The sequence below is a fragment of the Lemur catta genome, chromosome 15, assembly GCF_020740605.2.
Source record: "Lemur catta isolate mLemCat1 chromosome 15, mLemCat1.pri, whole genome shotgun sequence".
In the NCBI taxonomy this organism is placed as follows: domain Eukaryota; kingdom Metazoa; phylum Chordata; class Mammalia; order Primates; family Lemuridae; genus Lemur; species Lemur catta.
In genome coordinates, this window is record NC_059142.1 from 54,069,922 (window position 1) to 54,193,981 (window position 124,060).

Below are 124,060 nucleotides of genomic sequence, written 5' to 3' on the forward strand. Positions count from 1 at the left end.
GCTTTCCACAGTATCAGTCTGGGTTGGGTAGAAATCATACAGTGATCCAAATGGAAGTTTAATATAAAAGAAGGATTAAACTGATAAAAGTGACTGTAGACTTCAAAAAAGATATGCAAATGGAAACAACATATTGAAAAGATACTAAACATCACTAAACATTAGGGAAATGCAAATCAGAACCACAGTAAGGTATCTAGAGTAGCCAAATTCATAGAGATAGAAAGTAGAATGGTGGTTGCCAGGGGCTGGGTGGGGGAATGGAGAGTTGTTTTTTAATAAGAACAGAATTTCAGCTTTGCAAGATGAAAAGTGTTGTGGATTTTGATTGCACAACAATGTGAATGTAGTACTACTAAACTATACTTTAAAATGCTTAAGATGGTAAATTTTATGTAATGTGTATTTTACCACAAAGGGGTGTAACTGTAGGCTGTAAGAAAGCTCTGGCAAAATGCTCCAAGCCCAAATGGAGCTACACTAAGGCTCTGGAAAGGGGATTTAAGAGTGCTGTGTTTTAAACTTGGGGTGAGGGGAGGGGCATAAAAAAAACAAAAACAATTTTGATAAGAAGAATAGTGCAAGAGGAAAAGAAAACCAATTAGGAGCTCTAGAAAAAAACAGCTATGTAAAAAGTAAAATGTAATCACGATATACTACATAGCTCTGTAGCAAACATTTGCATATTCTTTATAAAGCAAATGACATTTATTGATTTAACTAAAAATAGTTATGAGGGTAATGTAAGAGCCAAATGCGTATCCATCATTACAGGAATTAAACTATTAAGGTCTCAAATTGGCAAGTCAGGAAGTAGCAACCTAAGCATATTTATGTAGAGATGTAAAAGAACTTAGCCTCCCCATACATATTGGAGTATATCACTAAGTGAAAAAAGAATAATGTGGAAGAAAGTAAATAGTATGCCCCCATTATTATTTTTTTTAAAGACAGATACATGTATAATATAGAGAGACAATTTTCCTAAAGATATCCAAGAAACTATTAACATGTGTTACCTCTAAGGGGAGGGCCTGTGGACATTGGAAAAGGAGGAGTCTTTTTATTTTAGATCTTTTTGAACTATGTGTGTTTTTTCCATGAGCGTGTATTAGTTTATAAAGTAAAAATGTGATTAGATGTTGATTTTTTTTAATTATTAATGAAAAATGGCAGAAATTATATACTAGGGGTTAGAGTAGAAGGGATTACTACCAGCTGCAGGAAATTAGAAAAAGCTTTATTAAAGAGCAAACATCTGAATTAGGCTTTGTCATGTGAACATGAGCACAGGTAGGCCTAGCTGTGTGGTGGGCTCTTTATTTACAATGTTCTATTTTACTGTTACCGTAAAATCTTAAATTTGTCACTGGGGAATAGCTGGCTCTAATTAATTTGCAGATTAATAGAATTAAGCAAAAATCATTTTCATTCCTTTTATTGAATACCTCTTAAAATGTAGCCTACACTTGCCTATTTTATTAAGTTTAATATTGGAAAATAATTTAAGAGTTTCATTGTGCTATGGATTAAGAGAGTGTAACAATAGCACTGGGCAGCCATTATGATCTGTCCCTTTTTCCCTAGCTGTGTGGCTGCAGCTTGATGATTACAGCACAACCCGTCACTCACAGGGGTTGCCTGTCCCTTATAAGAATGTTGTAAATGCAGGTTTCTTAGTGTCTCTGTACCTTTTGACATGGTAACATTCCTGAAAACTATCATCTAAGATAGTGAATGATCATTTTTCACATTTGGTGAATGTGCATACCTCCTTTAAAAGCAGTGTTTCTCAACCTTGACTAAACAGTAGTTTGGAAGCTATAAAAACTGCTGATGCCTGAGTTCCATTCCCAGAGATTTCATTGACATGAATTGCACCTTTGGCATTGGAAGTTTTGAAGTTTCCCAGGTAATTCTGATTGGCAGGCAAAGACTAAGAACCATCATTTTAAAGGAAGAGTATTCACAAAGACACCCCCCCTTATGTCAATTTAAATTATTTTAATATGCTAGTATTCAAACCAATACTAGGTTGAAATTCCTTATACATGTAGTTTTATATAAAACACATTTACAAATCAAAAGGAAACTTCAAAATTAATAAATTCAAAACAGTAATGAATGGATGATGATGTTTTGCTGAGGCTTTTGTGAATGTTTTCTCTTCTGCTTAGTCTGTTAAATCATCCTTCCCACCTGTATCAGTGTGAGTCCAGTCAGGAGATAGAAACCACACAGTGATATAAACAGGGAAAATTTAATATAAGGAATAATTAAACTGTGATGATAAAAGGGTAACCACAGAGAACTAGATGGGACCTAGAGCTGAAGGAGAATACCAACTTCAAGGAAGGACTGATTTGAAAGAAGGTCCCTTCCCCAAGGCTAGGGTTCGGACTCACTGAAGAAGGTGTAGTTGCAGCCCACTGACAAAGCAGTTCGCGAGTTTGCCAGACTGGAGGGGTCCTGGGGTTGGTGGGCGGCAGGACACACTCCTCCAGAGCACAGGCAAGCCACAGCCAGCAGCCAGCGGCCATTGCACAGACAGACATAGAAGTGAAGGCCTTGGTGGTAATCGTCCGGGGCATAGAGTTGGCCAGGCGTGTGGGTGCACAGAGAAAGTGGGGGTATCACTGCAATAGGCCTGGTCACAAGGGCCATGTTATTGGGATGACCAGGAGTGACAAATCTGGAGATAAGGCAAGTGCAGGAGACCAGGAGCTTACAAATGTGTTGAAATGGTCGTGAGAAGACACTAGGCCATACTAGAACTGCAAGTTTGCTGAGGACCACCCATGTCTACCCCACCCTGCAGCAGCTAGAAACAGCAGAAGGCCCCTTCCTCCTGCAGCGTCCCTAGGGTGCCCTCTAATGAGAAAGCTCCACATTGTACTCACAGAAAAGAGACACGTTTAAAGGAATTCTGTCCATTATTACAGAGCATGTGCTAAAGAGTGACTTTGGAACTAATAGGATGGGTAACTTATATACCACCCCATGCCAGCCAGACTCATTCTCTGCAGCTTTTCAGCCCTAGTTTATAGGCTGCTGTGATCTCTTCTGAGGGGATTTGTTCTATATTGTGTTCCAGTGTATCCTTGTAGTAGCTCACCGTGCTGTGTGGGAATCTTTGTTTAAAGAAACAATTGGTTTATCAAACAAACATGTAAGTATAGTGTGCCTAAGAATCACCCCCAAAGATTCTGACTTGGTTGGGCTTGGGTGGAACCTAGGAATCTACATTTTTAATAGGCACCCCCAATGATTCTGAGATGGGTGGTCCCTGGGACAACACTTTGAGAAATACTGGTCTGCGGCTGGACTGTAGGAACCGTGTCTTACTCCGTCTGGTACCCTCATCCCCAGCACAATGCCTGATGATACAGGTTGGTGCTCCACAAACGTGGGCAGGATGAGGAGACAGCTGAGCCACTGAAGGAGGCAGGGCGTCTTGCTGTGCTGCTAGGGCCTGAGCCAGAGGGGTATGGCCATTTCCAGCCCTCTCAGAGTGGCTTCCCTCATCCCATGCACACAACTCTGCCCGACTTAAAACTTTCTGCAGCTAATGTGTTTTCGTTTTTGGATTTTAAATGGACATTATACTTATGCAAGTTTTCCTTATATATAATAGGGAGAAAGAGCAAGAAACACAAGAAGAGGAACGTTTGATGGAAGAAAAGAAAAAGAAAAAGCAGGAAGAAAAGAAAAAGAAGGAAGGTGCTCAGAAAAAGGTTTGGCTAAAGTTACTGCTTCTCGTCTTCGTCCTTGTGTGTCTCACTTCCATTATCACAGCCATTACTTGTCAGAATTTCACCTGATTGCTTCTGAAATCCATATGCTAAATCTACAATTAGTGAATAATAGGTATTGTGCTGGTAAAGGAAATCCAGGGTGGCAGTCGCAAAACATCTTCCTTAAGGAACTAGAAATATTGGAACTGTGTTTTTAAAAAGCAGCATTTCAGTTACTGGTGGTAAAGAAATGTCCATGCCGTTCTTTAAAACGGACTGTCCAGAATGACTAAGTCTAAGAAATGAAGCAAGGGCCATTCGACTGATCTTATTAGAAAAGCTAGAAATAAGTTTAGCAGTTTCAGCAAATGTTCTCTTATAGATCCTGTTATTAAGTATTAAAAATAACAAGTCCTACTGTAAACCTTGTAGTCATGCTTGAATTTTATGGCATTTAAAATACTAAGTTATGCCATTTTTCTTTGTTCTTGCCTAGTGTAATGTATTTTGTAGTTTAAACTGTGTGCCTTTTAGACTCTATTAAAATACAGAGCTCAAATTAGCTTGCAGATAGAATCTTTTTGAGTTTAGATTAATATTGGCATGTAATTAATATCATGTAGACAATTATAAATTTTTCCCAATAATAAATTATGGTAAATTAACTGGGCAAAAATGTGTTTTTAAAATTTCCAATATTAAAAGTCTGCTTATTAAACTTTCGTAGATGTGTATATTCTACACATTATCATTCCTAAAGAGTTTCTGATTTTTTTTTTCAGGCTGCTGATCAAAAAACCAAAGGTAAGTTTATTTATATTTGGGGGGGTACATTTTCTGGCAATACCAAACTTGTCATGATGAGGATGACCTTTTTAAAATTGATGCTTAAAAACAAAGAATCTAAGCCTGCCTTGGGGTCTACTTTTTATTATTCATTGTGAAATTCTTCATTTATCACTGGTTTTACATCTACATCTCATTGGCATTTGGTTAATCTAAAAATGCCTAAGGAGTGTTATATTAGCTTTCTAAACAATGCTTTTTAATTTTCTTTTGGTTTGATTTCCACCAAAGATTAAACTGATAAAGTTGATTCAATTTGAATAACCAAAGAATACTGAATTTTTTTAAGCTTCCAATTTCTTATTGCCAACTTTCCTTTATAATAAAAAGTATAGTCTTTCTGTATTCCCTCTTTGCTTATTGATATGTAAAAGGTTTCTCTTTCTATCCTCCAAGTCCATAATTTGCTTGTCATTATCTTATGGGTGTTTATGGAAACACGTGCTGTTGTCAGTGTAACTCAGGCATCCCCGTGAGGTGCTGGAGATTCAGAATGAGCTCCAAGTCTCTTCATTGTGTACCTGATACACAGTTTCCCAGTGGCTGAAAGCACACACACTCAGGAGTCACATACACCAGCTCTGTCTAATTTTGGGCCAGTTACTTCACTTCTTTAAGCCTTAGGTATCTCGTATTTAAAATAAGAAAGGTAGTAGATAGATCCTGCCTCATAAAGTTGTTACAAAGACTAAATGAATGCAATTATTATTTGTCAATTAAAATAAAAGAAAATAAAAAATACTAAATGAGATCATGCAGGAAAGTGGCTCAGTGCCTGGCATATAATTGATGCTTAGTAAAGGTTTGCTATAACTGTTATTATTTTGAAGTTTTTATTTTCCATTGGACCATCGCATATACACAATTGTGTGTGCAGACACGTGGACTAAAAAGAATTTCTGTGAGAGTGCTATCTCAGGAGGTATCACTCCTAATGCTCTACTTTTTAGCATTTTATAGTTTCCAAAGTAAAGGTTATACATGTTATCTCATTTGAACTTCCTGAGTGGGATGGTGATTAGTTTATAGATGAGGCTCCTAGCATGAGTGGAGTGACTTGCTCTTGGTTTGGCAGTTAGTGGTAAAGACAGTACTCGAGGGAGCCGCTGGGCCTCAGAGCCTCTGGACTAGGGTCACATTAAGAGATGGATTTAATGACATATCACTATTCAAAGGCGGCGTAACACTTTTTCAGAAGGGTCCAGGAAGGTTGTGGTACATAGTTATACTTGAATTTATGATCCTGAATAATAGTGGTTTCTTATCATTGTCATTTAAAAATATAGAATTATTGTCTGAATTGTCTTTTTTTAACATTTTGAGAAAAAAATTTTTTTTTTTTTTTTGAGACAGAGTCTCACTCTGTTGCCTGGGCTGGAGTCCCGTGGCGTCAGCCTAGCTCACAGCAACGTCGAACTCCTGGGCTCAAGCAATCCTCCTGCCTCAGCCTCCCGAGTAGCTGGGACTACAGGCATGCACCACCATGCCCGGCTAATTTTTTTCTATATATATATGTTTTTAGCTGTCCGTGTAATTTCTTTCTATTTTTAGTAGAAACGGGGTCTCGCTCTTGATCAGGCTGGTCTCGAACTCCTGAGCTCAAACAATCCACCCGCTTCGGCCTCCCAGAGTGCTAGGGTTACAGTCATGAGCCACCGCGCCTGGCCCATTTTGAGAAATTTTTACTGTCTGATTCAATACCAGCTATAGTCTGTTGTCATTGTAATTTTTTCTCCTCAAATAGTAACAAATTGCTTGTTATTGTATAGTGATTATGCATTACATTGTCGTGCCACTTTACACAATTATTATCTTCTATTGCTGTTCTAATGAGTATTTTCATTGCTGGCTCCAAACTCTACTGGATTTTTATCTTCCCCTTCTGCCTTTAAAATACTACACCTTTGAGTACAATTTATCAGTAGCTATAACCACCCTTAGAATGGGTCATAATAATGATAATTAATGTCTTTCTAAACAAAACATGTTTTTTGAATTGTAAATAATCTAGCAGTACTGCTAGGTAATTATTAATGAATATTAGCAGCATCAAGATTTAAATTTTTCTCAGACTCTTCATTATTACTGGTTCAAATCAAAATTAACTGCCTGTGAGGCAAACAGTTCTGACTTTCTGACTGGACATTTGTGTTAGATAATACAGACTGGGCCTGACTGAATATATGAGATATATCATAGTACTAGTATTAGTGTTCACACATAAACTAGATTTACTGTTCTGACATTCTGCCATTTTGATGTGTTTCCTCTGCTGTAGCCTTGTATGTCCATAAGGGCAGGGCTCCATCTGCCCGGTCCCCTCCTACCCACTTCCTCGCACCATGCGCAGAGTCAGCAGGCCTGAGATCAGGACAGGCACTTAGTGACTGCTTTCATGCCGAACCCTGTACTAGACCCTTACATTTATTATTTATAATTGTTGATGGTGTTATATCCAGCGTACAGAGTAAAGAGTAAACTGTGCTATGTAAACTGTACTAAGTAAACTTCAGTAAACTGAAGCTATGAAAGTTTACTGAACACCCCCCGCAAGACTGCACTGCTAGCGAATGGCAGGGCTGATGTGTCCAGAAACGTCCTATGTTTATAGCTTCCAAAAGGCCCACAACAGACGTTTATCCAGCATCTCCTGTGCCTCAGCACCTACCATGCTTCAAAACAATGCTGTATCCGGAAAGGAATGCTTAGAGAGGGAAAGTAAAGTAGCCAAGGTCACAGAGCTAGCGAGCAGCAGAGCTTGGAACAGGTGTGGCTTTGACTCCAGAACCAGGTCAGGCTGCCTGACTGGATGTGACAACCCACTCCAGAGTCACTAGGAGCTGGGGAAACCTACTCTTGTCATGAAACAGCTTCCAAAAGTCTCAGGGCCCTGAGTTGGTCAAATGTAGGAAAGTTTAGCAAATTGAGAGAGGCCAAGAGTTGAATACTCTTAAAAGAGAGGCTACAGGCCAGGCGTGGTGGCTCACGCCTGTAATCCTAGCCCTCTGGGAGGCCGAGGCGGGTGGATCGCTCGAGATCAGGAGTTCGAGACCAGCAAGAGCGAGACCCTGTCTCTACTAAAAATAGAAATAAATTATCTAGACAACTAAAAATATATATAGAAAAAACTAGCCGGGCATGGTGGCACATGCCTGTAGTCCCAGCTACTGGGAAGGCTGAGGCAGTAGGATCGCTTAAGCCCAGGAGTTTGAGGTTGCTGTGAGCTAGGCTGACGCCATGGCACTCACTCTAGCCCGGGCAACAAAGTGAGACTCTGTCTCAAAAAAAAAAAAAAGAGAGGCTATAGTTATAAATTAGATTATATATTGAATCAGCTAACATAGTAGAAAGAAGGTGGAATTGTTTTTGGTTTTGATAATTAACTCAAACTAGACCAAATCAATTATAATTCCCTTGCTCTGCAATATTACACACCACTCAAATAGTAGTATTAATATTAATAAAATGCCTCCTTATTTAGCATTATATTTGACATAATTTTCTCAATAACTGAAACTTAACTCCTTTATTTTAACCATCTTGAAAACTCTTTAGAATATATTGTACACACATATATTATAACCCTCTGTCCTCTCCTAGAGAATATTTAGTCTATACCATTCTTGATAGATCATCTTCATTATAGCATTAATTATGCTTAAAATTTTTTTGCATCTGGTTATAACCATTGAACTTGCGCTGTGAATCTTTATTTAAAAGACTAATGCACAACTGAATCTAACTAGAAATTTATCTTTTTTGAATAACTTAATCTAATACATAGCATGTTTTGCCACCCTCCTCTCACAAATTTGAAAACTAGATTCCTAGAAAGTCTGCTTTGTAAAATTCTAACTAAAACAGAAATTTTGTCCCTAGCTGTCTTTTCAAATCCTGACCTGTTATTTCTTTTTTGCCATCATTTTCTATTTTTTAAGATTCAGGCCAAGTGCGTAAGTGTGTGAAACACTATGCTGCCAACATTCATACCCTGTATCCTCTCCTGATGTGCTGGCAGGAGCCGTGGTGGGAGCACGTCTGCAGCTAGGAGACACACTCTCACTCAAATAGTGATTCACTCTTGCCTTTCACCAGTTTCTTCCTCCTAATTCCCCTTTGATTCCCCTCTGTACCTTTGAGTATGCAAATCCTGCAGTGGGATTGATGTCCTCCCCTCCTGAGGAATCTGGGCATGTTTCTATACCTGGGATCTTTTTCTGTCATTGCCTCTCATCTTGGGTTGTAGTCAGCTCTTCCTTATTTTTCCTCGTGATGAATTATTCTCATTGAAAATAATTTGAGCATGATCTCTAAAGAGTAATCAAAGTTTACTTGAAGTCTCTATCCTGAGGTATTTACTCATTAACATTTTGTTAACCATCCTTGACTGCATCTCTTTATGAATTCATATACTTAAATATATATTTATATGGATTCCTCACTGTCCCTCCCACTCCCCAGCCCACTTAGCATTCCCTCATCCTGCTTCTCCTGGAGCTGTGCTAAGCAATTTGAAAACCTCTGTGGGAGCCTATTCATAAACAGAATATGCCTTTGTAAATTCTACTGAACACTGTCTTAGCTTTGGTGACCAAAGATAGAGATAGCTGAATACTATTACCTGTTATACCTTAGTGAGACCCTAGATACTCTCATATTGGGGTGGCAGTGGAATCAGCTATAATCCTGTTGCAAAATACTGTTACCTTGTGCATAATAGCTCTCCTGTGGAATAACTGGTGTCTAAGTGTGTAATGCTTTAGACTAGCACGGGTTTTGCTTCCATAATCAGTAATCACTTTTCTTTATTTTGGGCACTGCCCTTAATTTGGACACAGGTCATGATAGCTTGATGTGATATGATGACTTTGTGAGCCTAAATTTTCTTATTGCTTTCTGTTTTTTTTTAATGAATTAAATGGGTTTTTTAAGGACTATAACATTAATAAATATGAAGTTAATTTAATTCAGTGATTTTAAACAGATTTTTTTAAAGTTCATAAAATAGATAAGTTTTTATACAAAAAACTCAAAAGTTAATCATATGTGTGAAAGCAAATATCTTGATGACCCAATATGGCTCACATTCCTATGATTATTGAGTTATGATTTTGAGTTATATACTTTTATACATTCATACATTTAATTAATATCCTTTTGTTTGATTTGGTTTCTTTTTTTAGAGACAGGGTCTTACTCAGTCACCCAAGCTGGAATGCAGTGGCATAATCATAGCTCACTTCAGCCTCCAACTCCTGGGCTGAAGCCATCCTCCTGGCTCAACATCCTGAGTAGCGGGGACTATGGGCGCTTGCCACCACACCTGGCTAATTTTTAAAATTTTTTTGTAGTGACAGGATCTCACTATGTCACCCAGGCTGATCTCCAACTCCTGGGCTCAAGCAATCCTCCTGCCTCGGCCTCCCAAAGTGCTGGGATTATAGGTGTGAGCCACCGTGTCCAGCCTAATTAGTATCCTAATCTTGCTTGTAAGGAGTATAATTTAAGTTTTGCAATCAGGTATTCAGTTTTGCCATGCAGTTAGTTTGTAATTGTTAATTTTAAGAAAACCTTTATGTACTTTTGTTAATGTAAGTCAATTGAAACCATTTCCTTTCATATTGAGTGATAAAGGTTTTGCAGTCACAAATTATATGCAGTGTGCTATACTACTATTAAGGCTCATTCTAGACATATAAAGCTCTTTATCAACATAAATGAAAAATATTAAGAATTGAGGTTTATAGCATATCTTCCCAATTTCATAGTCAAACATAGAGATGAACAAATGGAAGTGGGAACTTAAATTCTGTATGTCACTAACTAGGTGACACCTCTGTTTAGATGAGGCACTTGCTTGCTGTTTACTCATTCATTTAGGGGTCTCAACACAATAATCAGCAGTTAGTATTTTTAAAGCCATCAGATGTGTGTTTTCCTGAGTAGTGTATGCAGTGTAGTACAGTTGGCCAGAATCCTGGATTTTACATGTATTCATGTTCCCAAACCAAATATCATTTTAAATGTATAAGTTATTCCTAATGACAACAGCTAAAAGTCTATTTAGCACGCTTAGCACTATATATTTTATAAAATATGGTATTTTATTTGCCTGTTTACAAAAGTAATGAAATCTTAGCACTTGAAGGGTCCTGAGTGATTATCCAGTTTCTATGTTGAATAAGGAAATGAGATCCAAATAGGTTAAGTGATTTGTATTATAGTCAGTGGCAGAACTGGAACCTCATCTTCTGGTTGTCAGTTATGTATTTTTCCTACAACAACATAATGGGACTGGAGACATAGGTATTATGTGTCTATTGTCAGTATAACCATTCCTTTTAGGAAGGATCTTAGACACTTAGGGTCTTTTCAAATAAGACTGTAAGAAATTCCTAAGAGATTTATTATATGAAGACTCTTTAGGGGATGGCATCTTTTAGGTTTTTAAATATTATTAATAGATATGTCTTTCTTTTGCCATTTGCTCTGTGTTTAAAGTAATTATTTAATTTTACTGTTAAATCCCAAGTGGAATATATAGAAAATGTATTAATTTTTTTTCCTTTCCATGGGAGCAAAAGAAGGTATATTATGATGAGATGTTTTTAAATATATAGGCAATTTAAAAGAATAAAAATTGGCTGGGCACTGTGGCTCACACCTGTAATCCCAGTACTTTTGGAGGCCAAGGCAGGAGGATCACTTGAGGCCAAGAATTCAAGACCAGCCTGGGCAACATAGTGAGACCGCCCCCATCTCTACAAAAAAGAAAAATTAGGCAGGTGTGGTAGCACACACCTGTAGTCCCAGCTACTCAGAAGGCTAAGGCAAGGATCACTTGGTCCCAGGAGTTTGAGGTTGCAGTGAGCTATGATGATGCCACTGCACTCTAGCCCAGGCAACAGAGCAAGACCCTGTCTCAAAACAAAACCAAAAAAAAGAATAAACAATTATTGCAAAAAAAACTCTAAGCAGGTATGTGAATGTATAAGTTTCTTGATCGAATTTTAAAAGAAAGAAGGTAAACCCATTAAACAGTGAAACAGCACACAGTGCTGCTTTTTTACAGGTCCTTTTAACAGCATCTTCCTGAGGGTGTTTCTGTTGAGTCTCAGATAAAGTAAAAGTACCCATCTCCATTTGTTGTAACTTTTCCCTAAGACTTTGAACATAAAGGCAATGTCCAAGTTTAGAGAAGGTTACCAATTTATAACTCTAAAGGAAGCTGATAGTTTGTTTTTCTGAGAAATAATTTGTTTACCTAAATTGGTTTCATTTCTTTGTGGTTTTTTAAATAGCTTTATTGATTCATAATCGATACACTATAAACTGCACATTTTTAACACATTGACTGCCACACTAGAAAAAAAATGTTTTTCCTTGGGGCCACGGTGTTTTATTACAAAAATAGAATAAAAACTTCGAAGATAAAATGATCCTTTCCAATTTTATTAAAAATTTGTTATTTTTAGGCCAGGCGCGGTGGCTCACACCTGTAATCCTAGCACTCTGGGAGGCCGAGGCGGATGGATTGCTCGAGGTCAGGAGTTCGAGACCAGCCTGAGCAAGAGCGAGACCCCGTCTCTACTAAAAATAGAAACAAATTATCTGGCCAACTAAAATATATATAGAGAAAAAAATTAGCCGGGCATGGTGGCGCATGCCTGTAGTCCCAGCTACTCGGGAGGCTGAGGCAGAAGGATTGCTTGAGCCCAGGAGTTTGAGGTTGCTGTGAGCTAGGCTGACTCCACGGCACTCACTCTAGCCCGGGCAACAGAGCAAGACTCTGTCTCAAAAAAAAAAAAAAAAAAAAATTGTTATTTTTTATTGTTTTCTGTGCATGAGTTATATGCAACTTGAAAAATTGTTCATGTGGCTCCCAAGGAAAAGAAACATGAGTCACATATGCTTTACGAAGCCCCAGGCTCAAAACTAGCGTGAGTTAAGTACAACTCACATGGCAGTTAATATGTTAAAGAGAACAATTTGACAAGCTTTGGCATGTATGCACCTGTGAAACCATCCCCACAATCAAGACAACACCCATTGTCCATGAAAGTATCCTCCTTGGCCTTTCCAATCCCTGTCTCCTCCCCCTGTCTGTCTCTAGGCAGACACTGATCTGCTTTCTGTCACTTCAAAAGAGTTTTTATTTTCTAGAATATTATATGAATGGAATCATACACTGTGCACTTTTGGCTTCTTGGACTCAGCACGTACTTTTGAGATTCATCAGTGCTGTCGTGTGTGTTAGAAGTTAGTTCCTTTTTATTGCTGGGCACTGTTCCCTCGTATGAGTACGTCTCAATTTGCTTATCTGTTCACCTATTCACGGACATTTGAGTTGTTTCTAGTTCTGAGCTATAATGAATTAAGCTTCTAAGAACATTCATGTATAAGTCTTTGTGTGGATATATGCCTTCATTTCTCTTGGGTAAATACATAGGAGTAGAATGGTTATATCATACCATAGGCATATGTTTAATTTTCCAAGAAACTGCAAAACCGTTTTCCAAATTGGTTATACTGTTTCACAATTCTACATCCTCACCAACACATGGCATGGTCATCTTTATAATTTTAGCCATTCTAATAGTTATGTAGTTGGTATCTCATGATTTTAATTTGCATTTCCCACGTGACTAATGTTGCACATTAGTTTCATGTGCTCATTTGCCGTCTGTTCAAATCTTTTGCCCATTTTTTATTGTTATTTATTTTCTTATTCCAGATTGGTTTCTGATACTAAATCGGCCTCTGGAGTTGGGCAGAAAGACTCATCACTGCAGCTTAGTTGTCTGCATTCCTCAATCACTTCCCTTCTTTCTCTGCACAGTTACTTGTAGTATAGTAATATCAGAAAACATACACCTTCAAATATCATATTGTATCTGGCCTTTAACACACCTAAGTATTGCATTAATAAATCAGCTAAATATTAGTCACATTTTGCTACCTAGAGTTGGCTAGTTAGTTCATTAATTAATGTAATAAACAGTTAGTAAATACCTACCAGACAGCAGAAATAAGTTCTCTTCTCAAAGAGATGTTTTAGTAAGAGGAGCTAAATAGATAAGCAAATGAATATGAAAGCAAATGAATGCAATAAAATGTTCTGGGTATTGTGATTTATTTATTTATCCCACACCTTCTACCTGAAAGAGTTTAAGTTTGTTCATCTTTTCATCAAATATTTATGTATCTATAAGAAAAGATAACCTGTTTTGTAAAATAAGTGAGAAAACTGGGAAAGGAAAATACTGATACAAACGAAATAAATGCAGGCTGGAGCTGGGCCATTCTTCCAAGGGCAGGGAGGGGTGCCTTATCCCAGGCATCCCACACCCCTTCAATCAGACCATCAAGATTGCACACTCTTTAACAGGCCATCCTACCAGAAAAAGGAGTTGAAACTAGGGAGGGTGGAAAGCTAGCTTATAGAGTCCTTGTACTCCTCTTAAGGACTGTAGATTTGATCTTCTAGACCAAAGGGAGCCATTGGAGAGTTTTAAGTGGAAGATTTATATTTTGGAAAGATGACTGAACCTGCAGGACTGAAGATAAATTAAGCTGCTGGTGTGGAGAGCGGGCTAGAGGCAGTGGGTGTGGTTAAACCAGTGCATGATCAGACTCCAGATGACCGGGTAAAGGGTAGGGGTGGAGAGGGAAAGGCAATGCTGATTGATAGAATAGGCAGAACTTAAAAACTACCTGGGCTAATCATTTGATCCAGCAGATATTTATTGAGCACTTACTATTTGCTTGGTACTATGCTGGTTGCTATGGCAGAAAATGATAAAAAAAAAAAAATACTCTTCCCACTCTAATGGACCTTGGAGCCTTATGGGAAATGGACGTGGATGTCTATCACAATGATGTATGTATCTGTACTAACCGAGATGGCTACTATGAAGGAAAGGAACAATGTTTAATGAGATCATAAACAAAGAAGTCTGAACTAGGTTGGAAATTAAGGCATCCCTGGGTGATCCTGAACTGAATCTGAAGGATGAACTGTACTTAACCAGGCCAGGGAGGATAGAGAGAGGGTTTGCAACTCCCACATACAAAGGGAACAGCATTTGCAAGGACCCTGTGGCAGGATGGAGTGTGGCATTTTCCCAGAACTAAACAAAGAAAAAGCTGGCAAGCAGGTGAGTAGTCAGCAGGGGGAGAGTGGGGTGGGGTGAGGCCTGAGTGGGAGATGGGACTGGCCCACCATGCAGGGCATCGTTGGGGTGTCATGTTCTTTTTCCTAAGAGAATAAGAAGGCTTTTCAAAATCAATTTGAAGTAGGGCCAATTTTTCTCCTCCCTCACCAGCCTTCTTACTAAATGTTGGAGTCATTTAACTTGGGCTCCCTCTTCTGGCAGGTTGTAGGATTCTGCACTTTTTGGGGGGAAATAGATCTAAGTCTTACTATACTACTATTTCACAGTTTATCAATTTATTAAAGAAAACACACACACAGTCCTACAGAAGGCAGTGTACATGTCCTGGGCGAACACATTTGAGACATAATTCAACTTAAACCTGTGTTTCATGAGATTTAGGATTTGCTGTTTGTTCTAAGAGCTTGTTCAGTTCAGGATGATTTAGCATGAATAGAGGACATGGTCAGGAGTTGAGGGAACTGACAAGCTCACTCAGTGGATTTTCTTTACCTTTAATATTTTATGCAGGGTCAGCCTCACTTGGGAGCATTGCAATTGATGTTACATATTGAGAAGATTATAGAAAAGCCAGTGTGTATTAATGCTGTATTGATTACTTGGCTTGAACATGTGCTGTTATCAAAATTTTCTATTTTGATCTTCTAAGTCAGCCTGCTGTTGCTTAAAAAGAAGTTAGAAGTACTTGCCTATAGGATAAACAATACATTTTCTTAGAGTAGTAGTGTCCAAGGCCCAAAACACAGTAACCTTTTAATGAAATAATTCTTATTGTTAGTAATCATTATTAAAATAATTTTACTTTCTTTTATGTTATCTAGTCTGTTATATTGAGAGTAGCATTTAATTTAATACCTTTTAGAGAGGTAACTGTAATACATTAGAATAGAAAATACCTCTAAACAGCATTTCTCATTAGCAACAGACACTAAGTTAATGTAGTTTGTAGTTAATGAGTTTGTGCTCATTTTGAGCTGGGCTCCAAGTGTTGCCATGGTGATAGAGCAGCCAGAAGCCTCAACTGAACAAACAGAAGGCCACAGCTTTGTATCCCACCGGGACAACTAATAAACACAACAGATGGACCCTCCTTACTCAGAGCTATCTTCTGCTTGCATCTCATCATTCTAAAGCAACTTCTTGCCCCAATATTTGTTGCTGTGTAGGTTGCAGAAGAAATTGTAATAACAAAAATATTCCTTAGAATCACTGATTGTTTTGGCACAAGAGAATAGTTCTCTTATACGTAGCCGCATTTGCGAACAGTAATCATATATTTGAGTAAATTTAAAATGTCAAGAAACTCAATCTTTGAATATATATTCTGAAATGCCTAGAATTAATGCAGGATTTTTGAACATTTTTCTTTTTTTGTCATCGTGTAGTGCATAAGAGAAGTTCTGTGCTTTATCATACAAAACTAAGTTCTGAGATGACACCGTTCATAAGACATTATTGTAACGTCTTACTGATGGAGTTGGAGCATGAATGAGGAAACTATATTAAATTTACACACCATTTGTAAGGCACATCCAAATTTCAGAAAGACATGTTAAAATGTGTAGGTAAAATGTCCCTCCAGGTTAGCATTTACCTATAAAAAGTAACTTTTAAAATACATGTTTCTAATCCATTGCATGCCTACTTGTCAGTACGCTTTAGGCCAATGGTGGTAGCCCATGAGATTCTACTTGAGGGTTTATGTAAGTCCCTTTACCAGTAAATGTATTAGAAGGAAACAGTTGTAACTCACACCACGTACTGTGATGTTGTTTAGGTGGTTGAAAGCTTTAAATGTACTACTTGCCTAAAAAAAAAATCTATGCTCTTAATCAGATTTTGGCTGAAGGATATAGAAACCACTGTAGCTATTTTAAGCCAAGTCAGTTTAAATATGGGAAACTGGGTGATTATAAAATCACTGAAAGGACTAGGGGGGCAGGCCTTTAGGCTGGGCCTCCAGAAATGACACTGCAAAGCTACCACTGGGAAGAATTGGGAGGGCCCCCACGGGCCCTGTTGACTAGAGCACAGTGCCACTGCGGCTGTCAAGGGTCAGGTGCCTGCCAGGTCACACGCACAAGCATCTAACTGGGGGAGCCTGAGCTGTGGCATCAGCTGTCCTTGCAGCGGAGCTGGGTAAGCTGTGCCAGGCCTCCCTCAGTCCTACGCTGGGGGTGGGGTGGGGTGGGGGTGGGGAGAAGACCACTTTGACTACTTGCTTTGTAATTTTTCTTGTAATTCATTAACACTTATGTAGCGCTTAACTTTTCAAACTGTTTGAGACCCAAATTAAGATGGGAAGTTTAGAGCCAGACTAAGATCTAATTCTCAATCCTGAGTACAATTGTCATTATCTCTTCCAAATTACTCCAGTTGCTCCTTTAAGACTCTCTGCTTTCCCTTCCTTCTCCCCTTCTTTAATTCATTCTCTGTGGTTCTTTAACACGATTTAAAAAACAAAAACCATTTCTGTTTCTTCTGAGAGGATTATAACATAAAACTTACTGTGCACCATGTGCCAGACACTGCTCTAAACTGTTCTTTACATATGTAATAATAGCATTTAGTACCCTTTCAGTACCCTCTCAGTAAGGGATTTGTAGCTCTGTTTTATCCCACACTTACCCACATTTCACAGATGGCACAATGGAGGGATGGAGAGATTAAGTAACTTACCCAGGACCCGTAGCTAGTAAGTGTCAGCTGAGGTTTGAGTTAAGTCCATGCTCTTAGCTGTGGCACTACCTCTGAGACGTGCACAGGAATGATAACCCTTCCAAGTGGTGATTATCTCTGCCAGGGGAAGGCAGAATATACAGCCGTGGAGGGGAAGATGGGCAGGGCTTTGGTGGATTTGGCGACATTTTATTTCTTAAGCTGGAGATTGGGTACGTGGAGGTTTGTTGATTGTTTGATCTTTATGCCTTTTTATACATCTTAAATATTTCCAAATAAATTTTTAAAGAAAGGACTATCTTGGTAGTATAACTTGGGTAATTAAATAAGATGGAAACAGCTCAGTACACTTGGGTACCCCATGCTTCCCTGCTGTGTTCAGTCGCAGCTGAGAAAGTAGGTGGATCTTAGTAGGAGACTTCTTTTCCCAAGCTGTGTTCCTGCACAAGTTGCAGAGCTGAACAAGGAGGCTGCTGCCATGCCGTCTCCCTTCCCTGGGAAGGTAGTGCCAGACAGGATCACATGGTTCTAGAACTTGCACACGGTCTCAGGGAGCCTCAACAGGTTTTAAGTGCTTGTTGAGTTTAGACAACCAGTGACCGTCACAGCCACTTGACCATCCATGGGTTTGCAATCATAGAAGACTGTCCCTAGAGTTTCTCCCTGAAAAACTGGAGGCTCCGCACTTCCTCATGTGCTACAGCCAGGACAGGAACACCGTGGAGTGTCGGTACACCAGCCCTGAGTGCTCTCCCAGCTGCTGGCCAAGTAATACAACCCAAAATCCTTACAAGGTCTGTGCCTACCTTCCCAGCCTCGTGTCAGACAGCTCTGCCCCTCGGGTACTCGCTCCAGCCCTGCCAGCCTTGTTCAAGTCCCTGGAGGTGAGAAGCTCTTTCCCACATCAGGGCCTTCCCATGCACTGCCTTGGCTGGTGGGCACGGGCCCGCAGGCACAGCGCACGCACACGTGCACTTCCCCTGGCCAACACCAACACCCTGTGGCAGCTTTATTGTCACTTCCTCATGAAGCTTTTTGAGTCTCCAAACTAAATTAGGTTCTCTTTTCCCACTGTTAGTTTTATTTTGCTTACCACAATTTGTGATTGTGTATTTGTGGAATCATTTAATGTCCATCTATTACTATGTTAGCAACTATAAGGACAGGGGCCGTATCCATTTATTTTCCTCAGCATTCCCAGTGCCTGGCACAAAATCGGCACTCATTACGTCTTTTCTAAATACGGAGAGGCCAGGTGGAGAGGTGAGAGTGCTGACACACTGGGGTGGGGAGAGAACGGCAGGCCAGGTGGATCCCTGATTTACCTGCCCTGCTTTCCTTTTTTCACAGCACTTAGCACCTTCTGGTGACCCGTATCTTACTTATACAGTGTTTATCGTTTAAGTTTCCCCTGCTGAGATGTGAGCTCCATATGAATGGGAATTTCTTTTTTGTTCACCGAGACAGCCCCAGCCTAGAAGTGCAGCTGGGCTGTAGAAAGCCGTGGTATTTGTTGGGTGAATGAGTACCTAGAAGTCCAGGTCATAGGCTGAGAGAGGAAGTGAGGTGGTAGCAGGGTTTCAAAGAATAGGAAAAGTTTTAAACACTTACAAGGGAATTTTGGCAGTCCACATCAGATTAGTAAGAGGAATTCTTAGTAGCAGTGGGGACTTAGGCTCACATAAGTAGATAGTTGAGCTCCTCACTGTTTCGGAGACTCTGTGTGGCAGTGTCAAGCCTTCTGGAAACCAGACTGAAGGTTGGAATAATACGGAAGTGTGGATAGCATAGTTGCAGGAAGGAATGTCAGGGGGCCTCCAGTGTCAGAGAGACCAGCCAAGCAGCGCAGAGTCGCCAGGGAAGAGGAAGAGGACGGGTTTGAGGAGGCCGAGGGCCCAGCTGGGAGCTAAGGAGCCAGGTCAGTGGCACAGTCCTCCTCTCTTGGCCTCTGAGAGGTGACTAATATATTAAATAGTATAAAAGTTTGAAAAGGTTCTCCTTCTAATAAAGTCCTCAGAGCCCTAAAGGGACAGTCTGAATTTCCTGTCCATACTGTAGCCCGTTGGTTTGGAAAAACAATGGTAGGAATTTATAAACTATTTGGCCCTATTATAACAATGCTACCTAAAAATTTTTAGCTGAAAGCGGAAAATTATTTCTTGGAAAGAAAAATGTTTTAAAAGACTGTTGCTTTCTTATGTAGAGTTAACATCTACCTTTTCACCAGCAGATGTCACCCTCGTTTTGTAAGAAGGTGAAAAGTTGTCCGGCAAAGAGTAACCAAAATTTCCACCTTGCTGAGTTTTATTAGCTATGTAGTTATCAAATTACTGCAGTCTTAATTTTTTAAAATAAAACATTTGGTTTGTTGATGATCCATAAACAAAATCAAGCTAAAATTCCCATTGCCTTCCTGTGTTCTCTTGCTGTGTGAAGACACTGGTACGTAAAAAGATAGATTTCTGTATGAGTCTTTATCATTTAGGATGTCCTTAGATTCAGGTCTGTTTGAAGAAGACGTACATGAGTATTTCTTTAAGGCCAGACACGGTGGTCACGCCTGCAATCCCAGCACTTTGGGAGGCTGAGGCGGGAGGATCGCTGGAGCCCAGGAGTTTGAGGCTGCAGTGAGCTATGATGACGCCTGATGCCACTGCACTCTAGCTCAGGCAACAGAGCAGGACCCTGTCTAAAAAAAAAAAAAAGATGGCTTTGATATCCAATTTTTGGGGCAGTAATAGATGTAGAAATTTAGATCCGAAAAGAGTGTATGGCAGTCAAAAAGTGCCCATTTCATTTACCTGTATTGGAATAGATCCAAATTTTGAGATCTTCCACTTACCATTTGAGATTATGTTAGGTGGCTGCCAGTTCCAAGGATCCAAAAAGTACTGGCTTACACCAGAGAAGATTTATCACTACATCATATAAAAGACCCAGAGGTACAGCTCAACTGGGTCAGAATTCCTGGTTCCTTCTGTCTCTTTGCTTTGCTGAGCAAGGCTCCTTTTCCCTTCCGTTGGGGTACAGGATGACCTGCAGACCACCAGCCATAGCATTAGCATTGCAGGCAGCGGGAAATACTCCTGTGAGAGCTAGTATGTGGGCAAACTGAGCAATCTGTGTTTGCATGGTATTCCAGGGGCCCTTGGTCTTTTTATTAAACAAAGAAATATTTAATGACATTTTTCTGTTTGTGAAACCATGTGCTAGTACTTCAGTGTGTAGAGCTGTAAGGGAAAATCTCACCTGAAAAAGCTTGTGATCTGCCACAACTCCTGGTTTCTCAGTGTGTTTCACTTGCAAACTTTATGAAAATAGTTAATTACATTTATGTTTAACATATTTCTGAGAAGCCAGCTCAAACTTTATAAACACTGTATACTTTGGCTACACTAAATTTATTAAAAAACAATTTTCTTTCTTCAATAATAAGTTAACTTTAACCTACTATTAACTATTTTACTTTATAAGCTTTTTAATTTTTTTAACTTTTTGACTCTTTTGTAATAACACTTAGCCTAAAAAGATAAACACATTGTATAGCTAAACAAAAATATTTTCCTTATATCCTTACTCTATAAGGTTTTTTGTTGTTGTTGTTGTTTTTTACTTTTTAAATTATTTGTTAGAAACTAAAACACAAACACATTAGCCTGGGCCTACACAGGGTCAGGATCATCAATATCACTGTCTTCCACCTCCTCCACATCTTGTCCCACTGGAAGGTCTCCCGGAGAGGTAACATGGAGCTGTCATCTCCTATGATAACAATGCCTTCTTCTAGAATGGCTCCTGACCTGCCTGAGGCTATTTTACAGTTTTTTGTATATAACTAAAAGCAGTACACTCTAAAATAACAGAAAGTATAGTATAGTAAATACATAAACCAGTAATGTAGTCTTTTATATTACTGGCAGTGGTATAGGTTTGTTTACACCAGCATCACCACAAATACCTAAATAATATGTTGTCCTATGACATTATGATGGCTATGAAGTCCCTTTGTTAAAAGGATCTGTTCTATAAAATTTAGATTCAGTCAAAAGGCTGCACTCAAGGATCCAAAAGGCCACGTGTGTGGATAGGAATTTTTCAGCTTCATTATAATGTCATGGGACCACCGTGGCATCTGCAGTCCATCATTGACTGAAATGTCATTATGTGACATATGACTATATTCAGCTTTAATTGTTCAGACGATCAGAGTGCACCAGAACATATTTCATATATTATCATCAGAATTAAAACAAAATGTATATAAATTCATGAACACCTGAAGATCCCATAAATTTTATAAACACTTAACAAGAGCAGTGGTTCTCACAGGGTGGTCCAAGGACCAGCAGCATCAACATCATCTCAAAACTAGCCAGAAATGCAAATTCCCAGTTTCTCCTCCCCCTCCAGTCTCCTGAATCAGAAAGTCTGTAAGTGGGGCCCAAGAGTCTGGGCTTTAGTAAGCCCTTTGGGTGATTGTGATGCAAGCCAGGTGTTAGCACTACTACTCTAATCTATCTTTATCACCTTCATTTTCTGGATGAGGAAACTAAGGCACAAGATCTCAAGATCACACGTCCTTTGTAGGAAAACTCGGTCTCAAACCTAGAACTCTAGACTTTAGTCCAGTTCTAGCTCCAAAGCACTACATTGCCATTTTTTTTTTTCTCAGTTTATTTCAGTTTCCTTGGTTTAGGTTGGGTTTTAAAGAAATGTTACTAAAGTTTTGGGTTCTTTTTTGTTTTGTTCCTTTTAGTGCCAGAACCTACTAAGACCTGTTCAAGCCAGCCCCAACCTGCCGGTACCAGTCCTTCCACCAGCACTATCTCCAGCAGCAGCAATGGCAAGCGTGCATCTGCCAGTGGCCAGCAGCCAGCTGCATCCCGTTACCTGCCTCGCGAGGTGCCTCCACGCTTCCGCCAGCAAGAGCAGAAGCAGCTGTTGAAGAGAGGTCAGCCATTGCCTACGGGGACTCTAACCAGTGTGAGCCCAGCCCAGGGAGCTGGGCCTGCAGGGGTAAGCCCTCCTCCCCTGCCTGGAGCCGGAACACAGCATCATCCCAGTAAACTCCAACCAGGTAAAAACCACATAGAATGAGACATTCTTTTGAGCTTAGAACTGGTGTGCTATTTTCAGCTTTGCTGCTGCATAATAAAAATAGACATATTTTGGTCCATGTTGACTATATAGACATAATAGAGACAGACAGATTCATTCCAGTAGTTGGATTTTAAAATTTAATTGTGTTTTCCCCTTATTTATTTACATTATTTTTCATGTATTTGTAGATGGCTTTAGCTACTTCAGCTCAGTTTGTTTCTTACCAGAAACTAAAGGTCTGGGCATAGGTTTATACGAACCCATCAAAGCAGATGCTGCACAACCCTACAGTGAAAATTTTTTAATAAAACGCTTTTCTCTCAATTTACTAGGCTTTGTAATGAGTGCACACATTCTTTGCAAGGAGGTGACAGCCTTCTAATGAGTGTTTCTAACTGTAACTTAGTCACACACTTTGAGCCAAACCTGTCTGATATCTTCTCATCTTAAGCTCCTGCGGAGTCTAGGATTTTACTCTGCCTGATTCTTTTTTTTTTTTTTTTTTTTTTGAGACAGGGTCTCGCTGTGTTGCCCGGGCTAGAGTGAGTGCCATGGCATCAGCCTAGCTCACAGCAACCTCAAACTCCTGGGCTTAAGCAATCCTCCTGCCTCAGCCTCCCGAGTAGCTGGGACTACAGGCATGCACCACCATGCCCGGCTAATTTTTTCTATATATATATTTTAGTTGGCCAGATAATTTGTTTCTATTTTTAGTAGAGACGGGGTCTCGCTCTTGCTCAGGCTGATCTCGAACTCCTGACCTCGAGCCATCCACCCACCTCAGCCTCCCAGAGTGCTAGGATTACAGGCGTGAGCCACCACGCCCGGCCTCTGCCTGATTCTTGTTGCCTCCTTGCCTGCAATTAGATGTTTGCTTTCTCTTGGCTCCCAAAAAAATCATCACTTGTTTATTTGCTTTCCAGCTGCCAAAATATAGATGTCTCTTATTTCATCTCCTGTCAGCTCCAGTTCCAATCTCCTTGACTTTATGGATTTGTACTTTTGAAAAATTTGTTTATTGTAGTTTTAGGGAATTTTTGGAAGAGAGCAAAGTATTTGTGTTCAGCTGCTATGTTTATGTTCTCAACTTTTGGTTCATGTAATTTAACCAATAATCAGTGCTGTTTCTAGAATGGAAACATATCTGTTGATGGTTGTGAAATTCAGGTCTGTAATTAGATAAGCGAGGAGGCTTATTTGATTGGAATTTAAAAGAAACATGTCACAAATTATATTAGCACATGTTTTCTTTCCTGTGCTGCCTTTTAATATGGGGTATAATTCCAAAATGACCTAAAAGTATTTATAGCAATGTTTTGTAAAACCATGACTTTGTAGTATATTCAGAATAATATTCTTACCTTTCATTAAATCAGAGGTCCCCTCACAAATCTGCCCTAGTCACCTAGTTCCTAATACACAAACTCTCAGTTTTTCTGCCTGGCTATTAAGGCACTTCACAGACTTGTCTAGCCAGCCTTTTTCCTTCCTATTCTCCGTGGGCAACTTTCTATTCTGACCGGGACTCCTTCCTCAGTCTCTCTCAAATAAACCATGCTCAGTGTCAAGTCTTTTCCCAGTACATCTAGAGTGCAGTGGCATCATCATAGCTCACTGTAACCTCCAACTCCTAGACTCAAGTTATCCTCCTGCCTCAGCCTCCCGAGTAGCTGGGACTACAGGCACGTGCCACCACACCCAGCTAAGCATGTACACCTTGATTGTCTTTCACCTTTCTTTCTCTCCAGTTCATTGTCACCATCCCCCATGAAGGTTACCTTAAGTATCTCCACCTTCATTGATCTTGGAGGTATAATACAGCCAGTCTGCAACATGCAACTTTGTACCTGTTGCGTATTATATAACCTGGCATATTATTCATAAAAGTCTCACCTCTCAACTAAGTTGAAAATATCTGGCCAGGCGCAGTGGCTCACGCCTATAATCCTAGCACTCTGGGAGGCCGAGATAGGAGGATCATTTGAGCTCAGGAGTTCAATACCAGCCTGAGCAAGAGCGAGACCCCGTCTCTACTAAAAATAGAAAGAAATTACCTGGACAACTAACAATATATAGGAAAAATTAGCCGGGCGTGGTGGCGCATGCCTGTAGTCCCAGCTACTTGGGAGCCTGAGGCAGGAGGATTGCTTGAGTCCAGGAGTTTGAGGTTGCTGTGAGCTAGGCTGAAACCACGGCACTGTAGCCCAGGCAACAGAGTGAGACTCTGTCTCAAAAAAAAAAAAAAAAAGAAAGAAAGAAAGAAAGAAAGAAAATATCCTATAAAGTGTCTGAACTTTCTGTTGTATGACTAGGTTAGCAGAGTGGAAACTGTAAGTGAAGACTTGGAAGCTTCTATTGGTTATGCCACCAACTAATACTTCCAATTTCTTGTCTAAAATGAGAGATCTGAATCTCTCATGGTCTGAACCTCTTGTGACTTCTAATCTCTAAGGTCCTTTCCCTTTAATTTCTAACTCAAACAGTATTGCAAAGAGCTTGTTTGATTTTGTCAGTGGAAAGCATTGTTGTAACGCCATCCCATTTTGTTATGGAATTGGCACAGGGATTATAGGTGAGCATCAGTGTGCATGGAGGCAGTATGGCAGAGTGGCCAAAAGACAGGCTTATCCACTTTCCAGACCCACAACCTCCTGGGTGACCTTGACCAAATCACTTTCATTTCCTGTACTTTTGACTTGTGACTCCTTATCTATAAAATGAAGAGATTTCTGTAATACTTGATAGGATTTTGAAGATGAGGTATTTGTTTTATACTCAGCACAAGGCCTTGCAGTAGTAAGTGTTCAGTAGATGCAGATGATAGTTGTTAATGTGGGACTTGTGAGACTTTGAAATATGCAACAAATACATACCCATCTTTGAAACACTGTTATGAAACAGAGTACTTTTTTAAAAACCTCACAATCTTTAAATGGCTAAATTCTAAAACAGTGCAATAAAGCTTTCTCATCACTTTGTGGCTTTGGTATATTTTGAAATTTCAGTTCTTCCTAGAGTTGAAGTATTCTGTAAACTTTTCATTTTTATGGTACAAGTTTTTAATGAATTCACATCCAGGTGCATTTCTATTAGTGTATTCCAGAAGAGCGACCAGATTTCTAGTTGCCGGTGAGTCTGGGAAGGGGTGGCTTTGCTTTGCTGTTGGCAGGAGTATAAACAGACACAACCTCTGTGGCGGGTTTGGCAGGGTTTATCCAAATGTCGGGTGGTCCTGCCTCTGCACCCAGCTGCCCAGGTACAGAAATGCACCCTGCACACACTTGGAGCACAGCTCTTCACTGACAGCCGGGTGCTCAGTGGTGGTTCTCTGCTCTGTGACAGGCAGGTGGAAACGTGTGGAGAGGCAATAAGGACAAAAATGGAGTTGTCTCTTTGGAACGGTTACAAGTGTAGGTGCCATTAGTTTTCCAGTGACCCACACGTGCTTTATCATGTGATCATAACAGCCTGTGTTTGAGGACCTAAGTCCTGGATACTTTTAATGTTTAATTATGCTGATGTTGAACTGAAACTCAATCAAGTTTAAGGGGAGGGGAGAGGCCTCCCGCTGGGACAGGGCTGCCCCGCCCAGACCCTGCTCCCTATAGGCTGGTCTTTAAATGTGGCGGTGGGCTGAGGAACCTCACTCTGTGCTGTCCCAAGTCCTGCAGGCGCAGGAAGAATGTCGAGGAATGCTGCTTGTCAGAGTCGTCAGGTGCTGAGCGCCTGGCACCCAGTGCGCCGGGCCATGTTTCCTGCTGTTCCTGCTCTCCGCCGAGCCCACTGTGCGAGGGGAGACGGAACTGCAGGTGCACAGGTCCCCGAAGGTGCAGGGCACAGGGACGTGGAGGCCCAGGACGCGGCCCTGCCGGCACTACCTGTGAACTATGTAAAAGAAAAATCTGAACAACCCAGAAAAGACGCTGATAACTACCCACCAGTATCAAACCTCCACAATAACGGTGCTATAGGGGAATTAGGAAAGCTATTGAAAGCTCCCAAAGATCATCAAGAAAAACAGAAGGAAAAAAAGCATCCATTTGTTCTTTATGGCTGCGGAGAAAAACCAAGGAGCATAGGTAGCCAAAAACCTCACACGTGTGCGTCCGCCCCTGCACAAATCAGCTTTATGAGCCAAGAACAGAAGACAGGTGGCAAAAACGAAATCTGTTGCTCAAAGGTAACCTGCTTTTTCGTGGATATGGAGAACAAAAGAAAGGTAAAGTCTTCTGCCTCAGAAAACTTGTGAGTGACAGAATACAGGAGGTGCTGTTTTGCCAGAGCTTTAAAAAAGTCACATGGACAACCTCTTTTAAAAAGCATAAATGACAAAGCTCAGGCAATAGGAATTTTGGGTTGTATTTTCTAAGAACTATGTGGTGTTTTTAGCTTATAGTTAATATTGCTTTTACTTTGAAAGGTGTGAATAAAGTTAACTATTTTGTTTGAAAAAAAATCAAGTTTAAGGTAAAAGCAGGTTATCAATGGGCTACCAATTCAAAATGAACTTTTCCAGCCTCAAGCTGCTCATTGCCATTAATGGTTGGTGCTGTAACCGCACTGTAGGTGGATCGTGTGGCTGCCATCCCTCAGGGAAAACACGGGCTCTCATGCAGGCAGGGCAGAGCAGGCCTAGAAAGGTCCTGAAAGGACTGGAGAGCAGCTGAGAGGAGCCCAGTGCAGAGCTGCAGCTGCAGCCTGCGAGCATTTCAGCTACCAAAAGGCTGGCCTGAGAACCCAGGAGCCCACTGCCTTGGGCAGCTCCAGAGGGCACAGGTAGAACCGGGGCAGCAAGAGTACTGAGCGGTAGGTGGGGTTCAGCTTTGTGGGAGAACATTCATCTCCTCCTTTTACTGGCAGTAGCCAGAGAGACACAGTCAGCTGTCACTAGGCTTCTGCAAGGTAGACAGGCCGGGGTGCGTCCCAGCCTTGGTTCCAGGTTCTCTTTAAATAAAGACTATTACAGCCAAATGGAACATTGGCCTTCTCATAAGATCATAGAAGGGAAGTGGATTTTTAAATTAATGTATTGATTTGGAGGGGAGCTCATTTAGCCAAGTGGCAAAATATCTTAACTGGAAAGATGAGTGTTAGTGTGTAAATATAGTACTTTCCACTGAGCTTACAAAGAGAGCCACTTTATCATTTCATTTTCTGTTCAGACTGTTTTTGCAAGTCTGCAGGATAACTCTAGCTTGAAGCACTTGAGAGCTTTTATCTTTTTTTAAAAACTCTTTCCTTATGCTATAAAGGCAGAACAATGTATTGTTTTAGTGGCTGCTTTGTACATTTATAAACAGAGGCTTTGATTAATATGCAGCAGTGTTGGCTACTTTGATCTCTTTTAGATAGAGGCAGGAAAGTAATTAAGAAGTTGGACACTTGCCAATTTCCATATGGGGCTCATTTAGCACACTACGGCTAGTGTTGGCATGCCAAATGTTTAGGGGCTGTGTAGGAAAAGGCAAAGAAGAGATGGAAAACAAAGGCAGTACGGGATGCAAGAGCAGCCGTTCATTTGCCTGCAGCCAATAGGCAATATGCTGTTAATTCGGCTGACTTTCAAAAAAAAACGTAGAGAAGTGGCTGCATTGCTAATTGTAACTGGGTCCTGAAGTAAAAACGTTTGCGACAATTTAAAGTATATAAAGAGGAAGGAAGATCGGTTTAGTGTCAGCTGCAATTAGGTAATCAAAGCTGTAAGATCCCATCTGCCGATGCCCCCACCTCTAGTCGAAGGGATGAATCGGATACCTCCTTGAGTGGAAAGGGCATTGCCCAGCCCTGCCCGGCTCTCGGCCACGGGCGCCTGGGGTTGCCCCGGGAGCTTCCTGGCAGCTCTACAGGAGGCGGCTCTTGCGGACCCAGCCGACATGTTGGAGTGAGAGCCGGGGCGAAGCTGGATGCAAGCTAGAGGCAGCTGTGCAGGCGAGGAAGCTCCTGCGAGGGTTGGTCGGCACCTTCTGCAGGTATTTCCTCACCCGTCAGCCCCACGTAGAGCAGGAGAAACCGAACAGACTGAGAGCCAGTAGCAGCTGCTTCTCCCGAGTCAGCTTGTGACATGACATTCCAGCATGTGAGTGGTGGCTCCGCGTCCCCAGCTCTTGGCTGCGGTTCAGATTGGATAAAATGGCGTCTTGGAAAAGAGCTGCTTGCTAAAGATCTGCTGCGCGAGCACACTTGACCATGGCATTGCCCACCGTGGTTTTTCTCTGCAGGTTAGCAGGGGCAGGCCCTCCTAAATTAGGAAGCAAGCTGACTTTGCCCCAGTTTATTTATTTAATAGGTTCTTAACCTTGAGGAGGCAATTCCGTTTTACTGCCGTTTTGAAGAGAAACACAGGCAACAAAAAGCTTATTCTTTTGGACATTATTCATCTTTCCAGTAAACCTTTTACTGTTCTGCATTTCACAATTCCTTGCATTTATACTAGTTGACAGATGAAATGTTTGGGAGTCTGTCCAGACAGGAATTCTGAATTCGAAGTACTTTTTCACTGAGGTTTTTACACATAGTAAAGGCAGTGGATGGGGAGGCATCTTTGGTTCTCACAAGCTGAGAACAGTTGTGACATTGATCCTGCCCCTGAAAACCAAGCAGTGAGGAATTTGTGTTATCAGTAAGCATTAGTAAACATATACTGTCAACTCTTAGAAGCATTGGCAATTATTTTTCATAATGTATAATTTATTATTTTGTAATTTCAGTTAAAAGAACTGTGATAAGGAATGGACGCACTTACTGTTTGTCTGCATTAGTTCCAATGAAGCATCAGCACACTTCTGAATAAATCTTGTCCACACTTTCCTATCTGACTAATCTGACATCTAGTTAAAATTTTGCTTACTGTGGCTTTTGGAAGCTCTTTGTTAAATACTTTTACTGGAAATTTTATCTTTATGTGGCAATATTTTGGAAGTTAAAAACAAAGGAAACCTTTTCTCTTTAAACCATGCTATTATGTAATCCTTTTTAATTTAATCACTTAAGTCAGTTATGTTGCTTAGATTTTTATAGAGACACCTATTTATAGGCTGTGTAAATCATTTGAACAGCAGAAGAGAACTTACCATTTTATAGGAACTTCATTTCTTTTTTCTTAAGGTTTTTTGGGGGGTTTCTTTGTTTTTTTTGGAGACAGAGTCTTGCTCTGTTGCCTGGGCTAGAGTGCCGTGGCGTCAGCCTAGCTCACAGCAACATCAAACTCCCGGGCTTAAGCAATCCTCCCACCTCAGCCTCACAAGTAGCTGGGACTACAGGCATGCACTACCATGCCCGGCTAGTTTTTTCTATATATTTTTAGTTGTCCAGATAACTTCTTTATATTTTTAGTAGAGCCGGGGTCTCGCTCTTGTTCAGGCTGGTCTCAAACTCCTGACCTCGAGCGATCCTCCTGCCACGGCCTCCCAGAGTGCTAGGATTTCAGGCGTGAGCCACCACGCCCGGCTTCTTAAGGCTTTTTTAAGGGGAAAAATGTTTGGTAATAGAATGGTGTGGTGGAAAGAGCACTAGAATTTTATGCTAAAAACACAGATTTCAGTTCAGTCCTTAACTGCTTATTAGTTACAAACCCTGACAGGTGTTTTCAGTTCAGTCCTTAACTGCTTATTAGTTACAAACTCTGACAGAGTCACTTCACCTCTCTGAGCCTCTCTTTGCTCATCTGTAAAATGGGCATAATTTGTTTATAGGGTTCAGTTAAGCCAATGTGTATGTAAATACTTCAGATTTCAATGTGCTATCAAGCATATGATGTCATGAATGTGAACACTCTCATTTATAAATTCAGGCTTGCTGCATGTCAGATATATGGATTTTAGCCTTTGAAAATTCCTGTACTGAGCAGGAGAGTCTAGGATACCTACAAGAGAATTTAGTCTTGGCTCCATTTCAGAATTTTATTCATTTTGGAATGCCTGCTCCTTGAAGTCAGTCATTTCACAGATTTTTTTTTTTCACGTTTCAGTCTTTTAGACTACGTAGGATTTGTGAATTAATGACATAGTCAAGAGACTTTGTTTTCTGAAAAGCATGTTATTTAAATACTTTCAAAGTCATAAAATTCTCCTGAGATGAATAGTGTGTGTCAAACATAAAGAGAATAATATAGCCTTTTTACATTTTCATATCTGGAATAAATCCTAGTGTTCTAATTAAAAGAATACGTGGTTGTAGTGCTGATGATGGTGGTGGTGAGTAGGAGGAAGAGGACACATTTAGGGATTCAAAAGAACAGAACTGAAAGCATATGGAAATCCCTCAGTTGTGGTATAGTCCCTAGTTTTTGGTTTTTGTATTTATAATTTTCAGGGAGATACCTAGAACCTGCACTTGGAAAGAGAGCTTTTAAGTGGTAGAATAAGTATAAAACATACAACTTTTGTTTATTTTTATGTACTTTTTTCCTCCATGTACCTCCACTGAATTTTTAGTAAAATTGATTTTTGGATACCTGGGTTATTTTGATGGAGAACCAAGAAGCAAGGAATAAGAGAACAGCTGAAATAGGGAAAAGGAGAAAGGAATAGCAGTATGTCCAGTAGTGGGAGCCAAACATGGAAGTCAGCATCTGTGGCCTGAAACTTCATCGGTCCCTGCTGGGCTGCTGCCCGGGCCCCTGCTCCTCTCCTGTGGCAGGAGGCTGTAGCTTATCCCAGGAACCTTGAGGGACTGTGGAGGTAGAGGAAAAGAGACAGTACAGCTGCTTGGTTTTTTTTGTTTCTTTTTAAGTAATATGCCATTGCTCCAGTTGACTTCTGTGGTTCAACTTATCTTTGCAGGGGGAACTATATTTAGTGTAGATTTGTTGTCTCAGTTGTAATTTTTTTCATAAATAAAAAAGATTTTAAGATAACAATTCCTTGTCTACTAGTTTGTCAGAATAGATAACCCAGTATTTTTGCAAATAACTTCAGTTAAGTTGGTTGCTAGTCAATATGGCAGCCTAAGTTTAATCTTAACATTGCCTTCAAAAATTACTGAAAATTTAAGTATCATTAATCTTGTGTTACTAGCAAACTACTGTCAAGTATTTATAAGAATCATTCGAGGCTGGGCATGGTGGCTCACGCCTGTAATCCGTGCACTTTGGGAGGCCTAGGCAGGAGGATTGCTTGAGGCCAGGAGTTCAAGGCCAGTCTGGACAACATAGTGAGACCCCCATCTCTATAAAAAAATTAGAAAAATTAGCCAGGTGTGGTGGCGTGCGCCTGTAGTCCCAGCTACTCAAGATGCTGAGGCAGGAGGATCGCTTAAGCCCAGGAATTCCAGGCTGCAGTGAGCTTCAAGCGCCTACTGCACTCCAGCCTAAGTGACAGAGCCAGAGACCCCATCTCTTTAAAAAAAAAAAAAAAAGGGAAGTTCATTCATTTATTCATTCAACAGATACTTATTCACTGCCTGTTCTGTGTCAGACACTCTGCTGAGCACTGTACATAAAAATAGGGACAAACAAGCAGTCCTTGCCTTCGTGCAGTTCACAACCTAGGGGGAGAGAGAGAGCGCACGCATGACAACTCACAGGCGTGTGTGAGCCTCGGGAGAGAAAGAAGTTGTCCATCCTATTTATCACCCTGTCCCCGGCATGGTGGCAGCATGTAGGAGACATTCAGTTATTGTTCACATCAGCGGTCAGCAGGCTCTGGGCCCAGGGGCCAAATGTGGCCCACACAACTATTTTTGTAAATAAAGTCTTGTTGAGACACAGCCACACTCATGCATTTACATGTTATCTATGGCGGCTTTGAACCACAACAGCAGAATTGAGTAGTTGTGACAGAGACTATATGGCCCACAAAGCCTAAAATATTTCGGCCATCTGGCCCTTTACAGAGATTGTTTGCCACCTCTGGTCTAAGAGAATTAAAAAGGAAGGAAGACTGCTCGCTTTGGCAGCAGCATGGCCAAAATGTGAAAAAATGATAAATTTTAAAAAGTAAAATAAAAGAAATTTGAAAAAAAGAAAAGAACACTGGTAAAATGATGTATCAGAGAGTCCTAACTAGAAAAAGGAAACCTCCCAAATTAAATGTCCATGGAGTCAAGATAAGAAAAAAGAAGAGACACTGAGCCCAGGCCGGGGACAGCTGGGCTGCGGGGGTGCACAGAGCAAGGGAAAGAACGATGTGAAGTGAGGCTCCAGAGAGAACTGACCTTCGGCCTTCTGAAAGAATTCTGTCTTTGAAATTTTTAAGTGCGTGTTCATCCTCCCTGGGTGTTCATTTGGAAAAGAGCACTTGTGCAGTGTTGAGGCTGGCATCGCGGGGTGTGCATGGGTGAGCGGGAGTGGGCACGGCCGAGACTGCGGGGAAGCAGTTAGGACAGTCAAGAAATGAGGGCACTTGGACTGTAGGTATCAGAAGGAGGTTTTGTTTCTTGTTTTAATGAAAAGGGCCCTAGAGATATCCAGCGTGTAAATTCAACCCGCACGACTCCATCCTGCCCTCATGGTGCTGTGGATGTGCTGCCCGTGGCCTTTGCAGAAGTAGCTGGGCTTCCTGCTGGCACTGCCCCACTGGTGGTGATTTGTGCCTCAGAGCCCAGGAAGGTCTGGGTGGGGGCGTGGTTCCCTCAGAAGACAGACAGACTTACTGGAAGCAGCCTGGGCTGCGCAGGAGCCTCTAGGTACCCTGGATAGACCTTGGTGTGATTTTTTTTTTTACCCCAATGACTAATGTTTTTCTTGAAATTTGGGATTTTTAAATTTATAAAATGAAAAATCCTGTTTGTCACAGAATCTCTCCTTAGTTCTAAAGGTAGCCTTTGTTTGGTCCTTGGCCCTGATTTGCTCTTATAAAACCCTGAGGCAGAGGACCATCCATGGAAATAGAAATTTTATCAACATTATCTGCTTAGTGTTTTCCAGCTTGTTTCTCCTCTCCTCCTTTTTTTCTTTCTATTCTTTTCAGGTTTAATTGCTATATTAAATTCATTACTTACCTACCCTCTTACTGCCTCATAGAGAAATTTATAAATTACATTTTCTTGTACCATGTAGGTCAAAATGTAAAAGACCTATATTTGTTTATTTTTCTTATAAGCAACAAAAATGTTTTGGCCCATTTTTGGTATCCATATTTATTGTTTATAGCTTTATATTTTGTTATAAATATTTGTAGAAAATTCCAAAACAAAATCATTCGGGTAGGAGGATGGCATATGTTGGTATTGTTTTATAATATTTATAGAAAACTCATTGGGTTTTATGGTTTTTCAACTCCAAACAACATAGTTCTCTGTCTTTGACTCTGTTCATTTTAAACAGAATAAACAAATTTGATTATCTTTGTGTTTATCTTTGCTTTACACAGGAAAAGATATTCATCATCACTAATCATTAGGGAAATGCAAATCAAAATGACAATAAAATACCACTTCACACCTATTAGGATGGCTGTTATTTAAAAAAAAAAAAAGAAAATAACAAGTGTTGGCAAGGATGTGGAAAAATTGGAACCCTTTTGTATTGCTGGTGAGAATGTGAAGTGGTACAGCCACTGTGAAAGAATATTTTTTCCTCAAAAAATTACATAGAATTACTATATAATCCAACAATTCCATTTCTAGGAATATACACAAAGTAATTTAAAGCAAGGAATAGAACAGATATTTGTACACTAGTGTTCACAGCAACATTATTCACAATAGCCAAAAGGTAGAAGCAACCCAAGTGTCCATGAACAAATGAATAGAGAAATAGCCATACAATGGATTTTTTCCCAGCATTAAAAAATGAATGAAGTACTGATATATGTGGATGAACCTTGAAAACATTATGCTAAGTGAAATAAGCCAGTCACAAAAAGACAAATATTGTATGATTCCACTAATAGGAGGAACATGGAATAATCAAATTCATAGAAACAGAAAGTGGAATGATACTTACTAGGAGCTGGGGGATAGAGAATTACTGTTTAATATGAGTACAGAGTTTCAGTTTGGAATGATGGGAAAGTTCTGGAGATGAATGGTGGTAGTGGTTGCACAACAATGTGAATGTACTTATTACCATTGAATTGTGCACTCATCAGGGTTAAAATTGTAAGTTTTATGTCATGTGTATTTTATCACAGCAAAAAAAATCTTTGCTTTAATGTTGTAGTTGAGATTGTGCCAAGTATGTTGCTTGATTTTGTGTTTGTGGTTCTCATGTAGTATTATATATAGTGTATACCTAATATATGTAATACATATACTATATATAGCATATATACTATAGTTACTATACACTGTAAATACTATGTAGTATGTGTAGTATATATAAGCTCTAGAAATTACAAGTTTTAGAACTGAGAACATTAGGGTTTATATAGTTTAACATCATCTTTTTTTTTTTTGGAGACAGGGTCTCAGTCACCTGGGCTAGAGTGCAGTGGCATCATCATAGCTCACTGCAACCTCACACTCTTGAGCTCAAGCCATCCTCCTGCCTCAGCCTCCTCCCAAGTAGCTGGGACTATAGTTGCGAGCCACCATGCCTGGCTAATTTTTGTATTTTTTTTTATAGAGACGGGGTCTCTCTCTTGCTAAGGCTGGTCTTGAACTCCTGACCTTTAGAGATCTTCCCAAAGTGCTAGGATTATAAGCATGAGCCACTGCACCCTGCCCAACATCATCTTTTTAGAGTTGAGAAATGACTTCAGACTGTTCAGCTCATTGGTGACTTCAGCTGGAACTCAGATTTTGGCCTTACACATTTATGCTTCTGTTTGCCCAAGAAACCTATATTGATTGCCTGATATGTGGCAAGCATTATACATATAAAACTAAAAGGATACTAGCCATGCTCTCCAGGAACTTGCCTTGAGAAATTAGACTCTTAATTCAGTGATCAGATGGATTTTTTTAAATCATACTACTATGCCACCTCATTTGTGTCACATTTAAATATTTAAATTTTTTGAAAATAGAAGTGTACAAAAATAATATAACTATTCATAATAGAGATTTAACGATATTTTGCCATATTTGCTTCAGGGCTTTCTATTTTAGAAATGTTATAGGCACCACCCCAACCCCTTTCTGGTCCCCACCCCCAGAGAGAACCACAGTCCTCACATTTTAGTGTATGTCACTTCCATGTAGAGCACAAAGTGATGCCTTGTCTTAAAGCGCATTTCTCAATCATTAATGAGGTTGATTATTGTTTCATATGTTAATGCATATGTGGGTTTTCCCTTCTCCGAGTTGCCTGTTCCTATCCTTTTTCTATTTTTTGTTGGGTTGTTGGTCTTTTTTTATTGATTTGTAGTAGTTCTTTAATCTGATAATCATCCTTTGTCTGTTACATCTTTTCCCTGCCTGTGGCTTGATTCCATTGTATGATGTCTTTTGTCACAGAGATGTTTTTAATATTAACGTAGTCAAATTTATCAGCTTTTTATGGCTTGTGCATTTTATATCTTCTCTAAGAAAATATGAGGTCCAAAGTCACAGAGAAACTCCTATATTTCTTTATTAAGCTTTAAAAAGTTTTGCTTTTCATAATTAGGCCTTTACCTTATCTAGAATTTATTTTTATTTATGTTATGAAATAAGGGATCTACTTTTGGTTTTATCATGTGGCTAGCTTATTGTTCCACAGCATTTATTATCTAGTCCTCCCTTTCTCTACTAGCTTGTAGTGCTATTCTTCTGCCAAACCTGTCATATAACTGAGTGTGAACCCAGCAAGTTGGGGGCTGAGCAGTCCTCAAACAGCATTTCACACAAATCCTCAAAGTAGACCACTAACAAAGGGCTGATCCTTTTACAGTGTGACTATTATGGAACGGAAGATAATACTGTGTGTTCATTGGCACCCACATGTGGAAAGGAATGCATTGGTAAGCCAGGTTGTTCACCTCCTGCTTTCTGAGTGCGGGTTGCAGTGAGTGCTGTCCAGTAAGAGGGCAGTGGCCTGCCTGTGGCAAAGCCTGTCCCTGAGGGAAGCCAGACTGATGGTAAAATGAAATGTAGTACTTGCTGGCAACAGGCCATAATCTCTGTCTGTTAACTTGGTCTTATTTTCTGTGTTAAATGATGAATGGCTCATTTATCTCTTTAAATTAGTTATGTAAGCTTGTTTTTAGGGTATTTGTAAAATCAACAGGGAAAATTGTCATAAACCAGGGTTGCAGAGCCAACCCCTAATATTTAGCAATTAAAAACTTAGTTGTTTTATAGTAGCTTAGATACTTAAAGTTTTCTGTTGCCTGTCTTCATTTTTCCTTTATAATTTTCACTTGGAATTAGCTACCTACTTTGGAATCACCTAGAGCATAATTCTAAATTCACGACATTACTTTCAAGTCAGGCAACAAAAAAAATTTTTTTAAGGTTGATATTACCTTTTAGTATGTTCTTTCTAATGATAGTAATAATTCTTTACATACTTTTTGCTTTTCCTTAAAAGGAAACTTGAAAAGATAATTTCTTTGAGAAACCTCTGCTTTAACTGTCCATGAATAAGATTGTTCTTGTTAAAATAAATTTGAAGAGAACATAATAATTAAAACGTTCTAAAAATATAGAAAATATTTTATTATAATTTACCTATATATATCATACTTTTTTTTTTTTTTGAGACAGAATCTCACTCTGTTGCCTGGGCTAGAGTGCGTGGCATCAGCTTAGCTCACAGCAACCTCAAACTCCTGGGCTCAAGTGATCCTCCTGCCTCAGCCTCCCGACTGGGACTACAGACATGTGCCACCACACCTGGCTAATTTTTTTTTTTTATGTATTTTTAGTTGCCCGGCTAATTTCTTTCCATTTTTAGTAGAGATGGGGTCTCACTCTTGCTGAGCCTGGTCTCAAACTCCTGAGCTCAAGCGATCCTCCTGCCTCGGCCTCACAGAGTGCTAGGATTACAGGCGTGAGCCACCACGCCTGGCTATATCGTACTATTTAAAGAAACTCCACAAAGGATTTCTAAATCATGTGAGTTTGTTGTATGTTTAGGCTAAATGATTTTTTTTTAACATTTCTTTTACTTTATTTTTGAGTGATACATACTTTGAATAAAGTCTACTGGAAAATTTACTGGAATGTAAGTTTGATTACAATGTTGGAAATACTCAAATAATTAGGAAAGACATAGGAGATAAATTGCAGGTACCAAATGTAGGATCATAACAGTGAAATGATGGTAATGCTATAGGAAGATACCCTATAAAGTTATTTTGGGGATCTTTGAAGAAAAAACTAAAAGGAAATAGAAAACAAGAGAGATCCAGAGATCCAAGAAGATACTAGAAGGCTAAGAATTTATTAATACACAGGAAACAATGATAAACGAAATTATAGATAAGATCAGATAAAGTAATATAAATGTAATTAATTATTTCTAACCCTAAGTATCCTTGGTAACATATGATAGCATTTTCTAGTATGTTTTCTCTCCCTCCCTCAGCTCCCACCATATTGGTTCTGTTATATGACTCTACAGTGCATTTACATTTCTTTATACTGAAAGAGCTGTGTGTGGCCTCTGTGCAATACTGGAACTCTAATTAGAGCTCTTGACAACTGCAAGTTGTTTGCGAAAGTCCGTGTGAACTAAGTGTCATTGCCAGTGTTTCCCAAAGAGTCTATGTATTTTTAAGAGTTGCAGAGACAAAGTCACATATATTTCAGAGCTGCCTTCTTTACTATAAATGCTTTCAGAGATGCCCATGTGCTAATGTGCATTGTGAATCTTCTTCAGGGGGATTATAGTATGGTGTAGCAGTAAAACTTAATACAATTTTAGAAACATTAGCTCTCTCTAAAATGAGAGCTATTAAGAAGACAAATAACTTTTCTTTAAGTCATTTTTTAGTGTTTATCATTCAGAATTGAAAACTTGAAATAAAGAGCTTCCCCCAAAGACTAGTTAACAGTCGATTCATTGACAGATGGGAGGAAAATCTAATTTTGAATTTTGTTTCATCTTTTTCAGATCTCAGTCACAGTGGATTGGCAGATCATTATGAAAATTCCCACTGGGGACAGCAGCCCACTTACAGAAGTGAAGCCAACTGCAGCTGGGATAAAGTGATAATAGATAGGACTGACAAGGAGGCGTGGCCTTCCATCACAGGAACAGAGACAGAATCTGCCTCAGAATGTACCACGGACACTGACTCTGCCTCCAACTGTGGCTCAGAGAACAGTAGCATGGCCACGGGGAGTGCCCAGGGCAACTTCACTGGACACACCACCAAGACAAATGGCAATAATGGCACCAACGGCGCACTCGTCCAAAGCCCTTCCAACCAGAGTGCCCTTGGGGCAGGCGGAGCAAACGGGACCGGGGGTGCGGCCAGAGTGTGGGGTGTAGCCACAGGCTCCAGCTCTGGCCTGACTCACTGCTCTGTCAGTGGTGGGGATGGAAAAATGGACAACATGATTGGAGATGGGAGAAGTCAGAACTGCTGGAGTGCTTCCAACTCCAATGCTGGCATTAATCTTAACCTTAACCCTAATGCCAACCCAGCTGCCTGGCCTGTACTGGGGCACGAAGGAACTGTGGCGACAGGCAACCCTTCCAGTATTTGCAGTCCAGTCAGTGCCATAGGTCAAAACATGGGCAACCAGAATGGGAACCCAACAGGCACTTTAGGTGCTTGGGGAAACTTGCTGCCGCAAGAGAGCACAGAACCACAAACATCCACTTCTCAGAATGTGTCTTTCAGCGTACAACCTCAGAACCTTAACACTGATGGACCAAATAACACTAACCCCATGAACTCTTCACCAAACCCTATCAATGCAATGCAGACGAACGGACTGCCAAACTGGGGCATGGCTGTGGGCATGGGGGCCATCATCCCGCCCCACCTGCAAGGCCTTCCTGGTGCTAATGGATCATCAGTCTCTCAAGTCAGTGGGGGCGGTGGTGAAGGAATAAGCAATTCTGTGTGGGGACTGTCCCCAGGTAACCCTGCCACAGGAAACAGCAGTTCTGGGTTCAGTCAGGGGAATGGAGACACTGTGAACTCAGCATTAAGTGCTAAACAAAATGGATCCAGCAGTGCTGTGCAAAAGGAAGGAAATGGAGGCAACGCTTGGGATTCAGGCCCACCTGCTGGTCCTGGAATCCTTGCGTGGGGAAGGGGCAGTGGCAACAGTGGCGTTGGTAATATCCATTCAGGAGCATGGGGCCACCCCAGCCGGAGCACCTCCAATGGTGTGAATGGGGAGTGGGGAAAGCCCCCAAACCAGCATTCCAATAGTGACATCGGTGGGAAAGGATCGACAGGGTGGGAGAGTCCCAGTGTCACCAGCCAGAACACTACCGTGCAGCCTGGCAGTGAACACTTGAACTCTTGGGCCAAAGCTGCATCTTCTGGAACTACAGCAAGCGAAGGAAGTAGTGACGGCTCTGGCAGTCACAGTGAAGGAAGCACTGGGCGGGAAGGAACCGGAGAAGGCCGAAGGCGGGATAAAGGGACTGTAGACCAAGGGCACATCCAATTGCCAAGGAATGATCTTGACCCGAGAGTTCTGTCTAATACTGGTTGGGGACAGACTCCTGTAAAGCAAAACACTGCCTGGGAATTTGAAGAATCCCCTAGGTCTGAAAGAAAAAATGACAATGGGACAGAGGCCTGGGGTTGTGCAGCTACTCAGCCTTCAAACTCAGGGGGGAAGAACGATGGGTCCATCATGAACAGTACAAATACCTCTTCAGTATCTGGGTGGGTCAGCTCGCCACCTGCCGCTGTGCCAGCAAACACAGGCTGGGGAGACAGCAACAACAAAGCGCCAAGTGGGCCAGGGGTGTGGGGAGACTCGATAAGCTCTACTGCTGTTAACAATGCTGCTGCCACCAAGAGTGGCCATGCTTGGAGTGGGACCGCAAATCAGGAGGACAAGTCACCCACCTGGGGTGAGCCTCAAAAACCCAAATCCCAAAACTGGGGAGATGGACAGAGATCGAATCCAGCCTGGGGTGCAGGAGGGGGAGATTGGGCAGATTCATCATCTGTCCTCGGACACTTGGGGGATGGAAAAAAAAATGGATCTGGGTGGGATGCAGACAGTAACAGGTCAGGGTCTGGTTGGAATGATGCTGCGAGGTCTGGGACCAGTGGCTGGGGCAATGGCACAAATGCAAAGGTCAATCCAGGCACAAACTGGGGGGAGTCTTTAAAACCAAGTCCTCAACAGAACTGGGCTAACAAACCCCATGACAACAATGTGAGTAACTGGGGAGGAGCTGCTTCTGTGAAACAGACAGGAGCAGGGTGGGCTGGGGGGCCGGCACCCCTCAAACAGAAGGACTGCAGCGAGGCGACTGGCTGGGAGGAACCCTCTCCACCATCCATCCGACGCAAAATGGAAATCGATGATGGTACCTCAGCTTGGGGGGACCCAAGCAACTATAACAACAAAACTGTAAACATGTGGGATAGAAACAACCCGGTCATCCAGAGCAGTACCACAACCAATACCACCACCACCACCACCGCGAGCAACGCCACACACAGGGTAGAGACGCCACCCCCACACCAGGCCAGTGCGCAGCTGAATCGGTCACCGTTGCTCGGTCCAGGTATGAAAGGTACTTTATGTTACTTTATTCTCATTATGTATGCATAAATGCTCCGACTAGTGTTTTTATAGCATATGACAGTAAAATAATTTAAAGGCACTTTTGCCCTGCCACATCGAATCTAAATGTTACCTAGGGAGAGTAAAGTAGGATCCTCTCATAGCTTCCTATCCAAGAAAAAATACATTCAGCACTCAGTACGTCATCAGGCCGATGTTCTGGTGGTGGTGGTGGCGGCCTGGAATGGACAGCGGCCAGGGGTGGAGATGGAGATGGATCTGAAAGGAATGACAGCGCATGACAGTAAGACCTAGTAACTGTCAGATACGGGAGCAAAGGAGAAAGATGGGGTAGAGACAGTTCAGAGCCTGGTCAAGTGGGCAAATGATCTTGTTGGTCACTGACATACCCGAGAGCACAACAGGAGGAACAGAGTTCTTTTTTTTTTTTTTTTTTTTTTTTGGAGACAGGCTCGCTCTGTTGCCTGGGCTAGAGCGCGGTGGCATCAGCCCAGCTCACAGCAACCTCAGATTCCTGGGTTCAAGTGATCCTCCCACCTCTGCCTACCAGAGTGCTAGGATTACAGGCATGAGCCACCTCATCCAACCTAGGAACAGAGTTCTGACGTGTCCAGTGGAGGTGACAAAAGATGTTGAATCAGCCAGAGATTTGACCTAAGGCACAGCGGTAGGAGAATGGCAGTGGGCAGCAGGGCCGGGTCCTAGGTGGTGAGCATGTTTAAAGGCTGACAGGAGCAAGCAGAGAGCAGAGTGGGTGTGAAGGGAGAGGACCCCTACGTCCAGGAGGCAAGGGGGTGCTTCATCCGTCTGGCAGGGGAGGGAAAGAGCAGGTACACAACTGGCCAGGCTGGCGGTGGCCAGAGGATCAGGGTGCCTTCTGGGGTTGTTTACTCTGGGTGGGTGCGCAGAGGGGGCTTGCGTCAGCCATGTAGAGAACAGAACAGAGGGCTGTCTGGAGTCCCCAAAGGGTTGCTGGACAGTGTCGCGGCCGAGAGATGAGCACACAGTGAATCCCTGGGGACCTGCCATGTGCTAGGCAGCACTCTAGTTGCTAGAGATACAGCAGGGAGCAAAGCCATCAAAACCCCTGTCCGGTGGGGTTTGTAGTCGAGTGAGGGAGGCAGATCATACGTGGATCAGTAAGAATGTACATAGTGTCAGGTGGTGGTGACGCTGCGGAGAAACAGGAAGCCCAGGAAGTCTGGATGCTGTGGGCTGGTGGAAGGATTGTCATCTTGCGCTGGGCAGCTATTTGGTTTTCACAGTAAGCATTCAGCAGCTGACATGAAAGGAAAGCTTCCCTGCTTTCTGTGTTGATTCTACAAGACCTAATTCTGTTTCCCCCGGATGTGGCTCTTCCAGCCTCCTCTCAGATTCCTGGGCACTTGCCCCTCGGGGACGGCCACATCAGGAATCCTGTGTGGATCTCAAGGCTATTTTGGCTTCCACCTGCATGCACTTCAGTGTCACTAAAGCAACGGTCAAAAACCTGGAGGTCCATGAGCTGCACCTGGTCCCACAAACGGCCTTTTTAGCCCACATTTTTTCTGAATCAGCATTTTTTAAAGAAAATGTTTTATATAGAATTCCAGATTTCTGGCTGCTTTTGGAAACCTGGAGGCTCTGACACATTGGATTCACATGGCAAAATCAATTAAAATTAAAAGCAGCTGCCGTTACACGGGGCCTGTGCAGTCTGCTTTGCCACACTCCCACCTGCAAAGGCTCCCGGCGCTGCTGCTTGTGGTCGGTCGGCAGCAGCTGGTCATCAGGCTCGCGCCACTGACCATCCCGTCCTGGGCCCGTTCACAGTGACTGGCTGGTTCCTGGGGTGTGTGAGTCTGTGATCCCCATTTTTTACCACTGTATAACATTGGTAGGCCCTTAAATTTTACAGTGTACTTGAGGGAATGAGAAAAAGCAGAAAGAAAAAGGATAATTGATGTAAAAAATGAAGGGATTTGAAAAATAAAATGTCATGGTATAATCCAATGGGAGAGGTCAGAATATCAGTGTCAATACAGTGTGATTAGCATTATAGTAAAGCTGTGCAGAGAATGCACTGAAGGTCTGCACAGCGGCACATGCCTGTAGTGCCAGCTACTAGGAGGCTGAGGTGGGAGGATTGCTTGAGCCAAGGAGTTAGAGGCCTAACTGGACAGCATAGTGAGACACATTTCTTTAAAAAAAAAAAGTTTTTTAAAAAAATTACTCTGAGAACGGAGTTAATACAGTCATGTGTTGCTTTACAATGGGGATACATTCTGAGAAATGTATCATCAGGCAGTTTTTATTGTGTGAACATCACGGATTATACTTACACAAACCTAGATGGTCTAGCCTACTACTCACTTGGGCTATATGCTATAGCGTATTGCTCCCAGGCTGCAAACCTGTACAGTGTATTACTGTCCTGAATACTGTAGGCAATTATAACACAACAGTAAGTATTCATGTATCTAAACATAGAGAAGGCATAGTAAAAATATGGTATCAAAGAAAAAGAATGGTACACCTGTTTAGGGCACTTACGATGAATGGAGCTTGCCAGACAGGAAGTTGCTCTGGGTGAGTGAATGTGAAAACCTGGGGCATTACTGTGCACTACTGTACACTTTATAAATACTGTATACGTAGGCTACACTACATTTATCAAAAAATAATTTTCTTCAATAATAAGTTGACTTTAGCTTACTGTAACTTTTTGCTTCATACACTTTTTAATTTTTTAATGTTTTGACTCTCTTGTATTAACACTTAGCTTAAAACAACACATTGTACAGCTATATAAAAATATTCTTTCTTTATTATCCTTATTCTGTAAGGTTTTTCTATTTAAAAAAAAAAGGTCTAACTTTTTTCTTAAAAACTAAGACACAAACACACACGTCAGCCTAGACCTACACAGGGTCAGGATCATCAGTATCACCGTCTGCCACGTCCGCGTCATGTCCTACTGGAAGGTCTTCAGGGGCAGTAACACACAGAGCTGTCATGTCCCGTGATAATGATGCCTTCTAGAATACCTCCTGAAGGACATGCCTGAGGCCGTTTTGTAGTTAACTTTTTTAATAAGAAGGAGTACACGCTAAAATAATAAAAAGTATAGTATAGTAAATACATAAACTAGTAACAGTCATTTATTATCATTATCAATTGTTATGTACTGTACATAATTGTAAGTGCTAGACTTCTCTACGACTGGCAGTACAATAGGTTTGTTTACACTGACATCACCACAGACCCATGAGTAGTGTGTTGTGTAACGACATTACTGGGCAAGAAGAATTTTTTAGCTTCATTATAATCTCATGAGGCCACCATCATATATGGGGTCTGTTGTTGACCCAAACACCATTATGCAGCACACAACTGTATTTAAAAATGACTGTCACGTCCTCCCATAGTGAATAGGCCAGAACTGTTTCTTCTAGGTCACCGTTTGAGTGCCCTCTCCTGTTCAGTCTTCTGGAGAGCGTCAGCTGAAGAGGGCCCTGTGCTTGGCGCTAGAGGCTTACAACAAGTATGTCTGGCTATGCTTGGTGACCCGGTGTGGGGCATCTTTATGCATCATCTCATTTAATCCTTACAGCTCCCTGGGCCTCGTTTTACAGATGAGACCTAGGAGATTGGGTAGCTGGCCTACCAAGGGCTATGTGCGGTGAGGTCTCAGATGTGTAATATATACCTTGACCTGCTGACATTTCCAAAGTACTACATCCATGACAGCTATGGTGGTTGGAACCACATTGCATTTGTTGATGCTCTTCCCCCTTTGATGTGTTATCCTTAGAAACTACTTTTAACTGGTTTTTAATAGCCAAAGGATGTGAGTTTTACTCTGATAAGGCATTCTTATTCAGTTAGAAGGGCCAAAATCATTCTCTTTTGTATGAAAAAATTTATAGTTTTTAACAAATTACACATATTATCACCAAATGTAAAAGAAGAAAAATATGCTATGAGTACTGCATGTTAGCACAGCACCTGTTTATGTATTCCTTTTCTCCCTTCTAGCTCTTAGGCTCCATGCATGTGTGTAATCTTTGTAATTGTAGCAATATTATAGAGGCAGTTGTGAATTTAGCTATATCAGTTAACAGAGACAAACAAAATGTTATACAAATTTTTTCCATGTAGAAGTAAGTCCATATGCTGAAACTATGTCAAGTTTGGTATATTGCTCAACTATGGGTTTACTTAGTAATTTTTTTCATTTATAATATTAATCTATTTTTCTATCACTGACAACAAAGTAGCTACATTGAGTATTATTGCTGCTTTACATTGAACCAAGCTTTCTTTTGCAGTGAGAGCACAGTTCATTGCTCTTGGGAATTACAAGTAATCAAAGCCTTATATTTTCCAAACTTGTTAGACCAAGCTCTTGTTTGAGCCTATGGAAGTAACAGCCTCGGTTCCATACCACTTCCGTTCATAGTGATGACAAGGTGCATGTGTGGCACCGTCCCTGGTGGCAGCCCACTGCCCAACTGTGGTGGTTGGACAGTCGGGGTGGGGGGGGTGGCAGTAGTCGCAGCCCCCGCCAGGCTGTGTATCAACCAGTGGTTTGAGCGCCTGCCAGGCTGCCATAACTCATCTGGGATTCCCCACTGCAAAGTCCTTCCGCTTGTGACTGCCTGATAAAGTTTCTGCTGTTTATAAAGTTGGTGTTTTCTGGGTATTCTGCAATTTTGCTATTGACCTATGCTGATTTTACATAATTTCCACTTAGAGTTTGGGTTTTAAGTTGTTTTTAAACTGTTGACCGTTACAATTTAAGCGTATTGATCTCTCCTTTCTTACAAAATATGGTTTCTCAGTTACATATTTTTTGTGTCCAGTCTTATAGAAGTGAATGCTACGGGACAGTCATTTTTGTCCCATTCCTGTTATGTTGATATTAATTAGTTTTCTGTGAGCCTGAGGAAAACAGTTATTATTTTAAGAAGTGTGGTATAGCTTCCTAAACTGGATTGTTTGGACCTGGTTCAAACCCATTCTGGAGATAGGACAACAGTAGTGTAATCCAGAGAAATATCCGTGTGCCTGTCTTTTCATTTGAGATTATAGGCCTGAGAAGGACTCAGGAGGCTTTACTTGGCACAGGATGTCCCGTTGCCTACACCTCCTGCTCATAGCGTTGCCCCAGTCTGATACATGAGCTAGACTTGCAGAAGCTGCTAACTCTGCTCTGCTGTATGTCAGAAACTATTAAGTCATTGTAGAACCAGTCTGTTATTTTGTCAACTAGTGGGGATGTACCAGAAAGTGCCAACATAGCACTTACTTGTGTTTCTAAGGGAATGAAAGCAGACCTAAAAATACTTGGCAGCCTGATCACGTGGTACACTTGGAAATAGATGTTCTGGGGCACTTCAAAACAAATTCCAGACACACAGGAGAACACTGAATACTAATTAATAAAACTGTGTAGGGAATAACAGATCCTCACAGTTGGCTCTGAATCTAAGAATGAGATTGAGGGAGAATTTCCAGAGATTCTTTCTTTCATTCCTAAACTCAGTCAGGTTTCACCAAAACATGTAGATAATTGAAAGAAATTGGTGTAGGGGAGAGAAATTGCCGTAAAATTAATTGAGAGTCAAATATGAAGGTCATTATAGACTTGATCAAAGCTAAACCACAACATAATGGGGTTATGGAATCTCACCTGTCTTCCAACAGTGGATGGAAGTAAAATATCTGTACCATGTGCTGATCAGAAAAGCAGAAGAAAGTACACTGCTAATGTTGCTCTTATTCTGTAATACTTTTGTGTCCACTTTACTGCCAGTTCTCAGCTCCTCTGAAATGTCTCTCGTTAGCCCACAGCAGACTTTTCAGCTGTGCTGGTGGTGACCCCTGTAGTTGGCTTATGCAAGTTGGCAAAGGCTTTAGCCAGAGGCAAACCTCACTTTGCATGTGGGTACTTAATCTACTGATATTTGCTTTAAAACTTAGTTTTCTAGCACAAGTATGATAAAATTACAATATTGTCAAATATTATAAAAGCAGAGATTATGTGAGTTAATCATGGAGGAGGCATATCTCACATTTGCTACAATAAAACCTGGAAAATAGATTCAGAAAGCCTCTACCTAGGGAGATGAGACGTATAGTGTTTCTCTGAGTCTCACCAACTCCAGAAGCTGGAGAACGTTGTGCTCCTGAAGACTCCCTTTACTACAAAATCTCTTTATCAGTCTTTGCTATAAAAATGATACCAAAAGTAGTCACCTACAGATGGAGTGAATCAGCAAGATGCTGTTACAGGTGAACTTTTCACACCATCACTTCAGAAATAGATACCATTGACCTCTCCAGCCAGAAGTAATTCTATTTTAAGCACTATGCAATAATTATTAAAAGAAGAATGATCCGAGTGATCTGTGCTTTTTGTGGATATGGAATTTTTCTTGGGTTTGGGTTGCACTGGGTTCCTTTTGCTTTCCTTTGTGTTAAGGGGCTGGAGTTGAATAAGGACCAGGGACTCAGGAGCTGGCTACAGAAGTAGGAGGAAATGCTTCTCAATGCAAGTCCTTTGTAGAAAACATGTGAACCCCACACAGGGTTTAGCTTTAGGTACCTTCAATTCAAAATAAATAAATGACTAAGACAGTTGAAAATATAGTGTGGCCCCCCAGATACCAATGGGAAAGATATAGCACTTTTAAAATCTGTATTAATATAGTGAAATAAAAACTCAAGATGTTTTTTCCTTTTCTAACACCTGCTCTATGTGATGACCCACTAAGGCAGACAAAGAGCTCTTCTAAGAGAAGTTGCCGTGCACCTCGAAGCCCATAGTCAGCTTCTCAAAAGGACCCTTATCTCAAACCCTCAAATAGAGTCCCCTGAATTAGGAACAGAAGTGATCAGATACCCACCATACAAGGCATTTGGAAAAGTAGGATACTTTGCCGTCTGACTCTATTCTTCTATATAAAGAACACACTCTTCTATATAAAGTTTCACTATGTAAATACCCACCTTGATTTCTGGTATGAAAGATTTATTGTTGCTGCAGCTACCAATTCTGCTGTGTCCTCCATAAGCCAGTAGCCAACCAAACATTATATTAATAATAAATTTACATTAAGTTTAAAGGCTATCAATACGAGTAAAATTCATCCCATTAATATTTAAGTCAGTCCCTAAAAAGGGCAAGCACGTAGTCAGCACTCAATAAATGCCTCATCGATTGAATTTTTAGTCCTTTATTATTTTGTTACTTAATTATAGTTGGCCACTTTTTTTTTTTTTTTTTTGAGACCAAGTCTCACTCTGTTGCCTGGGTTAGAGGTGCCATGGTGTCATCCTAGCTCACAGCAGCCTCAAACTCTTGGGCTCAAGCAATCCTATTGCCTCAGCTTCTCGAGTAGCTGGGACTACAGGCATGCGCCACGATGCCCAGCTAATTTTTTCTATATATTTTTAGTTGTCTGGCTAATTTCTTTCTATTTTTTAGTAGAGACAGGGTCTCACTCTTGCTCAGGCTGGTCTCAAACTCCTGACCTTGAGCGATCCTCCCGCCTCGGCCTCCCAGAGTGCTAGGATTACAGATGTGAGCCACCATGCCCAGCCATGGGCCACTTTTTTAACTAAACCTTTCTTCCCAAAAAAGACTGCCTGTCTGTCACACTTAATAAAACTATGTAAGTAGCCATGCACCATGGCCTGTACGCCCAGCAACTCAGGTGGCTGAGGTAGGAGGCTTGTTTAAGGCCAGGAGTTCAAGACCAATTTGGGAGACAGAATGAGACCCCATCTCTTATATATAAATGTATATACATATATTATTTTTATTTATATTTATGTGTGTATGTGTAGCATCCGTGGAACAAGCTAGAATTGATTTCTTCTTTCACAGAAGAAAGAATACCATCTACTGACTTAACTGTAGGGCTTAAGATGGAAATCATTAAGGGCGGGAAAGATTCTTTCCCTTGGTTCTATTTCTTGGCCTTTTATCTGTTTTGCATTTGTTTTTATACCAGTCTTCTGGGTCCACACCACTTAGACACTTTGTTTTCTCTGTTCTGATAGAAAGATGAAGAATTGAACGAAGGCTACATATCCTGGTGGCATTTGATTATTATTATTAATATTATTATTTTATTATTCCCAACTCTGTATTGGTTCAGTTGAAGAAACTGAAGGGAAGTAAGGATTCCAGAACCTCACAGTACAGAAATATTTTGCCAAAAGTGGTAGTATGTGAAGGACCATTTTTTAAATTTTAATATCAATGACTTAAATGTAAGAGAGAAATTTGTCCTGCCTCATGAAGCCCAACTTTAAAAGAATCCCTATAAATTATTAAGAAAGGATGGCAGGTTCACTCTAGCAGTAAACAATGAGCAATGGAAATTATACTTATTTTAATACTATGTATTTAAAATTATTTTCTATCTACTGAAAATACCTCCTTTGTATCAAAATTATCTAGTGTGTCTGAGATTTTAGCATCTTTTCTAGAGCCTTTAGAGTGTGAGAGGGTGCACGCATCCAGGTTTGGCATTGTAGGTAAAAAGGTAGTCTTGCCAGCGGTCAACTTGAAATATTGTTCTTTGGAATTTTGAGTAAACAGTGTTTTTGCATTTATTTCTAAAATTTTGAAGCATGCTTGCTACTCTGTAGACATTTCTACTTTTAAAAGGAATTAAAAACTTTTAAAAATCAATTAACTACACTTCGAATAGTTTTAATATTTATTCTTAGTTTTGACTTGATTAAATAATGTATAGAGCATATTGCTTTTCAAAGGGATGGAAGTGTAGCAATGACAAACAAATTCTAGGTGTTCATTATTTAATTACCTACCATAAATCAGTATTTTTATAGCTAATTGGTCGTTAGCAACACCAAAGTTATTTTAGCTTCCTAAAACATCCATAATTTTTATCGGCTATGTTAATTTTCTGATTTAATTTTGTCCCTTCAATTTGTAAAATTACTTTTCCCAATATACATTGTTGTTTTCTGTGTAATTAAAGATAATATTATAGTTAACAATTGCCAGTGATAACCAATTAGGGCTAATCCCCTGTTATTGGTTACAATTTGCATAATATGTTGCTCAGCATAGAGTTTGTAATTTAAAATAATTCATAGGTTGCATGTCCTTTTGTCATTAATGTTATTGTATTTTATTAGAATAAAGAGTATGAAGGGAACTGTTTCTATGCTATTTTTAGTCAGAAAATTAATAGATTTTATAATTGTTTTTGTAAAACCCATGTGTTGAGACCAAATAATTAAAAATTTGCAGTAAACTGTATTTTATGCCATAAGCTTTCTCTTGCACACGAAGTTACATGCTTTCTATTCTTTGGTTACTCCCTAAAATGTTCACAATTGTATATCTGATAAAATGTATCTATGTACAGATTACAACTGACACAAGCTATCAATCTAATTATCGACTGCTATAAGTGTAAAGTGAACTTATAGCAGAAGCAAAATTTTCAGAATTTGAGTTGGTTTAGAAAAATAAATTTATATATGTAATATGAAATTTTTTCGTACTGGAATGTAAAACACTTGGAAAGATTCTTATTGCCTAGTCTTACACCACTTTGCCTGTAGATAATTCAGTTGACCCTGGAACAACATGGGGGGTTTTGGGTGCTGACTCCCTACACAGTTGAAAATCTGACTACAACTTTTGACTCATCCCAAATTTAACTACTTACTGATAACATAAAGAGTCGATCAACACATATTTTGTATGTTATAGGTATTATATACTATATTCTTACAATAAAGTAAGCTAGAGAAAAGAAAATGGTATTAAGAGAATCATAAGGAATAGAAAATATATGTACTAATCATTAAGTGGAAGTGGATCATCATAAAGGTCTTCATCCTCATCATCTTGATGTTGAGAAGGCTGAGGAGGAGAAGAAGAGTTAGTCTTGCTTTCTCAGGGGTGACTGAGGTGGAAGAAAATCGGTGTATAAGTGGAGTTCACACCTGTGTTCGAGGGTCACCTGTAATGCCACACCTTCCACATTCATTGTGAATCCTTATTTATTTTCTGTCAGGGATCGGTCCCTGAGGATGCTATCGCAACAGGACTAGGCAAAGGAATGAAGAATTCCTGAAAACCCTTGCAGTCGGCATGCCCATCGGAACTACCCTGATCCCTAATTCCTTAACACTGTTGTCTTCTAAGACAAATGCCTCAGACAGACGCTCATGGTGGTACCATGGGAACTGTCTGCATTCTGTAGTTATTACTTTACCTTTGTGTGTTTACTGCCATCTTTTCGTTGCTTTGCCCAGATGAATTGAACTGTGTCTGTCATGGTCAAAAGATAAAGCAAGAATAATTTTTCAGTATATATTTGCAACTTGTAAACTTCTCTTAGCATAATGTAACATAAAATTTCTTTTAGGTCATTGCATATAATACCAGAATTAAGCAAGCTACTTCTCAAACATAGTTTTAAGCTATTCTTTTAAATCCTATTATGTTGCAAAAACTGAATTGAGTAGTCTTTAATATTTAATGGACTTTTTAAATTTTAAGTGGGTAGAGGTCAAGAGTGAGAAAATTGCAACTTTAAAAAGGTAAACAAATCTGATTAGATTTAATGCATTTGTATCCTTTTAACTTTCTACTAAAGGCTATTCTAAGGATAGATTACCTTAAAACTATTACTATTTTGAAATTGAAAATTGAATTGCATTTTTACTTTCTCTCTGTTTCACTTTTATTGTTTTCTCTACCCCTTGGTACGCTTTTCAGTTTCATCAGGCTGGGGTGAAATGCCTAATGTTCACTCAAAGGCTGAAAACTCTTGGGGAGAACCATCCTCCCCTTCCACCCTAGTTGACAATGGCACAGCAGCGTGGGGGAAGCCACCCAGCAGTGGTAGCGGATGGGGAGATCGCCCTGCAGAACCCGCTGTGGCATTCGGAAGGGCTGGTGCACCCGCTGCTGCTCCGGCCCTGTGCAAACCAGGTAAGCTGCCATCCCGCTTGCCCTGATCTGGTGATTTAGAGTTGGCTCTCAGAGTGTTTTATTTAGAGGAATACTTTTCATTGAATTTTTAAAACTAAATTTTTAGGATACTTTCTCATAAATTTATACTTTAAAATAGCTTTAAACCAAGACTGTAAAGAAATATTTGTCATGTCTGATGCATGAACACAAAGGAGCTTTTAACAGAAGTCATGCCCTCCGTTTTATAGTAATACGAATAAATACAAGTATCAAAGCAACCTAGCATATATGTTTGATGCTACTAGTAACATCCATACTTCAGCAGTATCTTTGTACCTGCCACATTTAAGCAATTTAAATTTGCTGTTTCACTGAGCAAGATGGATAAACCATGTCATTTTTTTCTTCTGGAGATTAGTTTTTGAAAACATATGTTACTTAGCAGTCTGACACTACTTGTCTGCTTTTGTCTTGTCAACAGAATTCCACTTTGGGTACTCTGTGTTTATGCTTATACAACTTGAAAAAAAAAAATTGTTCATTTTCCTCCCATTTTCTTAAAATGTAACAAATATACAGATAATATACATTCTTACAAATGTCCAGATTATTTTTACCAACTGGAATTCTTGTTATTATATGAGTGTTTTGCAATGTGATATTTATAATATTAATGAGGTATAACGTTGCGGATTTAAGTCTGATATTAACATTAATTGTTCACGTGGCTGCAGAAGCTTCGTATTTTCTTGGGCATCCTTAGATGTCCTAGATCTTAAAATGCAACTGTAATGGTTTTGTGTTTTGTTATTTTGCTAATACTGGATAATACGTTCCATATGTCCACCATTCTACTGGAAGTGGTTATTGCACTCATATTACTTTTTGTTACAAATGCAAAGAATAAGGGAATTTCTGAGTATTTAGATTCACATGCCATTTTGAGACTGTATTCTGTTTTTAGAATCTGTCCTGGAGGCCCAGTTATATGCCTGTCCTATATGTTTGTAAGCATCCTACCCTCATCATCTGAAAGACCCCAGCTAACTCTTCTATCACCTAGTCTTTGGTCTTCTTCACATTCTTCCAAGGAGTGAAAACTTGGGGTAATTTTGACACCAAAAATCACTTTGTACCTTAAGAAAGGAGAAAAAAATAACATCTTGAGATGGAAACTCAGTAGTCACTTCATAGTTCCATCTGCCTCTGCCCTGCTAGTTTGTGTTTCCCGGGAGCCTGTTAGAAATGCAGGCTGTGGGGCCCGAGCTTGGACCTGCTGCATTCTGCATGGTGCCCAGTTGACTCTCGCAGATGGCCGGTTTGACAAGCACTGGTCTGTGTGACATAGTACTCACAGGTTTGGATCAAGCAGTGTTAAGAACCGCCCAGAAGACAATGACATTTTTTAGGAATCTACATTTTAGTAGCCTTTCATACCATGTAGAGATTGTCACCTTCTCCTGTAGCCCCTAGGATTTATTTTTAGTGTGATGGTTAGTACATTAAGTTTGGAACAGTGCAGACTACAAATAGCTGCAGTCTGAAGGAAAGCATATATATACAGGTACATACATATCTAGCAGGAGAAATTCAATTCTTAAATCTGGGGAAAATGAATTAGTAAAAAGGTAGATTGCAATATACCTTTTGTCCCACCTCCCCTAAATTATATGTTGTAGTGAAGCATTGTCTACTCAAGGGGTGAAGGATTTGATAAGTTCATGTTGGCTCTCCTTCTAGCTTCAAAATCTATGCAAGAAGGCTGGGGCAGTGGTGGGGATGACATGAATCTCGGTCCCAGCCAGTGGGAGGATGAAGAAGGGGACATGTGGAATAATGCTGCTTCCCAAGAAAGTACCTCTTCCTGCAGCTCCTGGGGGAATGCTCCCAAAAAAGGACTTCAGAAGGTATGAGCAACATTCTTAAAGAAATTAAACCCTGAAAATCAGTGGTACCTAAAACACATCCAGTTTAAAGGTGATATTTCCAATAAATGGTGAAAAGATAGTCCTTACATTCTCAAAATAGTCTCAGGACCCTTGGAGGTCTGGAGACCCTTTTGGGGGGTAAGCGAGGTCAAAACTGTTATCATTACAGCACGAAGACTTTGTCTTTTTCATGTAAGTTCTCGCTTCACTATAGGGTGAAGCTGTCCAAAGATGTGGACGTCACAGCAGAGAGTGTGCAGAAACAGACAGGGGGACCCAGCCATTTCTATTAAGCCAGACATTATAGAGATTTGTGAAAGAGCAAAACAATGCCACTCTTCTCATGAAAAATTTTTGTTTTAGGAAATATAAATATTTTTCATTAAAAATGTTATTTAACTTAACATCTAATGAGTTTGTTATTTTTATTATTTATTTATTTTTAGAGACAGAGTCACTCATTTTGTCGCCCAGGCCGGAGTGCAGTGGTGCCATCATAGCTCACTGCAGCCTTGAATCCTGGGCTTGAGGGATCCTCCTGCTTCAGCCTCCAGAGTATCTGGGACTACAGGTGTGCCCTACCGCAACTGGCTAATTTTTTTTTTAATTTTTTGTGAACATGGGGTCTTACTGTGTTGCCCTGGATATCTTGAATTCCTGGCCTCAAGCAGTCTTCCCACTTCAGCCTTCTAAAGAGCTGGGATTACAGGCCTGAGCCATTAAACCCAGGTGTTATTGTTATTTTACTATTATTATTAGTTTCATTTCTTTTCTCTCTTTTTTTAATTTCTAGTACAGTAAATATCAACAGATACAACTCATGTAAACAAAAGTTCTTTGGGAGTGTGATAAGGTCCTGAGACCAAAATATTTGAGAACTGCTGACACAGACAATTAAGTACCTGAAACAAATAGGCATCCATCTGGAAAACATTGGGATACGAAACTCAGATATACACAAAATATATTTCAAGTAGATCACAAACTTAAATATGAAAATAAAAATATAAAGATGTGAAAGAATTTTAAAAACAATCTTGCAGTTGGAGAGGCCTTTCTATGACCAAAATCTGAAAGCCGTAAAATGAAATATTTTTTATTTCAATGAACATAAAAACTGTACCATAATCAAAGACAAATAGCAAACTAGAAAGACATATTTATAACTTACAAAGAGGCTAATCTCCCTGATTCATAAAGAAAAGTCTTAGAAACTAATTTAAAAAAAAAAAATCAGCCAGTAACCCAATAGAAAAATGAGAATAGAAAAATGAGCAAAGAACTTGAATAGCAGATGATCTGTAGAAAAGCTCTTCCCCAGTGCAGCCTGAGGTGATCTGTGAAAATGATTTGCTATTCTCTTGACCTAGAAAATCCCACAAAAATCATGCAAATCAAGAAGTTCAAATCGTCATGTTCACTTTAAGAACACCTGGGAAACTGCCCAGGCCTTCAAGGGTGTGCACATGTGAAAAGCCACCAACTCTCTGAAAGATGTCACTTTACAGAAACAATGTGTACTATCCTGACATTACAGTGGTAGAGTTGGTGGTAGGTGTGCCCAGGCCAAACAGTGGGGTGGGCCCAAAAATAATGCTAAATTTTTACTGCACGTGCTTAGAAACGCAGAGAGTGATGCTGAGTTTAGATGTAGATTTTCTGGTCATTGAGCACATCCAGGTGAACAAAGCAGCCAAGATGCTGCACTGAATTTATGGGGCTGGTGGTTCGATTAACCCATCCCTGAGCTCCCCCTGCCACATGGAGGTGATCCTTATTGAAAAGGAGCAAACTGTTCCCAAACCAGAAGAGGGAGTTGCGCAGAAGAAAAAGATATCCTAGAAGAAGCTAAAGAAACAAAAACTTATGGTACAGGAGTAGATTTAGCATAAAATAAATGCAAATAAGAGTAAAGAAAAAAGAAAAGCAGTACAATTAAGATCTTAAACATATAAAAAGGTATTCAGCCTGACTTACAGAAAGATAACTCAGTGTAACACAGTGCTGAAGGTGCCATTTTCATCTCTCAGACCAGCAGAAATTCAGTGCACACTCTGCAGAGCTGTGGGAAAACCAGTACTCACGTATTGCTAGTAGGAATGCAGGTTAGCATAACCCACATGGAAGGCTGCTTGGTATTATCTGTCAAAATTACAAATGTGTCAACACTTCGACACTGTACTTCCACTTGTCAATAGCTAAAGCCAGTGGCATTTGTACGGTTTCCTATTGCACCATTTTTATAGTAAAAAAAAAATGAAAATAACTTAAATGTACATTGATTGGGTAGCCAGTTAAATTATGCCACATCCATATTATGGAAAGCTAAACATTTTTTAGAGAAAATTCTATGTATATACTGATATGAAAAGATCACTAAAATACAGTGTTAAATGAAAAGCAATGTGCAGAAAAATGTGTATAGCACACACCCAGTTTGGTGGCAGGGGGAAGGGTGTGTGTGTGTGTGTGTGTGTGTGTGTGTGTGTGTGTGTGTGTACATGCACACATGTACATCACAGCTTCTATAGAATGCTTTAAATTCTCTGTAAGGGTAGATAAGAAACTGCTGGTCAGATGTGGTGGCTCTCACCTATAATCCTAGCCCTTTGGGAGACTAGAGGCAGGAGGATGGCTTGCAGCCAGAAGTTTAAGACCAGCCTGAGCAAAAGTGACACCCTGTCTCTACAAAAACTAGAAAAAAAGAATAAGCTGGGTATGGTGGCGCATGCCTGTAGTCCCGGGAGGCTGAGGCAGGAGGATCGCTTGAACCCAGGAGCTTGAGGTTGCAGTGAGCTGTGATGATGCCTCTGCACTCTAGCCCGGGCAACAGAGTGAGACTCTGTCTCCAAAAGAAAAAAAACTGCTAAGAGTTTCCTCTTAGAGAGAACAGGAACTAAGCAGATGGGGTGGCATGGGAAGGAGGGTCTTGTTATACCTTTTTTATACTTTTGAATCATGTGGATATACTACTGTTAAAAAAATTTAGGTTAAAAAAAGCATTCAATTAGCAACAAGAGAACCCAGAAACTAAAATCAGTGCTCTGTATTCGTAAGGAGTAGAAGTGATTTACAAACATCAAAGAAAAGTCTTTTTATAGCTTGGCTGGCAAATAATCCAGTTAACGATGGGACCAAAAATGCCAAATTCGTAAATTATAATATTATATAATCTTAGCTAATCTGGCTCTAGCAGCATAGTAATGATTAAAATAACGTGCGGATAAGCTGCTTCCTTAAGGAAAGAAAGCCCGTTAGTTTACATAACTCCACGTGCTCCATTATATCGTTATGGCAGGCTCAATTTTGAAAAGCACTGTGAAGAATATTTTTAGAGGAAAATTTTTTTATATTGTGCTAATGCATCATTAGAGCCTTTGCAGTTGCAGACACGAAAGGCAGTTACTGAGCAGCCACTTCCGTCCTGCCCACCAGCCCTGTCCTCTTCCCCCTCTCTCTCTCATTGCAGGTTCCTACTTACTCCTTTTCTCTACCCTAAAGGCTGTAAGTAATGAATGGTTAATAAAATTAACAGGGCTTTTTTCCTTTCTTTTTGTTGCCTTTTCATTCATTGGAATGAACCCCCCTGCGTCCTAATCACTTTTTAGAATAAAGCTTATAAAAGGACAAAAACCATTAATTTTTAGAAAACTTCACATACAGCTATGTTCAAAGGAGTATGTCTTAGGATTATGTGATAATGGAAGTAGTCTGTATTTGTCCTGAACTAAATTAAATTTCTAGGAAAGAGAAATAATTATTCTGCTTTTTTTAAGTCCATAAATTACACACATACACCAACCTGCAAATGCACCCTGATGCTTTCTATAGCATTAGCCACAAAATACTCTCAGGGACTTTCTGGAGTATAGCACTATTCAACATTAATACAGAAAGATTCCATGACTTTTAAATCACCATGAATTTAGGCTATCTCCCATTTCTGGAAGAAATGCATTAAAACGTCACTCATGGACTCTCCCCTTGTTTGTGCTTTGTTCCAGGGCATGAAGACATCTGGCAAGCAGGACGAGGCCTGGATCATGAGCCGGCTGATCAAACAACTCACAGACATGGGCTTCCCGGTGACTGGCATCTTGTCTTACTGCTATCTGTCACAGGGCCTCTCGAATGCATAGCCCTGATTGTTTCCTCTCCGTGTTTGTCATGTGTGACAAGGCAGGAAGTCTATTTGGGAGATGAGATTATTGACATCGTCCGACTTCTAAATCCCCCTTTACCTGGGCAATTTGGGTTTGGGATCATTGCTTTGAACCACAGCAAAGATCCACATGATTTCTATCGAGAAAGGTTTAAGAGCCTTTTCCTATTAAAAGAGTAAAAACTGCTGTGTGATTTTTAATTTTCATTGGTTTATACAGTTTAATATTTTCTTTTAATTTACAATTAAAAGTGAACTGCATTAGTTCATGCATTAGATTGACAAAGATCCCAAGAGAAAACTTGTTATAAAGTACCAGAGCTCCATATCCAGAAAAAGTGTCTTAACCAAACCTATATATTTCCTGAGCTTCTGATCATGTGTAGGGAGAATTCAGATCGCAGTATATTCCCCTGAAAATGTACCACAGTCTGTTCTGTCCCTGAGATCAGAGGACAGGAGTTCAGATAGTGAGGGATGTCGCCCATATTGCCACATGTTCCCTTCAGATGTCTTCCTTCCAAATCCTTATTCAGATGAGTGTTTATCTTTCAACTACTGTGGGTGCCCCTGTAACGGGGAGCCCAGAAGGGCCTGCATGTTGAAGAGGAGCTCTGTCCTTCACGCTGGGTACAGGCCCTGTGTGCTGGGCAGGGCACTGCCTCGGCGGCCCAGCCTCTGCCTGTGTTGAGATGACAGGAGGGTGACAGAGGCCGCAGGGAGTCCTCATTTATACTGTCACACTTAGCACGGCACCCTAGTGGCTCCAGTCATCCACTGAGATTAGTCTGTTCCAATATAGGGATAACTGGCAAAGTGAATCTGTTTGTTTTTGTCCCTTGGTGAAAAGTTGTTGATGATAGAGCCTAGAGTTCATGAAGTAGAAAACGAAGCTCTGGCCATGTGCAGTGTAATCCCTGTAATCCCAGAACTCTTGGAGGCCAAGGCAGAATTGCTTGAGGCCAGGAGGCCAGGAGTTTGAGACCAGCCTAGGCAACATAGTGAGACCCTATCTCTACGAAAAATTTGAAAATTAGCCTGGCATGCTGGTGCATGCCTATAGTCCTAGCTACTCAGGAGGATCGCTTGAGCCCAACAGTTTGAGGGTGCAGCAAGCTATGATCATACAACTATACTCCAGCCTGAGTGACAGAGCAAGACTCTGCCTCTTAAAAAATAAATGAATGAATGAATGAATAAAAGCAAATAAATGAAGCTCTACACTCTGACAGTGACTTTAGCACAGTTGCTGGCACTAGAGAGAGGCAGAGAGGGATGTGACTTACTAGGACAGGAGCCTGTCCTGTCCTCACTGCATGCGTCAGTGTCTGTGGCCTGCTGTCTTGGCTTAGACTGCGTCTTTGCTGAATCAGTGCTGCTCAGTGTTGCACCAAAAACGATTATAGGAGGATTTATAAAATTTTACTGATCCTCTACATTTTGTTTCTGAAGTATTAAATACAAGTTGTTTACTCTAAAAACCAAGTCAGTATGTTTTCTTATTATAAGTATTTTTTATTTAAGACATTTATCTCTAACCTCAACAATGGAGAAAAGTATTTCCAGTTCAAAAACCTGGTAACCATTTCTCTAAATTAATAATGGTTAGCCTATCTACAGGCTTTTCCTCTTGTTAATGCTCATTAATGAAAACTCTGTTTCCTACACAGAGAGAGCCAGCTGAAGAGGCCTTGAAGAGCAACAACATGAACCTTGATCAGGCCATGAGTAAGTCCTATGACACACTTCAAGTACGCCTGTTTTTAAAGATACCCATTTGTGAAATTTTACTTTCCAGAAACATTTTCTTATAGTCGTGGGTTAATGGTTGAGTATGTACTGGGTAGACAGGACTAGGCCGCAGTGAGGGAGAAACCACTTGACTGCACTAATCACAGGGTGAGTCTCTTGGGACTAGTGGGCTTTGGAGACAAATGGCCAGTGCCATATTTGGAGCATGTTTGCTTTTTTCATTATTTTTTCCAGTACTTCAACAAATACATGGATTTTTTCCATCCATTTTGAAGGGAGGTAGCAGTAATACTCTTGGAGAGAGACACTGGGATCACACGCCAGACTTCATTTGGTACTAACTGAGCACATTCCTCATGCCTGGCCCCAGAGTGGGCTTGCCTAGGGGCCAACAGAAGCTTTGCCTTGCCGGGTGAGCACTGATTCTTGCTGAGAGATGAGATTCACTGTCAAGGAACAAGCAACCCCAGTTCCAGAGCTGCTTAAAAATGATAATTATGTTAAATATTTATACTTAAATACAGTCAATTCTTGTTATTCTTGGTAGTTATGTCCTATAAAGTCACTGCAAATGCTGAACTAACAAATACCAAACCAGTGCTCCTAGGGGATGTACAGGTTTCGGTTCCTGTGAGCCTCTGGCCACAACATTCCTATTAGTCGATCAATACGTAACTTTGTTTTATGTGTGTTTCTGTTTCAAGATACTTTATTATATATTTCTCAAAAATAACTGTATGCCATGTGTCTTTATAATAAAACATTACCCAAGAAGGGTTTAACGTTTTTCTGACCTGGATAATGTGACCATAAATTTCTTTGGCTTCTGGACTCATAACAGTGCCATCCACTGCATTTTTTTCCATCCGTCCAGCCTCTTTTACATAGTTTTATCACACACTACAGACGTGACTCCAGCACTTTCTGAACAGCATCATGTGCGGGTCAGTGAATTTCCTCTTCCTTTTTCTGGGTATACTGTATCATTGATTCATTAACATTGAACTCCCAGCCACAAGTGCTTTAAATCACGCCTGAAGGAAACTTACCCAGCACACATGTTTTCTCCATAAGGCACATCACAGCCTTCTTGGGCTTAGAAACACTAGACAGCACTTGAGCTCTACACTGGGGACCATCTTAAACGCTGAAATCACCAAAGAGGAGCAGAAAAGTATGAAAAAATGTGGCATTAAATGTATCACCGAAAAGATACTTCTTTACAATGTGAGATCAAAATAAGACCTGAGCTGGGAACAGGACTCAAATTTTTTTATAATCTACACATGTCCACAAATGACCACAAAAGTGCCACGATTATTGATTTTGGGGTTACAAATAAATTTTAGCAAAAAGGTGAATTTATAAGTACAGAATCCGTGAATAATGAAGATAGAGTGTATAATCACGGGTAAGTGCCAAAACGTATGGTGCAGACCGCAAAGGCAGGAAGAGTCACAGTGAGCTGGAAGAAGTGAATTCTAGCTTCTTAGAATTGTGAAATAATACAGAGTTAAAGATGGCTAAGCAAATACTAGTCACTAAGCCAAAAGAGCCACGAGGACAGAGACTGTGTTTTGCACAGTATGGTATCCCTCACATCTGGAAGAGTCCTTGCAATTACCCGGACTCAGTAAGTGGAAAGAGACAGCCTGCTGTTGCAGGCACAGTAGTCAGGGAAGGCCCTCTGGAAAAGGGGCAGTGATGGCCTGGCGACTGGAGTGGAGAGGGATGGAGGCCAGACAGGGCCAGATCACAGACATGTGGGAGCAGGAGAGGAAGTGCCGTGGATGAGCCAGCTGTCAGGGTTTGGCCATAGCAAAGCTGTGCTCTCTGTCCCTTGGCTCCCCTGTTTCCTAAGGGGTGGGGGGTGTTCACCCCTCCCTGAGGCTCTAGCTGGTGCCTATCTTGCGCTCAGCCCTTGTGACTAATGCGCACTGGCGTTCTGTTTTCAGCATTGCTTCTGTTTGTTGTGCTCCAGGCGCTCTGCTGGAAAAGAAGGTGGACGTGGACAAGCGCGGCCTGGGAGCGACAGACTACAATGGAATGGTCACCAAACCCCTCGGCTGCCGCCCACCGATCTCCAAAGAGTCTTCCATGGACCGCCCCACCTTTCTTGACAAGGTATCAATCTAAAAGGTTCTTCATTTGCTTTTTCAACAAGAGTATTTTTCATTTTAACTGTGTCCTTAATGTAAACTAGATTAAAAACTTGCTGGACTGTAATATTTAAGTGACTTTAATCCTTTTTTTTCTAATATATACAAATGTTTAACTCAGAAGAGGGAATGTTGTATTTCATATGATGTTACTAGGAATGAAAAAGGCTGAAATTGAAAACTAATTTTAAGTTTCATTGTGTGAACTTGGCTGGATGTCTGTTTCAATTTGTCCAATGGACAAGGGTCATCAGATTTCTATGTTACTCTCTCATCTTCAAAACACAGTTGTTAGGCTGGGTGTGGTGGCTCATGCCCATAATCCTAGCACTCTGGGAGGCTGAGGCAGGCAGATCATTTGAGCTCAGGAGTTCGAAACCAGCCTGAGCAAGAGTGAGACCCTGTCTCTACTAAAAAAATAGAAAGAAATTAGCTGGACAACTAAAAATATATATAAAAAATCAGCCAGGCATGGTGGCACATGCCTGTAGTCCCAGCTACTCGGGAGGCTGAGGCAGTAGGATTGCTTAAGCCCAGGAGTTTGAGGTTGCTGTGAGCTAGGCTGACGCCACAGCACTCTAGCCTGGGCAACAGAGTGAGACTCTGTCTCAAAAAAAAAAAAATAAAAAATAAAAAACACAGTTCTTCCATTTGGAAATGAGGTGTTACATGTTTAATCTCAGAAAAATGGATTCGAAGTGGTAGAGGCCAGGCATGGTGGTGCACACCTGTAGTCCCAGTGCTTTGGGAGGCCAAGGTGGGAGAACCGCTTGAGCCCAGGAGTTCTAGACCAGCTTGGGCAACATAGCAAGACCCCACTTCTAACAAAACAAAACAAAAACAATTGATTATGTGAAGTGAGAAGTATAAAAAATACAAATAAGAAGTAAAATAAAGAAGTGGTAGAGCTTGTGCACCTGTGTCTGGCTGGCCCTTGCTAATGGCCCCCTGCCTGACCACCGCAGGTATCTGCGGGAAGCTCCCTGGATGTCCACCCAGTCCAGTCACAGCACGGTGCTGAGTACTGTCATGTGTTAATGTCCCTGCTCCAGATGGGTGTGACTACAAAGAGGGGGAAAGTATCATTGTAAATTCAATCAAAATGTTGAACTTTGAAAATAAAATTGAAGCATGGACAAGTTAAAAAAGCAAAAAGAAGAACAGGCTCACAGGTCAGGAGTCTCGGTGTCACGAGGGCCCTTGCATTGGCTCCCAAACGGAGGCCTCCGCCACCACTGCACTCCAGGGCGCCGTGGCTGCGGATGGGCCCGGGGTGAGGCTCCCGCCCTCTCTTGTCCCTCCTCGGTGTGGGCAGGATTACAGGGTGTCCCGTGAAATTGGAATTTCAGATAAACAAGAAATAATTTTTGGAGTATACTTATATTAAAAATTGTTTGTTTGTCTGAAATTCCAGCGTAATGCAGCATCCTGTGTTTTTATTTGCTAAATCTGCCAGCCCTACGTGTGGGACCCTGGCCTATTTTCTTATATTTAAAATGTGGGCTAAATACCTCAGGCTGGTCTTGACATTAGATGAGATAAATTTGCAAAAGTTCTGGCACATACATAGTGTGACCCTCAATAAATGTAAAAAAAATTAATAAGATTCTATTATAACTTACCCTCTTATTAGGTTAAACCACATGAAACTGCTGTTTGTAGGTCAGAAACAGTTGAATTCCAGCAGAATTCAACCTAATGTATACCTAGAGCCTTGGTAATAACTTCTCAGAATATGTTTATTTGAAAATGGTTGTAAAGTGTTTCCAAATTAGACTTTTGTCAGTGTTTTTGTCCTTTTCTCCCTACTCCTATCCAAGGTAGGGCCAATAGTGTATGAGAATATTAGCCCGTAATGTATGTGTTTGTAAAATAATCTTTTAAATGAAAACAGCATCTTAATCCTATTTCTCTTTTTCTTTTTCCCTCTTCCTTTTGCCCATGTTCTCCATTCCCTTTTTATCCACACTTTTTTGATCTTTGAATTCTTTGTTCATCCATACCTTTTTCTATTTCCTTGGGAAACTGTTTGGTGCTTTGTCGCTGACGGACACTGCACACAGCTCACCCTCTCTCTCTCCAATCAGGATGGCGGCCTCGTGGAAGAGCCCACGACTTCACCGTTTTTGCCTTCCCCAAGCCTGAAGCTCCCCCTTTCAAACAGTGCACTCCCCAATCAGGCCCTGGGTGGGATTGCCTCAGGGCTGGGCATGCAAAACTTGAATTCTTCTAGACAGGTAAGGCTGTTGGCAGAGAGCAGAATGTGGTCTTTGTTTTACTTGCCTTTTAAAAAATGTGTTTGAGACATAAACTTTCTTATTTTTAGTTTATACCTCTATTTTAAAATATAACCAAACATGTAAAGGTAGTTGAAGTACTGTAAGGATGTCCCTCCCATCAAGTGATTTGGTGGAGTTGAGAGTTGAACAAGTTTAAAATTTAACCATGCGGTAGGAAATGTGTCTAAGTGATATTTATTTTTACTTTTAACTAAAATACATCCGAGTTCTCAGCACCCTTAGAACTACCTCACTGCTAGTTGAAATGATAATGTATTGCAGAGTGGTCTTCAGTGCCAGACCATCCAAAGATCGAGGTAGTGCTCGTCCTCTTTCTCCTGGCAATCAAAACATTAAATACACTTGTTTGTTTTTTAGACAGAATCTCACTCTGTTGCCCAGGCTGGAGTGCAGTGATATCATCATGGCTCACTGTAACCTCAAACTCCTGGGCTCAAGGGCTGCCTCCACCTCAGCCTCTCAAGCAGCTGGGACTACAGGCATATACCACCATGCCTGGGTGGGTTTTCTTGTTTTGGTTTGGGTTTTTTTTTTTTTTTTTTTTTTTTTTTTTTGGTAGAGATAGAGTCTCACCATGTTGCTCAGGCTTAAATACATTGATCTGCAAGAAAACATCACACTCCCCCTTTTTCCCAAAAATAGAGGTGACATCTCTTGCAAGGTGGTTTTCAGTCACACTGGCATTTTTTTCCCTGCCTTTAACATTCTTTAGGGAAAGGTGAAATCACCGTGTTAGCCGTTACTGAAGAAAGGAACTGATGGCTGAGCTCAGCGGCTCACACCTGTAATCCTAGCACTTTGGGAGGCTGAGGTAGGAGGATCCTTTGAGACCTGAGCAACATAGCAGAATCCTGTCTCTACAAAAAAATTGAAAAATCAGCCAGGCGTGTAGTCCCAGCTACTGGAGAGGCTGAGGCAAAAGAATTGCTTGAGGCCAGGAGTTTGAGGTTCCAGTGAGCTATGATGATGCCACTACACCCCAGCCAGGATGACAGAGCAGGACCCTGTCTCAAAAGGGAAAAAAAAGGCCCTGAGAGTTTTGTTTGCTGCTCTGGTGAAGTGATACACAGATGCACTTTTCCCATCTGTAGAACATCCCTTCTCACTGATTTTCTTAGGGATGAGGTTGACACACACATGCCTTTGAGACTTCTCTCTAAGTAGGCACTGTGATATTTGGGGCAGCAGAACAGCCCCGTGTTGCCTGTGTCCCAGTGTCATTGTCCACTCAGCAGCTCCAAGCTGGCAGGATCCCAGTGATCTGACATTGGTGGGAAATCTGCGTCTCGGTTGTTGTGCCAGCTGCAAGCCAGCAGCCCAGCAAGGCGTGGGCACAGGAGCCAGGTGGGCAGCAGGGCATCTTTGCCCAGTGCCGTGCAGGTAGCTCTTCCTGAGAGAAGTTATAGGTTGTCCTACTTCACCTGTTTGTTAGGTAACTCATTCCATAGAGTGGAAAAAGCATCTAAAGTATATTGATTGTATTTATCACAGAGTTAACTACCAAATTCAATTTTAAGGTTAGATGAAATAATAGCTATATTTCCTATTTGAAACTTTTGCTATCCTCTCAGGTTAGTAATCCCACACAGTATTAGTCTTTAACTCTTATCACAGATATCCTTTTGGAAATGCATATTATTCAAATAGCTATATTCATGTTGCTATTGTTTGAAACACTGTATTATAGTTTCTTTGAATGGGATAGCCTTGTTTGGGGACGCTTTAAAATTGGCACTCTCATGTGGCTTCTGTAATTTAAAAACATAGACAAGTCTCATGGGCTGCTTTTCCATCATCTGTTACCAATATAGACAACATTCATTAAAAATTGCCTTGGGGGGTCCTAGCATAGCAGCTCACACCTGTAATCTCAGCAGTTTGGAAGGCCTAGGCGGGAGGACTGCTTGAGACCAGCCTGGGCAACATAGCAAGACCGTGTCTCTACAAAAAATTTTAAAAATTAGCCGGATGTGGTGTTGCACACCTGTAGTCCTAACTACTTGGGAGGCTGAAGCAGGAAGATCACTTGAACCCAGGAGTTTGAGGCTGCTGTGAGTTGTGATTGTGCCTCTGCACTACAGTCTGGGTGACAGAGCAAGACCCTGTACCAAAAAAAAAATTCCCCTCAGTGTAATTTGACAATGGTAGGAAGCAAAAACAATTTTCCATTCATTTACAGGAAGACAAATCATTGCACCTCGCCCCCCAGCAGTGTTACTCTAGTGCCAGCCCTGGTAACAAGTCTGGTTCAATTTCCTGCAGATACCGAGTGGCAATCTGGGTGTGTTTGGCAATAGCGGAGCAGCGCAAGCCAGGACCATGCAACCGCCGCCGCAGCCACCAGTGCAGCCTCTTAACTCCTCCCAGCCCAGTCTCCGTGCTCAAGTGCCTCAGTTTCTATCCCCTCAGGTCAGACCCGTGTCCAAGCCCTGCTGAGCAAGTAAAGGCAGGTGCAGGTGTTGGGTGGGGTCTTTTGCCACATCAAATCGCTGTTTTAAAGTGAGAACCAAATTAACATACATCTAAGAGGAAGTCTTCCTGTTTTTAACCTATAAAGCAATTTTAGCTTATACAGTAGTAGTAGTAGTAAACTGATTCTCCTGCTCCAGGAGACATTTTCAGAGCTTGTTCCTTAGAGGGCCTCAAGCCACCCAAACAGGCCTCCTCCACCTGGTCAGAAGCATACGACCAAGAGAGCAAAAGCTGTTTGAAGTGCCTGCCACATTCTAGCATTCTTCTGGCAGAGAAACCTACTTTCTTCCCAAGAGACCTCTATTGCCGAGAAGATATTTGAGATTTCTATTTTCAACTGTTTCAAAAGAGAACATGCTAATCTATCAGTCTTATGTTATTTGTAAAGTTTAACTTAAGTTTCAGTTTAGTTTGTGGGAATATGGTGTCTTAGTCCATTCAGGCTGCTATAACAAAATATCTTAGACTGTGTAATTTAGAAACAGCATGAATTTATTGCCCACGGTTCTGGAGGCTGGGAAGTCCAAGACAAGGCACCAGAAGATTCAGTGTCTGAGGGCCTGCCTGTTCCTCTTAGGTGATGACTTTTATGCATCCTCACATGGGCGAACAAGCTCCCTCAGGCCTCTCTTATTAGGCACTAATCCCACTGATGGAGGCTGCTGATCACCTCCCAAAGGCCCTACCCTTCATACCACTACGTTGGGTTAGGTTTCAACGTGGCAGTCTGGGGAGGACACACTTCAGACCGCAACACAGGGGAAGAAGGCAGTGTTGGCATACAGAAATGAGCAGGACATATCAGGGCGTTCCTGGGGAGTAATTTTCACCCAAGAATTGTTTGAACTTGGGTTTCTGCACTCAGTTGAGGTGGCTGGAACCTGGTAAAATTATGGTTAACTGCATCAGTGAGGATACAGGGTAAGCCACTGTAACAGAGAGGCTTCAAAAAACAGTAGCTTAAACAAGGTGGATGTTCGTCTCTCACACACAGCGGTGCAGACAGCAACAGTTCAGGGCTGGGTGGCAGCTCTGCCCCAGCTGCTGCTCAACAACAGGGAGGGAGGGGGGAGAGGGTCGGGGCAGCACCTTTGTGCGGGTGGCCTAGAAGCCGTGCAGACCACTCCAGTCGAATCCCTCTGCCCACACCTAGTGCCAGGTGCATGGCACGGCCATACCCGATCTGAGAGGCAGTGGCAGAAGGAGCAGTTCGCAGTCTTCCCCTAACCAAGCAAACCAGCGTGTCCCCAATGTCAGTCATCTGTGTGCCATCTCACTATTTTTTCCATATCTCCGTATTACCTGTACTATTGCATAATTTTTTTCCCTAAGTTGACTTGCCTTTTTAATTTAAATTTATTTTTAAAGGAAACTTTATATATTTTCCATAAATAGAAAAATCAACATTTTTGTAGTACATGTTGGACAACTATTAAAGCAAAAAATGCTCGACCATGTTCTACCTAAAATCTTCTTGCAGTCCTGCCCTGTGAAGGTGCGTATCACACTGAGGGAAACACTGCAGTAGCCAGTGCCAGGCCCTGACTGATTCGAAGCAGTGAATTCAGTTGAAGAGATGCCCTGAGTGGAAGGCAGTCTACAGTGAGGGTCAGGTCTGGCAGAGAGCCGCTGGAAGGCTGGGGGAGTCGTGCCTCCCAGGGACATTGTCTGCCCCCACAGCAGGGCATTGACAAGTTCCTGAGCACATACCCTTGAGAAGGGCTCACTAGAACCCTTGTGGGGTGGCAGCTACTGCAGGGCCTGGTCCGAGTGGCCTGTGAGAAGCACGCACCTGCTTGAGGACTCCTTCCCTGGGACCACCTTCATCATCTTCAGACCTTAAAGCACTTCAGGCCATGGAAGGAGCTCCGAGTATTTTCATCTTGGCAGAATATGAAATCAACTGCTCACAGGAATGACCCAGAACCCTAGAAAGTTGATTTATAACTAGAATATTTGGAAGAAGAAATCTCTTTGAAGACCAGCCTACTTGCTTCCCTTCCTTCCTTCTTTCCTTCTTTCCTTCTTTTCTTCCTTTCTTACTAATGTTAAAATGTCCATAAATTTTTTAATGGCCTTCGACATTCACCATGAGACAAATATAATTGTTAATCAATTTTGAATCTTGAAAAACTACACAGACAAGTAAATATTTTAATAGAGATACAGTGGCTAACAGTATATTTTATGTTAAACAGGTTCAAGCACAGCTTTTGCAGTTTGCAGCAAAAAACATTGGTCTCAACCCTGCACTATTAACCTCGCCAATTAATCCTCAGCATATGACGATGTTGAACCAGCTCTATCAGCTGCAGCTGGTGAGTGGACAGACCCATCCAAGTTACAGAGCAAAGGATGAGACGTTCTCTCTTGACATTCTTGTAGATATGCCAGCACAGACGTAGTGCTGGTGAAACTGTTAGCTATAATGCTTTTTCATGTCGGGGTATGTCATGGAGACGTTCATGAAGTTTTTAAACTGTTCATGAACTTTTTCACATATGAGTGTTTTTTTACTAATGTTGTAAAATTTTTGGCCTCTTTATGTTTAGAAAGTTTACCACATCCTATAATTATGTGTGTCTTTTTTTTTTTTTTTAATAGAAGTAGAATCTCACTCTGTTCCCCAGTCTGGTCTCAAACTCCTGGGCTTAAGTAATCCTCCCACCTCAGCCCCCTGAGTGCAGCAGACATGCCTTTCATCTGTGCTCTCAGCCAGAGTGTCTCCTCTGCACCACAGAACACAAAAATCATTTGAGTGACTGTTTTCTCAATTCTTCCGAGGATGGTGTCCACAAATACCATTCTAGAAGCACGGGAGAGAAATTACTTCCTTACATATAGTAGATGCCTTAGCGCATTAGAACTTGATTCTCTTATAGAACTCCAGTTGAGAATGGCTAATGTGACCTAATAATGCTGGAAAGTTTTAAAACTTAATATATCTTGAATTTTTTTATTTTCAAACAGTCTTACTGGCTTTACCGTAAAACGCCATGTGTTTATATCCCTAGATGCGTACTGAATTTATATATACTAAATGACCAAGTGTATTATTTCATTTTTTAATGTGTGGGCACCTGATTTATTTAGAATGACCAGGAATCATGAAGGAAGCAAAAAAAGTTGGGGGGGAGCCTCCAGCAGACAGGGCCATTGCTGCGAAACCTTTGTTTATAGGAGAATCCTCCCCGTTTACTGTTTTTTAGACACAGGCCAAGTTTCAGGTCTGGTTTTTTGGAAGCAGCAGGGGAGAATGGGAAGATGGAAGGAAGGAAGTGTCCTGGAGACACATGTTGTGTGTCCTCACCTCAATAGAGGACAGAGAGCTCTAGATGTGAGGTCAGGACCGTGGCTTGACCCTCGAAGCTGTTTCTTTACCCATCAAAAGAGAAGTGTGTACCCCACTGTGGTGGTGTGGCCTCACTGTGGCCGGGTGGTGGGCCTGTGTCGCCAGGCAGCAGCTGGAGACTGCTGACCTCAGAGAAGGGAAGGAGACAGCTCTGAAAATAGGCACACATTAGCGTAGAACCGTTCCTGTAGAGGAACGCCACTCTCTGCCCCTCGATGACGCTGCGGGCGTTGTGTTCTGGCCTGACGCAGAGCCGAGTGCTGGACCGGTGTGCTGGGCTCTCAGTCACGCAGCAAGTTTTTATTGCCCTGTGGTGTGAAAGCCATCAAGAAAATCTTGATTCTCTTCTGTTGACTAGTGGATTAAAAAAAGGAAAAAAAGAAAATCTTGAATTTCATGTTTAGTGTCTTCTGTTTTTAAAACAATGGTTAGTGTTCTTAAATTTTTTTCCAGAAAAATTGGAAAAATAAAGTTTCAGTGCTTCCTAAGATTAAGTTTTAGGGCCTGTCAGGATTCACTGAAATATTTTATTCCTCCGTAAATTATAGATTAATGAGATAGTTCTAATAGTACAATCTCTACTTTTAATTATATTCTATTTTAATAAGTCTTTTTGCCAAGAATATCACCAAAAATCCTTGTAAGAAAAAATTTATGATATTCAACTAACATTTTCAAACAATCAAATGATCCAACCTTCTCTATCAGGATGCAGAAGAATATTGTCATCGTTTGAGCCAACTTAGTAGGTAGCAGGTTTATGTGACAAAAGGGCCCACAAATCTGTATTTCAGGTTCTCGCTCAGCTTTGGTTCCCATGATATTAATGAAAAATCACTCGGCCTCCAAATACTAAGAGCTGTTTAATATGGCTTGGATCGCTTGGGACAGCCTGTTACCGGTGTTCTGCCACACTGTCTGGGCCATTCTGAACTTTTAGTCTTTATCGTTATAAGAATAATTTTTTTTTTCATTTTTAGTTTATGTGAATAGAGCAGAGAATTTTGCTGTCTTCATTAACTGGAAAATATTTGCGACAGACCTCATTACCAACACTAAGCAGGGGTATTGACTAAAAATGTAGGTTTTTAGGCCGGGCGCGGTGGCTCACGCCTGTAATCCTAGCACTCTGGGAGGCCGAGGCGGGTGGATCGCTCGAGGTCAGGAGTTCGAGACCAGCCTGAGCTGAGACCCCGTCTCTACTAAAAATAGAAATAAAAATTATCTGGAGAACTAAAAATATATATACAAAAAATTAGCTGGATGCGCATGGTGGCGCATGCCTATAGTCCCAGCTACTCGGGAGGCTGAGGCAGTAGGATTGCTTAAGCCCAGGAGTTTGAGGTTGCTGTGAGCTAGGCTGACGCCACGGCACTCACTCTAGCCCGGGCAACAGAGCAAGACTCCGTCTCAAAAAAAAAAAAAAAAAAAAAATGTAGGTTTTTAAAAAGTTTTAGGGCTGGGCACGGTGGCTCATGTCTGTGATCCCAGCACTCTGGGAGGCCAAGGCGGGAGAATCGCTTGAGGTCAAGAGTTTGAGACCAGCCTGAGCAAGAGCGAGACCATGTCTTTACCAAAAATAGAAAAATTAGCCAGGCACAGGGGACATGTCTGTAGTCCCAGCTGCTTGGGAGGCTGAGGCAGGAGGACCACTTGAGCCCAGGAGTTTGAGGTTGCAGTGAGCTATGATGACACCACTGCACTCTAGACTCTAGCTGGGGTGATAGAGCAAGACTTTGTCTCAAAAAAAAGAAAGTTTTGGCAAGACACTTATCTTTTAAAAACGCTGTGTGCCTCCCTTCCACAATATGCTTAAACAACAGTATGGTTAGGAGACCAAGAATCATGGCCAATTTCCCTTTTTTTATTTTTTAACTAATGTTAGGAAGTTCAACCATTTATTGATGGCTTTCTTATAATATTTCAACTCTTTTCTTTCTGTCAACAGGCATACCAACGTTTACAAATCCAGCAGCAGATGTTACAGGCCCAGCGTAATGTTTCCGGACCCATGAGACAACAGGAGCAGCAAGTACGTGTTGCCCAGGTTGATTTTTGACAGTAGCTATAATTTTTCCTGATAGAAGAGATGCTAATTGATGAGCTATTAGGATGTCATTGATTTTTCTCTAGCCAAGCCGCTCCTTTAAAAAGTCCTGGGATCAGCTAGGTTTGGGAGGAGGTTGGCCCAGCTGTAGTGGCCTCAGCATAGACACAGTGTAAAACACACTTGGCCCCAAGACAAGTTGTGAGTGTCACGTCCCACCCACCTGGCTGAAGCACGTGTGTGTCTCTGCCTGCCAGGTTGCGCGCACAATCACTAATCTGCAGCAGCAGATCCAGCAGCACCAGCGCCAGCTGGCCCAGGCCCTGCTCGTGAAGCAGCCGCCCCCGCCGCCGCCCCCGCCGCACCTGTCTCTGCACCCCTCTGCAGGCAAATCGGCCATGGACAGCTTCCCCCCTCACCCCCAGGCTCCCGGCCTACCTGACCTGCAGACCAAAGAGCAGCAGTCTTCACCCAACACCTTTGCTCCTTACCCTCTCGGTGAGTCTCCCGTGGCCTTAAACAGCCACACCAGGTGGAGGAGGTGCCTGGAGTCCATGTGGGGTGACCAAGACTGCACTTCAGCGTCAGGATGACTGGCCAGTGCAGAAACAGCATGGTGGATGTGCAGCCTCAGACAAAATCAGAGAACAGGTGTCTCAAGGCTTCTTAATAATGGAGCAACACCAACTGCCTTTGGCAGAGCAAGAGTTTTGCTACCACCGTAATACTTTCAATATAAAATCTTTTAAAATAGAACTAGTGAAAATCCCTAAAATCTCATTTCCATTGTCAAATCTGCAGTTTGCTCCATTCCTGGTTTACTCTGTAGTGTTCTTTACCAGCCACTGGCCTCTAGCCTCAGCCACAGAGAAGAGTTAGTAATGGTTTTCCAGTAAAAGTATTCAGATTTACGTAAATCAAGCACTTCTTAAAAAGCAATTGGTGTTCACAGAACTCTTGTAATGTAGAATGTGATTTGCATAATCAACCAAATCAACACATATGCATTGAACATCTAACTTGTAGGAGCACGCTCAGCACATAAAGCTCGAAGGTCAGTAGAAGGCTTGGTACCCACCCTCCAGGTCAGGCTAGCCAGGAGAGGTGCAGGTTACATAACTGGAGACAGTATGGAAGCAATGTCCTCAGCAGTATAGTTCAGTACGCTGATTCTCCATGGACTAACTGCGATAAAAATCCAGAAGCTGGTGAAAGCACGTCAGGCTTGTGTTGTGTCTGCTGTTGTAGACACAGGACAAGGGAGTCTCTAAATACATCTCTGAAATACATCCAAAAGGGCAAAGGCCACTTGAGTGATAATAGTGTTTCCATAACACTGCCAGATGTCTCTGCAAAGAGTGGCCTATTTTGATCATACAAACGCTTTCTACTTGGCATATAATAAACCTGGTATGTCTTCAATATGAAATGGGTAAACACTAAACTGGATTATCTTTTCCTTTTATTATGCCCCATCCATTAGTGCCCTTTGTGTTTAAGAAGCATCTAGTATTAATACTTAAGACCTGACTTGGATATCAGACTGCCTAGATGTGAGCCCCAACTTACCACTGACTGGCTTACTACTAACTTGTATAACTTTCCTAACTGCAGTTTGCCTCAATTTCCCCATCTATAAAGTAGAAATATTTACCCATAGGGTTTTATTAAATATTAAATGAGTTAATACATAAAAGTCTTAAATAGTGCCTAGCACATAGCAAACACTTTGTAAAATGTCAACTACTTAACATAGAAATTTTTTCAGAAACAAATTCCATTGCATCTATTATCTTTAGCTTCAGCTTCGTAGTATTCATCTGTCCTCTTAACCTGTATTTGGAGAATAAAGTATGATAATCTTTACTCTTAAGGTTTTTTTCATAGTACAAATGAAAGAATTCTTGCAGTGAATCTTCAAAATTGGATGGAAGATAATTTCGATAATATTTTATAATATTCACATTAAAGTTACAAATGTATTAGAAACAAATAGCTAATGTAGTGTAGGAAACATCACCTGTAAGATTGCCTGTCTTGTTGGCTCTTAGCACTTCTCTGCAGCTGCACCTATGTTGAAGAGTCTATTAAACACTAAGCAACTCACATAAAGAAGCCAGCAGCCCAAGACCCCACCCACCTTCTGTCTCCCATGGTCAGCCTCTCCTTAGTCTCTTGCCTCCTGGAGTTTATTGTCTGTATGGGAAGATCATTGTATAAACAGGAAAAAATAACCTTGATGCCCAGTGATATTTAATTCATAAACTCCTCAAGGGCAGACTTATAAAGCAAACATTGCTTAGGTGGCAAAAGAAAAATCAGAGAATGGGATTTAAGCTTGAACCTCAAACAAACTAGTAGAATTTCAAAAAATAAAGAGGAAGCTGCCTACAGGAGCAGAAAAGAAAGGGGGCTGGCATACTCTAGGGCATGGTGGCCAGGGCCAGGCCAGCCGAGCTGACTTGTGGAGGGATCACGAAAACCAGAGGGGAAGTTGGAAGAGATGGTTTAGGGCCAAATTGTGCAATTTGGAGAGCTCTGAAGGCCAGGCTAAAGCCGTGACCTTGTTATCACCTCACCTGACTGGATCTGTACAAGTAGAAATGAAGATATCCTATAAAGCAAAGATTGCAACTAGGTGGCCCCTTGCCAGTATCAGACTTGGAAAGGTGTTTTATTAGGTCTGTACACTGTGTATGTGTGCATATGTTAATTACCAACATGCAAAAAATGGCTTCTGGCTTCTCTTAAAAATGGCCAGGCCACAGTGGGTCTGTGTTCCATATGGCAGTAACTGGCTGCCCTAGGGCACCTGCTTATTTTGATACTATCTAGTTTGCCATGGTCCCCACTGTGCCCACTTGGCTCCTGTAGGCATTTGAATTTGCAGTCCCTGATGTAAAGAACCAAAATGCTCAGTACCTTGCTTAGTAGTAAAAGTTCACTTTGCTTACGTACCATACAGCACATGTGGACATACAGTATGGATGTATGTACATGGTACGGGAACTGCAGCTGTTAGAAAATGATCTGCAATACCAGGTTGCATCTCTGTTGGTTACTCCGTCCAACTGGGTGTCTGTCCCACTGCTCACTGGTGTCCCCATGAGGAACTGTTTACTGCCAGCTTTTTATCACCATCCTCCTCCTCATCTTTCTCTATTAACCTAGCATGGTGTGGGTCCCTGGCAGAGAAACGAACCCAAGAGCATCAGCTTGCCATTACAGCTGGGGGCAGATAGCAGCACCCATACTCTGAAATAGTTCAATTCCTTAAAAATAGTTTGATATTTAATTCATAAACTTCTTAAGAACAGACTTTTATAAAGTTAATTCGCTAAAGGTAGAATTGAATTATCCTTACCAGCTTGCTCTATAGGTGGTAGTTTAGAACTCTGAAAGCTTTTTTTTAGTCTGGTGAGTTTCCATAAGATATCCCAAAATCAGAAAAGATTTTCCTAATTATGTGGATTTGTTCTATTTTTCTGTGGACTCTGATTGAGAAGCCTCAGGACCATGTTTATTTAGGACTGAAACAAGCAAAATGAGGAGAATCATGGGCCTTCCTTAAGTAAAGACTATTAGCATTTTCACCTTAATTTAGGAATAATACGCCTAGAAATACCTGTTAAAAAGACAAAAATTGTTTTTTCATCAGCACTAAAAGTTACAGGTAAAGTGTTTGGCCGTGAAGTCTCCCCTAGGAGAACTTCAGAACGGCATCATTGAGAGGAGTGGGCGCATCCTAACAGCATCTCTGTTTTTAGCTGGACTGAACCCAAACGTGAATGTCAACAGCATAGACATGACCGGTGGCTTGTCGGTGAAGGACCCGTCTCAGTCCCAGTCCCGCCTCCCTCAGTGGACACACCCCAACTCCATGGATAACTTGTCCAGTGCTGCTTCTCCCCTGGATCAGAACCCTGGCAAGCACGGTGGGTCCTGGCCGGGTGCCCACAGCGGGGGTTAGAGCGGCTCATTAACAGATCGACCTGCTGCATAGCACGCTCTGCGTTTCTAAGAACTCAGTCTGAAAGCTGCATAAAACATACTCTGTCCTAGTACAGATACATAAGGTCTCAGCTAGTCAGACTTCCCGAATGCATCAAATGTCTTGAATCCCAACCATCAGATCTTAGCTACAAACCCAGAAGTAATTAAAAATGCCTAAGAGCAGCAAGCATATAGCTCATAGCCTGTATGCTTTTTATTTATATCTGTATTTGTCAACAAAACGATTGAGTCTACTGGAAAGTTTTTTCAGTGAAATGATAAGAGACAAATAGAAAATCAAATGCTTAGAAAGGAAGAAAAAACAAAAATACTAACCACACAGATAATCTCACTGTTAAGCATTAAATTTAACTATGAAATTCCCGGTAAAATAAACAGCAAAGGAAACGTAATAGGTTATATCATTTTCTCAATATAGACGATTCTAAAAAGAAAAAATTGTTTCTAATGGTTTATTTATGGAAAATCATCACGATATCTGACACTTCTTTGGCAGGAGAGAGCTCTGTTGCCTGTGGCAGACTGGTTTGGTCCATATGAATTTAACGCCCAGTTTGTTCTTCCACAGTGAGGGCAGCAGAGCAAAGGGAGGGAAGGACATAGAGACAACAACACAAATTTGTGATTAGCAAATTTGACAGCTAACCACAAAGACTCACAAGTTGTCCCCAGAAAGGTTTTTATGGGCAGCTTCCCGTGCTATGGATATGCGTTCTATAAAGATTTCCAGCTTAAACTAAAACGGTTCTTCAAGGGTTTTGGTCTTTCAAGGACAAAGTTACTGATTCTTGGAGAATCCTAGACAAACCAAGCTTACAATTCATGTAACTCTGAAGAGGGCAAGGCTTTAGACCTGGACAGGAAGGCTGGCAGGGTGTCCTGGTGCCTGGCGTGGAGTGGGTTCACTCAATTCTTCACTTCCTGTTGGCCTTGTAGGTGCTATCCCTGGAGGTCTGAGCATTGGGCCTCCAGTTAAGTCCTCCATTGACGACTCCTATGGCCGGTACGATTTAATCCAGAACAGTGAGTCACCAGCCAGTCCTCCTGTAGCTGTTCCCCATAGCTGGTCACGTGCCAAATCTGACAGTGATAAAATCTCAAATGGCTCCAGCATCAACTGGCCCCCAGGTAAGACCATGCAGCACCTCTGTGCAACAGCAGGTCAGAACGTGCTGGGGAGAGTGATCAGGTCTGAGAGGAACCAGAATGTGAGCTAAGGATTCTGGAAGCATTAAGCCCATGGCTTTGGCATTTTCATTAGAAATCCATTTGTTAGATCAGTTTGGGGTATGGTCAGCATCAGGTGTTTTCCTGTATTCCCTTAGTTCAGTATAAGGAGTGGAAGGGGTTTGTGGGGAGGGAGCACTATATACTATCTGGTAAAATTGTTCAGACCCTGTATGGAAACTATCTTAATGTGGTAGCTATAATACCTGGTTCTAGTTTGTTCCAAAGGATTGATTATTTTAATGAAAGAAAGTCTAAAGTCTGCCTCTTAATTAGCAGATTATAAAAATTTCTACAAACGGGGGAAAAAAACCTTTCAAAATGTCATGAAGCAATGTGCAGGTCCTCTGATATGTGGCTTCTTGTCTTGGTTTCTGTAAACAGAATTCCATCCTGGAGTTCCATGGAAAGGACTTCAGAATATCGATCCTGAGAATGACCCTGACGTCACTCCTGGCAGTGTCCCCACTGGTCCTACCATCAATACCACCATCCAGGATGTCAACCGCTACCTCCTCAAGAGTGGAGGTGAGGAGAGGGGCTGCGAGGTGCGGTGGCATAAGGCACAGTTGGCCTCTTCTTACCCTCAAAAGCAGTGTAAGAAGATACCAGGCAGTGCATATGTGGAAAGTGGAGATGGATTTGGGGTGTTTTGCCGGATTTATTAATAGATCGTGTTTTCATGGAAGTGTCCTCTCTGATGAAATCTTATCACAGCATTCTGTTATGTGGTAACTAGGTGACCATAGGTACATGGCACTGATAAGGCCAGTTGGATAGTCCCCAAAACATTACTTTAGGCTTCCCACTTGAAACATGACCTGTTGGAACCATGTGTTTGCTTCTGTGGTCCTTCAAAGCGATAGCTTCTCAGCGTGTCTGTGGCTCGGCTAGAGAGCCAGTGTGAGTGCAGATTACGCTCCCGTTCCTTCCTCCACTGTGCGTTTCCGGTTTGATGCAGCTGCGTCTTGGAGCAGGGGTGTTGTGGGTGTTTCTGCTGTTGGGGACAGGTGAGTGGTACGGGAAAGGGAGCCAGCACAGGACAGCAAGGGGCAAGCCAGAGTCAGAGACCCAGCCCTCCCTGCATGAGACGCCCCGCACGGCAGCAGGGTTGTGCCAGGGCAGGGCAAGCTGGTCAGTACATTCTGAGGATTGTAGAAAAGTGGGGTGCAGACTGTGCTGGTCCAGGCGAGAGAATGGAATCTCCAACTCTGGGGTTAAAGAGGTCAGCTGCCACCCAACCTGGTGGCTCGAAGCTCCGCATGGACGTTGTATGACCTCTGAGGGACTTGGCATTTTGGGTCGTGTGAATGCTGTGTGTCTGAGGCGGGTCCTGAGCCTGCCTTGGCACAGGAAGGTGGACACTGGTGGTCACTGGGGGTCAGCTCAGGCTGCATGTGCCAGGCCCCTCCTCCACCTGTGACCAACCCAAGTGCTGGGAAACCTTCGCTCCTCCACTCTGGTGCCCCTGTGGTTAGGGTTTGGTACTGAGAGAGATGAGAGGGGCGGGGGGAGTACAAGGAACATCCCTTCGTGTGGAGGTTGCTCGCCAGAAACAATAGCACCGTAGCAGTGGCCAGACCCTGCTGGCCGTCCCTGCTGGCACACCATGCGGCGCCTGCCCCTGGGCAGCTGCCAGCCTCGGCTCTGCAGACCCACACCTAGCACAGGGACCTGGCCACGGGCCTTTGTGTCACTGAGTGACCCGCATGATAGAAAGTACAAAGAGAAAAAAAGTAAGGAAAAGTGCCATAGAAGGACAACAGTGAGAAACAGCCGCAGCTTTCTTGATGTTGGCTCATTTGCTTTACATATTTTTATCATGGAATTGTGTTTTCTTTTATTGAGTATATTGGATGTGCGTTTTTAATTTCCTTTTTTTGCTTTTTATTTATTGCCATTGGCATTAAGTTCTGATTTGTATTAAAAATTTATGTTAGCCCAGTATTTGTTTGTATGTTATTTATAGTTTTAACCCTCATGAAGTGAATATTAACCAGAACAGTAAAAGGCAGTCTTGCTATTTTATAACACACTGATATAAGCACTCCAGTGAGAAAGGAAAATTAACTGTAATCTTATGGGACACATTTCACTATTGCAACTAAAAATTTCAAAACTAGAACACTGTTAAAATTTGAATACCCTATTGTTAATTATAAAAGAAATACTGTGTAGGGTTAACAGTCTATAACCCTGGGATCTGAGGTTCATTATATCTGCTGGTAAATGAAGGAAGAGCATTCAGGAAGTAGCTTGGGATGTCAGTAGAGCTGGCCCCTTTTAAAATTGAAGACCTGTAGATTACAAGTAACTTTTAACTTTCAGCAACTCTGGTGCCCTCATTCTAAGAAGGTTGCTTACAGCAGGGCAGCTGCAGACAGCTGCGCAGACTGCACACTGCACGAGTCTAGGAGATGCCACATGCCTGGTAGTCTAGGTGAAGGACACCCCTGAGGTTGTTCAGTGCACGGAAGCCATCAGATTCTGTGTTTGGTAATGAATGCAACAGCCAGACTGTGCCCGTGTCCCCTCCACCAGCCGGCATCCACACACTGGTGGGGTCGTTGTCCCACTAAGGAGAGCTTTGTTTCCATTGTGCTCTCACCCAAACTGTCACCATTACTGCATCCTGATTCTTCCCCAGCTTCTTGCTTTCTTCACGGAGTTGAAAGGGAGAGTGACTTCAAAAAAACAAACCAAACAGCATGGGGCCGAGCTTTTTCACAAGGAATCAAGGTGTCGTAAGGATGGCCCATATGCCCCCTGAGTCTCCCAGGTGCAGGGACAAGCTTTCCTCAAAATAGAAAACTGCAATTTTAGGGATAGAATAACTCAAGTTCATATACACAGTTAATAAGACAGATGTCTTTTCATTATTCCTCTGTTACAAAAGAAATGGAACCAGGCACAGTGGCACCTGTCTATAGTCCCAGCTGCTTGGGATCCTGAGGTGGGAGGGCCACTTGAGCCCGGAAGTTTGAGACCAGCCTGGGCAACATAGTGAGACTCTAGCTCTAAAATATTTTAAAAGAGAGAAAGAGACATATGAATGGAGCTAATGGGACACCCAAGTTAGAAGAACTGCCACGGGGACTCGGAGTCAGAGACGTGCCTATGTCTTCCTTCCCACGGCACACTTCATTTTGAGGCTTCTATCCAAAACGGCAGCTGAGGGAAAGATTCATCCTTGGTTGTTACGATCGTCACGCCCCAAAGTTAGAGCTGCCAACCCGCACACCGCCGCCCGCTTGCTTAGTGCCATGTTTGGTTCTGCAGGGTCCTCCCCACCGTCATCTCAGAATGCCACGCTGCCTTCCTCGAGTGCCTGGCCGCTCAGTGCCTCCGGCTACAGCAGCTCTTTCAGCAGCATTGCATCCGCACCTAGTGCTGCAGGTACGCGATGGCCTCTCCACTTGCAGGTGGCGTTTTCCTTCCTTCCCCAGAGGAAACTCTGACAGGCCCCGGCGTCTCCTGGTGTCTGTCTGCTCCCTGAGCTGGGCGGCCGTGCGGCGTGATGGAGAACAGGCGTGGACTTTGCCTGGGAACAGCCGCGGTGCCTTGGGCACATGTGCTTCCTCGAGAAAGAGTGGAAGTGATGGTGTGTCCTCCAGGGGGTCATGAGGGTCCCATGACTGTGGATCTGCTGCCTTCCCCCTTCCTCCCCATGGCTACACGGCAGGGGGTGTGCAGGGTTTTCAAAACTGCAGAGGCAGCAGCTGCTTGGAATTCGCTGCTGAGTCTGGCACGAGGGCTGGAGGAGACCACAGCAGGTCTCATTATTAACTCCCAGCACCCAGAGCGTGACTGTTTTCCATTTCTTGGATAAATGTAATATCTGAAGTATTTCCATATTACAGGTCTTTCAAATAAGAAATGTCTTTCAGGCTTAGAAAAGAATTCAGAATTGTTTGTCATAAAAATTTCAGAGGAATTTGAATGTGAAATTTTTAAGACAAAAGATATAAAGAGATATAGGCACATACACTCAAACAAAATGTGTAACATATTTGTTAATAGATATAGAACTTAAATAAGGAGGGTTTATTATTTATAAATTTCTTCAAATATATTTCTGTATTCCATTGCACCTCCTCATCCAGATTGTTTTAAAACCAGTGTAAGAATGCTGTAGGGATTCTTTCAACACCAGTACTGAGGGAAGACAGTAGTTTTGATGTAGTTCAGCGTGTTATTTACAAAAACAAAATGAGCGTCCAGATTATTTTTATTTCCTCTAATGTTTACGAAGGGGTTGTATTTAGACCTTTAGTACTTTCGTGATCATTTGGCTAAAGAGAAAGGGCAAAGTAAAGTCATCTTTCCTAAAGCTATGGCAGCTTTTCGTGGCATTTTTATTTTTTTGATCAATGACATCTTTTCTAAGATGAGTGTTCATTTTGAAGTCGAAGTCAACTCTGGGCACCAGGCTTGGAGGCCCCCGAGGTGGGTTTGGACTCACATTTGTGTGGCCTGGTCCTTGCAGAGGGCACAGGAGTGCACGGGACTGCAGCCCTGTCTGCACGGGCCACGAGGCCAGCGGAAGCGGGCGTCCGGGGTTCTGCTCCTGCCCACTGAGCCCTCACTTACTAGAGGGCCGGGGCTGGTGGGTGTTAGAGGTTTTTGGTTTGTATTTTTCCCAAAGGGCCTTGAAACAGTGCTTCCCAACCAACATGCCAGGGTGCTGAACCTCTCAGCTCAGGGCGGCTGGGCCACATCCGTCCTGCACGGTGTGCTGTACGGAGAGCACCTGGGAGCTTTGCAAGAGAACAGTAGTAAATGGGGACGTGTGGCTGGGTCAGAAGGAGCACAGCTTCCAAAGGGGACGCACCCTCAGAGGAATAGCACAAGGAAGGATATGTGTGTGTGATGCTTTTGACCTTGACTGATTTGTTATGTTGTAAGTTAGCTTTAACACTGAACTTTGAAAATGCTATTTTCTTGATGGCAGAGTTGTGTCAGGTACATCTAGCAAGTTGATGAAGTGTGAGAAATACTGGCAAAGTCTACACTGAACACATGCAGACTGTGTCTGTGAGCAGAAATTAGAGCGCATGGGTCTCCCTTCGAGCTTACGTGGTGTTTCTGTTTTTATCACGCAGTTTGAGTCTGCTGGTGTGCGAGGCACTCTGTGTGGCTCCCCAAACACGCCAGTGACTTGGACTTTTCTTCTTTGTCTCAAGAATGCATTTGCTCCATTTCTCTGCCTTTCTAGGTAAACTGTCAGACATTAAATCAACGTGGTCCTCTGGCCCAGCCTCCCACACACAAGCCTCTCTGTCTCATGAACTGTGGAAGGTGCCCAGAAACACTACTGCACCCACGAGGCCACCTCCAGGGTTAACCAATCCCAAGCCTTCCTCCACCTGGGGCGCCAGCCCCCTCGGCTGGACTAGCTCCTACTCCTCTGGTAAGTTCTGTGCTCCTCCGCTGCTTAGCTATCCTTGGGGCGTGCTAAAGACCCGCCTCCATCCTGGGAGCCTGAGAGGGGTCGGGAGGGAGCCGAGGCCACCCCAGACTTCGCAGGCGTTGGCCAGGTGAGCGGCGCTTTCAGATCAGCCCTGGGTGTGCTGGCCACGGCAGGTCTGCTTTGGGCCAGAGGGTCCCAGGCAGTCCCAGCACCCATCAAGGGCCCACGCTGGCCAGCCTCATCCTCAGCAGTGCTGTTGCTGTACCCTGGGCCCTCGGGGAGGCCAGTGTACGCCTTCTGGGCTCCCCAACCTCAGTCCCCCACCAGCCAGCACAAGGGTCTTAATTTCTGCTTTCTATATTTGCTTCTCCACAAGATTTCATCAGAACATAAGGGCTTTCCAGGCCAAAACCAAAACAAACCCCACCAATTTGAAAACTGCAATTCTTATCAGAACATTACAGTTCTGTAGGCTTCCTTCAGTTGCCACGGGCTAAACCTTAGGGATGAAAGCAACGTACTGGGAATTCAAGAAACTGAAGATTTTCCACCTCTGTCCTGGAGTTGACCCAAGGTCTTCCCACCTGGGAATGACGAGTGGGCATCAAGGGCCCAGGGCCTCCCCAACGACCCAGCACATGAGAGCCTGGGCAGGATCAAATCACAAGGGTGCCGACAGGGCCCATTGCCCCTAAAAACAAAAAGAGACTAAAGACTTAAATCAGCTACAGGAGATTTGAAAATAACTCTTTTTCAGCCTTTTAATAGCAGCTCTCGTGGGTTTGCTTTGTTTTAGTAACCGGTAGAATCATAGAGCATCGGTTCTGTATGGGGCCAGGGGCACGCAGAGGTGAGCCCGCACACCCCTCAGGCACGGGAAGGGGGCACAGGTCTCCCAGGCTGGAGGAATGTCCAGCAAGTCCGGTTCTCGCAGGACGGTGGGCAAGGGCGTCTGCGGGGATTCCAAGGTTTCAGTTTATCGAAAGGTAATACGGGATTTCATAGGTTGAGAAAGGCTGTCCTAGAGCACAGAGCTGGTCTGTGCTGCCGCACACTTCAGGCGGGCTGAGCGACTGGGGAAGGGGCTTCGCTATCTGGAGAGCGTGGGGCCTTGCCAACGAGTTCTTCCTCCGGGCTTGTGCAGGTTCTGCGTGGAGCACCGACACCTCAGGAAGAACAAGCAGCTGGCTCGTTCTTCGAAACCTCACACCCCAGGTACGGGCAGCAGCGCCCACGGTGTCAGCGAGCATGGTCTGAGAAGGGTTCCCCCTTGGCCCTGATGCAGATGAGTCTGTGGTGGGTCCCCTCGTTCAGGGTCCAGAAGTGACACAGGCACACATGGAGATAAGTGGGTGCCAGAATCAGGCTCCAGCAGCCGTGAGCAGATGTGGCCCAGAGGCCTCCGTTAGCCATGTTCCTGGTGGATTGTTTACCTGCCCATTCAAGGCTGAAATGTGTGCCTCTGTAAACAGAATTGCTTGTCTTACAACCACCATGCAAGAGTAATTTGTCCAATTCAGACTGTGCCACCAACCAGTCCCTTCCCGGGGTCCCAGCTATGCCGACCTGCACAGCTCCCAAGCCCACTGTCAGCAGCCAAGCCCTGGCGCCATCTGCAAACTAAAGGTTCTGCATGATGTGCTCTGGTGAAAGGAGAGCAGCTTCCAGACAGGGTTTTTCTCCTTCCTCTGATGAGCTTAACTGAGCCACAGAGTTGTACAGCGTTAATATCATAAAGCCGTGTGTTATTAAGCTCTTTTAAAGAAAGACATTTAGCTAGTGTTCAGTGCATCTGATTTTATAGACTTTTTTTGAAGAATGTAGTGAAAGAAACAGAGCGAAGCTCACTCGTGCCCCTGTGCTTCCTCAATCAGATCGATGGTTCTACGCTGCGGACGTTGTGTTTGCAACACGGGCCTCTCATCACATTCCACCTGAATCTGACTCAAGGCAACGCCGTGGTCCGGTACAGCTCCAAGGAGGAAGCTGCCAAGGCCCAGAAGTCTCTGCACATGTATGTGTCTTTGCAGCCACCTCAGCACTGCCAAGCAGCGGCCAGTCCCCAGAGTTAGGTTGGGGTGTTGTGTGAGTTTCCTGGGGCTGCCATAACAAAGTACCACAAGCTGGGTGCCTTGAACCACACTTGTATTTCCTCACAGTTCTGGAGGCTGGAAGTCCAAGGTCAAGGTGTGGGCAGGCTTGTGGGTTTCTTCTGAGGCCTCTGTGCTTGGCTGTGGACACCCCCCTTCCCCCGGGTCTGCACAGGGTCATGTCTCTGTGCGTGCGTGGCTGTATCTTAACCTCCTCTCCTACAAGGACCCCAGTCAGATTGGATCAGGGCCCACCCCATGGTAACTTTACTTCTTTTAAGCCCCGTCGCCAAACACTGTCTCAGGCAGAGGTGCTGGTGTCAGAACTTTGCACGCGGATGGGGCAGGTCAGCTCCTGATGGGCATCCCGGCCAGTTCGGTTTCTCCTGCTGCTGAGTCTACCGTGGCCACGCCCCTCGCTAGGGAGAGGCTCCCCACAGAGTACATGCAGGGCCCGATGGCGGAAAGAAAGCGCTCTGACCAGGCAGAGCCTGAGCAGTACGACATGTTCCCACAGCAGCCCAGCAGTGGTCCTCATGGCCAGCCCCTCTCCCTGATGAAAGGATGCTCTCGGTGCGGTGTGGAAGTAGGCCTGCTCCGAAACGTCACTTGAGATGTGGGACCTGGAACTTAGTTATTCCTACTGTTAGCCCAGGATGCAAATTATACTGATCTGAAATGATTCCCAAGTTAGTTAATGGTGTGTTTATGCATTTGAAATGTACTCTAGCCAGGCGCAGTGGCACGCACCTGTAATCCCACCTACTCGGGAGACGGGAGGATGGCTTGAGCCCAGGAGTTCGAGGCTGCAGTGAGCTATGATTGGGCCACTGCACTCCAGCCTGGGGGACAGAGCAAGACCCCATCTCTTAAAAAAAAAAAAAAAAGAGGGAAAGAAAATGTACTCTATTCACCAGTACAACTGTCATACAATTCTAAAATGAGGAAAAAATTCATAATATGGGTCTGGAAATGGTAAGACGTAGGACGACTCCTGGCAGCCCTTCCCTTCACAGAGCGGCAGTGCTGCAGACTCAGCAGGACTGGAGTGCCCGCTCACGTGACCCGTCTTGCGTTGCAGGTGTGTCCTGGGAAACACTACCATCCTGGCTGAGTTCGCTGGCGAAGAAGAAGTAAATCGCTTCTTAGCCCAAGGCCAAGCGCTGCCGCCCACCTCCAGCTGGCAGTCCAGCAGCGCCACCAGCCAGCCGCGGCTGGGCACCTCTGGCAGCTCCCATGGGCTGGTGCGCAGCGACGCCGGCCACTGGAGCGCCCCGTGCCTGGGCGGCAAGGGGAGCGGTGAGCTGCTGTGGGGCGGGGGGCCCCAGTACTCGAGCAGCCTGTGGGGCCCGCCCAGCGCTGACGACGGCAGGGTGATTGGCAGCCCCACCCCGCTGACCACTCTGCTGCCTGGGGACCTGCTCAGCGGGGAGTCCCTCTAGGAGCCACAATCATCCGCACCAGGAGAGCGCGGGCCCTTCCCAGCCGCGGTGCCGTGGCCCCGCGGGACCTGAGCAGCGGCAGCCCCTTTGAGTACCTCTGTCCAGTTCTGAAGACGAACCTTGGCCGCAGTCCTTGCGAACTGTTCACGCAACAGTGCGGGCTGCGTTCGGTCAGTGTCACATGCTAACGACAGGATGTTCCTCATAGCTTTTTATTTTGTGTGTCTTATATGTTTGTATGGTGTGTTGTCATTTTGATTTTTTAAGTATAAAAGCTGCTTAGAATAGTTCTATCATGAAGGGCACTTTTCAGATGGTGGGCTGGAAAGGGTTATTTTATCACGGGGGGCGGGAGGGAGGGAGACGTGAAGCCTATTTAAGACGAGCCTGTGACGATTATGCACATTACCAGAGGCGGCCCGCAAGCGTGGCAGAGCCGGTGCGGGCGGCGCGGTCTGCGATCTGCTCTGCTCGCCTGGATCCGCCTATGCACATTACCCTTGTTTCATTACTTTTTCATGTCATTTTTTTTATCCCAAAAAATATTTTTTAAAAGTTAAAAAAAAAAGACATATCAAACATGCAAATACTTGAATCCAGCAGGCCAATAATGAAATGTGAACACTTTCTAAGTCTAATTCTACACTTCCAGGTTGACATGAGTACACAGACACAGGCTCTAGGAAAATCTCTGAGTTCATCGCCTATGTGTGTGTGTGGAAACAGAATGTGTGTGTGCACGTGTGTAGTGCGTGCTTCTGCATGGCGCGCACTTTCTGCGTTCGTGTGTTTGAAAGCGTGTGAGGGATTTAACTGTGGGTTTCCCTTTTATTCAGTATATGCTTTTTTTTGGCGCATTGGTCAAACGTTTGTTATTGTTATTAGCTTCTAACTTTGCACTGAGTGTCCCTGCCCTCCCTCCAGCTAATCCTAGATGTTAAAGAGAATTCATAGGACAGGGCCGGTGACAATTCACGTGTAAATGTTTACTCAAGGACTCTGTTACTGCGTCTAAAAATTACAGTGTATATCTCTGGAGAAATAATATGTATACCTACCTTTAGCAGCTTTTTATTGTGGACTAATGCAAGAAAGTTATTACCAGAGTATTGCACCATTTTTCCATTTGGAATATAAAGTTAAAGAGAAAAAAACTGTTGTTGAACTGTGGCCATAGATACTTGTAAAGAGCGGATGGTTCCGCGAAGGAACGAAACAAGCACTTGGACATGGGTTGTGACTGCTTTTGGAGGAGCCCACGGTTTGGGCTCCCACCTGTTTACAGACCTTTTTTCTCCTTCAGACTTTAAATTAAAAAAAAAAAAATTAAAAAGGAATTAAAAAAATAAAAAAAAATACTTCCATCGTAAAGAAACCTATTTTCAGAATGCAGATGCGCTACTTCAGAGCTCTGGGATCGGACAGTGCTGTCCCCCTCGGCCGTCGTCGTGGACTCTGTCGATTGTTTTCGCCCCTTCGTCAAAGTGACGAGGCGTTGTGGCCACTGTCTTGCACATGCCGGACGCGCTCTCAGGAAAGCCAGGGCTCCCGAGGGCAGCTCCACACCATTTCATGTATTTTTACACCCAACTCCTAGCACTGAAGATGTTATTAAAAAATAAAAAATAAAAAAATAAAGAAAAAAAGAAAAAAGAGAAAAAAACGCAAATACAAAAATACCTAATCTCTAATGTGTAGCAGTTACATATTTACCAAATAATGGACTCAAAAAGAAATAGATGTTTGAAGAGTGCTTTATATATTAAAAATTGCTTTATGTTTTAAAAATGATCAATGTTTTGATTGTTTTGCAAGGAAGAAAGACAATGGAATAACATACCCTCAAGTATGTTTTAAAAAAAAAAATATATGAACATTGTGCTCCCTGCCTGCTTGATCAGGAAACTTGTGCATTACATTTTTTTTAATTAGCTTTTTAATGGTTTTATCAAAACAAAAAAACAAAAAAAAAAAGTCCTGCAAGATTGCAGGTCAACAAAAGCTGGTTTTATAGAGGATCATGAACTATGCACAAACTGGGTTCAAGACTTTTCTTCTCGAGTTCAGTAGTGTATTTAGCGGCACGAACCTTCCTCAGAGTGGCTGCATCTCATTGCCATTACATGCATCTGTATATTTGATGTCTGGATACCTGCATATGTGTATCAAATACATGTGCGTGTGCGTGCGTGCGTGCGCGTGTGTGTGTGTGCACCCAGACAGCTCCCGTGCTGCCAGTTAGCGTTGAGTTGTAGAAAAACTCCTGATGTTTTAAAATTGGGGATGGAAGTAAAGAATCTGCTTGTTTTCGGATTTTTGTTGGGTTTGTTTGATTTTTTTGTTCAGTTTTGTTTTTTACCTTTATTTTGAATTTAAGATGTCTGTAACTCTCAGATTAAAAAACAAGTTTGTGGCTCTTAATGTTTTCCTCATAGAATGTGATTGTTGAAGAACATGCACCGAAAGTTGCTTTCAAAAGTACAACGCTTTGTTGAATCTTAATAAATTGCAATTTTTTTTCTTGGCTGTTCAAATTAATGTGTTTTACTTTTCAAAGACAGATATTATCAGTTTTCGCTTTGTATACTGAAATTGGGAAAAAGTTGTCCTGCCATATGTGTATTTCCTGTTTTCTTTTATGATGTCCTCAGTTTATATATATTAGTTAAACTTAGAATTTAAGTTGTTTGACTTGTTGTATTTTATCATGTGTTTTGTGGCTTTGCTGTCAGCACTTAAATCACATTAATAATAGCTGAGAGGCTCGACAGAGCTTCCAAGCTGCGCTGCAGCGCCCGTCTGCATCTGCGGCATCTGCCCACCAGTCCTGCCAGGATGGCAGCAGGTCGTGGCCAGGGCCTGCTCAGAGCCACGTGGAGGACCCCGCTCACCTCTACCCAGGACCCAGCTTGGACATCGACACATTTGGAGAGAAGAGAGTCATGAAGGTCTTTGTGATTCATAGACATTTATCCACTTACTCTTGTGAAATCGCCTTAGCTAACTTTCACAGAGCACTTTGTACAAGCGCAGCGCCGCTTCCGGTGCTGGGTGAAGCAGCACCATCCTCGCCACAGCGTTTCGGGTGGCAGAAGTCAAAGCGCTTGGGTTTGTTGTCTCATGTCCGTTCCTGGAACACTCCCCACAACCCTAAATACGTCCAGCATCAGTGCGTCCAGCTCAGCAGTATAGTCTCGAAGACAAAGGCCGTGGGGACCCCTCCCTCAGAGACTAATAGAATGAGTGTCTTTCTGTCTCCACTCTTTGGGGCAGGGTCAAAGGTAGACCTGCCTCCTGTGTGTCAATCCCACGGATGGAGAAGATGGAACTGCCACCCGACCCCGCCACAGCTGGCCCCGCAGTGAAGGCAGGAGCTGCTGGCTCGGACCAGCCTCTCTTGGAAACTGGGAAGGAAAGCACTGAGTGGGTCCTAACAGGAGAAGAAATTAAACGCTAGAGCAAAAATGAAACTTCAGAAACAGGACGGTCAGAATGCTCCTGCCGTTCATTCTAACTAGTGCCGACCTGGAGGCAGTGCTCAGCTCTGCACGCCAGCCCCGCAGTGATGTTTGTTGTGTGCCCGAGGCGTCCAGCTTCTGTACCAGCACCTGGGCCCTGCCCTGGAGAACCACATCAGCGCCTTGAGGATGGCCAAAGGATGCAGCAGTCTTCCTGGAGGAGGTGGCATTTGCCCTGGGCCCGAGAGGCTGAATTGGATTTTGACAAACTGGGGGACTCGGGGAACAGGCAGGAAGCACCGTGTAAGCCAGGACCCCACGTGAAGACCCAGTGCGAGGCCTCAGGAGACGAGTCGGGGTGTTCCTGGTGCCCAGGTGTGAAAAGACTTGCTGTCTGGAATCAAGAAAACCGCAGATGCGGAGCTTCCCTCTGTGTTTGAACTGTTCTGGCAACACCATGGGAACACAGTGCCCAGCGGGTGGCAGCATGGTGCCCAAAGAAGGCTGTGGAGACAAAGGAGGAGAGAAGCTGCCAGAAGCAGGAGTGTCGTGGCAAGCCTGACTCCAGTGACGGAGAAGGCAGATCTGACAGTGGGAAGGGAAAGGGAAACGGAGACGGGGGCACGTCAAGAAGATTCTCTGCAGGCCCGGCACCTGGGTGACCAAGGAGGCCTGAGCAGGATCGTGCGGGCAGCGGCTGGTTTCCCAGCTGTGCACATCAGAGCTGCTCGAGGACGCCCGAGGACGCGCCTTCCTCTCGGGGGCCTGGCCCCTGCCTGAGTCTGGCTCCCGCCTCATGGAAACCAGGCGCATCTTTCCGAACGGCTCCACGCGCCCCTGGCCTGTGTGTGTGTGTGTGTGTGTGAGGACAGTTCAGTGCTAGATGGGTCCCAGGGCAGGGGTTCTCAACCTTGGCCCATGTTAGAATTATCTGGAAATTTTTTTTAATCCCAATGCCAGACACATCCAAACCAACTCAGAATCTCTGGGTGTGGCCCCTGGGCAGCCGCGTTTCTAACACCTCCCCAGTGGGCTCCAGTGTGCAGCCGAGATTGAGAAGCAGTGGCACAGAGGAGCCTTGTCATTCAGCCTGAAATGTCACTGTCAAGGATCCACTCGGACAGCAGCTGGCTACTTCTAAGTCTTAAGTTGGTCTTATTGGGCAACTATAGCTAGCTTTTTTTTTTTTTTTTTTTTTGTAGCAAAAATAACGTCCTTTACTTGGAATCCATTGATACATCTACAGCACACCCTCAGAGGAACACCTAGGTTCGTGTCTGCATCACTGGCTGCTGCCGCCTGACCCAGTGCACACAGGACGGCCCGGCACGCGTGGTAATTCTGCAGAAACGTCCCGGGCAGGTTCTTCCCCTTCTGTGCGAGAAACTGCTTGTCCAGCCCTCCTGGAGTTGGGATGCTGGTGAAGGGGGTTCACCAAATCACAACTGATGACGACACTGAGTCAAGCGGTCCCCGACCTTTTTGATACCAGGAACTAGGTTTCTGGAAGACAGTTTTTCCATGGAGGGGGGCAGGCCGGCACGTCAGGGGCTTGGCTCCCCCTTGGGTCATCAGGCCTTGGACTCACGGGGAGCGCAGCCGGATCCCTCACATGCACAGCTTGCAGTGGGGCTCAGGCTCCTACTGAGGGTTTGACGCCGCCACTGATCCGATGGGATGGCGCCCAGGCAGTGAGGCAAGAAGTAGGGGTGCAGGTGGGGGCACGGGTGCCACAGGTTGAGAGGATGGTGTCTGGATGGATTTGGCCCAGAGACCCCAGCTCAGCCAGGCACTCACAGCTGCCCACCCAGTCTCACCCAGCAGCACCTGTGCCCAGAAATGTAGCCAAAATTCGCCACCCAGGATCAGTGCCGGCTACTTGCAGAAGTCCCTGTGCAACACCTGGCTTGGACTGGCCACACAATCCTGGGAAATCTGACCCATTGGGCGCTGCCGGGGACCCACACAAGCAGGTTTATGCCAGGTGAGCCTCAGGGGCCACGTCAGCCGCTGGTACCTGCCCTTACGTGTCTGCAGAGCACAGGAGCCTCCCACTGGGACTGTCCTCAGGAAGGGACGGTATTGGGTGAGAATGGGCCCAGCTTGGGGGGCTGCTAGTAGCAGGGCCATCTCCACTCTGGGTGTGACTCTTCCAGGTTGCACTGTAGGATGCTGAGTGCTGGCCCATCGCCACTCGGACCCTGTTTCCCCACCCAGGGTCATTCCCCAGCCCTGAGCTCAGCCTCTGCAGACATCAGACATGGGCTGTGAGCGACTGGCGAGTGCCCCCTTCCCCGTGCCCACTCCCCACAGCCCCAGGGCATCCCACAGGCTCCTCAAACTCAGCCTGGCTGGCCGGACCCAGGGTCACCACCCTCCCAGCCAGCCAGGAACAGGGGCCCTGCCCCACCCAAGCCTGCCTGCCTCCGGGCCTGGGCACTGGCTGCCCCTTTGCCTTGGAGACTCCTCCCCGTAACCCCTCACAGCTCATTTGCAACTAAAATACACCAACCCCACCCCAATGTGGCTCCCTAATTTTGCCTCCCTTCTCCTGCCCCAATAACCACTAAGGCATCACCCGCTGGTTGACTTAGTGCTCCGGTCACAGCCTGTGCCTGCCTGGCTCGCCCATGCAATGGAAGCCGCTCCGGGCACGGGTCAGGCCAACCAACGGCAGTGTCTGGGTGGGCAGGCACCGGGTTCCAGCCCCTGCCAGCTGGGGTTTGGCCAGCAGAGGGCGCCCTGGCCCAGCTGAGCGCCCCACAACCAAGACCAGCCCCGGAGGTGGCCCCAGGCGGCAGGAGGAAGGATGTGGGCACGGCTCCTGCCAGCACCTGCGCACATCTGAGCAGGCCCAAGTCACAGAGTCCCACGGGACAAGCCCACTTTGCAAAACCATTTAATCAGAATAAATAGAGTCAAGGCAGGGCAAGGTCCAGGGGGTGCCCAAGCCCCACTTGCCCCCACTGTCCAAAGGGGAAGCAGAGTCACTTCGCCATCCTGGTGTCCTAGCAAGGTCACTGAGGAGCCAGCCTGGTCTCATGTCAGTCTGTGCCGTGGGACAGAGAGTGACCAGGGCGCCGGGTAAGCCTGCTGAGCCTGTTGCTGTCCCACCAGGTGTCCCCTTCTGCGAGCAGGGCAAGGGAGTCGCAGCCTCCTGGGTCCCACCAGCCCTGCTGCAAGGGGCGTCAGCAAGCGCCCGGCAGACCAGGCTGGGCAGAGCCGGACCTCAGTGTGGCCGGGCCGGCGAGGGACAGGCCGATGCCCAATAGCTTCCAAAGAAGAGCCTAGAGAGCTCCAGGGCAGGCGAAGGCCGGGGAGACACCGCAAGGACCCACCTCTGAGGTACTTGACGTGGGGGGTGCCGGACCTCATGAAATTGCCTCTTTGGGGGTCAGATGTGGTCGGGTTCCAGCAAGTTCACACAGCACAGCCCAGTGGCAGCCGACACGCCATCGCAGGCCCGGGCCCAAGGAGCCTCACAAGCCCCGCAATGGGGGCCCGGGGCACCGGTCCCTCCCCCACAGGGGGCAGCTGAGGCGGGGGGCCCTGCAGTCTCCTGAGGCCCAGAGGGTGAGGCCTCGTGCCCGACCTTGGGGTCCCCAGGCTAGCTCGGGGCCCAGCGTGTGTGTTCCATGAGTGGCCGGCTGCTCTGCGGGTGCTGCCGCCCCGGGGGAGGAGGGTCTGCCGGCCGCAGGGGGCAGGGCTAGCCCAGCAGCTCCCCGGGGGGGCGGCCTCAGCCTGCCCCCCAGGCCGGGGGCCAAGAAGGAGAAAGAAACAGGCCTCTGGGTGCACATGCCTGTGTGTGCACCTGTTCATGCGTCTGTCCACTGCGGCCAGCGGCTGTCACACCACCCACCCTCCTGTCGTCAGGGTCCCTGCAGAGACGGCCTGCCTCAATGGCCCCTCCAGCGACGAGAATGCTTTTGAATTTCACAAGTCTCTGCGTCCCGGCCACCTCCCTTTCCCTAGGTCTAACCACAGGCACCGGACATCGGCCCCAGTGACAGGCGCTGACAGGCCCTGACCCCAAGGGGAGGAGGCCCCGCCAGGATGGCACCAAGCGACTTACAGCGAGTGGCACAGGGTGCTGAGGGCAGGTCTTGCATTTCCGTTTCCTCCCTCACCAGACTTAACTCTCCTCCTTCCCCAAGCGCCCCGCACACCTGAGGAGCAACCGCAGGAAAGGGCCTCAGTGACTGGGCCGCGGTGGCTGCCCCCCTGGGAGGAGGGCAGACGTCCCAGAGACACCGTCCAGCCCAGCCCTGTCCCCTCCCGGCTCAGAGTGGCCCCTCACCTGCTCCTCTCGTCCCTCTCCTTCCTCTCCTTCCTCTCGTAGACGGAATGAAGCTTGTTGATTAAGAAGATTTTGTCCTCCCCCTCCTAGAAAGGCCAGAACACAGGGGAAGAGAACAGAGTTGTCCATCGGTCCATCCAGAGCCCCCTTGTTCCAGGACGCATTTAGGGGTGAACTTATGAGGCATATTTGACATCACAAGAAGCAAGAAGCTAAAAGAGGTGAAAGAGGCACCAAAACAAGGTTAAGGAAAAACCAAGAGCCAGGAGGTGGTCATTTGTGTGGATCTAAACTTCCCAGTGGCCAAGGTGAAGAGGGAAATGTGATCAGCTGCACAGTGAGGGCCCAGAGCCAGCCTGACTCGATTTCAACCTGGCCACCTACTAACTCTGCCTTGGACAAATTACCTGTACTCTGACCTCAGTGTCACCATCTGTAAAAGGGGGATAATAATGCAAGTCAAGGGGCTTATACTTCCTATTGCTGTTGTATCAAATTACCACAAATTTTATACCTTAAAACAACACAAATTTATCATCTTCCAGCTCTGGAGGTGAGAAGCCCAAAATGAGTCCCACTGTGCTATAATCACAGCATCGGCAGGGCTGGTTTGGGTCTAGGGGACAAGCCCTTTGCCAGCTTCTAGAGGCCACCCCTTCAGTGGCTCTCAGCCCTTCCTCCACTTCGAAGCCTGCAACGGCCAGTCGAGTCTCTTACGTGGCATCATCTGACCCGACCTTCCTGCCTCCCTTTCTCACCTATAAGAACCCGGAGATCACACTGGGCCACCCAGATAATCTAGGACAATCTCCCCTCTAAGGTCGGCTGACGAGCAGCTGTAATTCCACCTGCAACCTTCACTCCCCTGACCACGTAACATGGCCCATTCCCAGCTTCCTGTCTTAGGACATGCACAGCTTTGAGGCCAGTACTGGGCTGACCCAGGGCTCTGTGGGCAATGAAAAATGAAAAGCTTATGAAGCATTTAGCAGGGGACCTGGCACACATAAACACCAAATGGACGGCAGCCACCGTCACTACTCGAATCGGCCAGCAGAGTGGTCCCGGCATCTGGGAACCCGGCTCGACCCGGGAGCACCGCTTAGAACACCCACACGGGGGGCCCACGGGCCCTAAGCAACGCCCCCGAGCTATTTCTGTTGAGCTGTTGGCGAGTGGGAGGGTGCGCCCTTGGCCTCAGCTGCCCTGCCCAGGCCCTGGGGAAGCTCAGACCACCGGCCCCAAAGACTCGGACTGCGGCCGGGGCTGGCCCTGGGCGGACACCGCAGCCAGCGCCCACCTGGGGAACGGTCCTTCCGATCCCACAGAAATGGCGAGTGGAGACAGGATTCTACGCGCCCCCTACCCCGGCCCCACCGAGTACCCCTAGGCTCTGAAGCGCCACACAGTAGGGCAGGAGTCATTGAGCCAAAAATCTGCTTCTGATAGCCATGGCCAGGCGATCACCTCCGCTGAGACACCAGCTCCAAGCTCCGCGTCCTGGGAGCCCACCGAGATTCAGGGACTGGGCAACGGGAAGGGCAGAAGACGGGGCAGCCCTTGCTCCTGGCACCCGCCAGCCTGCGCAGGGCCACGTGTCTGCTGAGGCCGCGCCTGCTGTGACTGCCCAGTCCTCGCCTTGGCAGACACCCAGCGCGGACCCCACAAGCGCCCCTGCCCTGGTGTGGAACACGCCTGGGGACACAGGCACCCAGCGGCCCCAAAGTGGAAAAGTGCAAGAGGAAAGGACAAAATGGCAATGGGGAGAGTGACGTCAGGGCGCTGGGGGAGCTCAGAGAAGAGCGGCCTGCCCACACCGAGCACGGCCGGCCATGCCCAGGGAGGCGAGAGGCCAGCCTGGAAGACCCAGTCGGGAAAACTCGAGCCGCCTGGGGGACACACAGGTGCTCCTCAGAGCAGAGAACGGGGCTGCCCCAGAGAGGAGGGGGTGCAGCTGTGCACTGTCTTCCTCCTGCAGCTCAATCCCATGACAAACCATGGGGTCCCATAAAACCTGTCATTTTGGTTTTTTAGTAAAAATGTTTTGCCAGGCATGGTAGTGCATACCTGTAGTCCCAGCTACTCGGGCGGGAGGCTGAGACAGCAGGATCGTGAGTTTGAGCCCAGCATGGGCAATATAGCAAGACCCCATCTCAAAAAAAAAAAAAAAAAAAAAATATTAAAAAATAAAATGAGGGGCCGGGCGCAGTGGCTCACGCCTGTAATCCTAGCACTCTGGGAGGCCAAGACGGGCGGATCACTTGAGCTCAGGAATTTGAGATTAGCCTGAGCAAGAGCAAGAACCTATCTCTATTAAAAAAAATAGAAAGAAATTAGCTGGACAACTAAAAATACATGGAAAAAATTAGCCAGGTGTGGTGGTGCATGCCTGTAGTCCCAGCTACACGGGAGGCTGAGGCAGGAGGACCGCTTGAGCCCAGGAGTCTGAGGTTGCTGTGAGCGAGGCTGACGCCACAGCACTCCAGCCTGGGCAACAGAGTGAGACTCTGTCTCAAAAAAAAAAAAAAAGTTTTAAGGCCTGACCTTGTCACCCTCACCTCCCGTTTGTAAAATGAGAGCAGTGAACAGGGTCCACGTGCCAGCGTGGGTCCCCAGGAAGCCAAAAGCCATTCCTAGCATCTCAGAAGTGCTCACGGACACTCCCTGCACCCTGCACCCGTGGGGCCACTGCCTGGGGCTGGAATCCCGTCCCCGGGTCGAAGATCAGGAGCCGGGCTGGGGCCGCCTCACGCCTGCCCTTCACTAGATGCAAAGCACACTACGGATCGTGCCACTCCTTTGGCAAACAACCCTCTCAACAGCCGAGGCCACAGAGAGGCTGTGGGGGCTGGGGACGGGCCAGCAGATGAGCAGAGGAGGCGTCACCCAGGTGTGTCCCCAGAGCGGGCAGGTGGGCACTCACGTGGCTGATCTGTTCCTTGAGCAGGCAGATGACCTTGCGCTGGCCCCTCACCACCTGGATGTTGAAGTAGATCACAGCCCTGCGGGAGACGGGCTGTCAGGCAAGGCAGGAGCAGCGGGGACCCCCAGGATCCCCCGGGCCTGGACTCACAGCAGCAGGGCCGACAGCAGGAAGATGAAGAAGGTGTTTTCCACCAGGTGCCGGTGCACCCAGGGCAGCCAGGAGAGCCGGGGCCCCGCGGCCTCCAGGTGGTGCACCCAGGCCGTGCCCGCCCCGTACATGGTGTCCAGGCTCCGGAAGGGGCCGCACATGCTCGAGGGCTTCACCCTGGGGACGAGGGTGAGCGGACCCCTCAGCCGGGGCGACGGCCCCCAGCTCCTCCCAGCCCCTCCGCTCCACCCCCAATCCCAGCCCCACACCCCGGCACCCGCACCCGGCCTGGATGACAAGCACCGGGCTCCCCGACCGGCCGCGGGGCCCGGACTCACTGCCACACGGCGCAGCAGAGGAAGACGGCGGCGCCCAGGAAGGACGGGAAGCACAGCAGCGAGAGGAAGACGGTGCTCATGTGCGAGGCCAGCCAGGGCCTGCGCGGCGCCTGGCAGTTGGCCAGGAGGCTCGTCTGGGGGACAAACGCTGCGCTTTGCCACTGCCCAGCACCCCCTACACCTCCAGGCCTGGCAGGGCCCATGCTGAGACCCCCTCACCCCACGGTGCCTGGGGGTTCACAGGGCAGACCGAGGCACTCGGCTGTGGCCCGCCTGGGCCGCTGGCGCGGGAAGGGGCCACCCTGACAGCTGCACTGAGTCGGGCCGTGCCCGGCTCCGCACCCAGTCTTTGCTCAGTGTGCTCCCTCGGTCCCCACTAGAGCAGTCCCCATGGTACAGCAGGGACACACAGGACCACAAGGGAGAGGAGCTGCCCAGAGCCAGGCCAGAACCAAGGTCCCTGGTCTCAGCCACTGAGCACACCCCGGCTGAGGACAGAGGGCCAAGGTCACTTCCCAGGGGCCAGGAAGGCCTGAGGCTCACGTCTGGCAGCGCCCCGGCCCTAAGCCCCAGCCCCGCGCACAGGCACCTGGTCGTGGCCTGTGAACCGAGTGGCTGCTGCCCGGCCTGCCAGAGGCAGGGGAGGGCTCAGCGTTTCCCGCAGGCCGAGGGACAGACCCGAGGGCAGCCCCAGGATGCCAGCTGCAGGTCACTCGGGAGGCAGAGGGCTCCAAAGTCCCAGGTCTGCCCAGCCAAGTCTTGCCCAGTGGCTGGGGCCGCCCCGCCAGGCCCAGCCACCCGCCCAGCCCATGGCGGCGTTACCTTCTTTTTTTTTTTTTGAGACAGTCTCACTCTGTTGCCCGGGTTAGAGTGCCGTGGCGTCAGCCTCGCTCACAGCAACCTCAGACTCCTGGGCTCAAGCGATCCTCCTGCCTCACCCTCCCGAGTAGCTGGGACTACAGGCATGCACCACCATGCCCGGCTAATTTTTTTATATATATATTTTCAGTTGTCCATATAATTTCTTTCTATTTTTCTATTTTTAGTAGAGACGGGGTCTCGCTCTTGCTCAGGCTGGTCTCGAACTCCTGAGCTCAAGTGATCTGCCCGCCTCGGCCTCCCAGAGTGCTGGGGTTACAGGTGTGAGCACGGCGTTACCTTCTTGACTTGGAAGAGGAGCAGCAGCTTCACAATCTGCACGGCGGGCAGGAGGGGCGAGAAGAGGACCCCCAGCCTGGGGAGGGAGGGGCTGCGCTCCAGAGGCTGAGACACGACCCTGCGTGGCTCCCCAGGGCAGGGTTGGGACAGGCTGCCTCTGTGCCCTCCCCTCCCTGAGACCACGGGGAGGGCAAGTGGGAGTGGCGGGGAGGGAGGGGCTGCGCTCCAGAGGCTGAGACACGACCCTGCGTGGCTCCCCAGGGCAGGGTTGGGACAGGCTGCCTCTGTGCCCTCCCCTCCCTGAGACCACGGGGAGGGCAAGTGGGAGTGGCCGCAGACGGGGCCTGCCACGCCACTGCAGAGTCCCAGGCTGTCCTTGCTGTGGCCCCAGGAGGCAGGTGCAGGGTCCCCAGGGGCAAAGGGGCACCAACCAAGGGGCTCAGCCCTCCCTCAGGGGCCAGACAGGAGGGAAGTGGGGGAGTCTCACCAGGTCAGAGTCTGCCCATAAATCAGCTCCAGAACATTCCGGGCAATGTCAAACTCAGGCTTCCGCCTCGTCTTTGTCTTCTTCTCAGAGATAACCCTGGGCAGAGGGAGAGCCCTGAGGGTCAGACCGGAGGGCCTTGCCTGGGGAGACCAGCCCTGCTCCCCACCCCTGCAAGGTGCCCCGGGGCCTGAGGACACCCACACACTGAGGTGACATCCTGACCCTTCCCTTTGGGCACCCAGCAAATATCTCTTCACACCCTGGTCCCCACCAGAGGGGCTCCCTGCAGCAGCTGCTGCCTCTGGGGTGTGTTTCTCGGTGGGTACAGACACGCCAGCTCCAAACACACAGAACCAGCATCAAACATTTCACTGAATTTTTAGGCCGGGCATGGTGGCTCACGCCTGTGATCCCAGCACTCTGGGAGGCCGAGGCGGGAGGATCGCTCGAGCTCAGAAGTTCGAGACCAGCCTGAGCAAGAGCGAGACCCCATCTGTACTAAAAATAGAAATTAGCTGGACAACTAAAAATGTATATAGAAAAAATTAGCCGGGCATGGTGGCACATGTCTGTAGTCTCAGCTACTCGGGAAGCTGATGCAGGAGGATCCCTTGAGCCCAGGAGTTGGAGGCTGCAGTGAGCTATGATGATGCCACTGCACTCTACCTGGGGGTGACAGAGACTCTGTCTCAAAAAAAAAAAAAAAACCCAAACAGTTCACTGAATTCTTAAATCTTGTTTTTTTATTATTATTAAATTCACATATTCTTTTTAAATTTACTTTTCTATTGAATTTTTTAGTTTTCTTTGATTCTTACCAACAAGAATGAGCTTGGATAAATTTTTTTTTTTTTTGGCAGAGTCTTGCTCTGTTGCCCGGCTAGAGTGAGTCCCGTGGCGTCAGCCTAGCTCACAGCAACCTCCAACTCCTGGGCTCAAGCAATCCTCCTGCCTCAGCCACCCGAGTAGCTGGGACTACAGGCATGTCCCACCATGCCCGGCTAATTTTTTCTATGTATATTTTAGTTGGCCAGCTAATTTGTTTCTATTTTTAGTAGAGACGGGGTCTCGCTCTTGCTCAGGCTGGTCTCGAACTCCTGACCTCGAGCGATCCACCTGCCTCGGCCTCCCAGAGTGCTAGGATTACAGGCGTGAGCCACCGCGCCCGGCAGGATTCATCTATTCTTGAAGAAAACACAAAAAGAAGGAAAAGAAAACACCTGAAGTGCTGGAACCCACTCGGGCTACCAGAACATTCTGAACATGCCCCTTCCTTTGTCTGCAAGACCGAGAGTCCCACGTGCACATCGCTTCCGCCCCGTTTTCCTTTGCAATCTAAAAGCGCGTGAGGTCCTGACTCGCCGGCGTTCTCGGTCCAGCGACCTTCTACCCGAGAGCCCTCGCGGGCGCGGGCGCGGGCCCCGATGCGGGAGGTCAGGCCTGAGAACCTCGCGCGCCGCCCCGGCCCGGGTTGGGGAGCCCTGGCTGCCCAGGGCGGCCCGGCCCAGCACTCACCGCCACACCAGCTCCCCGAAGAGCGTGTCCAGCAGAATGAAGAGGAAGTCCAGCACCACGAAGCGGTACAGCTCCTGGCCCACGAAGTCCTCCCAGCACTGGTCCTGCAGGGCACCCACCCTGCGGCCCAGCCAGTGGTAGCAAAGCACCCCCAGGGTGACCATCTTGAGGACGAGGTTCCTGCAGAGGGCAGGCCACGGAGGCTGAGGAGGGTCCCCGGGGGACAGGAGCTGCAATCCAGGGCCCGCCCGCCCGGCCACACACCTGCAGACGGCCACGTACACCTCCAGCACCGGGGAGTCGTGCGGCTCCAGGGCAGCCAGGCAGCGGTACAGGTAGGGGACCCCCAGGTTGAGGAGGCAGACCACCAGGGGCAGCGCCAGCAGTGCCACCTCCTGGCCAGCAGCCACCGGGTCCTGCCAGGGCAGCAGAGGAGGGGAGGGTCACCACAGATGTCCCTCCATGGAGCAGGGGGCTGCTGGGAGAGGGGGCGGAGGAGGGGCAGACCTGGCAGGCAGCACCTCCCTCCCTTTCCTAGGCCACCCCTCACCTCCCACTCACACCGCACGCAAGTGTGGGGGGCACAGTTGGTGGAAAAGGAAAGAGAAACCAAAGACAGAAAAATGGGGGAGGGCGGGAGACAGGACAAGCGGTGAGTCAAAGGGGGGGACCGGGAGGCGGCCCCAGCATGGTGGGTGGGCACGTGGGACCCCTGTGGCCAGGGTGGAGTGGGAGGGGGGACAGACACCCCTGGGGACAGGTGCCCAGAGTCGCAAAGGCCGGGCCCCCCTGCTCCGGGCACCTGCAGCATGAGCTCTGAGAAGGCGTGGACGGCCGCGGCGCAGCCCAGCACGGTCCCCAGACACAGCAGCCACACGAGCCCCAGCACGGCCACCTGCTGCAGCCTCCCAAACACGCTCCGGGTACTCTGCCGCAGCTGCCACTCGGCCAGAAGCTCCTGTAGGGGACAGTGTGTTCCTGTCACCTGCTCCGGGGCACATGCAGACACACCAGCAGGCTTGAGGGGTACGAGGGTCAAGGATCAGCTGCCCAACAGCCCCGCCTGCCCCTCCCGCCTGCTCTGGGCCCTCCCTGCAGGCACGGGAGGACACAGGACCCCGCCTGCCTCCCCAGCCCTACCTAGGAAGCCTCCGGAGCTGCCCTGCCGGATGTCCTTTCCCTGTTCCCTGTGGATGTGGGGGCCCCTAGTGACCAGGAGACCCCTAGGCATGGAGGGCACCTGCCCCCAGTGCGAGCTCCCCAAGGACAGCAGAACGGGCCATGAGTCGGGCCATACTTCTGAGTCTGCACAACAGGAAACTCCAGGAAGGCAGAGAACCTTCCACAAGGCCCAGCTCTGCTGCCTCCTGGCCCCATGCATGACCTCTGACAAGGGACGTAACCTCTGTGCCTCAGTTTCCTCACTGCAGCACAGGGAAGATAACAGTCCTTAGCCACTGGGCTCCTGTGGCCTTTAACTGAGCTAACCACAGCCAGGAACATGTGCCGGCTTGGAGCCTGGGGCCTCAGGGCAGGACCTGCTGGCTGCCAGCAGAGGCCATGCAAGCAGGCCGAGCACCCCAGCTGGGGCTTCGACCCCAGGGTCCCCAGCGCAAGCACATATGCCCGCTGAAACCCGCCAGGTGCAGTTTTCCGTGACGCTAGCTCCTGGGTGTTCATGGGGCTGTGGGTGCTGACACCCGCCAGCAGACAACAGGGGCAGCCCCTAACTGAGGGGCCTGTACAGGAAGAAAAATCAGGGCCCACCTTGACCCTGTTAGCAGAAGACCCCCCAGTGCCCCGAGGTCAGCTCACACACAGACAGCCCTCCCTCCAGACCAGTGTGGCCGTTTGGTCTGGGGGCTACCGCTGTGGGGTTCCAGGGCCGGGGCTGGGGACAGATGGCACAGCCCCAGGTGCTCACCTTTAGCCGGGTGCGGATGTTGTCATGCTGGAGGCGCGAGGCCCGCCTCTGAGTCACCTTGTAGTCCCAGGAGCAGAAGACGGTGATGGCGTGGACGCCAGAGGTGCTGCCCACGCGGTAGCTCTCCCCGAAAGCGTGGGCCATGCTGGGGAGCAGAGACAGGCGGGCGCTGGACGAGGGGCAGGGAGGCCGGAGGGAGAAGGCAGACGGGACGTCCTGCGGCTGAAACCCCCACCCACTCAGGAGCCCCCCAAGAGCAGGACGCACCACACCGCTGGTCCAGCCTCCTGGCGTGGACCACCAGCCACCCTAGACCAGCCCTGTGCATCATAGTGCCCACCAGCCACACGTGTCTAGGACAGGGGGCAGGACTGCCCCCACCCAGACAACGTACAGAAGACTGGGCTCACCTCAGGGCCTTTGCCTCCCCCATCACAACGACCAAAATGCCCTCCCCTGCTTCTTTCCTGCCCATTCTTACTTAACCTCCCAATATAGGGACAAGTGCCACCTCCCCTGGGATGCCAGCCTGACTCCCTGCCCAGTGTTCCCCTAACACTTGGGCAAACACCTCTAGGGCTCCTGGATTGTCCCAGCCCGTTTATTGGTCTATCTTCTTCCAGGAACAGTAAGCTCCTCTAGGGCAGGCACCATGCTCAATTTACCTTCCTGTCCTGAGCTGAGCACAGGGAACGTGTGTGGGATGGGAGGGTGGGTGGATGAACGGATGGATGGATGAGTGGGTGAGTGGGTGGATGGACGGATAGGATAGGTGGATAGATGGATGGATGGATAGGTAGATAGATGGATGGATGAGTGGGTGAGTGGGTGGATGGATGGGTGTGTGGGTAGGCAGGTGGGTGCATAGATGGATAAAAGGAAGAAAGGAAATGAAAGAAGGATCAACGGATGGGTCAAAGGATGCATGGATGGATCAACAGTGCCCAGAGCCAGCTTCATAAGGTCAAGGACCATTACCTGTACACCAGGGTGATGCAGGTGACGAAGAAGGCCACCCCCACAGTGAAGAGGTAGGCCAGGGGCATATTGTAGGGCAGGCCACCTGCCCTGGGTCTGCACTGGCCACCCTCCAGGGGGTGGCCACATGGCTGGTTCAGCGTGGCATTGCTGTAGTAGCCGTAGTACATGACGGTGTGGGTGAAGCAGCCCTGTGGGGGACGCCAGGCTGAGTTAGGTACTCTCCCTTCTCCCCACCCCTGACCCACCTTCAGGCCCCGAGAGGCAGAGGGAGGCCAGCGATGGGGAAGGGCCTGGGTAGGGTCAGCAAGGAGACGGATGGGCCAAAGGCCTCCACAATCCTGGGCCTCCCCAGCCCCACGGGAACCAGGACACAGTGGACACCAAGGAGCAGCTGAGAAGGGAGGTGGGGAGCTGGCTGTGGCCACCCAGAGTCACAACATGGGGTGGGGACAGGAACAGGGTCTGCAGGAAAGCTGGGACAAGACAGGGAGACAGTGCCAAGGCGGCAGCTGAAGACAGGCACCCCTGCCTGGCCCAGATGTCCTGGCTCATGCGGGCTCCCTCACCGCGCCCGTGAGGAGCTCCAGGCCCGTGCAGGCAGGGCGGGGGCCGGGGCCGGGGTCCGGCGGGAAGGCAGCCTGCACGCCCACCACAAAGGCCAGCAGCGGCAGCAGCAGGAGGGCGTTGAAGGCCACCAGGGTCTTGAGGAAGAGGAAGTAGGAGAGCACACTGGATCCGAACTGGCCCCCGATGCGCTTCAGGGCATAGCGCCACGGCGTCAGCGCGTGCAAGCCTGAGAGCAGCACCAGCCCCAGGCGGTGCGAGGCCTGTGGGGACAGCAGCAGGGAGGCCTTGAGGGCCAGGCCGGAGGGGGAGCCCCGCCTGCCCCACGCCCAGGCCCCGGGCATCCAACAGAGGACAGGACCCAGGACGGGCCATTCACAGGCCCAGAACAAGGCAGGGGCTGGGAGACCCCGGGAGCAGGACAGCGGCAAGAGAAAGGGTGGCTGCCCCGCCAGGCCCGCACAGGAGGCCCTACCAGGATGCAGGCGTATCTGAGCCGGCTGCAGCAGGAGAAGAGCCCACCACGGCCAGGCTGGCCCCTCCGCCTCCCACGGGGGGTCTGGCTCTTCTCTCTGGGGACAGAGGCAGCCATGGGTGCCTGGACTGAGGAGGGGCCTGACCGCCTCCGGGGACCACCCACCCAGGCTCAGGACCCAATGCCTGACCACCCAGCCCCGCTAAGGACGTGGGTCCCAGGGCCGCACGTGCAGGGTGGCCACTCACCGAAGGCCGCGTTTCTCCGCCAGGCTCAAGGGCATCCCCCGGAGCATGTGGTCGCGCTGGGCGGCCGACAGGCCCTGAAGCTCCTTCACCAGGAGGTTTTGCTTCTCTGCGGAGACGAACGAGGAGACCCTGCCCATCCCGCAGCAGCCTCCCTCCTGCCGCGGCTGGGACCCTGGACAAGCCTGCCTGCCCCGCAGCACCCTCCCAACATGGGCCTCTGGCCACCCTCCCACCAGGCCCGGCCGGAGCCCGAGTGGCTCCCCTCTGCCCATACGGTTGAAGCCAGAACCCGGCCAGCAGTCGGGGTGTCCCAGGCCTGTCACGAAGCTGCTCCTGACTCCCCGCTAGCCTGGCCACCCTCACTCTCCCACCTCCACCCCCTGGAGCCCAGCAACCCCCCCCAAGTCCCCAGCATCTGCCCCCCAATGTTCGCCCTCAAGGGGTGAGTGGAGGAGGGCGAGCAGCCGGGTGCTCCCTGTCCCCACCCCCACCCCCTTTCTCTGGGGAGGCCCAGCCAGGGCCCCCTGGGACCTCAACATTAAGTTCCAGGACCCAGAGGAGTTCTTCTCTCCCCTAACGGGTCATCACCACAACGTGGGCCTGGAAGGGTGGCTACAGGCCTCCTCGCACCTTCACGACCAGCCAGAAGGTGGGTGCTACTTTAACCCCAATTTTACAGATAGGAAATGACACCTGGCCCGGGTTGCAGAGTAAACGGTGAAACGTTCGCCCTGACCCCGAGCCCACAGCACCCTGCCCTGCTCCATCACCCGCCAGCTGGGGGCAGGGTCCCCGGAAAGTGCCCGAGGCCTGGGGAGGCAGAGCCCAAAGGGACCAGGCAGAAGGGACGTGTCAGGGGCCTCCCCAAGCTCCTCAGCTGCTTGAGGACCAGCCTGCGAGAATGGTCCCTGCTCCCCAGTCCCTCCACACTGGCCTCTGCACCTTTGCACACGCCCTTTCTGCTCTAGCACCACCTCTTCCAGGAAGCCTCCCTGGGTCCCTCTAGGCTGGGCTGGTTTCTGCACAGAGCTTTTCTCTTCTCTGAGCTTTACCCATCCACTTATCCATTTCTTTGGTCCAAGTCTGTCTCACGGGGTAGACAGTGAGCCACCTGGGAGTGGAAGGCCAGTTTTCCACTGTCACATCCCCAAAGCCTGGTCCTGCGGCCGCAACCCTCCACGGGCTCGAAGGACATTTGTGGAGTGCACTGAATGCCTGCCTGCCGTGGGGCAAGCCCTCTGCGCCTGAAAGGCCCCTACTTCCCTGCCCCGGAAGGTCCCGGCAGAGGGAGGCCTTCAGGCAGCCTGCTAACAGGGGCGGCGTTCCTGGCTCTGCCACCCCCGGGCGCTCCCTGCGGCAGGCTGGCGTCTGAGTCTGGGCCGGGCAGGCTCACTCACCCTCCACCTCCTGGGCCGCAGGGTCCAGCTCTAGGTCGTAGAGGCGGATGCTGGGCCGGGCTGAGCGTGTCACCACGTCCCCAAGCAGGGGCCGGCTGCTCCTGCGCCGCAGCCTCACGGTGCGGTTGTAGTACTGGGAGATGATGGCGCCACGGCTGCGGCCTATGGAAGCAGCTGGGCAGGGCTGGGCCAGCCAGGCTGGACCTCCCTCGCCCACCGGGATGGCCCTTGCTCCAGGCCTCACCATCCCTCACCCCTTCCCAGCACCCAGGAAAATCCCTGCATCAGAGACCTTGGGCGCCGCTGGGCTCCCAAGAACCTATTTTTATCCCCGGGATGACTTGAGTCATTTTTAGAACCCAGCAAGGGCTGCATGGGGCTGTGCAGGGCCTCCAGGCAGCAGACGGGGTGGGCCGGGAGCCCACAGGGCTGAAACCCTGGCCCAGCCCACGGGCTAGGGTCAATGCCGGGGCCAAGGGCAGAGGGTCCCACTCACCAATCGTGCGACTGGGCATGCTGGCCAAAATGCGCAGTGTGGCCGTGCTGTGGACGGGGGCACCTTCGGGCCCCAGGAGGGTCTCGTGGCCACTGCCTACCAAGGAAGAGAGGTTTGGCCAGAGGTCCTGGAGGTGCCCTTGGCTGGTAGTCTCTGCCACCCTACCCCCACCCCAGGCCTGCAGACTGCTGGAAGGGCTGTCCGGAGAGGCTGGGAAGCCCAAGCGCCTGTCCCCACCATCCTGGCATCCAGGCCCCGGGCTTACCTGGAGCCCCCGGCTCCCTCTGCTGCAGCTCCAGCCCCTCCTCAGCCACCCACCGGCTCTGCTCTTGGATGAGCTGGTGGAAGGAATCGTGCACTTCGCTCTCATCGTAGGGGCTGGGCTCCTGGCTGCAGGGGGCAGGGATGTCAGGCTCCAGCCACCCGTCTCCTTCCACCAGGCCATGGTGTGACCCAGCCCACCAGTCCTCAGACCCCAGACCCAGAGTGCTTACCCCTGGTCCCCTGGGGTCTCCGGGACATCGAGGACAAAGGCCAGCGGTTGGGCCATGTCTGCAGCCCACACCCAGACAGCCTGCAGACCTAGGGCACCTCAGAGCCTGGGCACCGACTCCGGAGCCTCCCGCTACACATCTGACGAGACAGGGAGTGTTGAGCTGGTTGGCCTTCAATGCCTCGCACATGTCCAAACCGCCCACTCCCCTGGGGACTGTGGGAGGTGCCACTCACAGCCCAGCTGCTGAACCCCGATCCTGCCCCAACCACAGCTGGATACGTGGTCAGGTGAGTGGCCCCAAATAAGCCTGAGGCCAGAACAGACTGAGGGGACAGCCCCTTCCACTGCCCAGGCTGGAGGGGGAAGGAGGGAGGAAGGAAGCGGGTTGCAGTTCCCCATCTGCTTCCTGGATGTCGCCAGTCCTTGGGACATGGAGAAGGGGCAGGGTGCCTGTGGACACAGCCCCTCCCAGCCCTGCATTCTCAGGGTTCTGGCCCAGAGACACCTCCCCCTTGAAGAGAAAGGTCAGCTCAGCTCAGAGGCCTTCCCTGTGCCCGCCCTGTGACCTAAAACACTTCCTCCAGCAGGAAGCCGGGGCTGGGCCCTCGCTCCCCAGCCCAGGAGGAAGCAGCAAACAGGAGGGCCTCCCAGCTAGGTCACACACAAACCCATGGGGTCACTCCAGGTCACCCCAGGGGCTCCAAGGTCCTCCTGTTCTCAGGAGACTGACGCCCCCACATTCCATCACCCCTGGGCAGCCAGCTGGAGGGAGGGGGCAGGGCCTTAAACAGGCCCCTTTGTCCCAGCTCTGCTGTCACCGTCACAGGCAGTCACTGACACAATTGGAACCAGAGCGGCCTTGTCTGGGGCTGCAGCCTCAACCCCGTGGGAGTGGGGTGGGAACAACGAGCTGCCTGCTGCAGAGCTCTGCACACCGCACCCCAGCGGAACTCGGAACTCAGGAAAGTTGGCTGAGCTCAAGGGCGTGGACAAGACCAGTGGGGCCCAGGCAGAGCCAGAGCCGCAGGACAGGGTGCCAGGCAGTGTCTGGATGCACGGTCCCAACTACCCCCCACGACCCAACCCCTCCCCCCTCCCGCGGGAGCTCAGCCCGGGAGATCCAGCCTGGGCCCCCGCTCAGCCTCAGCGGGGAAAGTTGCGGAGGTGGGGCGGAGGGTGCCCCATCCAGGCCCTGGAGCCGGCTCCTTCCTCCGGGGCGACCTCCCGAGCTCAGGCCCACAGGCTCCCGACGCACCTCTCCACCACCTCTGCTGCGCGAGGGGCGCAAGGAGGCTGCGTGGCTGGGACCCCGGCTGCCAGCCCTGGCGATGAGGGCTCGCCTGGGCAGCGGGGACTTCAGCCCCGCAGAGACCCAGCGCCCTGGCACCCTGCCCCCAGGCCGGGGCAGGTCTGGTGGAGTTTCCGGGGCGCACCATTCCTGAGCCAGGTGGGGAGGGGCAGGGTGCGGCCGTTTCCTGGAACCCCCCACCCCAGGCAGCAGCAAGCCCTCCGGGAGCAGCCGCTGCCCAGAAAGAGTCGCAACCTGGCCTGGGAGCCCAGGGGCCGCGGCACCGCCGGATCCCCTCGACCCCCCCTGGCCACTCGCCCAGGTCCCCGCCCCTCGCGGCCAGTGGTGCCGGCCCGCGCGACCCGGCCGGGGTCACACCAGCGCCCTCCCTGGTGCGCGGGGCTCGGCCGGGTGGCCTGGGGCTGCCATGCCCGCGCCCCCGCTCCCGCCGCCCCTCCCGCGCCCAGCCGGGGTCCAAGCCAGAGAGCCAAACCCCGGGGACACCCAGGAGAGTTCGGTGGCCGAAAGGAATTCGGAGGGGGTGGAGCTGCCGCCGCAGGGGGAGAACCAGCCAGTGCTGGCAGGATCTGCGCGTCGCCCCCACCCTCGCGGCTGCGGCCCGGCCGGGACCCCGCAGCCGGAACACGGCCGCTCACCTGGGAGGCGCCGGGGAGGAGGGGCCCGAGCCCTTGGTGGCTCACCTGTGCCCCGCAAGGGCCGCCGGGAGCCGCGCCTGGGCTGCACCACCCGAGGGAGGGGCCTAAGGGTCAGCGGGAGGGTTGACAAAGGGTCCCTGGGGGCCACTGGGACAGACCGCATGGCCCGGCCCACTCGGCGGGCCTCGGCCGTCACGTGACCCGGCTCCCGCCCGCGGGCCCGCGCCCTGCTCTGCGCGCCCGGCGGCGACAAGCCCTTCCCGCCAACTTCCGACCCCTCCTGGCACTCCACCCGCGGTGTCAGCAGGGTGAGGGCGGCAGAGTGTCCGGTTCTATTCAATCTCTGGCTGAAGTCCCCAATTCTTGTGAGGCTCAGTTTCCCCAAGTTTCGCAAGGAAACACTAATTCCAGACCCATCAGCTTCCCATGGTTAGAGATTGTCCAAATAAGAGGCCGCGGGGCCCCACTAACACAGAGCCTTTGGACAGGAGATTGGGTAACCCCCTTCTTCCCCTTCCCCCCTTCTTCAGCAAGCCTCCCACCCCGACCATGGCGGTGTCTCCCCTGCCCCATCTGGGCTGGGCGTGGTTTCTGCTGCCTATCCAGCAAGAGCGCTGGCACACTCCCTGAGTGCTAGGTGGGGCGCAGGGGAAAGGAGGATGCACTGACGCTGTGAATGTCCCCAGCTGCTGTGCCCAGTGCTGTTTTCTGTTATCCCCACAAGCCAGGAAGGTAGGCAATGATATTCCTATTTCACAGATGAGGAAACTGAGGCTGAGAGGTGCATCATCCTGCAGGGGCATGACTTGTGGGCCTCCTGGGAGCTCTATGGAGGACCCTGGCTTTGACAGAGGCCCCCCCTAGCCCATCTGGAGGAGGAGGGGCATTCCTGGCGGGAGCGGCCTGGGCAAAAGCAAGAACACAGGAAGGAACTTACAGCTGGACAAAGAGGGCGGTGCTGTAGTTGGAGCCTTTTGAAGCGGTCAATGGGGTCTTCAGGTGGGCTACCTCGGGTCCTGCCCTGCCTCTCCTCCCACTGCTCCCCCCCCCCCCCGGCCCCCGCACACCCACACTGAACTTGCATGACGCCAGGCCCAACTTGAAGGCCACCTCTTCTAGGGAGCCTTCCTAGGTTAAGCCTCAGAGGAGCACTTGCCACTTCCTATTGATAAGTACATTTGTGGATCCCCACCACCACCTCCTCCAGCCCACTGTGTGCCCCCCTGGCACCAGCACCCAGCTTGGGGTCTGGCACAGGCGGGAGGCTCTGGAGTCCAGGAAGGAGGCCAGCAGGAGGCAGAAAAGCCCCCGGGGCATTCAGACCTGAGGTGACCAGGCCCTGCAGGAGGCAGAGAGGGAGGAGGGAGGAAGGGCAGGACTGAGGGGCCTTCCAGGGGATAGGAGGACAGGGAGTGGGCCAAGCTGTCTCTCCAACCTCGGGCCTGGGAGGGACATGAATGGAACTTATTGCTGAGCGCTCACTGTGGCCAGGCACTAGGCCCCGGCCTTGGCATAATGGTGGTGCCAGTGACAGAGGCCCGAAGCTCAGCAGTAAGGCCAAGAGCTACTGGAACCCCAGCAGCCCGGTGCCATGGGGCCCACCTTATGTCCTATCGCCACCTTCAGAGCGACCTGCAGCAGGCAGATAGGGGCCCCGTCCCTGCACCCCGCCGCCCACAGCCGGAAGGGGGGGCCTGGGCGAGCTCGCAGGAGCAGCCCCCGGCTTGGGGCGCGGGACCTCCGCGGTGCGGACCGCCGGCCGGCGTAAGGACCTTCCGCCGCTGCAGGAGCCCCGGCCCGACCCCCGCCCAGCGCGCAGGAAGTGCCCGCTCGGCCTCAGTTAGAGCAGAGGAAACGGGGAGGGGGGAGGAGAGAGGTCGTGGACGGGGAGCAGATGGCGGAGGGAGCTGGGGTTCCTGTCATGTGACCCACCGGTCCCCCGGCTCTCTCACGGCCCCGCCTGCCGTGGCGGGAGCCTTTGGAGGAGGGGGCTCCTCCGGGGACTTGGTCTCTTGGTCCCCAGGTGAGCTGGATGCAGAGTAGGGGGGAGGAGGTCGAGGGGGTGTGTTAGAGCCGCTGCGAGGGCAGCAGTGGGGTCCCCCGGTCCTATTCCCAGGGCTGGGGCTGTCGCCGCGCCTCCTCATGTGGGGCTCCTGGGGGGACCCGGAGCAGACCCAGGCCTGGGGCTGGACTGCGAGAAGGCAGGCAGAGGGGTCCTGGCACGTCCAAGCCCGGCGCTGCAGGATGCTGATCCTGGGAGCTGTGAGGGCTTGAGACAGGAGCTTCTTCCGGAAGAGCGAATTGGCAGGTGCAGAGGGAGAATTCTCCCCAGGGGTACCCGGAAGGCCTGCGCCGCAGGTGGCAGGTAGGGGTGTAGGGGTGGATGGAGCAGGCCTTGGCTTTGTCAGTTACGGTCCGGTCCCATCTTTCCCAGCCCTTTGGTGCTTTCACCCCATTTGACGGATGGGGTGACTGAGGCCCCTGGCCCTGTGTCGCTCTGAGAGCTGGAGCAGGACTGAGCCCAGACCCCGACCCCACAGGATTCTTTTATCTTCATTTCTGGGCATGCCAAGGCCAAGACCTTGAGGCTCACCCACCTGGCCTCCCACGTCCCTCCTGGGAGCTGGGGTCGCAGCCCGGCACCCCCAGCCTCAACCCTTGGCCGCCGAGATGCTGCGGCAGTGGTCGGTGCAGTCGGGACAGGCCCCCGGGGGGCCGGAACCTGAGCCGGCCGCCGAGGAGCTGTGGGAGTCGGAGATGGAGCGGCTGTGCGCGTCCCGCGCGCCCGTGCGCACGCTGCCCTACGCCATGGCCGACAAGCGCTTCATCCGGTGGGTGCCGCCGCGCGGGCTGGCCGCGGGGCTGGGGGCGGGGGCGCGCCGCGAGGATGCACCCCTGGGATGGGGGTGCAAATCCCGCGCTGTAGGAAGATCCTCCGGCTCTCGCGCCATCAGCCTGGCACGGGTCGGCAGGGTGGGTGACTCAGGGGCGTCCCCATCACCACTCCTGCCCCAGGCAGCTGCGGGAGCCCGAGGGGGTGAAGACCTCATGCTGGCAGTCGTGGCAACGCAAGCGGCGGATGGCAGGACGGCGCCTGGGGGAGGCAGCGCAGCGGCTGGCCCGGGGCTTTGGGCTCTGGGAGGGGTCTCTCTACGAGATTGGGGGTAGGACCCGAGTGCCAACCCCACTCCCCGCTCCCGTCCCTGGAGTGTCAAGGTCCAGTTTGGAGAAGGGAGTAGGCGTCATCCCCCCTGCCGTTGCCCTGGCCCACCCCACCAGTCAGCCCCTCCATCCTCACACACCCCCTTTCCCGGACAGCCAGGGCAAACCCCGCAGATGACAGCACTCCCTGGTGGCTGTCAGAGGTCCTGCTGGACTTGTGCAGGTCCAGGCAAGGCTGGGCACCCTCACCCTGCTTGGCGGGTCAGCCCTCGGACTGTCTGCCCCCCCCCCGACTCACCCCGCCCTTCTCCCCCCCAGGCCTCTTTGGCACTGGAATCCAGTCCTACTTCACCTTCCTTCGCTTCCTGCTGCTGCTCAACCTGCTGACGGTGCTGGTCACGGCCAGCTTCGTGCTGCTGCCCCTGGCCTGGCTCCACCCCCGTGACCCAGGCCCCTCCATGAACTTGAGTGAGTGCCCAGCAGGGAGTGGTTCCCTGGAGCCCACCTGCACCACCGGGGGCTGGTCCAGGCCTCCCCAGGGTTGGGGGCTATGGAGTGGTAAGGGCAGAGCCTCACCTATGCTTTGGGGACCCTCCCCCTCCTCAACAGCCCTCCAGTGCCCCAGCAGCCACCAGCCCCAAACTGGTGTCCCGAAGTTCCACAATCAACTTTGGAATGTTTTAACTGGCAGGGTGAGTGAGGTCTCTCCTGGCTATGGTCCAGGGGGCCTGGAAGACCCAGGGAACTGGCTTCAGGGGACTCCAGGCTAAGAGGACCCCAGCCCTCAAAGGGCATTTGGCTCAGGGGATAGTTTTACAGAGATAGGCTGGCAGGGCTAGCGATGGGGTTAAAGAAAGGGAGAGGCCACCGCACAGCACAGGCTCCTGGACAGCTCGAGCCCGACTGAGCTGGGGGTGCAAGGGACTAAGGGAGAAAAGTGTCCAGGCCTCTGGGACAAGCACCCTCCCCGTCCCTGGACACCATTGAGTGGTTACCCATGTGGCTTGTGGGTTCGAGCCCGTCCTGGCTCCATGTCTCAAAGCTGTGTGCCTTTTGCGAGCCTACCTGATGGGGCGATTGTAGGAGGCTAGCGAGCACACACGTGGAGCACTTAGGACGGAGCCTGACACTCAGGCTCAGTTGTCTGTCGACGTCCCCAGGCCTTCAGCAACACCTATCTCTTCTATGGCGCCTACCGGGTGGGGCCCGAGAGCAGCTCGGCCTACAGCATCCGCCTGGCCTACCTCCTCAGCCCGCTGGCCTGCCTGCTGCTCTGCCTCTGTGGGACCCTGCGGCGGTGAGAGCAGAGCCTGTGCCCTCGCTCCTGCCCAGGGCCCCTTCTCTGATCACGCCTTCCTGGCAGGGTTGCCCCCCAATCAGCAGGGAGGCTCTGGCCCCGCTCAGCAGGCCCATCCATCAGTGGTGCCCCAGCCCCAGCTCCAGCTGCGGTCCCTGGCTGCTGACCTGAGGGGCACGGCCACTGCCCTGTGCCCCCCCAAGGCCTGCGCCTGGAGCTGTGAGGGCCTTCCCACCCCAGACCCAGAGCCCAGCCAAGGCTGCAGCTGTTGGGTCGAGGTGCCCCTCCCCCAGCAGCCCCTGGTCTCCCACTCCCCAGGATGGTGAAGGGGCTGCCGCAGAAGCCACTCCTGGATCGGGACTACAGGGTGCCTGTCAGCGCCAAGGTCTTCTCCTCCTGGGACTTCTGCATCCAGGTGCAGGAAGCGGCCACCATCAAGAAGCATGCGATCAGCAATGAGTTCAAGGTGTGTGTGAGAGCTGAGTGTTTCGGCGTGAGAGTGTGCAGGTGTGTGTGCACGCGTGGCTAAGTGTGACCGGGTGAGTGAGTGTGAATGAGTGGGCGAGCGTTTCACATCGCCCTTCCCCTCCCACCCCACCCCACCCCCCGCAGGTGGAGCTGGAGGAGAGCCATCGCTTCCAGCTGGTGCAGCAGCAGTCCCCGGCCCAGAGGGCCTGCCACCTGCTCAGCTACCTGCGGGTCAACGTCCTCATTGGGCTGCTGGTGGTTGGGGCCATCAGTGCCATCTTCTGGGCCACCAAGTACTCACAGGACAACAAGGAGGTGCCAGAACTGTGGGGGGAGGCAGGATGATCCCACTTTACAGATGAGGAAACCAAGGCTGGAAGCACTTAAAGCAGTCACGACAAGGTCATGGCCAGGTCAGACTGGCTCCACTGTGGACATCCGCTGACTGCCACGCTGCCGCTGGGAATAATCTGTGGCTTCCAGACCCTGGGCCGCACCAGAGCTGCACTTTAGGGGGCTGCAGGGGAGGGGCAGCTGCGGGGGCTTCTAGCCGGGAGCTGCCCTGACTTGCTGCTTCTGGCAGGAGTCCCTGTTTGTGCTGTTCCAGTACCTGCCCCCTGGCGTCATCGCCCTGGTCAACTTTCTGGGTCCCCTGTTGTTTGTGTTCTTGGTCCAGCTGGAGAATTATCCTCCTAACACCGAGGTCAACCTCATCCTTATCTGGTGAGTGCCACCTCTGGGGGACGGGAGAGGAGTCTGGCCCTGCTGCTCTGTCTTGGTTGTGGCCTGGGTCCCCCAAGTGTCCCCAGCTGGGAGGCTCTTCTTGTTCACTGTTCACCAAAGGGAAGGCAGATGGGCGTGTCCACAGCACATGACTTCAGGGGCCGGGTCTAAAGCTTTTCAGTCTCCTACCTCCAAAGAAAGCCACTAGTCTGAACCAAGCACTGACAGACGACCGTTTTGCCAGGGGGTGTTGGGAACTGGCTTGAAACACAGGAAAACCAGCAACACAGGACATGAGCAGCTTCCATGCCATGAGGGTTTTTACACCCTTACCTTGACAACCCGCACATGACCCGTACAGCCCAGACCATCCTCATCCCCATTTGACAGATGAGGAAACTGAGATTCACACGGGTGAAGTGCCCCGCCAAGGTCAAGCTCACCATGCCTGCTGGGTGCAGGTTCCAGCGCAAGCTCTGCCCCACCCGCAGGCTCCGCCATTCTGCATCTCACCACCTGGGTCCTGTCTGCACCCAGCCCCTCCCCAGCCCACCCAGCCGTTCACATGCAGCCCCCCGAGCTCCAGCTGGCTTCCCTCTCCCCACGCTGGCCCTGCCTGCTTTCCTCACCGCTTCCTCCAATGTCGGCTGCATTTGGTTTGCTTTGCAACTTTATTTTTGAATAAGTTGTAACACACGGAAATCCAGAATGCTCAAAAGGATGAAAGATAAAAGAATAAACTCCCACCCAGCCCTCCCCCCAGCCTCCCTCAGCAGGACCACTGCTCCCAGCCACCCACGTGGTTTGAGTGCCCGGGTTTCAACTTAGCCATCATACCAGCCCCACGGCAGCACTGGGAAGGCCCGTCCTTACAGATAATGTGCACGCGACAGTCCTGGCGTAGGCCGTCATGCCTATTTGGTCCGGTTAGGCTTCGTGCAGTAAGCGTGCAAGGCACATGTTCATGATACACGAGATAGTGTCAGTGGGTGAGGACGTTAACAGGTGGTAGAAGAAAGGAAATCTTGTCTGTAATAAGGACCCTGAAAGGTCCACAGGCTTCTCTACTGCAGGCTTGACACGTATGATCTCCACGCCAGGTGTAGGGGGAAGACTGCAGTGTTTCCCAAACTAATTTAAAAGCAGGACCCTTTTCCCGTGAATCACCTGGAGACATGGATTCTGAGACACGCTTTGGCAAACATTGCCACTGACGGAGCAGGTCGGAAGGAGGCTGGGCTCTGGATTCAGAGCGGCTGGCCCAGGACAGGACAGGATCCCACTCAGACGTCAGCTCCACACCTGTGCCTGGGCCCCGCCCTCTGACACAGCCCCGCCCGCAGGTGCGTGGTGCTGAAGTTGGCCAGCCTGGGCATGTTCTCCTTCTCGCTGGGTCAGACCATGCTGTGCATCGGCAGAAACAAGACCAGCTGTGAGCCCTACGGCTACAACGCCTGTGACTACCAGGTGGCTGGCAGCCTGGCAGGGTCTGCCCCTCCTGTCCTCTGCAAAGTCCCTCAAACCCTGCAGAACCTTGTCCCTGCCCCTATAGTCTCCCTGTCACCCCCTCAGGGTCTCACCTTTGAGAGAAGCTGTAAGCAGAGATGCCCATATAGCGTCACACCTCCAGGGGGCGCCACTACCCCAGACTCTGTTGTGCAACCTGACAGCTGTGGCTGTGGGTTTCCCTGCTCTAATCCTGTCCTCCAGGCCTGGGTTTTAACTTAGCAATCATACCAGCCTCCAGGCAAGGCTCCTATGCCACAGAGACCTCCCTTGTGAGGGTGGGTGAGGGAGGGACGGCTGGGGACCTGGAGGCTGATGGGTCTCCTCCCTCTGCACCCAGTGCTGGGAGAACTCGGTGGGGCAGGAACTATACAAGCTGAGCACCTTCAACTTCCTCCTCACTGTGGCCTTCGCCTTCCTGGTCAGCCTGCCTCGGAGGTGAGCCGAGTGGGGACACAGAGGGGTGGTGTGGGCACGTTGGGGATGGCCAGTGGCCACAGCCAAGGGTGAGCCAGGTCCACACGTGGATGTCCATGTGAGCAAGAGAGGATCCGTGGCCATGGCCAATGCAGCCCACGTGTCCCTCCTGCACTGTGGGTACCTGAGCCTACCCCCGTCCCCCAGGCTGCTGGTGGAGAGGTTCTCAGGTCGCTTCTGGACCTGGCTGGACCGGGAGGAGTTCCTGGTGCCCAAGAACGTGCTGGACATCGTGGCAGGGCAGACAGTCACCTGGATGGGCCTCTTCTACTGCCCCCTGCTGCCCTTGCTGAACAGCATCTTCATCTTCCTCACCTTCTACATCAAGAAGGTGCGGGCTCACGGCTGGGTGGGCGCCCTGAGTGAGCCCCGGGGCCAAGCCAAGCTGGGCTGCCTCTGCCCTGTGCCCTCTGCCCTGGGCTCGAACCCCTGGGGCCTGCCACCTGCTGACTCCTGTGTGCTCTGCCTGCCCCCAGTACACCCTCCTGAGGAACTCCAGGGCGTCTCAGCGGCTCTTCCGGGCCTCCAGCTCCACCTTCTTCTTCCAGCTGGTGCTGCTCCTGGGCCTGCTCCTGGCCGTGGTGCCCCTGGGCTTCGTGGTCACCAGGTGAGGGAGGCGGTGGGGAGGAACCACCCAGAGGCTGGGGGTCGGGCAGCTCCTTGCCTGGCACTCTGACACCAGCCCCCCTTGGCCATCCCTCTCCAGCATCCACTCCTCCTGGGACTGCGGCCTCTTCACCAACTACTCGGCCCCCTTGCAGGTGGTCCCAGAGCTGGTGGCCCTCCGGCTCCCACCCCCTGGCCAGCGTGCCCTCCACTACCTCAGTTCCCACGCCTTCAGCTTTCCTGTCCTCGTCACGCTCAGGTGCCTCTCGGGGCCACAGGGGCCACAGGAGGGGGCACCTGCGAGGGGGGTTCTTCCTCCCATGGGGATGGTGGAGACCTGGGCAACCCCAGCCAGTCTCACGAGATCCAGGAGCCAGGCGGGAGGCCCAGGTGCCAGGCGGGGGGCCCAGGTGCCTCACCTGCAAAGCAGGCACTTTCTGGCCCACCTGGGATGCCCTGGGCACTGCACGACCGCGGGAGGAGCAAGGGGCCTCAGAACCCGCAGTTGAGCTACTGGCGGGGCCTGCTGGGGGAGAGGGGAGGGGCCTGTCTTCAGATGAGGCGGTGCCAGAGGGAAGAGACTGGGCTGGGGAGAGGAAGTCGGAGGAGGCACCTGGGCTCCCAGGGGAGCCTGACATTGGACCCCTCCTGCCCCAAGCCTCGCCCTGACCGTGTGCGTCTCCCAGTCCCGGGCCAACGCGAGGGCCATCCGCGGGCTCCGGAAGCAGCTGCTGTGGGTGAGTGTCCGCCGGGCGGGGCGGGGACACCTGAGCAGTGTGTGGCCAGGTCGAGGTTTTCCTAGCGGAGGGCGTGGCCTCGGGCTGGAGTAGGGGCGAGGGATGATGGGGCGGGCCCTGGAAGGGCGTGGGGCCTTGGATAGGGTCTCTGGTGATGGGGGGACCGGGTGGGACCCGGCCGTGGTGGGACCCGATGGGCGTGGTCTCGGGTGTGTTGGGGACGGGGCTCTTGTGGGTGTGGTTACAGCTTCGCCGTCCTCATCAGGCTCCGGTGTCTCTCGGGGCCACCTACCGGGGCGTGGCCTCCAGCGGCGTTGGAGGCGGGCCCTGGTGGGTGTGGCCTATGCCCGGGGGCGGGCACCGAGGGCGTGGCCTCCAGGGCGTTGGGGGGCGGGTCCTGAGGGACGTGGTCTCGGATGCGTTGGGGGCGGGCCCCTGACGGGGCGTGGTCTCGGGCTGGGGCCCCGCGGGGGACCGCAGGGTTGCCGCTCGCTGTCGTCTCGATGGCCGGCTAGTGGGTAGAGGCGCTGCGCAACCCGCCGCTCGCTCCCCTCATAGCAGGTCCAGGAGAAGTGGCACCTGGTAGAGGACTTGTCGCGGCTGCTGCCGGAGCTGGACCCGGGCGAATATCCGTGCCCCGAGTCCCCTCACTCCCGAGCCTCGCACCGGCGGCCCTTCTGCCCCGGATTCCCGTGCCCGGGCTCCCCGGGCCCCAGGTCCCTCGGGCCGGGACCCTCCCTCGCGGATCCCGGGCTGCGCTCTCCGGGCCCTGGATCGCGGTCCTCCGAAGCCCGCCCGCAGGTTCCGCCTCCCCAGCGGCACGGAGCTGCAACACCCTAACCCTGCCTACCCCTAACCCTGCCTAAGCCTAACCCTGCCTAACCCTAACCCTTCCTAACCCTAACCCTGCCTCTGCCCACAGCCTCCCGGGGGCCTGACCTGCAGCCCCTCACTCCACCTCCCAGTCCTCTTTACCCCACACTCCCAGCCCGTGGTGACCACCCTCCCTCTCAGTGGCTCCTGGGCCTCTGGCAGGGGTCCCCAAAGAAGGACACACACCTCCAAGGGCAGCAGGAAGAACATATGGGAATTTCTATCTATATTTTTATCTCATCCCTTTACAATGTCTGTTTTTTGTTGAATGTTTTATAGTGTACATAATATATTAGTATCCTAGCCTATGAAAGCAATTCATAAATGTACATCTATTGGAAGTGCTCAGAAATTGTTTACTGATGGGAGTGCTGTTAGGAGGGCTTGCTCTGTGTTCTAGCTGAGTACCACCCACCAAGTCCCCTCCTGTCACTGGGCCAGCTCTGCCCCTTGCTGATGCTGTGGCCTTAACCTTTGTGGCCCTCAGCTGTTTGAGTGAATGAGAGGGTGTTGGGTCAACCTCTCCCAGGGATTCCTCACCCTCCGGCATCTAAACCCAGCAGCCACATCAACAAAGCTGCCTCGGGAAACCAGAACAGAGCCCGTGGCCATGCCTTCTGCAGAACCCTGTTCTCCCAGCCTGCTTCACGTCCCCCTGGTTGAGTCAACCTTGAGGAACTGTGGGGTGAAGGTGCCCTGCCAGGGCCTCAGTGGCACGTACGGGCCTGCATTGTGAGGAACACACAGAGTACAGGCTGCAGGAGGTGTTCCAGGGAGGTGGCACAGCCATCAGGGACACACAGGCAGAGCTGGGATGCCGCCCAGAGCTAGGATTCTTGAGGCTGTTCAGGACTCTTTTTCCAAGCCTTGGAGAACACCTGAGAAGCTGTCAGAAGCTGGCCCCAGGCCAGAGACTCTGATGTGACTGGTCTGGGTACAGCCAGCAGCCAAGGTATCGGGACTTTTTAAAGCTCCCAGGTGACTCTCACAGGCAGCTGGGGTTGAGAACTGCCAGGAGGGAAGATCAGAAATCCTAGGATGTGCTCCACCAGGGGACCAGCTCCTGGCAGGATTCCTGGCCTGGACTCTGCATCCGGCAGCTCTGGCCTGACGCCCTTGCGGCCGGGCGCTTCTTTGTGTGGTCATTAAAGACTTGGTCAGTCCTGCCTCTCCTGTCCCTGTCCTTGTGTCACTCAGCTAGCATCACAGGACTTCTCAGTTCATCATCGAACACAGATTAGGCGCTGCTCATTGTAGGGTCCTGTTCTGGGGCTGGTGAGGAGCCCATGAGGGAAGCAGAGGGAGTCTGTGTTCTGTCTGGGGAGGGTGACAAGCCTGGTCTGAGTGAAAGTGACACATGTTATTAGCAGTGTACGGCCCAAGTGTGGCCTCTGGACCAGCAGCAGCCCCAGCACCTGGGAACAGGTGAGATGTGCAAACCCTCAGGCCCCACCTCGGCCTCCTGAGCCAGAGTGAGGGTGATGCTGACGGCTGCCTCAGTGTGAGGCCCTCTGCACTGAGGCGTCAAGACTGTCCCCTGCACACCCCTTCAGCAAACACTTCCTGCCAGCTGCCCATGCCGTGCATCGTTGGGTGTGCCGTAGGAGCTCTGGGAGGGAGAGGACAAGCTCAGGGACCTTGAGGAAGTCACCAAACTCGGGGCCTCGGTTTGCTCATCCAAGACACGGGGTGGTGCCTTGCTCCCCTGAGTGGCTGTGAAGATTAAATGAGCAAGTACTTAGACAGCAAGCCGACAGGTGCCTGGAAGTGCAGTGGGGCGTTATAATGTGGTCACTGCCCGAAGGAGCCACATGGGAGAGATGGGCGGTGGGCGGAGACCCCTGTGATGGGGACTGCCCAGGAAGACAACCCAGGGGCTCGGGACATAGGCCACTTCAGGCAGCAGGGTTCCTGGAGGAGGTGACAAGCAGGGCCTGGGAGAAAGGGAGGCTTCAGACAGGAGCTGCGGGCAGAAGGGAGGCCTGAGCCACGGCGTGGAGACGGGGCTGGCGGGGCAGGCTGGACACTGGAACTTGAGGCCCTCAGATCGGGATGTGGGGCACACGGGGACGGCCAGACTGAAGAGGGCACCAGCATGCACGGAGGCATGACCTTCTGCAGATGACGAGGAGTGGGGGCCATGACATGGTGATCCAGCTATATAGCAGCACAGGCAGCAAGAGAGCGGGGGTGGGGGCGGCGGGAGGGTATTGCAGGCCTGAAGTCAAGGTCTCACCCGGTAGAAGCGCAGGGGGAGGGGGCAGGAGCCCCGGCCCCTAACCTTGGGGATTCCTGAGCCCTCCCCTCCCCAGCCCTGAGAGGCCACCACCCTTCCCCCAGCACCCCCAGCTACACTGGCCAAGGCAGCCCCCTCCAGGAAGGTGGCATGAGGGAAACAAGGGAATACCGGTGACGCGACTTGTTACAGAGGAGATTGGCCCTCCATGGGCAAAAATCACAACACCTCAGTCTGCAGCAGGTGACTGGAGAGCTTGGGGGGCTCCCCAAACTCCACGCAGGGTGACCTGGGGTGACCTCGAAGGCACAGCCTGCTCTGCAGTCTGGACAGGTGGGCAGGGCGGCCCAGAGGACCTTCCCCTGATCAGGTGGGTGCACAGGTAGTCCCTAGAGAGGGCCCACCGAGGCCTGGGGAAAACGCCCCTTGAGTGTGCCGGCTCTCTCCTCTAACGGCTTCCCAGGCGCACTGGGAAGAGGAGCAGCTTCTCACAGCTGCCTTCTCTGCTCACTGCCCTGAAACAGGAGAGAGTTTCCTCCGGGCAGCAGATTGCCCACAGCCTGGGACCTTGGCAGTCAGCCGGGCCCCCCTGCAATCTTCACTTCCCTCCCCGACACCCTTCAGCAGAAGTGAGAACAGACTTTTTGGAAGGGGTTTTGCTAGGAAACTTAGGGAAAATGCTCTTGCTCCCTGAATGGGGAAACTAAAAGCACAGAGGTCAGTGGGCACAGAGGGGGCAGGCTGCATCCCCAGGGCCATGGGCAAGTGACAGAAGCTGACTCGAGGTGGCTGGGAGAAAGGAAGCCACCCAGGGACCCACAGAGCCGGCTCTGCCCATCGTCCTCCCAGCCGCTCCCCGGCCAGCACGGCCACCCCTCAAACAAGCTTCCTGACACACCCAGACCTCATGGGCCTCAGCAGATCCCCTGAGCATGGCCCAGAGGGGTCGCCAGGGGGCAGGGCTGTAACTGGCCTTCCGGGGTCAGGTGTCCATTCCCAGAGTAGCCAGCTGGGCCTTGGGTAGGGAGCGCAGTGACCACTCAGGCTCTGTAGGGAGCAGGCAGCTCCCGTCGCAGGCAAAGGTGACCTGGTGGAAGGGGCACCATCTCTGAAGAAGGCAGCTCAAATGGGCACTTCCTGCACAAAGCGAGTGAGCCTGGCCAGAAAGGGACAGGCTGGCAGCCCCAGGCCTGGGTGGGGGCGGGGGGGGCGGTCCTGGTCCTCACCCCGCCTGCTCCTCGGCTCTCCCTGTGCTCGGGCTGCCCTGGGCACCTGAGGGGTCCCCCCCTGCCCTCCAGGTCTAGCTGCTCTGCTGCAGGCCGCTGATAAGGCCACGACACCATCTGTGATGTGGCTCCATCTCTTTTCCGTTGAGGTTGGCACTGTGCCCAGGTCCCTGGGAACGGCCATCCACATGACCTCCCGGCACCACCACTGGGGCTGGAGGAAGGGCCCTGCCCCTCTGAGCCCCTGGAGGGCAGTGCTTGGGCACATTGAATCACACCCCTGGCACCACCAGGGGCCTTGTCTAGTTTCAGGCTTCATTCTGAGCTGGGCACGGCCTGGGCCACCTAGCAGGTGCCCAGTCGCAGGTGGCTGTGAACAACATGCGATGGGCACAAGCTGCCTGTCCTCCCTGCTTCTCTGGCGGGGTCCAGCCCACCAGTCCTCCCGGGCTGCCTTGTAACAACCCTCATGGTGACATGAGGCCCCGCAGATAATCCAGGACCACCGCCCTCTCTCAAAATCCGCAGATCGGCAGCCTCAGTTCGCCCGTCCTGTAACATAACGTGCTCGCAGGGCCAGGGGTCAGGGCGCAGACATCTGCCCACGGTCCTACAGCTCAGCTGTCCTGGGTCTGCCAGGGCTCTGGCAGCTGAGGCCCTGGGGTGCTGGGCCCCCAGGTTATCTCCTCTGTCTCCTCGCCGGGGGTGCCACCCAGTGAGCATCCCGGGGGCCCCAGCGTGGAGGAGGCCGGGACCTAGGAAGCTCTCGGGAGCCTGAGCCGAGGCCCCACACCCGCTGAGCCATGAGCACCCCTCCGCAGCTCTGCCTGGCTGTGCTGGACGAGCCCACTGCAGACGTTGTTGGGGGCTGCTGACAAGGCCTTGGGAGGCAGTCCCAGGCTGGACGTGCAGGGGGCACGAGACAGGGGGGACCAGAAGGCGTCCCTCTTCCAGGCCCCTCTGGAAGCACGGGACGGAGAGTCCACTCACTGCCCCACCATCCTGGGCTCACTATGTTCCCATCTGCCAAGGGGGCTGGAGATACTAAGCGTGGTGGATGCAGAAGAGCTTCTGTGAGTGGGGGTGCTGGGCGTCCTGGGCCGTCCACGGGGAATCAGCAGGAGCCCTCTGAGCCGCCTCCTGCTCCCCTTTCCCCCTCGCCACTCTAACAGCCACCAACAGCTTCTCCAAGGAGCAGGCAGGAGGCCAGTAGCCCAGCACGCTGGAGGGAGAAGTCCCCCCAGCTGGGGACCCTGGGTTCAGAGCCCTTACCCATGGCAGGTGCCTGGGCTGGGGAGCAGGTTGCTGATGGTGACAGGTATGTGCCAGAGGACAGCAAGACAGTTCTGGATCCCAGCTCCTCCCTGACAGGGCCCTGGGGGGATGGAGAGGAATAGGCCGAGCAGGCCAGCGCAGGGGACCTCCAGGGGACACCGGGCAGGGATGGGGCTTGGCTCCTGGTTTCTGGCTGGGCTGTTTGGAGGGGGGTGTCCCCTGGGCAGGTGTGCCCTAATTGCT

The 124,060-nt window shown here is 48.0% G+C and overlaps 4 protein-coding genes and 1 pseudogene across 23 annotated transcripts; 4 read left to right on the forward strand and 1 right to left on the reverse strand.

The window, feature by feature from the left end:
- Positions 1–3,440: 3,440 nt before the first annotated feature.
- Positions 3,441–88,914, forward strand: TNRC6C (trinucleotide repeat containing adaptor 6C). Of its 9 annotated transcripts, none has more exons than XM_045569549.1 (22): positions 3,442–3,734; positions 4,517–4,538; positions 22,191–22,511; positions 38,454–41,060; positions 51,828–52,043; positions 53,766–53,932; positions 57,958–58,038; positions 59,786–59,843; positions 61,849–61,991; positions 64,090–64,263; positions 66,589–66,735; positions 68,997–69,116; positions 72,099–72,182; positions 72,455–72,695; positions 75,965–76,132; positions 77,148–77,339; positions 77,823–77,966; positions 80,718–80,834; positions 82,654–82,848; positions 83,993–84,063; positions 84,723–84,862; positions 86,020–88,914. In XM_045569549.1, exons 1-22 carry the CDS (start codon positions 3,594–3,596, stop codon positions 86,378–86,380), a joined length of 5,910 nt encoding a protein of 1,969 aa, XP_045425505.1. In that variant the 5' UTR covers positions 3,442–3,593; the 3' UTR covers positions 86,381–88,914. The 9 variants fall into 9 exon arrangements, with proteins under 9 accessions (XP_045425509.1, XP_045425511.1, XP_045425510.1 ...); XM_045569551.1 differs by having other exon boundaries at positions 64,114–64,263; XM_045569550.1 differs by having other exon boundaries at positions 38,454–41,051.
- LOC123650636 lies at positions 86,961–88,914 on the forward strand (annotated as a pseudogene). The gene has a single exon (XR_006739447.1). The product of XR_006739447.1 is annotated as an uncharacterized LOC123650636 (transcript).
- Positions 88,915–92,724: 3,810 nt separating this feature from the next.
- TMC6 (transmembrane channel like 6) lies at positions 92,725–109,410 on the reverse strand. Of its 7 annotated transcripts, none has more exons than XR_006739448.1 (20): positions 109,232–109,409; positions 107,286–107,424; positions 107,057–107,181; positions 106,792–106,887; positions 106,296–106,457; positions 104,899–105,004; positions 104,651–104,747; positions 104,178–104,438; positions 103,609–103,799; positions 102,631–102,775; positions 101,509–101,664; positions 100,971–101,122; positions 100,707–100,886; positions 99,192–99,287; positions 98,705–98,780; positions 97,209–97,385; positions 97,059–97,137; positions 94,136–94,221; positions 93,177–94,004; positions 92,725–92,887 (listed from the first exon to the last, which is right to left on the reverse strand). XR_006739448.1 is itself a non-coding variant. In XM_045569563.1 (20 exons), the coding sequence occupies exons 2-20, from the start codon at positions 107,339–107,341 to the stop codon at positions 93,971–93,973; spliced, it is 2,409 nt and encodes an 802-aa protein (XP_045425519.1). In that variant the 5' UTR covers positions 107,342–107,424; positions 109,232–109,410; the 3' UTR covers positions 93,876–93,970. The 7 variants fall into 7 exon arrangements, 6 of the variants coding, with proteins under 6 accessions (XP_045425515.1, XP_045425514.1, XP_045425517.1 ...); XM_045569563.1 differs by lacking the exon at positions 92,725–92,887 and adding an exon at positions 97,547–97,680 and having other exon boundaries at positions 93,876–94,004; positions 109,232–109,410; XM_045569559.1 differs by having other exon boundaries at positions 92,725–94,004; positions 109,277–109,409.
- Positions 109,411–110,240: 830 nt separating this feature from the next.
- On the forward strand, positions 110,241–111,896 carry LOC123650641 (translation initiation factor IF-2-like). 5 transcript variants are annotated; one of them, XM_045569569.1, is made up of 3 exons: positions 110,241–111,254; positions 111,404–111,596; positions 111,805–111,896. In XM_045569569.1, the coding sequence occupies exons 1-3, from the start codon at positions 110,747–110,749 to the stop codon at positions 111,815–111,817; spliced, it is 714 nt and encodes a 237-aa protein (XP_045425525.1). In that variant the 5' UTR covers positions 110,241–110,746; the 3' UTR covers positions 111,818–111,896. The 5 variants fall into 5 exon arrangements, with proteins under 5 accessions (XP_045425525.1, XP_045425529.1, XP_045425526.1 ...); XM_045569573.1 differs by having other exon boundaries at positions 111,404–111,539; positions 111,805–111,866; XM_045569570.1 differs by having other exon boundaries at positions 111,404–111,539; positions 111,772–111,859.
- On the forward strand, positions 111,812–120,248 carry TMC8 (transmembrane channel like 8). The gene is given in 16 exon segments (XM_045569565.1): positions 111,812–112,062; positions 112,247–112,395; positions 112,712–112,861; positions 113,003–113,085; positions 113,554–113,690; positions 114,009–114,156; positions 114,303–114,473; positions 114,742–114,881; positions 116,225–116,348; positions 116,728–116,825; positions 117,012–117,195; positions 117,341–117,471; positions 117,571–117,729; positions 118,129–118,207; positions 118,766–118,980; positions 118,982–120,248. Coding segments are annotated over 16 exon segments (2,211 nt in total). The 5' UTR covers positions 111,812–111,901; the 3' UTR covers positions 119,064–120,248.
- Positions 120,249–124,060: the final 3,812 nt, after the last annotated feature.

Excerpts from the sequence above, each read along its gene's own strand:
- TNRC6C (XM_045569549.1), top strand. The coding sequence starts at position 3,594 with ATGGACATTATACTTATGCAAGTTTTCCTTATATATAATAGGGAGAAA. Across the intron at positions 76,133-77,147 it reads TCAGAACCCTGGCAAGCACG|GTGCTATCCCTGGAGGTCTG; the intron begins GTGGGTCCTGGC and ends TTGGCCTTGTAG. Across the intron at positions 80,835-82,653 it reads ATCCGCACCTAGTGCTGCAG|GTAAACTGTCAGACATTAAA; the intron begins GTACGCGATGGC and ends CTGCCTTTCTAG.
- TMC6 (XM_045569559.1), bottom strand. The coding sequence starts at position 107,341 with ATGGCCCAACCGCTGGCCTTTGTCCTCGATGTCCCGGAGACCCCAGGG. Across the intron at positions 105,005-106,295 it reads TGCGGCCCAGGAGGTGGAGG|AGAAGCAAAACCTCCTGGTG; the intron begins GTGAGTGAGCCT and ends TCGTCTCCGCAG. Across the intron at positions 103,800-104,177 it reads TGGAGCTCCTCACGGGCGCG|GGCTGCTTCACCCACACCGT; the intron begins GTGAGGGAGCCC and ends CGTCCCCCACAG.
- LOC123650641 (XM_045569568.1), top strand. The coding sequence starts at position 110,747 with ATGGTGGTGCCAGTGACAGAGGCCCGAAGCTCAGCAGTAAGGCCAAGA. Across the intron at positions 111,255-111,403 it reads CTTGGTCTCTTGGTCCCCAG|ACCCAGGCCTGGGGCTGGAC; the intron begins GTGAGCTGGATG and ends GACCCGGAGCAG. Across the intron at positions 111,597-111,771 it reads GCCTGCGCCGCAGGTGGCAG|GATTCTTTTATCTTCATTTC; the intron begins GTAGGGGTGTAG and ends CCGACCCCACAG.